This window comes from Scyliorhinus canicula, chromosome 3 (genome assembly GCF_902713615.1).
Source record: "Scyliorhinus canicula chromosome 3, sScyCan1.1, whole genome shotgun sequence".
In the NCBI taxonomy this organism is placed as follows: domain Eukaryota; kingdom Metazoa; phylum Chordata; class Chondrichthyes; order Carcharhiniformes; family Scyliorhinidae; genus Scyliorhinus; species Scyliorhinus canicula.
In genome coordinates, this window is record NC_052148.1 from 270,168,429 (window position 1) to 270,312,607 (window position 144,179).

Sequence of the window (144,179 nt, forward strand, 5' to 3'; positions counted from 1 at the left end):
ATTGGGTCTCTCCCTCTCTTTCGGATGGACTGTGACAAGGGCAGGAGTATCAGATTAGTTCAGATAGTTAGTGTAGTTAGATCCTGTTAACCTTATCACCAGTATCAATGTTAAAGTAAAAAAACTCATGCAATAATTATTATAGTTACTCAATAATCTTGTATTCTTCATCTGATCATCTTGTATGCCTCAATTAAGTCACCTCTTAACCTTCTTCTCTCTAACAAAAACAGCCTCAAGTCCCTCAGCCTTCCCTCATAAGATCTTCATACCATCCTTGTAAATCTCCTCTGCACCCTTTCCAATGCTTCCACCTCCTTCCTATAATGCAATGACCAGAACTGCATGCAATACTCCAAATGCAGCCGCACCAGAGTTTTGCACAGCTGCAAAATGACCTCATGGCTCCGAAACTCAATCCCTCTACCAATAAAAGCTAACACACCGTACGCCTTCTTGACAACCCTATCAACCTGGGTGGCAACTTTCAGGGATCTATGCACATGGATACCGAGATCTCTGCTCATCCACACTATCAAGAATCTTACCATTAGCCCAGTACTCTGTCTTCCTGTTATTCCTTCCAAAATGATTCACCTCACACTTTACTGCATTAAACTCCATTTGCCACCTCTCAGCCCAGCTCTGCAGCTTATCTATGTCCCTCTGTAACTTGCAACATCCTTCCGCACTGTCCACAAGTCCACCGACTTTAGTGTCATCTGCAAATTTACTCACCCATCCTTCTAAGCCCTCCTCCCGTCATTTATAAAAATGACAAACAGCAGTGGCCCCAAAACAGATCCGTGTGGTACACCATTAGTAATTGAACTCCAGGCTGAACATTTCCCATCAACCACTACCCTTTGTCTTCTTCCAGCTAGCCAATTTCTGATCCAAACTGCTAAATCACCCTGAATCCCATGCCTCCCTTTTCTGCAATAGCCTACCATGGGGAACCTTATCAAACGCTTTACTGAAATCCATAGACACCACATCAACTGCTTTACCCTCGCCAACCTGTTTGGTCACCTTCTCAAAGAACTCAATAAGGTTTGTGAGGCACGACCTACCCTTCACAAAACTGTGTTGACTATCGCAAATCAAATTATTCCTTTCCAGATAGTTATAAATCCTATCTCTTATAAACCTTTCCAAGACTTTGCCCACAACAGAAGTAAGGCTCACTGGTCTATAGTTACCGGGGTTATCTCTACTCCCCTTCTTGAACAAGGGGGCAACATTTGCTGTCCTCCAGTCTTCTGACAATGATGACATAAAGATCAAAGCCAAAGGTTCAGCAATCTCTTTCCTAGCTTCCCAGAGAATCCTAGGATAAATCCCATCTTATTTTATTACAGGCCTCAAGTTAGTAGCACAAGGCTGTAATTATGCTGATTTCAGAGACAATATGATAATGGATCAATTCATTTCTGGACTATCTTATACAAATTTGAGAGAAGAACTTTCACAAAATAAGTATCTAATACTAGAAATCGCTACACAACAATGCCTTGCTTATGAACAAAATCAATACTTTGAGTCTTTACAAAGAATCAGTCTCCAGAAAGCGAAATCTGTAAAAATGGCGCAAATTCTCATCACGAGGTAGAGGCAGGGTTGAAACTGAAGAAGACGGAAGTTCTGAGCGGCAGCCATCTTGCGCGTGTGCAGTCTGACCAGTCCGCACATGCGTACTTCCCTAAAAGACACAAACCGGCAGAAGTGTTCTCGCGCATGCGCAGTTGCGAAAAGAGCGCACAGTAAAGGAAACTCGGCGTTCGCATGCGCAATTGAGTCCAACGCATGATGTCACGAGCGTCATGACATCAGAGGACCCGGACCACGCCCACTTAAAGGGGAAATGCCCGAAAATTGCAAAAAAAGTTTCAAAGCTCCAAAACACAATTTTTTTACCTCGAAAGACAGAACAATGCCTGAACTTCTACCAGCAGTTGAAAATAACCTCTGCAGCACCCTGGAATAAGGCGTTTGCACCACCCAAAGTGAAGACCATAATAACAAATCCGAAACCAAAGATGATTTGTTCATTGAAAATGAAGAGCACAATAACGAATGCGAAACAGAGATGATATGTATATTGAAGAATACTACTCAGACATGGCTGAGTTCTTCAGACATGATGGTCATAGCATCAGCAACATGGTTTAAAAGCTCAATACGAATCTACTCATGGTAGATGAATCCAATACCATGATGCAATGGCAGATCGTTGAAACATTGGATGACAGCAACCTGTCAATCAGCCAAGAAGAAAACGACGCCACACAGAGACCACAGAACTACTCCAAAGAGAGAAAACTGCACGACTCCACACAGAGAGTGATGAAAGACTCCACAGAGAGAGTGATGAAAGACTCCACAGAGAGAGCGACACAAGCATCCATAGAGAGCTCGTTGACAGACTCCAGAATGGAAGCAATTAAAGACTCCAGAGCGACAACTGTGCACAAAGATGATAATGCAGGTCTATCCATCTTATCTGAGCAACCAGCAGCAGATTATGAAAGTCTACCAAGCTCACGTGAACAACAAAGACTATGAACGTCTACCCAGCTCATTTGACCAACAAGACGACACTGAATGTCTACCCATTGTATGTGAGAATAGTGACAACAAGCTACCTTGTTCCCAATGTGGTTGCCTTTATACCCCTGTTGGTCCGGCCCATGTGGTACTACTGATTACACATTAACCCCTTGCGTTAACCCCTTTGTTATCACTGGACGAATTTGAGTCTTCTTCGAGATTCAGAAGACCTCATCAGTAACCAAGGTCTGAGTAACACATATTAGATAATACAGGAGTGTAATAAAAGAGAGGCATTGTGGATCGTCGTGTTTTGTATCAGCTCTCATAGCTATCACCAGTTCAAGTTTAGCAGTATTAGTATTGTTTTCCTTCCCACGTTATTGTAATTTAATAAATCTTTAACTAGTCACAAACTAGACGGTTTCTGATGCACTGGCTCAATCATTGCAACGTACTAGAATGCAAGTCGTACTGGCGAATTTCACTTCAGTTTGACTTTAGACCACATCCTTAAATTTAAAGTTCATTAAATTTATAAATTAATTTTTAAAATGTAGAGTACCCAATTCATTTTTCCAATTAAGGGGCAATTTAGTGTGTTCAATCCACCTACCCTGAACATCTTTGGGTTGTGGGGGCGAAACCCACTTAAACACGGGGAGAACGTGCAAACTCTACACTGAGAATGACCCAGAGCCAGGAACAAACCTGGGACCTCGGCGCCGTGAGACTGCAGTGCTGCCCCATTCAAGATACATAACCCTGGCAGTATGGTGGAGCAGTGGTTAGCACTGCAGTCTCACGGCGCCGAGGTCCCAGGTTCGTTCCCAGCTCTGGGTCACTGCCCGTGCAGAGTTTGCACATTCTCCCCGTGTTTGCGTGAGTTTCGACCCCACAGCCTAAAGATGTGCAGGTTAGGTGGGTTGGCCGCGCTAAATTGCCCCTTAATTGGAAAAAAATAATTGGGCAATCTAAATTTATAAAAAGTTCAGTATTTTTTCTTGATTATCACAGGGTACTTTCGTGGGGATCAACCATCCTCTCCCAAAGATTCAATCCTCGTCTATCAACCTAGATTTAAACTTACCAATTCTTGCTGCTTACACAGCTGTGATTGTAATTGCTCCACATTGGCAGGGTGCTTTGAGTTGCCTCGTTCCCAAGCTCTGGAATTTCTCTTCCAAATCTTCTGCCTCGCTCTCCTCAAAGGTGCTCGTTAATCCTGACTTTTTAACTAAGCTTTTCAATTAATAACTCCAGAATATCAAGCTAGTCTCAGTAATTGTAAAAACCTACCTGGTTCACTGATGCCTTTTGGGGAAGGAGAAATCTGCCGTCCTTACCTGGTCTGGCCTACATTTGACTCCAGACCCACAGCAATGAGGTTGACTCTTAAATGCCTTCAGTTCAATGACAGTTAGGGACAGGAGAACAAATTCTGGTCCGGCCAGCAATGTCCACATCCCATAAAAGAACAAAAAAAAAACATGCTATTTGACTTTGGAGACCATCATATCTAGGCCCAAACCTCGACATGTCCAATGTTCTAGGAATTGTAAATGTTGTGATGAGGAGGGAGCAAATCCACAGTGATTTTCCTTAATTCAGGAATGCTCAGCACTGCGGTTTCCCCCTCCAAAAAGTGGATTTCTGTTCTAATAGCAACATTGATGACCTCGAGTGCTTCACACTGTTACAATGTCGGAGGAACAAGATAGCTACAGTGGCACACAACAAACTCCTACAAGCTTCAACGTGATAACCACCAAATAATGTTCTTGGGTGTTGGCCGAGAGATAAATAATTCCCAATAAAAACTGTCCTGCTCTTGATCAAAGTAGTACGAGGATCCTTGAGACCACTTCAGGGGACAGACAAGGCCTCATGTTTCAGTGTTTAGTCCAAAAGATGGCACCTCTAACTGTGCAGCGGCCTAGATTTCCGTGTTCGAGTCCTTGTGATTTTGACACAGCCGAGGGTGATAGAACCTGGACCACAGTTGAGGAAGTACACAGCACACGGAGATAAACAGACGGCCTTTACCCGTGCCACAGTATCATCTTAGGAATCCATCCAGAGGAAGCTCCATTAAGTTGTTAAAAAAATGAAGTTATTTTTCATGATGTGTGACTGCAGTAAAATAGGGGGGGGGGGGGGGGGGGGGTCAAAGTGCAGAGTTTGTCAATTACTTACATGCATTTAGTCATTGCTGAACATTATTGAGCCATTAGACCTGCCCCTACCCAGGGCAAAGTAGGTTCACCTTCCCAAAACCAAGCCCCTTTGAGCACTATAGGCTTTCCCTCGATTAGAGATTCCTGCCATTCCTCCTCAGGAATATTCAAGGATGTTTGGTCGCAGACCACCCGATGGCTGCTATCCCAAATTCCCGCCATTGATCAGCTGACACATATATCCTTTAGGACCATCCCATCTTCCCTCGGCCAATTGAAAACAAAGCCTTCAACGTCCCATTGGATAAATCTTGATGTTGGCCAATTCCATTTGTGATATTTTTTCTTGACTACTGAAACTGACGTAGCGCAAAAATAAAATTCTGGCACTGATTTTTTTTCTCCCAGGTTTTGCCCACAGGAACATTTTAGAGATTAATCTCGAGACATCAGGACAACCTTGAAGAGTTGGCAACCCGACCCTTGATTGGTCTGGTTGGAAGAGGTGCGGAAGTGGCCATTGACACAGGTATAAAAACAGAAAACTGGAACGGCCATATGCAAATGCTGGAACTATATCACCATTTCCTCACTGTCGCTGTGTCAAAATCCAGGAACTCCCTCCCTCCCTAACAGCACTGTGGATGTATCTACAGCACAGAGACTACAGCCGGTTCCAGAAGGCAGCTCACCCCCACCTTCTCGGGGGCAATTAAGGATGGGCAATAAATGATAACCGATCCCGCGACGCCCAAACTCAGCAGGTCTGGTGGAGAGAGAGAGAAACAGAGTTAGTGTTTCAGGTCTGTGACCTTCCATCAGATCCACGAAAGTTTCTCTCTCCACAGATGCTGTCTGGCCTGCTGAGTATTTCCAGCATTTTCTGTTGTTAATTTCAGAGTGCCAGCATCTGGATGAGATTCCAATTAATTTTCGAAGGAGTTCTCGAGCGTCAATCCCCCATGTCTTTAAAAAAAGGGCAGCAAAAACTATATATTTTCTTTATTCTGGCAGATTTATTTTTGTCCAAAGTTCGCCATGAAGTTAAAAAAAAACGTGCAGTGTTTTTGCGGATACGAGCTGGAGGTGTACATTCATATAAAGTTGGGGCAAGTGAGGTTACATTTTGAGGACTTGTCATGGGTAACAAATCGAGACATTTAAAAAAAACACCTGGTCTGAAACCTCTGTATTTTGAAAGCACACACGGCCATCAGTGTAGAAAAGTGTTTCTTTTATTTAAAAGTGGATGACCACCATCCACAAACCAGTATAGTGACATCTGACTGAAACAGCATCTTCTGGGGGGTCTCACGAACCGGTGTCACTCAGTGATAAGGTTGATCGGTCCAGAGTGTCATTGGGGCGTACGCGTAAAACTCTTTACATGGAGGGATTATCCACTCATATCTCAACAAGAGATCCCAGCAAACAATCATGCAACGCTGTGCAAACAGGAGGGAGCTGATTAAACATGATCATAAATGTCACACCCGACGCTGGCACAGAAGCTGGATGCAGGCAGAATTAACAAAAGTACAAGAGGAAATTGACAGTTTTAGGACTAAGTAATACTGAATATTCATCATTGCGAAAATGCATTCTTTCTTTATAACGCGCCCAGTTTTAGCTCTATAACCTTGGGTTATACTGCAAGTAAATTGGACTACTATTCTATCTCAATTATCATTTGCAAGTGAGTAATTTAGCAATTTACTGCATCTCTCTGAAATGCTTAGTACGAATGTTTTTGGGGTACATCGATTTTTTAAAATATATTACAATAGTTTTTGCTTTAACAAAATAACTTTAAAGGTGTCCATGTGTAACATTGGGTTCTATTATCTTGTGCTTCTACGAAAACGTATTAACTGAAGACATTATCCTACATATAACACTATAACTTTGTATTTTCATTTATTTACAGAAGGACAGGAAGGAAGTTTTGAGGAAAAAAAACCACCCAGCAGAATTAGAAAAGGTACATTGTCCCTTTTTTTTTTGCACTTAATAAAAGTGTACAGATATTTGGCAAAGAACTTCACAAAACCATCAAATTACTGCCTCAGGTCACAGGCACATGAAATTCAACCATCTAAATCAGTCTGTGAAGGCCCCTCGTCTGTGTTGTTACCCCCCTGGGTCTCGGATTGCAAGATGCTGCGAAGTTCCCAACTGGGAGGAGAGGGGATAGATTGAACAAGACACCAACCAGGAAAGGCAGGGACAGACAGGTTAGTATTGGCCCAACCACAATGGACTCCTCCTGGGCTGCAAATTCTGTGAACAATGTCATTTAAAACATTTTTACAAGGGGGTAAAGTTTGAGTCTGTCAGGGAAGAGACACTTTACTCTGTGCTTTCAAACGCAGGACGGCTATCACGGCAATGCTGGCACCGGCAGTTATCACCACGACCCAGTGTGTCAGGACTGTGAAGGAGGGAGGACATGTTCAGCCAGGTGATCATTGATCACTGAAGATGCTCTGTTTTGAATCTCCTCTGGGCGGGTTTGTGACCACAGCATCCATCCTGCATAATCCAATCGCAGTCACACTTTCGGAGAGCAGTTGAGGTGGGGTGGGAATAGGTGGGGGTGTGGGGGAGGGGACATGGAGGGGGGGGGGTGGAGAAGAGAGTTGGGAGGAAAGCATCCATTTCACAAAGCATCACGTGCATCTCTCCCCACCCTTATCCTGGAATATCGCAGGGCTCGGCGTGCAAGTGACATTCAGGGAGCTGCTGTGTTCTTGTCCTGGTCCCATGCTGTGTTCACTCCATGATGGGGGTGCTCAGTCACCAGCTCGCTCTAACTGCTTCAATATCACTGACCAAATTTTGAGACAGGCAGATCCCAAATATCTGTGAAAGAGAGAAATTAAAAACACATTGCATTTTTAAATACCAAGGTACTATTCAGTATATAAATATTAAAGTCACTTCAAAACTAGTTGAAATATTCCAAAGTGTCCAGCATCCAATGAAATGCACAGGAATCCTGGGTGTGGAGGGCGAGGGAATCTCTGTGTGGAGCCAGAGGATATGGGCGAGGTACTAAATGAATACTTTGCATCAGTATTCACCAAAGAGAAGGAATTGGCGGATGTTGAGTCTGGAGAAGAGTGTGTAGATAGGCTGGATCACATTGAGATCCAAAAAGACGAGGTGTTGGGCATCTCGAAAAATATTAAGGTGGATAAGTCCCCAGGGCCTGATGGGATCTACCCCAGAATACTAAAGGAGGCAAGAGAGGAAATTGCTGAGGCCTTGATAGAAATCTTTGGATCCTGTCTTCAGGTGATGTCCCGAAGGAATGGAGAATAGACAATGTTGTTCCTTTGTTTAAGAAGGGTAGCAAGGATAATCCAGGGAACTACAGGCCGGTGAGCCTTACGTCAGTGGTAGGGAAATTACTGGAGAGAATTCATCGAGACAGGATCTACTCCCATTTGGAAGCAAATGGACGTATTAGTGAGAGGCAGCATGGTTTTGTGAAGGGGAGGTCACGTCTCACGAACTTGAGTTTTTCGAACAGGCCACAAATTTGATTAACGCAGGTAGGGCAGTGGATGTTGTCTATATGGACTTCAGTAAGGCCTTTGACAAGGTCCCTCATGGTAGACTGGTACAAAAGGTGAAGTCACACGGGATCAATTGTGAGCTGGCAAGATGGATACAGAACTGGCTAGGTCATAGAAGGCAGAGAGTAGCAATGGAAGGGTGCTTTTCTGATTGGAGGCTGTGACGCGTGGTGTTCCTCAGGGATCACTGCTGGCACCTTTGCTGTTCATAGTATATATAAATGATTTGGAGGAAAATGTAACTGGTCTGATTAGTAAGTTTGCAGACGACACAAAGGTTGGTGGAATTGCAGATAGCGATGAGGACTGTCAGAGGATACAGCAGGATTTAGATCGTTTGGAGACTTGGGCGGAGAGATGGCAGATGGAGTTTAATCCGCACAAATGTGAGGTAATGCATTTTGGAAGGTCTAATGCAGGTAGGGAATATACAGTGAATGGTAGAACCCTCAAGAGTATTGAAAGTCAGAGAGATCTAGGTGTACAGGTCCACAGGTCACTGAAAGGGGCAACACAGGTGAAGAAGGTAGTCAAGAAGGCATACAGCATGCTTACCTTCATTGGCCGGGGCATTGAGTATAAGAATTGGCAAGTCATGTTGCAGCTGTATAGAACCTTAGTTAGACCACACTTGGAGTATAGTGTTCAATTCTGGTCGCCACACTACCAGAAGGATGTGGAGGCTTTAGAGAGGGTGCAGAAGAGATTTACCAGAATGTTGCCTGGTATGGATGGCATTAGCTATGAGGAGCGGTTGAATAAATGTGGAGGGCCGAAGGGCCTGTTCCTGTGCTGTACTTTTCTTTATTCTTTGTTCTTTGGCTCAATTAAGTTTCTTTGACTCAACGATCCCTCCAGGGGCGAGTTCCACCCACCTTCACACCACTCGCTGGGTAATTCCCGTGAATTCCCTCTTGGATTTTTTAGTAACGCTCTTACGTTTAAGCTTCCTAAATTTTGGACTCCATCCCAAGTGGAAACATCTCTCCATCTACCCCTAAACGGAAGGACCTCTATCATCCTGCATGCCAACCCTCCCAAAAGCCAGACTCCCTGCCCAATCAGCACATCGGGCTGCCTATCCTGTAGGACTGCCTCAGTGTCGCTGGGAATTGAATATCAAACTAGCCGGAAGATAGGAAATCACACGGACATGTAGCAAAGTACTGGAAAATTAGAAGAGGCTGGAAATACTCAGCATCTGTAGAGAGAAGTACAGAGTTAATCTATCTGTGACCGGAGTTCTGAGGAATGGTTATTGACCGGGGGAGTTGACTATTCCTCGACAGACACTGTCTGACCTGCGCCAACACATCCAGCGTTTTGCATATTTTCCACTTTTCCAAGAACATTTTTGCTCATTTGTGACATTGAAGCTGGGGAGGGGGAAAAATAAACTCTTTTTAAAAATAAATTTAGAGTACCCGATTAATTTTTTCCAATTAAGGGACAATTTAGCGTGGCCAATCCACCTACCTTGCACATCTTTGGGTTGTGGGGGAAAAACCCACGCAAACACGGGGAGAATGTGCAAACTCCACACGGACAGTGACGCAGAGCCGGGATCGAACCTGGGGTCTCGGCGCCGTGAGGCAGCATTGCTAACCACTGCACCACCATGCTTCCCAAGGAAAAAAAATCTCTGATTGGACAGGCCAGTTTCTTACGCGATGAAACCTCCTGGAAATCAGCCAATCAGAGCGGGTGACCACACCTGGACAGGTACGACACACTCGGACCTTCTCACAAGGCTTAATGGAGAACCGACTGCCCCTTGACGGAGAATGTGGCGACTAGGGGTTTTTCACAGTAACTTCACTGCAGCGTTAATGTAAGCCTACTTGTGACATGAATAAAGATTATTATTATTAAGCAGCTGTGATTTAGCCTGTTCCCCCGAGGGTACTGAGGTCAAGGATAGGCAGTCGTCAGGGATGTTGTTTGAAGCTCGATGATGATAAACAACCATGTTGCGCCACAATTTCCCTCCAAAAATGGTCAGAAGAACTGGCCAGCTAGCTTGACGTGCTTTAAAAAAAACAGATGTTTATCCTAAAGGAAGCAATTCAAAAATATAATTAGCAGGAGTAGAAGTCAGTAATTCTGAGCCAATGTACCAGATTTAGAGAGACAGATTGAGCCCACAGTGATTTAATGGGATCCCGCAATTTGCAACTGAACGGTCAATTTAGCCAAACTTCCTTACGTGTAACTGTTGTACTTCTCAAAAGGGATGGGCAACAATTATAATAATAATAATACTCTTTGTTGTCACAAGTAGGCTTACATTAACACTGCAATGAAGTCACTGTGAAAAGCCCCTAGTCGCCACATTCTGGAGCCTGTTCGGGACACAGAGGGAGAATTCAGAATGTCCAATTCACCTAACACCTTGTCTTTCGGAGACTTGTGGGAGGAAACCGGAGCACCCGGAGGAAACCCACGCAGACACGGGGAGAACGTGCAGACTCCACACCGACAGTGACCCAGGCTGGGAATCGAACCCGGGTCCCTGGCACTGTGAAGCAACAGTGCTACCCACTGTGCTGCCGTGCCGCCCATCTTGCTAACCTCATCAGCAATACTCACATTCCGTGATCAAATTCACAGCAAAAGTAAGAGTCAGGCGGTTGGAGGCAGGTGATGTGCAATCCCAGCTTCCAGCGGGCAGCACGGTAGCATTGTGGATAGCCCAATTGCTTCACAGCTCCAGGGTCCCAGGTTCGATTCCGGCTTGGGTCACTGTCTGTGCGGAGTCTGTACATCCTCCCCATGTGTGCGTGGGTTTCCTCCGGGTGCTCCGGTTTCCTCCCACAGTCCAAAGATGTGCAGGTTAGGTGGATTGGCCATGCTAAATTGCCCTTTAGTGTCCAAAATTGCCCTTAGTGTTGGGTGGGGTTACTGGGTTATGGGGATAGGGTGGAGGTGTTGACCTTGGGTAGGGTGCTCTTTCCAGGAACCGGTGCAGACTCGATGGGCCGAATGGCCTCCTTCTGCACTGTAAATTCTATGATAAATTCCAGCAGGAAAGCGAAGCGTTATTAGTGATTTTGCCAAACAGCGCAGATTTAACTTCCACAATATTACATGCACAGTTCTCGACTCCGCAGTATCAAAAGAACAAACAGAAAGTACAAAAGAAAACCCCAGAAACGTGGAGTTGACCACCACCTTCTTGAGGGCCATTAGGGGTGGGCAATAAATGCTGGGCCAAGCCAGTCACACCCACAACCCATCAATAATTTTTTTTAAGGCTTGGCCTTGGTTTAGTGTTTCATTCAAAAAGACCGAGCCTCTGACAGTGCAGCATTCCCTTAGGTACTGCCATTGAGCGTCAGTCTAGATAATTGGGCTCAAGTGTCCACGGTGGGGCTTCAACCCACAACTTTCCAACTCCCAGGCGAGTGTCACTGTCATCGACAGTGTCCCAAGTGGAAAACTGCCCCTGACCGAACATATTTCCTCCCTCGTTATCTGATCACTGCAAAAAAATAAAAATACAGACTTGAAAAATAGCAAAGTTATTCCTGCCTCCTTCTTGATCCAACTTCGTAACGGGGGAATAAAGATAGAGGCGGCAGCAAAATGCGTGTGTATCGGCCGAGGGGCAGGTTGTGAAGGTATTGAGAGAGTGCAGGAAAGATTCATGAGAATGAAGTTGGGACTGTTTTCCTTGGAGAAGAGAAGGCAGAGAAAAGATTTGATAGAGTTTTCCAAAATACCGAGTGATCTGGACAGAGTAGATCGGGAGCAGGGTGGAGCGGAGGCACAGTGGTAAGCACTGCCGCCTCAGAGCTCCAGGGTCCGGGGTGAAATTCCGGCACTGGGTAACTAACTGTCCGTGTGGAGTCTGCACGTTCTCCATGTGTCTGCGTGGGTTTCCTCCGGGCGCTCCAAAGATGTGCGGGTTAGGTGGATTTGCTATAATAAATTGGCTATGGTGAACTGGCCCTTAAGTGTCCAAAAGGTTAGGTGGGGGTATGGGCATAGGTGGTGGGGGGGGGGGCACCTAGTTAGGTGCTCTTCCAGAGGTTCGGTGCAGACTCGATGGGCCGAATGGCCTCCTTCTGTTCCTACGTGTTATGGTCTTATGGACACCAATTTAATGTAATTCACAAAAGAAGCAGTGGAGGAATTAGGAGAAATGTTGTCACACTGCGAATGGTGAAGATCAGGACTCAGTGAGTGTGGCGTGGGGACAGGGTTAATCAAAGCATTCAAGAGGGAAAATATTTTTTTTTTAAATCTCCATGGCTGGACCAGCATTTATTGCCTTTCCCCAATTCCCACATCAGGAGTCAACCACATACCTGTGGATCTGGAGTCACATGTAGGCCAGACCAGGTAAGGACGGCAGATTTCCGTCCCTAAAGGACATTAGTGAATCAGATGGGTTTTTACGACGATGGTCACCCATTAATTCCAGATTATTATTATTTTTAAATTGAATTCAAATTTCACCACCATGCCACGGTAGGATTTGAACCCGGGTCCCCAGAGTTTCAGTAATCGAGTCCAGTGACAATACCACTTTGCCACTGTCTCCCCGGTGTGCAGGGAGAAGGCGAGGTAATGGCACTCTGTGAATAGCTGATTTGAGGAACTGGCACAGACATGATGGACTGAATGGCCTCCTATTGTGCTGTAACAATTCTGTGATGTTTACTGGGCCAACACTGACATTCTTGTGCTTCATTTTCACTTTGTACATGGCCGACTCTCAAGACCTTACAATGAGAAAACACATTGGGTAGATATTGTGCAACCAATCCTGTCCCCAAGGGACTAGAGCTTACATAAAGTGAACTTTATTTAGTATTAGTGAGGAAACACTGATGCTATCTATCCAAGTTGGATATTGCCCAGTTGCAGAATGGAAAAGAAAACATTTTTCCCTCCACAGCACCACCCAGCCTCCAAGGAATGCACGCTTTCCTTAACAACGTTCCAGTGAAATTCACCCTGATGGAAGATGCCATCATAAATCATGTAAAAAGTAAAGTCGCCACAGTCCCAGATGACCATGGGCTGCTTGTCCCCTCTGAGGGGGACAGCTGACTGGGGGTGATTTAACCAGAGGATCACCACAGTTCAGGCGAGGACCAAGGTTGAGAAGACTGAATAACCTCAGCCGGTACAGGAATTGAACCCACACTGCTGGCCTTGCTCCACATCACGGAGCAGCTGCACAACCCACTGAGCTAAACCTGGTGCTTTATGGCAGTGATTATCAAAAGAAACTTGGCATCAAGCAGAAACGATGACAGGTGACCAAAAACACGATGAAAGAGGGAGGCTTTTAAAAATCGTCTTATAAGGAGGAGAGGGGTAGAGGGGTTTGGGGTGTGAATTCGAGAACTCGGGGCCCAGGCGGGAGTCGGGGCCCGGGCGGGGGTCGGGGCCCGGGCGGGGGTCGGGGCCCGGGCGGGGGTCGGGGCCCGGGCGGGGGTCGGGGCCCGGGCGGGGGTCGGGGCCCGGGCGGGAGTCGGGGCCCGGGCAGTGGAAGGCACGGTCACCAATGGCGATGCTCAAGAGGCTTCGCCGGGGACCCCGGGGATGTGGAACTGGAAGAGGCAACGGAGACAGGGGAGGGATGAGACCATGGAGGGAATATGTGAAGCAAGCACAAGATGACACGACAGTAACCCTCACCTGCAACAATGCGATTCCAATAAATATTCCTGCGACCACCGTCAGATTTTCCTGGAGCCATTTCTCAAACTGTCCCACACAACCTTTAGTGTAAATATAATTCTGCTGCTCCAGCACCTGTGAGTAATGCAAATGTAATTAGGGCGAAGTCACATTGGAATCAGCAATGTAAAAAAAACTAAACACAATGCGAAAATTCTGTGCAGCCAACGATCCTCGAGTTTCCCGCTGCGTTTGAAAAATGCCCTTTTAACATTAATCTAAGCGAGCACACAAATCTGATGGAGTTCGGTCACAGGTCAGCCATGATCTCATTGAATGGCAAACAGCCTCAAGGGTCTAAACGGCCTCCTCCTGTTCCGATGTCCTGAGCTGGCCACAGTCGGGGAAAGCAGCAATTACAAACAATTTTTTTTTTTTTTTTTTAATAATTTTTATTGGAATTTTTTACAGAAAATATAACAAAAAGTATAGCAAAAAGCAGTAATATGCAACTAACAGCCCCATAACACCCACAATTCCCCCCATACCGTAACATCACATGTATCACATTCCCCCACCCACCCCCCAAACAAGAGAACTTAACCATAAATTAAAATTAGATAAATCAAATTTAAATAAAATAAGCTAACATAATCAACGTCTCCCCCATTACAAACCATTTTTAGTGTCAGCCCTCGCTCAGAGGGCGACACTCTCACCTTGGGAGTCAGAAGCCCGAGGGTTCGAGTCTCAGTCCAGAGACCTGAACAAAATGTAGCCTGTCAGTCCCAGCACAGCAAGGAGAGAGCACTACACTGTCAGAGGCACCACCTTCCACATCGGATGTTAAATAGAGGGTCCGTCTGCCGGCCACGGAACCTGGCAATCCTGCGGCCGTATCTGCCGGTAAAGCCAGGGGCTTTACGCTGCACAGCTGCTAACCCCCCCCCCCCCCCCACCCACAGGGTGGAGGATCGTGCGGGGCGCCCCGACTTTCTGGTCGTAAGACCAGACGGATCCTGCGGACAGAGCCGCAGAATCGGAGAAGCCAGCCCTCGATCACTGCAATTTACAGAAGGTGAACTGCGGGACATCAACTAGTAGAGCAACAAAAATAATCACTCCTGAAGGTGCATCAGGCACGGATGAGGGCTTTATTGACCAACGCTGGGGAAAGGAGAGATCAATATAGCAACCCTCCCCAAACCTTGTATCATTGTAGGTGTCTCTCAGTTTCAGTCTGGGCGCAAATGGTGAACCCTTCAATGTACAGTTGCCCATTTTGCAATGTCCAGAAGAGCAAATTAGACAGCCTAGGAAACTGAAATGAAAAATGACAATCACTTACTGTCACAAGTAGGCTTCAATTAAGTTACTGGGGAAAGCCCCTAGTCGCCACATTCCGGCGTCTGTTCGGGGAGGCTGGTACGGGAATTGAACCGTGTTGCTGGCTTGTCGGTCTGCTTTCAAAGCCAGCGATTTAGCCCAGTGTGCTAAACCAGCCAATATTCCTCCAAGGAAACAAATTTATTGCAGTGTCGACTAACATTTTTACGACTTGTTTATTGGAAAGTGAGGTGAGTGGGTGAGGTTGATCATTTTACTGCAGTGCACAAATCTGGACCTCATCCCCCGACTGCATCCACAGTCTAAGAGGAATGCAAACACTTTGCCAACACAAAATCTCGGACATACTATGAACCAGATTGGCAGTGTGACAATGAACATTTGCAAAGCAGTGGAACCATTCCAGATATTCCAACAGGTATCAATACCTCCATGGAAAATCTCAAAGCGGATATCAATAGATTTTTGTTAGGCAAAGATATTAAGGAATATGGAACCAAGATGGTTAGATGGAGTTAAGGTACAGATCTAACTGAACGGTGGGATAGGTTTTGAGGGGTTGAATGGCCCAATCCAGTTTGCATGTTCCTATTACCTCTTCCCAAATATCTCATCTTTCCAGGTATTGTAACTGAAGTCAGAACTGGAAATGTCTGTTTCCTGGTCACCACCAATTCTAACCAGCAGCACAAGAACAACCTATTCTTCCTTCACTCCATGTGGAAGCTTCATACATTTGGAATTGTCAACACAGACAACAGCAAATTCAAAATCAAGGAATGGAACTCTGAATACCTCAGGAGCTAACACTCTCTCACTGCAAAACGTCCAGACTATCTATTGACACCACTCAGTCAATCAATAAGTTGGAAATGGGCTGGGACTTGAAGCAGAACTCTCAGAAAACGGTCTATTTTACATCAAGAATCTACTCGAACAATGCACTGCAGCAAACAGTCTACAGAGTCTATTTAAACAGAGGCCCTACAACCTACTGCAAATAGAACTCATTTCTGAAACTACAGTGGGTACTTTTGTAAAAGCAGGTTTATTTGTCAGCAAAACGCGGTGAGTGGGGTAGTTACATAATACAAATGGAGTGTGGAAAATCAATCCAGCCACCCACACACCAGTAAAGTTTCCGAGCTTGATAAAAAGGCGGATTACTCAACCATCTCCACGTTGGCTCGGAATAGTGGTGACACTCTATGCAGCCAACCAAATGTCTTCACTCTAAATGTATCACAGGCACAGAAAGCCAAAATATAATTTAAGAAGCTCATTTAATGTTAAGCATCTTTATCTGTTTCAGCAAAGGCCTTCCTTCCAACACAAGGTCAGATATGGAGTTCTTTATTGATGATTGCACAATGTTCAGCACCATTCACGATTCCTCGAAACAGTTCCTGTGCCATTCCTTGACACTGAAACAGTCCACTTGCAAATGCAGCAAGACCTGGACAATAGCCAGGCTTGGGCAGACAAGTGACGAGTAACATTTGTGCCACACAAGTGCCAGGCAATGACCATCTCCAATAAGAACATAGAACATAGAACAGTACAGCACAGAACAGGCCCTTCGGCCCTCGATGTTGTGCCGAGCAATGATCACCCTACTTTAAACCCACGTAACCCGTATACCCGTAACCCAACAATCCCCCCATTAACCTTACACTACTGGAAATTTAGCATGGCCAATCCACCTAACCCGCACATCTTTGGACTGTGGGAGGAAACCGGAGCACCCGGAGGAAACCCACGCACACACAGGGAGGACGTGCAGACTCCACACAGACAGTGACCCAGCCGGGAATCGAACCTGGGACCCTGGAGCTGTGAAGCATTGATGCTAACCACCATGCTACCGTGAGGCCCAGAATAAGAGAGAATAAAACATCGCCCCATGACATTCAATGACATTATCTTCACTGAATCCCCCACTATCAACATCTTGGGGGGGGGGTCATCATTGACAAGAAACTGAACTGGTCCCAGTCATATAAATACTGTGGCTAGACGAGCAGGTCAGATACGAGGAATCCTGAGGTGAGCAACTCACCTCCTGACTCCCCAAAGCCTGTCCACCATCTACACGGTACAAGTCAGGAATGTAATGGAATCCTCCCCACTTGCCTGGATGAGTGCAGCTCCAACACTCAAGAAGCTTGACATCATCCAGGACAAAGCAGCCCGCTTGATTGCTCCCCCTTCCACAAACATTCAAACCCTCCACCACCGATGAACAGTGGCAGCCGTGTGTACCGTCTACAAGATGCACTGCAGGAACTCACCAAGGCTCCTTAGACAATAGCTTCCAAACCCACTACCACCACCTGGAAGTTCCCCTCCAAGTGACTCCCCATCCTGAATTGGAAATATATCGTCGTTCCTTCACTGCCGCTGGGTCAAAATCATGGAACCCCCCCCCCCCCCCCCCCAACAGCACTGAGGATGCACCTACACCACTTGGGATAGCAGCGGTTCAAGAAGGCAACTCACCACCACCTTCCCAAGGACAATTAGATATGGGCAAGAAATGCTGGCCTAACCAGCAAGGCCCACATCCTATAAAAGCGAACTTTAGAAAGAAATCCCTTTAGTCCTGCGTGCTGCCACCCGTTCCTACTCACCTCCTTCAGTCTCACATCATAACCACACTGGGTGTTAATGACATCCTCCTGAAGAAAGAAGATAATATTGAAACAACATTAAGTATTAGCAAATATGCGATTTACTGCATGAATTAAACAAGTTTCCACTCATGTCATAGCCCTATATTTATGGAATTAAGTGGAGGTGCATTATATTTTCACTGTTTGACCATCAGATCGGGATGAGTTTGCATTAGATAAATACAGTATTACTTCTCTAGTGTCTTTCGTGGCCTCAGCACATCCAAAAGCACTTTACAGCCAAGGAAGTACTTTAATTTCAGTTATTGTTTCAATGCAAGTGCGGTGCCAGCTCATTTGCAAGCTCCCACAAACAGCAGTACGAAAACGACCAGATCATCTGCCTTTTTGTGATGTCGGTGGAGGTATAAATATTGGCCAGGGCACTGGTGAGAACTCCCCCTGCTCCTCTGCAAAATAGTTCCAGGAAATCTCTAAGATCCTCCCGAGGGGGCTGGATGAGACTGAGGATTTATGGCTCATCCACAGGGCGGCACCTCCAACAATGCAGCATTCCACACGCAACTTGCTCCAATCACTTTCTCTTTCTGTCCCCTTCAAAGTGGCTAATTAGCTACAAAGTCGTTTAATATTCTCTCAGGTTCCATATCTAGGTTGGGAGGTAACTTGAGCATCGGTCCCAAATCCAGAAAACAAATCTATTTTTAAGGACGGTTCTAGGCCACAGTTGAGCACTTTGCATCATGGGTTTTGGCAGTGGTGTTAATTTAATAGCTGAGAACCAACAGTGTGATTACATCATTTTGTGTTTGCATTTCAAACAGTCTACGCCTCCAGGGTTTTCTATCCCTGAATCGTCCTCACGTTTATGTCCTTGTCCAGACATGTTTTGTCACGTCAGCTTTCTCCTGGTTAAATTTATGGCCGCGCCCCTATCTCCGTGAACGTCTCTAACTCCACAACCCTCGGAAATTTCCACACTTCCTCAATCGGGGGCGCATGCACATCTCTTAACCACTCCACCACTGGTGGGGAGGGGGCGTTGGCATGGTAGCACAGTGGTTAGCACAGTAGCTTCACAGCTCCAGGGTCCCAGGTTCGATTCCCGGCTTGGGTCACTGTCTGCGCGGTGTTCGCGCTTTCTCCCCCGTGTCTGCGTGGGTTTCCTCCGGAGGCTCCGGTTTCCTCCCACAGTCCAAAGATGTGCAGGTTAGGTGGATTGGCCATGCTAAATTGCCCTTAGTGTCCAAAAAGGGTAGGTGGGGTAGGTGGGGTTACCGGGTTATGGGATGGAGTAGGGATGTGGGATTAGATGGGTGCTCTTTCCAAGGCCGGTGCAGACTTGATGGGCTGAATGGCCTACTCCTGCACTGTAAATTCTATGGTGTCTGTGCCTTCAGCTGCACGAGCTCTATGTTCCCAATTCCCTCTCCCAAACCTCGCTGACTCTCGATCTCTCTCCGCCTTTAAGACACTCCTTCAAAACAGTTCTTTGACGAAACCTTTAGTCACCTGTCCGAATACTGAAACCTTGTTTGAAACACTCCTGCAAATGAATGCCACATGTTGCTGCTCGGTTTTAATTTTAAGGGCCTTGCTGCTAATTGAGCGAAATGCAGCTGCCATACCGTGGGGTCCTTCGTACAGCAGGAAAAGGGCACTCCACAGCGCTCCCGACTCGTGTTGCCATCTGTACAATTGAAGTAAATATTCAAGTTCCAATCATCTGCATTATGGGCGCCACAGCATTCCCACTGGATTTTGGAAAAAAAAGAGGTTAACAAGGGTTCAAATCTCACTGCTTTTCCAAGCTTCAAACCAAATGGCGCGCACAATTACATTACAATAATCTGCGATCTGAATTTAGCTTTCGAAGTGCTACGCCTGAAGTTGTCCAATAGCAGTGACAAAAATAATAATAATCTTTATTATTGTCACAAGTAGGCTTACATTAACACTGCAATGAAGTTACTGTGAAAATCCCCTAGTCGCCACATTCCAGCACCTGTTCGCGTACACGGAGGGAGAATTCATAATGTCCAATTCACCTAACAAGCACGTCTTTCGGGATTTGTAGGGGGGAAACCTGATCACCCGGAGGAAACCCACGCAGACACGGGGAGAACATGCAGACTCTGCACGGACAGTGACCCAAGCCGGGAATCGAACCCGGGACCTTGGCGCTGTGAAGCAACAGTGCTAACCACTGTGCTCCCGTGCGTAGTGTATGTGCAGGTTTCAGTTAAGAACATTCTACCTTGCACATTCTCCCCGTGTCTGCGTGGGTCTCACCCCCACAAACCCAAAGATGTGCAGGTTAGGTGGATTAGCTACGCTAAATTGCTCTTTATTGGAAAAAATTGCAATTGGGTACTCCAAATTAAAAATATATATAGAACATAGAACAGTACAGCACAGAACAGGCCCTTCGGCCCTCAATGTTGTGCCGAGCCATGATCACCCTACTCAAACCCATAAAAATAACATTCCACCAGTACAGCTTACCTTCCTCCTGCCATTAACTGCACGGTCTCAAAACTCAACCTGATTAATATAGTCTTTGCTCCGACACATTTCAACTTTAGCAGTGCCCTAGATAGGAGAGCATTGGAACAAGAGGTGGACTTTCAGTCTCTCGAGTCTGCTCCATCATTCTGTTAGATCAGGAATAAACTGAGCCTCAACTTTGTTTAGCATTTTGACTCAGTAATCCTCAGCACCCTTGACTAACAGAAATCTAAATCTCAGTTTCAAAATTCCCAGTTGACCACTAATCTCGATAGCTTCCTGGGGTAAGAATGTTTCAGATTTCCTGGCGTCGCCCCTCCCAAATGGTCTGGCTCTAATTTTAAGGTTAAGCCAGTTTATGCTGGATTCTCCCTTCAGAGGAAGCTGGTTTAGCACACTGGGCTAAATCGCTGGCTTTTAAAGCAGACCAAGCAGGCCAGCAGCACGGTTCGATTCCCATACCAGCCTCCCCGGACAGGCGCCGGAATGTGGCAACTAGGGGCTTTTCACAGTAACTTCATTGAAGCCTACTCGTGACAATAAGCAATTTTCATTTTAATTTCATTTCTTTCTCCATCTACCCTAACAAACCCCCCAGTCATTTCTAGCACTCCAGCCATATCAGTACCCAGTGCACAGTGCTAATGCCACTGAACTAGTAACCCAGAGACTCATGGTAAGGCTCTGAGGACACAGGTTCAAATCCCACAATGGCCGTTTAATTTCAGTTAATAAAATCAGGAATGACCATGGTGACCATGAATCTTTCATCGATTGTTCTAAAGACCCATCTGGTTCACTAATAACCTTTCAGGAAGGAAATCCACCGTCCTGATCTGGTCTCTGCCTAGTCTGATCTCATTCCAGTTCCATCGCAATGTGCCCGAGTCTTAACTGGCCTTTGAAATGACCACCGAGTTAAAGGGCAATTAGGAATAAGCAAAATGTTGGCCATGCCTGCAATGCCACAACCTATGAAAGAATATATCATTGCCTAATCTTCCTGCACTATTGGTGCTTTAAGCATGATAATGTCCTGGGCGATGGGACTTCAGCTAAGGGCAGAGAGAGCGAGAGAGACTCAGTGAGGTTAAACCAGGCCATTTGTAAATAGTACGTTCTAATAAATAAACACCATCTTTTGTTTACTCATCTGACTCTCCTGACCTTTATAAGACACCAGTCCTTATGTATACTTAAGAATAATGCCCCAATCTATTCCCCAATTATCAACTGCTGCGCACACTTACAACTAGAGCGTGCACCTCACTGTGACAGGATTGCAATATTACTGTTACCTTGATCTGTTCATGTCTCCTTGTCCTGTGCTTCCCTGCTAACGGGAAACGTTTCTCTCCTTCTCTCCTATTAATTCCTTGCAAAATGCTTTTAAAAAACCTCCATATAATCACCTATTACCATTATTTATTCCAGGGGATAGAAGCCTACTTTATGGAATTTCTTCTCCCAATTTAACCTTTGTAGACCCACTAACATCCTGATCAACCATCTCCCAAGGCAGTCCCAGCTTGACCCAAAGCTACAGTGGCCTCTGGAGGCAGCTTCACTCTTTCCCGAAAGGGTTCACGTTGTTCTGCTTGACTTTCAGGATTTCCTTAAATCCCAGTACAAAGTACTTACATATTCCTGTGTGAAATCAATAAGATTCTGGAGATCAATGTCATCTCTATACGCTCTGATATTCTTGTTAATGAAGAAGTTAAGTTGATCCCTGATCCAGTCTTTGAAGACAAAAGCTAGGACGCCAGCAGTGAGCTCCAGGAAGAAGATCACTCCGAGGAATACCGAGAACTGTTTGGAACAAAAATCCAAAAGTAGTCGTATGGTTAAAAACTTTTGTGTGTCGACTTACGCATTTAGCTTCCCAAAGATTATAACAAAGTGACATGTTATCTAAAGCCAGAGATTTTCCTTTCACACGTTCATGCTGCCCTGCATAGGATCAGTTACATTTTTACAGAATTCTATTTCTCATTAACCATTTAAAGGAATTTTTCTTGATTATTTTAAGGAAGAGTGCACTCCATATATATTTGGATTATACTCATTTCTTTTTAAAAAGATAAAAAGAGTTGAAGGATCAAACCGAATGAAATCAATCAGTCGCTTGCAGTGCCAAATTTGAGTATAGATATTGTTGAAGCTTGTCGTCTCGAAGTCATCAGGACAGACGCAAGAATACCAAAATTTAAAGGAAGTAATAATTTATACTGCACGAGAAGAGGGTGTCAATTGGTTAGCAAGTTGATTTTGATTGGTCGATGCATTAGCATGGAGAATGCGCCAGGAAATTATAAAACCGTAATGTGAATAGGTTAAATGTAGAACGGTGGTAAAAAGATTTTAAGCAATTAACTTCTGAATCCAAAAGAAATTCTCAATGATAAAAAAAATGAACTGAGGAGAAATGTTTTTCCCCCAGAGAGTAGTGAGAATGTGGAACTTGCTACCGCACAAGTGGCTGAGATGAATGATATCGAAACATTGAAGGGGAACAGGGAGAAAGGAATAGAAGGATACGTTGATAGGGTGAGATACTTGGGGTGGGCGGAGGTTTCAGTAAAGCATAAACACCAACCTGCTGGGTTGAAAGGTCTGTTTCTGTGCTGTTCATGCAATGTAAACCAGGCTTATCCAACATGCGGCCCGAGGGCCGAACGTGGCCATCAATTCCGCTCTATGCGGCCCCTTGACCCAGTTTCAAAATGCCGGTCAAATAGAAGCATCTGCAAGGAGCTGCTCTTCCAATTACAGGCTGTTTCTTTTTGATGTTTGCTGCTGAATAAGCTTCGGGATAACTAGATTGGGTTATGTGAGATTGTGGAGTGGGTCGAGAATGCGGCGGCAGAATGTGTCCACAAAAGCCTGGCTAACTCCCAGTATCTCACTCCCCCTCACACACCATCATGCACTCTCAGCCACTCTCATTACAGAGGGCGAGACGTGACTGAGCGAGTAGGAAAAACGCGCACACATACACCCTTTAACCCTAATGCTTATCTTTATTTGTTACTCATGTTATTTTGTTCAGCAAGTTGATTCTTTTCATACTTAATGCATGTCTAATGTTGTGCCAAACTTGATCTTTCCAAAATTTGCTCATAGGCCTCCTTGAGTGAGAAAAATTTTGAAATGAGTGCCCCCCACCCCCTGCAAGGATAAGGATCCCATGGTTTGCGGGTCGTATCGGCCGATTTCTCTGCTTAATGCGGATGCAAGATTTCATGCTAAAGTTTTGGCGTTAAGGTTGGACCCGTGTTTCCCGGAAGTTGTGGGAGAGGTCTAGACGTGCAGGAAGCAGTTGCCTAATGTGAGGCGGTTACTCAACGTGGTCCTTGCACCGGTGATGGGGTCAGAACCAGAGATAATTGTGTCTTTGATAGTAGTGACGCAGAAAAGGCCTTCGATAGGGCTGAATGGAAATACTTGTTTTAAAAGTTCGGGGGAAGCTTGGGTTCGGGCCTGGGTTTGTGTCGTGGGTGCAGTTGTTGTACGTGGCACCATCAGCTAGGGTTCTAACTAACAACATGAACTCGAGGTCCATTAGGTTGTATAGAGGGATGAAGGCAGGGCTGTCCTATGTTCCCCAATGTTATTCACGTTGGCGATTGAGTCATTGCAATTGCTTTGAGGGCCTTGGGCAAATGGTAAGGCATTATGAGGGGGAGTGGGTGGAGTAGAGCACAGAGTATCTTTGCACGCTGATGATATTTTGTCCTATGCAAGGGACCCGGGACGGTGATGGATGATATTATGGAGATATTGGAGAGGTTTGGTTTGTTTTCCGGGTATAAGTTGAATGTTGGGAAGAGTGAGTTTTTTGTGGTTTGCACCGTGACGGGGGGAGGGGGGGGGGGCTTTTTGGGGGTTCAGATGGCATGGTACTTTACAAGCTTGGCAAGTAGACCAAGGGTGGATTTGCAGAGATGAGGCAGCTTTCTGTTGTTTCTGGCAGCTGGGTGCAAGTGATCAAGATGAATATCTTGCCAAGATTTGTGTTCTTGATTCAGTGCCTTCTGGTCTTTCTGCTAAAGCTTTCTTTCAGGGTCTAGAGCAGCTCATAACGGGGTTTATATGGGTGGGGCACCTGCCTCAGATTCAGAGATAGTTTTTGCAGAGGAGAGGAAGGTGGGGGAGCTGGCGCTGCCGAACCTCATGTTTTACTATTAGGCCAACAATGCGGAGAAGGTGTTGGGTTGGTTCGAGGACCAGCATGTGGTCTGAGTACAGATGGAGTCAGGGTCATGTAAACGGTCATGTCTGGAGGTGTTGGTGACGGTTATTCTCCCGACCGCTCCAGAAAAGCATTCATCGAACCTGGTGCTCGTCCATACCCAGACGATATGGCGGCGGCCTCGCCAGCATATCAGGCTGGAAGCAGTGTCAAGGTGGTCCCATATCCCCCTATGGGAACCATTTGTTTCAGCCGTGGAAAATTGATGCCAGGTTTGGTGGGTGGTAAGGTAAAGGGGCTGGAGTGGGTAAAGGAGTTATTTTCGGAGGGAGTGTCAGTTTGCTGACTGGGAGGAGAGGAGGGAGAAGATAGGTCTTGGTGGGATGGATACGTTCAAGTACTTTCAGATGCGTGATTGGATCAGATGAGCGTTCCCAACATTCCCGGTGGCACTGCAGCCCATTTTTTGGGGGAAGAGAATTGTTTCATTGGCGGGGTCAGAGGAGGATAGCACGGCCAGGTCATATGGACGGATCATGGGGGAAGAGTCGGTATCAGTGGAGGAGGTGAAGGCTGGGTGGAGGAGGAGCTGGGTCCCATTTTGGAGGAGGAGGCGTGGAGTGATTCTCTCCATAGGGTGAACGCTACGTCATCCTGAGCCAGGTTAAGTTTAATTCAGCTCAAGGTGGTGTTCAGAGCACACCTCACCAAGGCCAGAATGAGTCGCTTTTTGTTTTGAGGGGTTTGAGGATAGGTGTGAGCGGTGCTCGAGGGGGGCCTCCAAACACGACGCACACGTTCTGTCCCTGCCCCAAATTGGTGGGTTTCTGGCAGCCTTTCCTCGATACCATATCAGCAATTTAAATGTGGATTTGGAGCCCTGCACATTGGTAGCGATATTTGGGCTGTCAGACCAGAACTGAGGGCGGGGGTGATGTCAGACGCTGTGGCTTTTGCTTCATTGCTGACCCGGCAGTGGATCATGCTGAGTTGGAAACAGGCGACACCGCCCAGTGACGCAGCATGTCTGAGTGATTTAATGGAGTTCTTGCATCTTGAGAAGATTAAGTTCATTGTGAGGAAAGCGATTGATGTGTTCTATCGGAGATGGCACCTGTTTACATTGCATTTCAAGGATTTGGTCACTTTTAGCTGTTGGGTGGATGTTGAGGTTGTTGATACATGGTTTGTTGCTTTGATTGATATTTTATATAATTTGCATTAAATGTTTAAAACTTAAAAAAAGTATTTTCAATACAAAATAGGAAAAGTGAGTGGAGTAACAAAAATCAAATAACAGTTACTCAATAACACCAGGCATTGATGTGGAGATGCCGGCATTGGACTGGGGTACGCACAGTAAGAAGTCTTACAACACCAGTTGGACTGTAACCTGGTGTTGTAAGACTTTTTACCAGGCATCGAGAGGACCTTCATATTGATCTGCTGCTGAGCCCGGCCGAAATGGCCAATTATAGGGCAGGATGGACATGACCCATTGGGATCACTCTGGATCTATTCACCTCTCTTCCATGGCCTTGTGTGCACAGAGAAGGCCTTGGGGAGAGAGGGCGCTATGCCCAGTTATGCATGAGGTATCCCAGGACCAGCACCAAAATGACTGGTGCGTGCAATCATTAATGGAAACAATATCATTTGGTTTAATTTCCGAATCTTCATCCCTGTCCCCTGTCTGATCTCTGTAACCTCTTTCAGCCCTCGGGCGCCTCTGCAATTCTGGTTTCTTGAGCATCGCTGATTTTAATCGCTCCACCATTGGCTGCCGTGTCTTCAGCTGCCTGGACCTCGAGCTTTGGAATTCCCTCTTTAAAACTATCCCCCTCTCTTTCTTCCTTTAAGTCGTTCCTTATAACTGACCTCATTGGCCAAGCTTTGAGCGCTTGTTTCAATATCTCTTTGTGTGACTTGGGTGAAATACATTGTTTGATTCGGCTTCTATAAAGCACCCGAGAGGCTGTACAAATGAAAGATTTTGCTCTTGCTATTTATAACCTTTTCTTTACGCTTTGCTCAGTTCACATCCGAAAATCCTCAAAGCAGCCGCAAAATGGCAAGCCCTGAAATATTTCACACGCTAAAGGTGTCCAATCCCATTGCAACATACAAGAGATTGTCCTGGCAACATCTCACCCATTACTAACATAATGTTCACTAGATGCACCGAGCATGACAGGATGTGTGGTGTGGCCAAGTTTGCAAGTGCACAGAGTATTGGAATTCCTGGTGCTCAAGAGCCTGGAACAATGGGAGCACTGTGCTCAACGGCTGAATTGAGAAACACCCAAAATGAAAGAGAAACGATTGAACACAATCCGTTTATCGACTTGAGCAGTGGAGACCAGGCCACTCCAACTTAGAATTGACTGCTCCTAGGGTAGCACGGTGGCACAGTGGTTAGCACTGCTGCCTCACATCACCGAGGTCCCAGGTTCGATTCCGGCTCTGGGTCACTGTCCGTGTGGAGTTTGCACATTCTCCCCGTGTTTGTGTGGGTTTCGCCCCCACAACCCAAAGATGTGCAGGGTAGGTGGACTGGCCGCGCTAAATTGCCCCTATTTGGAAAAACAAAAAGGAATTGGGTACTCTTAATTTATTTTATTTTGTTAAATTGACTGCTTCAAAACGCTAGCCTCCACACTTCCATCAACATATCTGTCCCCAGGGTGGCACAGTAGGGCAGCATGGTGGTGCAGTGGTTAGCATTGCTGCCTCACAGCGCCAGGGACCCGGGTTCGATTCCCGGCTGGGTCACTGTCTGTGCAGAGTCTGCACGTTCTCCCCGTGTCTGCGTGGGTTTCCTCCGGGTGCTCCGGTTTCCTCCCACAGTCCAAAGATGAGCGGGTTAGCTGGATTTGTCATGATCAACTGCTCCGAGTGCCCAGGGATGTAGAGGTTAGGTTATGGGGATACGGCGGAGTGGACATGTGTAGGGTGCTCTTTTGAAGGTTCAGTGCAGACACGATGGGCCGAATGGCCTCCCTCTACCTTGAAATACCACCTCCAAGTGAACGAATTGATGCTTAACCAACAGCAGAAGTAGTCCCACAGCTGGTTTCAGCACAGGCAGAACATTTAAATAAGCTGCTCATTCTCTAAAAAAAGAATACAAATCAATTACTTTATCTAAATTGCTAAATTAATTCTTTGCCATTTGCTCCTTCGGTCTGAGTTGGTGGCAATGATGCAAAGATATCAGCTGTGGTTCAGTGGGTAACACTCGCGTCACGGTGTCGGAAGACGGTGCACAGAATCTAGGCCAACAAGCCAAGTGCAGTACTGAGGGAGTGCAGCACTGCCGGAGGTACCATCTATCAGATACCTTTGCAGGTGAGGGTAATGGACGAGACAGCACTATTCTGAAGGGCTGGAGGATTTTCCTGGGTGTCCTAACCCCCCATTTAACCCTAAACCACCAGCCTAAAACAGATTGTCTGGTCACAATTACGTAATTATCCGAGAGAGCTCACTGTGCACTAATTGGCTGCCCTGTTTCTTAAATTACAGCATTTCAAAACTGCCGGTGGCTCAGTTAGTTTGTTTCACAGGATGAAATTGAACTGTAGAATTCACCATTGCTACTCTACATACAGGGCACCTTTTGATTCATTTGAAATTGGATTCTTGTTTTTTTTTTACAAAGAATGATGCAAAGTCGAGTGACAGCACCACTCTGGGTGGTGGGGAGGGGGGGGGGGGGGGAATTCCACTTTCTCACCGCAGCCAAATTTGTCGATATACCATTGCAGCATTTATTTTGTTTTGCGTTCAAACATCGGAGGTAGTAGAAGTGGGCCAGCTATCTGATACGACAGCTTGTATCAAATACCCTTACCACCCATCCTTGGTAAGCAGCAGCAACATACCGCAAATGCTCCAAACCTACAATAAAAATAAAGTGCTGGAATCCATAGAATCACTACAGCGCAGGAGGCCATTCAGCCCATCGGGTCTGCACCGACCCTCCGGAAGAGCACCCGACCTAGGCCCGACTCCCCCACCCTATCCCCGTAACCCCACCGAACCTGCACGCCTTTAAACCGGAGCACCCGGAGCAAACACATGCAGTCAGGGGGGGAAAACGTGCAAACTCCACGCAGACAGTCGCCAGCCGAGGCCGGAATCGAACCCGGGTCCCTGGCGCGGTGAGGCAGCAGTGCTAACTACCGTGCCGCCCACTTTCTCCGCAGATGCTTCCAGGCCGGCTGACCAGTTCCCGCACTTTGTTTTCACTACTTGGTAAGTTCTGTTCCACATATAGAGTACCCCTAGTTACCCCCAGCCCAAAGGACAAGAACTGGGCTGCCACAGCTCCAGGGACTCCCCCCCCCCCCGTGAAGAATATTTGGCGTACTTACAAACTTCAACAAAAAGGTGTTCTCACGCAGAGCTCCAATACAACCTGCAAATCCCAGAATGAACATCACACCTCCGACCACGAGGAATAGCCAGACCGGGTCAAAGCCACCCAGGTCTGTGATTGATGAAATATTGGACAATACTCCCTGGAAGAAAACAAACAGAAACACAGCTCACAGGACGTTATAGACACAATTCAAAACCCCCAATAGGCTTGACCTTCCACATTAAACGGCAGATCGTTACAAATTTAACACTTCAAATATCTTAAAGAAAGTGCATCAAATCAAGAAAGCAATGGTAATTTATCTACTGGTGTACCAAATTCCTGAATTGTGTTGTATGTATTGTTTCATTCAGCAGGTACCAATACTTCTTAAAGGTCCAGTATTTCGGCCACTCCTTAAGGACCAGAATACTTCAATTAACCGCAAACATCTATGGCTAAAGCAGGCATGGGAGATCTGCAAATTTAGGCTGACCCAGTTTGACCATTCCACCAGCTTCTGTGCTGATTAGCAACAGTTGGTGCCAACTACACGCACAACTACACCAACCATGTAAGCTGCAGTCAGCTGGATGGCAGAGGGATCAGCTGACAATCTAAACAGTGATAGCATGAGCTGGTTCTTGCATAACTGACTGACGAAGCTTTTAACAACTAGAATTAATAACAATCTTTATCATTGTCACAAGTAGGCTTACATTAACACTGCAATGAAGTTACTGTGAAAATCCTCTAGTCGCCACATTCCGGCGCCTGTTCGGGTACAGAGGGAGAATTCAGAATGTCCAAATTGCCTAACAGTACATCTTTTGGGACTTGTGGGAGGAAACCGGAGCACCCGGAGGAAACCCACGCAGACACCGGGAGAACGTGCAGACTCCGCACAGACAGTGACCCAAGCCGGGAATCGAACCTGGGACCCTGGCGCTGTGAAGCAACAGTGCTAGCCACTGTGCTACCGTGCTGAATGGCACACGTTACGCAACAATTTAAGAGTACCCAATTATTTTTTTCCAATTAAGGGGCGATCCACCTACCCTGCATATCTTTGGGTTGTGGGGGTGAAACGCATGCAGACACGGGAAGAATGTGCAAACTCCACACAGACAGTATGGGATCGAACCAGAGTTCCCAGCGCCGTAGGCGGCAGTGCTAACCACTGCGCCATTCCATCACGCAACAATTATGACTCCATTCAGGATTGTAATGAATCAATAGTGGTTAATATATGCCGGCAGTTCTGTAGAAGCATCATACAGACTCGGAATGTAAACTCAGTTTCTCCCCCCCATAGGCGCTGTCAGACATGCTGAGTTTTTGCAGCTTTTCGGATTTTATTTCAACAGTATTTTACCTTTATTAATAAATGTTGACAGTTGGATCGCACCTGACGGACTGTGCGATGAGGGGGTGGGGGGGAAGGGGGTTGAGGCACTGCGAAGATACAAATATACCACCAAAACGGGGCAGTTATTATACCCAGCAGGAAAGGTTGAACAGGCTGGGGTTCATTCGTAAGAAGGCCTGAGACTGTCGATACAAACAACTGCTTTGCAGCATCAAGGTGTCAATAATAAGGGAATATGAATGTAATAAACCCACTTTAACATATATCCAGAGGTTGAGAGACTGCAGAATACAACAACTTTGGCACTTTTAACATAGTTAACCATCACAAGGTGCTTCGAGGTGATAAAACTCAGTACAAGCCACAAAAAGGAGATATTAGGTCAGATGACCAAAATCGTGGTCAAAAGAGTGTCTTAAAGGAGGGAAGCGAGATAGAGAGGTGGCGAGGTATTGGGAGGGACCTCTAGGCTCGGGCCCAGACAGCTGAAGGCACAGTTTTTTTTTTAATGACAAATGCCCAAACAAATCAGGGAACGTAAAGCTGGGATCAGAAACTCAATCGGCATAGAGTCTGAGGATTCTCGGAGCTCAACGGCAAGTAAAATGACGGAGTGGGTTTCTGGTTCTCCGTCCACTTCCCTAACGGCCGAGGCTCTTTCCAATACCTTGGCGAAAGAATTTGGGTCGGAAGACTTAAAAAAAAAAATCAATCAAAGAGGCCTTGGCCAGGGCGGCGCAGTGGTTAGCATTGCTGCCTCAGGGCGTTGAAGACCCGGGTTCGATCCCAACTCCGGGTCACTGTCAGTGTGGAGTTTGCACATTCTCCCCGTGTCTGCGCAACCCTTGGATGTGCAGGGTAGGTGGATTGGCCACACTAAATTGCCCCTTAATTGGAAAAAAAATAATTTGGTACTTTTAATTTTGAAAAAAAGCAGAAGAGGCCTTGGTCCCCATTCGAGCGGCTCTGGGAAAAACTAGTCAGATCATCGATATCCAGGGAGCCACAATCAAAGACCATCATCGGACCATGGTGATCAGATTGCCACGCTGGAATCCGAGCGGCCTCGTCATTGAACCGAATGCCGAGAGCCAAGATGAATGACCTAGAAAACAGGTCCAGGAATCAAAATATCCGGATTGTGGGCGTTCTCGGAGCAGATTGAGGGACCTACACCCATGGAATACTTTTCGTGCTTGTTCTGGAAAATGGTGCCTGAATTGGACCACGCCCATCACACATTTCGGCTGAAGCCTCGACCTGAAGCGTACGGTGATGGTGAGGTCCCCTAGCTTTATTTTTTTTAATGATTTTATTCTCCGTTTTCACATTTTCCTCCAACATTTACCCCCCCCCCACCTCAACGTCATCCAACCTCTGAAAGAGTGCCGTACATGATACCCAAGAGTTGTAAACCCCCCCCCCCACCACACTCCTTCCCAACTCCTCCCGTCCACTACCTCTTGTAAAACTCCTCCCCCCAACCTCGGTTCCTTCCCCTCCAACTTTCCACCCTGGCTAGACCACCCGGACCCTGTCCTGTCAGGCTCCGATGGCCGCAGCCCCTCCCCCCACCTCGCTCCCGTTCACTGGCCGGCTTAGACCGGCCAGCGTGGAGGCCCCCGCCCGGGTCCCTTTCCCCCTTGTCCGACCCTAGGGAAGCCCAAAAATCCCCCTTTTAGCGCACAAACCCCGCATATCCACCTACACCCTAAAGAGCCCTCACTTTGAGTGAAAGTCCCATCACTTCACTGTCTAAATATATACAACATCGGCTCCTTTAGCCCATACACCCGCATGCAGTGAAACAAACAAACAAAAAAAAAAGAAAATACAGTCATGAGGTTACATCGGCACATGGCCATTTCTCAATTTCTCAGTTCTGCCACGGTCCTTCTGCCTTCGCAAACTCCTCCGCTGCCTCCGCCGTTCCAAAATAAAAGTCCTTGAGCTTGCAAGTCACCCTCAGCTTTGCTGGATATACAATGCCGCACTGCACCTTGCTGATGTACAGTGCCCTCTTCACCCGGTTGAAAGCAGCCCGCCTCCTCGCCAGCTCCACTGTAAAGTCCTGGTATACACATATACCAGCTCCAGCCCACTGCACCACCCGCTTCTGCTTGGCCCAGCAAAGGACCTTCTCCTTCACACAGTACCTACGGAAGCACAGAGTCACTACCCTTGGCGGCTCACTCCCCTTTGGTACAGGCCTCCGCGACCGATGAGCCCGATCCAGTTCATACCGGGAGGGATCCTCCCCCTCCCCCAATAGTTCCGCCAGCATCGCAGCAAAATACTCAGTCGGCCTCGGCCCTTCAACTCCTTCAGGCAGCCCCACAATCCTCAAATTCTGTCGCCTGGACCTGTTTTCCAGGTCTTCCATTTTTCCTCGCAGATCCTTGTTAATCTCCAGCACCTTCCGCATCTCCTTCTCCATCGACGCAAGTTGATCACCGTGCTGCAATAATGTCTCCTCCACTTCCTTCAGCGCCTCCCCTTGCTCCCGCACCTCCTCCACTGCGCTCGCCACCGCCGTCGTCACCGGGGAAATCGCCTCCTCCACCAGCACACTCAAAACCCCCTCATCTCCTTCCTCATTGTCTCCATGTATTTTGTAAACTGCCTTTCGAGTTCCGCAGCCATTACCTTAGTTATTTCTTCAGCCGTAAGCAATGTGGCCTCCCCGATGCTCCAGCCTCCATTTTCCTTGGTGACCCCCCGGTGACCTTTCTACTCCCCAATGAACTTTCAGCTGTTTTCACAGCCGTTTTCTTACTGGACCTCGACATATCCCTTCCCTGTACTTTCTCCTGGCCTTCACCGCCTTCGCTGCCCCTAAGACCAGGCGTCAATCCCCGACAATGCCGTTCCCGAACGGGAGCCCTCCAACGCGCGGCTGCCTCCCGCCCGCCATCACCGGAAGTCAGCCGTCACCTCTTCTTCAATGGCCTTTGTGAGATCTTTTCACAGTTGTACCCTCTGCTGCTAGAATTCAGCTTTCATAAAGGCCCTCAAGTCAGCTTGAGGCCTTTAAGCTCGCCCTTCCGCTGCCTGCATGCTGGAAGAGGCTTTTGTCTCTGCTGTAGCTTCAGCCAAATCTTTCACTGTTTATGCGGGTCTGGTAACCAAGAAACATACCATTCCTGGGGGAAAGTACTCCTCCAACATTCACCTACGCCTTTTCATCAAAATTCCACCCCGTATTGCTTAAAAAACAGATCTTTTCTGTAACCTTGGGCAGGAGCTGCCTTGTGTGTGACCACTTACTCCATGGTGCACACTGGAAGCCTGATATCCCCTAGCTTAAAGATGTCCCCTTGCGCTGGGCAAGGGAACACTGGGACAAAGTGGGAAGGCCACTCCATTTGGTTTTATCAGAACATGGGTGCGGAGTTAGCAAAGAAAAGAGCCACATTCAATAGAGTCAAGGTCACTCTGTACAAGAGCCCAGTTTGGGTTGGTCTAACCTTTGAGGGAAAGGGCTATTTCTTCAAAGTGCCGGGAGTAACGGACCCTTTTGTTAAAAAACACAAGTTGGGCGTGCTGTAATTTGGTTTCTGGCTCTGTTGTATCGTTACATTGTTGGGGTTTCATGCTTATCCTCGTTTTGTTCTTGTGCTCGTTGAGGTCGAGTTATTATAGTTCCTGGGGTTTTACACGATGTGGGCTTCTGTTCTTCGTTTGAATATACAGCTTCCTTTCAGCGTCCAAGTTAAATGAGGTTTTGGTATTTTGTTATTTATATCTATTTTTCCCTTTCGGGAAAAATAGATATAAATAACAAAATACCAAACCCTCATTTAACGGGAGCGGTTTTGAAAGGTTCACCTGTTGGCTCACCAGCTTCAAAATCAGGCGGCCTCGCGGGAGTTCACTCAGATGCTCAATTCAAGCGGTAACCTCACTTCAGCCCCCTCCTCAAAGTTAATGCGGCTTTTGAATCCTTTTACCGCAATCTTTATAGATCAGAGCCTGCGGATGGGCCGGTCATGTTCAGGTTTGTGGACTGTGTACCCATCCCAAGGGGTGAGGTGGATGGGAGCAGTGAGTTGCAATCCCCGTTGCACCCTGAATAAATTTTTAAATGTATTGGGCTGATGCAATCTGGCAAGGTCTCTGGTCCGGATGGTTTTCCGATTGAATTCTACAAGGCGTTCTCAGAGTAGCTTGTGCCTTTAATTCTGGACATGTTCAATGAATCCCTATCCCAGGGGTCGTTCCCCCACCCCCCAACCTTTACTCAAGCCTCTATTTCCCTGCTTCTTAATGAAATGAAAATGAATGAAAATCGCTTATTGTCACGAGTAGGCTTCAAATGAAGTTACTGTGAAAATCCCCTAGTCGCCACATTCCGGCGCCTGTTCGGGGAGGCTGTTACGGGAATCGAACCGTGCTGCTGGCCTGCTTGGTCTGCTTTCAAAGCCAGCGATTTAGCCTCGAGCTAAACAGCCTCTGCAAGAGAGACAAAGATAAGGTGCTGGGTCTTCGGTTGGAGCCTTGCCTCCCAAATATAATCTCAAAGGATTGTGAAGGGCCAATGATCAGCCAGTACACATCACCCGTAAAATGTTGTCCTTTCCCCCTTCTCAGTATCCAAGCCTTTTTCTTTCTAAGTGGGTTCTTCCTTGGTGTTGAGCATCGGGGTGAGCGCTGTTCTCCTGGTCCAGCCCCAAACGTAAAGGCTTCATTCTTTACATGTTGGAAATACTCCATGTAGATTTAGATCCCTGTCCGCTGGTGGCCATATTTGGATTGGCCGCGATACAGTCTGGGGTAAAGGCGGATGGCCCAGAGGCGAACATTGCTTGGTTGGAGGTCTCCCACTCCGCCCAATGTCTCTGCTCGGCTGGGTGACTTATGTCATTTGTGCAAATCAAGTTCACCGTCGGGTTGGGGTTGGGGGGGGGGGGGGGGGGGGGGGGGGTCGTCAGTGGAGTGGTTCATCTAAGGTGGCAACCAGTTATTTCCTTTAAGGAGTTGGTCATGGTCAGTCGTTAGGACGTTAATTTAGGCGTTGTGTGTTTTTCTTCTTTTTTTTTGATTGTGACGTTTTGCCTTTTTTTCCCTCTTTTTGCTTGTTCTAGTTTGTATTGACAATTATGGAAAAAAATGTAATAAACATTTTTTTTTTAAAATAGAGAACACGGAGGGTATAGGGGCTGGTTTAGCTCACTGGGCTAAATCGCTGGCTTTGAAAGCAGACCAAGCAGGCCAGCAGCACGGTTTGATTTCCCGTACCAGCCTCCCCGAACAGGCGACTAGGGGCTTTTCACAGTAACTTAATTTGAAGCCTACTCGTGACAATAAGTGATTTTTATTTTTCATATAAGATTAAGATTATTGTTTGAGTGCAGGATAAACCTCCATGCAGACTGGTTGGGCTGAACAGTCTGGTTTCAGCATTTCAATTTCTAGGTAATCCTATTGAAGGTACAGCAGCCATGATGGTCCAGACGAGATTAGGATTTCAGCATTTATTGGATCATCCTATCAGAGGCATCACCAGAACAATTTAAAACGGGAAGCAGCAGGCTAAAGGAGGTGGTGGGGGGTTTAGGGTGAATGGGAAAGCAGAAGGAAACTCAGAATTCTGCCAGGATTTTTACTGGGTTGCCAAAGTAAGAACAAATTTGCATTTTTACATCCGCGTCCACAACTTCAGGACATCCCAAAGGGCGTTCCAGTCAATCAACCGCCTTTTTCTTTTGGAAACGGCGTCACTGATGTTATTTAGGAAGCGTGGCAGCAATTTGAACGCAGCAAGCTCCCACGAACGACAACGGGTAGCCTGATGCTGGTACAACAAAGATGCGAGAGCCGCCCACTGGCTCTGAACTCCGACTCCATCAGGTAGGAAGCAGGTCAAACCCATGTTGCAGAAACACTTCCAACTAGCAACCATGCTTCACAAACAGGCATTCCCCAAAATCTGATACCTTTCCAAATGTTCATCCGTACAAAACTAAACCCGCGGAATCCATCCGACTGTGGTGTTATAAACAAAGGATACGAAGCATGTGATTTTCAAATTAATCCCTTAAAAATCATAAAACAGTGCTTTGGGGCTGGATCATTTTGTGCTTTAAATGTCGCCTCTTTATCTAGCGTCCTGCATGCCGTCTCTCCAGCTCCCTCTGGCCACACACACACACACACACACACACACACACACACATTAAAAAGGAATTGCACAGTAAGCTCCCACAAGCATAACTGCGGCAATGACCCGATAATCTGTTCTTGGGTGAGCCCTCTGCACCTCTTTAGCACACTGGGCTAAATAACTGGCTTTTCAAAGCAGACCGAGGCAGGCCAGCAGCGTGGGTTCAATTCCCGTACCAGCCTCCCTGAACAGGCGCCGGAATGTGGCGACTCGGGGCTTTTCACAGTAACTTCATTTGAAGCCTACTTGTGACAATAAGCAATTTTCATTTCTTCAGAATTGCGCAATGGGATCTTTTACATTCACCAGAGGCGACAGACAGTGGATTGGTTTAATGTTTTCACAGACAAATGGCACTTCCGCTGTGGTTCTACAGTGGGGGGGGGGGGGGGGGGGGGGGGGGACGACAATTCACCCTCATGATTTAAAAAAAAAAAATTCAGAGTACCCAATTATATTTTTTCCACTTAAACAGCTATTTAGTGTGGCCAATCCACCCAACCTGCACACCTTCGGGTTTTGGGGGTGAAACCCACGCAGACACAGGGAGAATGTGCAAACTCCGCACGGACAGTGACTCGGGACCAGGATCGAATCCGGATCCTCGGTGCCGTGAGGTAGCAGGGCTAGCCACTGCGCCGCCCTTGATTTACTATATTTATCGCTCAATAATAACAAAAACTGATCATCTGGTCATTGTGGGAGTTTGCTGCGTGCAAATTGGTTGTCACGTTTCCGGCTTTCTAACAGCGACCAAGAATTATTTCACTGGTTGTCAAGCACGTTGGGGCGTTGGGTGGTTGCGAATTATAAAAATCAAGTCTTTCTTTTCTTTCAGCCCAGAGTTTTGAAATTGAGCTTGCTGCTAGCCATTTTGCTTTTGCATTGTAATAAATATTTAGGATCACTGAATTCCAAATGGCACTAATTAATCAGCCCAGCAATGGTTTACGACGTTAGCATATGGCCCAAGAGGGTTAGTGACCCAGATAGACAATTGGACACCGTGGAAACAATCCAGCATATTATTAGCGACTCAGTATTTATTTAATCAGGCACCCATCTGCTGCCCACGCCCGATGCCCTGCACATCACTGAAACAAAAATGCCCCGTGTCCTTTTCATTTGTTGCTTTCAGGGACCAATCGGACGTGTAGAAAAAAAATAATACTTCTGACTGCGTTCATTATTCATTAAATGGCATAATCGCATTCCAGGACTGAATTAGTCATGATTGCAGCCTCAAGTAAAAACCACTAATGCGGAGTTACAACAACATGTAGCACAATAAGTGACCATTCGGGCCACTGTGCACAATCTGCCTCTTTAAAAGAGATATCCAATTAGTCCTGTTCTCTTCCCTATAACCCTCCAATTAAATACTAAATTCCCATTGGAAAATTACTATTGAATTTCAAAACAGAAATAGACCATTTGACCTAATTGGTCTACGCCACTCTTCTTGATCTACATTCTCCTCCTCCCCCCCCGCCCACTTAATTTCGCCATCTCCACATATCCTTTTATCCCCTTCTCCCTCTGCCTGTAGATTTCCCCTCAAATGCATCAATGTTATTCACCTCAAACACCCCTCTTGTGGTCACAAGTTCCACATCCTCACCACTCTTTGAATAAAGATGTTTCCCCTAAATGCCCTACGAAATGTATTAGTGACCATTTTATAATTACGTATGCTCATTTTGGTCTCCCCCCGTCCCCCACCCCCAACCACCACTCAAAAAAAAGCAAAATACGTTCTTCACATCTAGCCTGTCAAACTTCCATCATTTTAAACGACCCTCTATGAAGATCCCCACCCATTAGCCTACCTTTCCTAGCCTAAAGAACCACCGCCTGTTCAGACATTCGTGATGGTTAACACCTTCAGTTCTGGCATCATCTTGGTAAATCATTTTTGTACCTTCTCCAGTGTCTCGGTGCCCTTCCATTTAATAGTCTTACCCCCACAACCCAAAGATGGGCAGGGTAGGTGGATTAGTCATGCTAAATTGTCCCATAATTGGGAAAGAAACAAGAATTGATGTACTGATTTATTTTATTTTTGTAAAAAAGTCCTTCCATTTAATTACTTCCTTATGAAAATTGGACTGTTCAGGCAGTGGGAACGGCTGAGGGAGAGGTTCAACGCGTGAGCTTAGCTTAGCTAGAAGTTGGCTGCGCTGAATCTTTCCCATCTCTCCATTCTGATTTAAAGCTGTCACTCTATATTTGAGGGGGGGGATGTTCTGGCGAAATGGTGGCGCAATGGTTAGCACTGCTGCCTCACGGCACCAAGAACCCGGGTTTGACCCATGCTCCGGGTCACTGTCCATGTGGAGTTTGAACATTCTCCCAGTGTCTGCGCGGATCTCGCCCCCACAACCCAAAGATGTCCAGGGTAGGTTACTTGGCCACGTTGAATTGCCCCTTAATTGGGGAAAAAAATGAATTGGGTCCTCTAAAATTAAAAAACTGCAGCATGCTTTAAGTCAAACACCTCCTCCCTCTCTTCTCTCGCCCCCCCTCCCCCCTCCCACTGCTATTGCTATTTCAAACAGAGATGAGGTGACCTTTCTTCACCCAAGAGTGGTGAGCCTGTGGAATTCATTACCACAGGAAGTGGTTGATGCAAAAACATTGAATATATTCAAGAGGTGGCCACATACAGCACTTGGGGAGAATGGGATCAAAGGTTATGGGGAGAGGACGGCACGGTGGCGCAGTGGTCAGCACTGCTGCCTCATGGGGCCGAGGTCCCAGGTTCGATCCCGGCTCTGGGTCACTGTCCGTGTGGAGTTTGCATATCTCCCCGTGTTTGCGTTGTATTAAAACTGCATTGGCAATTTGCGCATCTGTCTCCTCAGAGGCTGAAAAATGTATTAAAGGATGCAGGGGTAAGAGATGAAGACAGTACTAAACTGATAGAACAGGTTAGTGATCGCTGTGAAGTTCGTAGGAAGTACAGAAGGACACCAGTATGACCGATAGGCACCCTACCTTTGGCCAGAGATTTTAACGACAACCCAACGATGTGCAGAGTTGGTGGATTGGCCATGCTAAATTGCCCCTTACTTTGAAAAAATGAATTGGGTACTCTAAATTTATTTTTAAAATGATGGGGAGAAAGCAGGATTGGGCTATGTTAAGTAATGGGTTAAGAGACATTCCAATTACTTGTCTCATTTATGTTAAATATCCAATAATTGACACTGATATGTAAAGGGGCTTCAGGTGGCCTTTGTGTCAGGTGATGTGATGATAAGAGATTTGTGCAGAATCTGTTAAAGTGATATAAAGGAGTTTGTGAAAAGGAGCAGAAGCTTTTGACTCTTTATACAACAGCAGCTAAATGTATAACAAATTGGAGCAGAGGATGGTTGCTGTGCAAATGTGAAGGGTTGAAAGATACAACTTTTCCAGACCCAACCAAGGAGTGAGTGAGAAAAAAAAAAGAGATATGGCTGAACCTAGGATAAAGATGGCCGGATATGATCATAGAACATAGAACAGTACAGCACAGAACAGGCCCTTCGGCCCTCGATGTTGTGCCGAGCCATGATCACCCTACTCAAACCCACGTATCCACCCTATACCCGTAACCCAACAACCCCCCCCCCCCCCCCCTTAACCTTACTTTTTTTTTATTAGGACACTACGGGCAATTTAACATGGCCAATCCACCTAACCCGTACATCTTTGGACTGTGGGAGGAAACCGGAGCACCCGGAGGAAACCCACGCACACAGGGGGAGGACGTGCAGACTCCGCACAGACAGTGACCCAGCCGGGAATCGAACCTGGGACCCTGGAGCGGTGAAGCATTTATGCTAACCACCATGCTACCCTGCTGCACCATCCTCCCTTATTTACTGAAAGGGGATTGTACGACCAATGGAGAAGTGCAGTAGTTATGTGGACTAAGGTAACTGCCTTGGGAAAGAGAAAACAAGGTATGGCATTGGCTCTTTCTCTACCTTATGACAGTACAATCCGAAGCAAAGTGTTTTCTGAGCTGGAATTGGAAGAGTTAGACTCAGAAGAAGGTCTGCAGACTCTATTAAGTTATATGGATAAGATTTATAAGAAGGATGACTTGTTAAGTGCGTCTGAAGCATGGTCGGATTTTGATTTTGATTTCTCCATTGAAGACTATATAATGGAATTTGGCAGACTATAAAAAGCTGCAGAAACACAACCTGGAATTTCCACAGTCTGTGTTGGCCTTTAAATTACTTGACTGTGCTAGAGTGAGCAACATGGATAGACTCCTGGTTTTGATAGGAGTTCAGTTTGCGAATAAGGATACCTCAGAAGGTTTAAAAAAGATTCTGGGGAAACATTCGATTCCGATGGCTCTGATGACCCAAATAGGTCAGCCTGCAATAAAGTAAATATGGAAGATACACTACTGATGATGGCGAAATCGTACGGCTACAAACAGGTTCCAAGACTATAGAAGGAGATCAGGACCCGGAAATTATGAAGACAGAAACCCAGTTAGAACTTACAATAGGAAGATGAAGTACACGGGGCATGATAAATCGATGTTTTCGATGTGACTCTCAATACCATGATGCTTTCAACTGTCCAACACATTATAATAGTGTTTGAAACGACACATGACACGGAAGAGTCAGAAGAGGAAAAAGATAGTGACCAAAAAGAAGGCATTGCCCTATTAACAAGCAGTTTTATGCTGGTAATGAGGGTGTTGGTTGCAGAATCCTTCAATTGTGCTGTATTGGACAGTGGCTGCACATCTACTGTGTGTGGAATTGACTGATTAAAATGTTACCTGGACTCCTTGAATGCTGAAAATCGTAACACGGTTAAGGAATTTGAAAGTTCCACAAGTTTCAGGTTTGGGGATGATAATACTCTGAAGTCACTGAAAAGAGTGGTGATCCCTTGCAATATTGCCGGAGTGAATCATTTCATTAGCACTGATGTTGTATCAAGTGAGATACCTTTGCTTCTGAGCAGACCGTCGATGAAGAAAGCACACATGAAACTGGATATGGAACAGGATAAGGCACCAGTTTTTGGAAAGACTGTGGACTGTGGACTTACAATTTACACAGTCGGGACACTATTGTATTCCATTACTGACAAATAATATTTCAAGTAGAGTTGTTAAGGATGTGTTAATGGCAGTTGAAAATGGGACTTTAGCTGATAAAAAGCTTGTTGTATTAAAACTGCAGAGGCAATTTGCGCATCCGTCTCCTCAGAGGCTGAAAATTTTATTAAAGGATGCAGGGGTAAGGGATGAAGACTATACTAAATGGATAGAACAGGTTAGTGATCGCTGTGAAGTTTGTAGGAAGCACAGAAGGGCACAGAAGGACACCAGCACGACCGATAGTCGCCCTACCTTTGGCCAGGGATTTTAATGACATTGTGGCCATGGACCTGAAGATCTGGGATGAAGCTACCAATATATTTATTTTCCATTTTTGTAGATTTAGCAACAGATTTAGTCAATCAACGATTGTATGAAGTAAAGAAAAGAAAGTAATTCTGGATCAAATCGTGGAAAAATGGATTGGGACAGGAATGGGCCCACCAGCAAAATTCATTACGGACAATGGGGGAGAATTTGCTAATGAGTTTAGGGATATGTGTGAAAACGTGAATATCACAGTTATGAATACGGCTGCGGAAAGCCCATTTAGTAATGGTGTCTGTGAAAGAAACCATGCTGTAATCGATGACATGCTCCGGAAAATTTTGGCAGATAGACTGAATTGCAGGCTAAATTCAGCTTTCGCATGGGCGGTACATAACGTGACCCATGATTCCGGGATCTCACTGTTTGCCAAGCGATCTCTCAAAGCACTGTGTCCCACTCAGGAATCATGGGGCAAGCTCAACCAATGTCTTAATAATAGGGTTGGGCAGCACAGTGGGTTAGCCCTGTTGCCTCATGGCGCCGAGGTCCCAGGTTCGAATCCCGACTCTGGGTCACATAAGAACATAAACATAGAATTTACAGTGCAGAAGGAGGCCATTCGGCCCATCGAGTCTGCTCTGGCTCTTGGAAAGAGCACCCTACCCAAGGTCAACACCTCCACCCATCCCCATAACCCAGCACCCCACCCAACACTAAGGGCAATTTTGAACACTAAGGCAATTTATCATGGCCAATCCACCTAACCTGCACATCTTTGGACTGTGGGAGGAAACCGGAGTACGCGGAGGAAACCCACGCACACATGGGGGGGATGTGCAGACTCCGCACAGATAGTGACCCAAGCCAGAATCGAACCTGGGACCCTGGAGCTGTGAAGCGATTGTGCTATCCACAATGCTACCGTGTGTTTGCGTGGGTTTCGCCCCCACAACCCAAAGATGTGCAGGCTAGGTGGTGGATTGGCCATGCTAAATTGCCCCTTAATTGGAAAAAATGAATTGGGTACTCTAAATTAAAAAAAAAATAATAGGGTTGCCAGGCCTGACTTGATACACATAGATACATAGAAGATAGGAGAGGAGGAGGCCTTTTGGCCCTTCGAGCCTGCTCCCTCATTCATCACGATCATGGTTGATCATCCAACTCAATAGCCTAATCCTGCTTCCTCCCAATAGCCTTTGATCCCATTCTCCCCAGTGCTATATATATTGGAAGCGAAAGGGCTGGAGTATAAAAGCAGAGCAGTATTGTTGCAATTGTCAGGTATTGGTGAGACCACATCTGCAGTATTGTGTCCAGTTTTGGTCTCCTTATTTGAGGAAGGATGGGGTGGCATTGGAGGCAGTTCAGAGGAGGTTCACCGGATTGATTCCGGGGATGAAAGGGTTGACGCATGAGGAGAGATTAAACAGTTTGGGCTTATACTCGCTGGGGTTTAGAAGGGTGAGCGGGGATCTAATCAAGGTGTGTAAATTACTAAGTAAGATTGATAAAGTAAAAGTGGATCAAGTGTTCCCCCTTGTGGGGCAATCTAGAATGAAAGGTCACGGATATAGGTTGAGAGGCGGTAGATTTAGAACTGAGAGGAGGAGGAACTACTTCTCGCAGAGGGTGGTGAACTTGTGGAACTCGCTGCCCCATAGTGCGGTGGAATTGGAGTCATTAAATGGTTTCAAGAAGGAGATGGGGCAGCACGGTAGCACAGTGGATAGCATTGTTGATTCACAGCGCCAGGGTCCCAGGTTCGATTTTCCCACTGGTTCACTGTCCGTGCGGAGTCTGCACGTTCTCCCCATGTCTGCGTGGGATTCCTCCGGGTGCTCCAGTTTCCTCCCACAGTCCAAAGACGTGCAGGTTAGGTGGATTGGCCATACTAAATTGCCCTTAGTATTCAAAGCGTTTAGGAGGGGCTATTGGGTTATGGGGATAGGGTGGAAGCGAGGGCTTAAGTGGGTTGGTGCAGACTTGATGGGCCGAATGGTCTCCTTCTGCACTGTATGTTTTATGGGTGTATATTTCTGATTACAAAATGGGTTAAAGGGATTTGGGGAACAGGTGGGGAGGTGGATTTGAGATCAGCCATGATCTGATTGGACGATGGAGCAGGCTCGAAGGTCTGAATTGCCGACGTCTGCTCCTAATTCCTATGTTCCGTTGTTGCCACTACATGACCTACCGCCCCTCCCCCCAGACTATAGCCATTGGTCACCCAACATGTGCATCGTGGAACATGGCCGTCCCAACATTTTTCAATGGATCTCAATTTTTACGTTTGACAATCTGGTCACCTGAACCAAACAGGAAGATTCCCCATTGTTAAAATAAAAGCAGAGTAAGCCTGTGGCTAATTTATATAATGCAGTCAGTGTATCTTGGCTGCCTTACCTTTTCGCTCCAGGCCCACAGACCAATTCCTAGAAAGGCCACTCCCAAAAACTGCAAAACAGAAAATGGGGAGATTAGTACGGTCATTGGATAATCAACCTTTACTAATAACCTGTAGGCTTGTAGAGACACTGAAATATATCTCATTGAATTGAATGGGCGGCATGGTGGTTAGCGCTGCTGCCTCAGTGCCAGAGACCCGGGTTCAATATCGGCCTTGGGTGACCGTCTGGGTGGAGTTTGCACGTTCTCCCAGTGTCTGCGTGGGTTTCCCCCGGGTGCTCCGGTTTCCTCCCACAGCCCAAAGGAGTGCAGGTTAGGTAGATTGGCCATGCCAAATTTCCCCTTGGCATCTAAAGGTTAGGTGGGGTTACTGGGATAAGGCAGGGGAGTGAGCCTAGGTTGGCCCATCTTTCAGAGGAGCGGCGCAGACTTGGGCCGAATGGCCTCCTTCTGCGCTTTAGGGATTCTATTCTATGATTGTTTGAGACAAAGGATTTTATTAGGACAGAGAGAGAAATTCTCCTCAGCCGGCAGGGGGCAAGATGAGTACAGAAGGGTCACAATCTTAAAAGGGCTGAATTGAAAATTTGAAAACGGAGATAGATTTTCGTAGACAAGGGAATGAAGGGTTACAGAACTACGATGGAGACACCATATTGAATTACAGATTATTCACGTTCAAATTGAACGGCGGGACAGACCTCAAGGAGTTCAATGGTCAAGTGTTTCTGTGAAGCCAGGAGCATTAGAAATAGAACATAGAACAGTACAGCACAGAACAGGCCCTTCGGCCCTCAATGTTGTGCCGAGCAATGAGCACCCTACTCAAACCCACGTATCCACCCCATACCCGTATACCCCATACCCGTAACCCAACAACTCCCCCCCCCCCCAACCTTACTTTTTACACTACGGGCAATTTAGCATGGCCAATCCACCTAACCTGCACATCTTTGGACTGTGGGAGGAAACCTGAGCACCCGGAGGAAACCCACGCACACAGGGGGAGGACGTGCAGACTCCGCAGAGACAGTGACCCAGCCGGGAATCGAACCTGGGACCCTGGAGCTGTGAAGCATTTATGCTAACCACCATGCTACCGTGCTGCCCACGGTGAAATCATAGATATCAAGTGCAATGTTTATGGTGAGGTTATTACAGAAGTCTGGGGTAAAAAGTCTCTGCTTAACCTGTCGTTGCCAGCAATAACAATAATCATACTCCCAGCAACATTTCCTTTGGCTGCTCTCTCTTGCTTTGTCATCGATTGAGAACATGCAAAACAAGTTATGCCAAACCTTTCCAAATCACTGGTTAGCCCTCAACTAAGTATTGTGTCCACCTTATGACACTGCACTTCTGTACGGACATCAAGGCCTTGGAGATAACAAAAGGAGACTTACTAGAATCATACCAGGGATGCGGGACTTCAGTTATGTGGAGACACAGAAACTGGGATTGTTCTCCTTAACAGCAGAAAAACCTATGGGGATATTTTATAATAATAATCTTTATTGTCACAAGTAGGCTTACATTAACACTGCAATGAAGTTACTGTGAAAAGCCCCAAGTCACCACATTCCGGTGCCTGTTCGGGTACACAGAGGGAGAATTCAGAATGTCCAATTCACCTAACAGCAAGTCTTTCGGGACTTGTGGGAGGAAACCGGAGCACCCGGAGGAAACCCACGCAGACACGGGGAATACGTGCAGATTCCGCACAGACAGTCACCCAAGCCGGGAATTGAACCTGGTGCCGTGAATCAACAGTGCCAACCACTTGCTATCATGCTGCCTGTTTATTTGAGGTGTTCAGGTACGGTATTTAATTGAGGTGTTCAAAATTGTTGTAAATTGGAACTATTTGCACTGGCGCATGGGTCAGTAACCAGAGGGCATGGATTTAATGCAATTGGCCAAAGAACCGGGGATGGACATGAGAAAATTTGTATTTTAAACGCAAGTTATGACACACTGCCTGACAAGAGAATAGAAGCAGATTTAATAATATCTTTCAAAAGGGAATTGGATCAATAATTCAAATGGAAAAGGCGATAAAGGCTTAGTTAGTTAGTGAGTCTGTGCAATTCTCCTCCCCAGAGGCTGCTGGGTCATTGAATATTTTGGTCCGATTTGGGTAGATTATTGACTGACCAAGAATACCAAAGGATACAAGGCGTAGTCAGGATGTAGAGGCATCCGATCACCCTTAATCTTATCAAATGGCAGAGAGTGGGGATAATGGGTAGTTACACTAATTGGCAGTTGGTGTACCACAGGGATCTGTGTTGGAGCCTCAATTATTCACACTATTCATTAGTGACTTGGATGATGACAGAGAAAGACATACATCCAAATTTGCAGATGATACAAAGTTAGGTGGCATTGGAGACAGCCTAGATAATAGCATGGAGATATTGACAGACTAGCCGAATGGGAAAAATTATATGGCAGATGGAATTCATAATAATCTTTATTATTGTCACAAGTAGGCTTACATTAACACTGCAATGAAGAGACTGAAAATCTCCTAGCCGCCACATTCCGGCGCCTGTTCGGGTACACAGAGGGAGAATTCAGAATGTCCAAATTACTTAACAGCACGTCTTTCGGGACTTGTGGGAGGAAACTGGAGCACCCGGAGGGAACCCACGCAAGCACATGCAGACTCCACACAGACAGTGACCCAAGCCGGGAATCGAACCTGGGACCCTGGCGCTGTGAAGCAACAGTGCTACCGTGCCATTTAATGTAAGCAAGTGTGGGGTTATCCATTTTGGACCAAAAAAGGATAGAGCAGAATATTTTCTAAATGGAAAGAGACTTGGGGGGGGGGTTCAGGTGCATTGGTCCTTAAAATGCCAGGAACAAGTGCAGAAAATAATCAAAAAGGCCAATGGAATGTTAGTCTTTATATCGAGAGGATTGGAGTATGATGACACGGGGGTTGTGCTGCAGCTATACAAAACCTTGATTAGACCCCACTTGGAATCACTGAGAGCAGTTCTGGGCACCACACCTTAGGAAGGATATTCTGGCCTCGGAGGGAGCCCAATGTAGGTTTACAGAAATGGTACCTGGATTACAGAGATTGAGTTACGAGGAGAGATTACTCAAATTAGACCTGTTTCTGCTGGTAGATGCTTACGGGTGATCTGATCGACGTATTCAGGATATTAACATGGAAAGGCAGGGAAAAGAAACTATTTCCACTGGGTGGAGATTCTAAAACTAGGGGGCATAGTCTAAAATTCAGGGCCAGGCCGTTCAGGAGAGATGTTAGGAAGAACTTTTTCACTCAAAGGGTGGTAGAGGTTTGGAATTCTCTCCCACACACAGCAGGTGAAGCTACATCAGTTGTTAATTTTAAATCTGAGAGGCCAGCACAGTGGCGCAGTGGGTTAGCACTGCTGCCTCACGGCGCCGAGGTCCCAGGTTCGATCGCGGCTCTGGGTCACTGTCCGTGTGGAGTTTGCACATTCTCCCCGTGTTTGCATGGGTTTCGCCCCCACAACCCAAAGATGTGCAGAGTCGGTGGATTGGCCACGCTAAATTGCCCCTTAATTAGAAAAAATTAATTGGGTAATCTAAATTTTAAAAAAAATTTAAATCTGAGATAGATTTTCAATGGGCCAAAGGCCGGTATATAGGCCGGGATTCTCCGGTATCCAGCGGGGCGGGCCGTACCAGCCCCAAGGAGTGACGTGAATCACTCCGGCGTCGGGCTGCCCTGAATGTGCGGAATCCTCCGCACCTTCCAGGGCTAGGCTGGCGCTGGAGTGATTGGCACTGCGCCGAAGGGCCTCCACCGGCCGGCACGAGTTGGCGCATGCGCAGGAGCGCCAACGTGTTCCCAGGACCGCTGCCGTGATACCAGCTGATGTGCAGGGGGTTACTTCTCCGCGCCAGCCATGGCCGAGCTTTACACAGGCCGGCGCGGAGGGAAAGAGTGCCCCCATGGCACAGGCCCGCCCGCAGATTGGTGGGACCCCCCAGGGCCACCCCTCCGAGGGCTCCGCAGGCCGTCCTCAGAGCCAGGTCCCGCCGGTATAGACCTTGTGTAATTCACGCTGGCGGGATTGGCGGAAAACGGGCGGCCGCTCGGCCCATCAGGGATCGGAGAATTGCCGGGGGTGCCACTGCCGACGGCCCCCGACTGGCGCGGCGCAATCCCCGCCCCCGCCAAAAAAAACGGTGGCGGAGAATTCGGCAGCTGGCGTCGGAGAAGCGGGGTGGGATTCACGCATCCCCCCGGCGATTCTCCGACCCGGTGGGGGGTCGGAGAATCCCGCCCGTAGGGTTAGGTCACAGGTCGGCCATGATCCAATTGAATGGCGGGACAGACTAGAGGGGCTGAATGGCCTACTCCTGTTCCAATGTTTCTAGCAGGCCTTAAAGTTTTAATGGCCTACCCCTTCTCCTAAATCCTATGTCTCCTCCAAGCCAACACAGACGTGATGGGCCAAGTTGTCACCTTCTGTTCAATATGGCTCTATAAAGACTAAATTTAATCAGATTTAGAAATTCCTTTTTTGCTGCAGACGACATCTACCAGTATTTTTTTAGGGCTAAAAAAAAAATCACAGCTGCAGCTTTTCAAAGCTGATCCACAGCACGTAATTTACAATTTTGTATTTTTCGAGAAAACCCAACACCTCTTCTGACTGAAGTAACAATGCACAATCTAACGGCTCACACAGAGTGAGTGAATAAGGTTCCAAATCTGTGGTTATAAAACATACAGGTGCAGCAATGCATTGTTTGGCCTTCACATCACACATCCCATTGCACATATTCATTACAGCCCTGAACTTGCGGCTTGCCAAAGAATCACCCTTTTGACATGTTGAACGTTCTGGGTAGTAAATTATTTAATTTACAAGCCAGCAGATAAATTATTCCAGCTGCAGAATGGAGAACCCCCCCCCCCACCCCCACCTGCAAACCCCTACCTCTATTGTGAAAACTTTGCAGCCAACACATTGCACATACATCACTGAACTCAAGCGTGTGGAGGCACTGCCTTTGCAATTTACTCACCCTTCGATGTGCAGAGAGTAAGGGGCGGCACGGCGGCGTAGTGGTTAGCACTGCTGCCTCACGGCTCCGAGGACCCGGGTTCGATCCCGGCCCCGGGTCACTGTCCGTGTGGAGTTTGCACATTCTCCCAGTGTCTGCCTGGGTCTCACCCCCACAACCCAAAGATGCACAGGGGGAGTGAATTGGCCAGGCTAAATTGCCCCTTCGGCACAACATCGAGGGCTGAAGGGCCTGTTCTGTGCTGTACTGTTCTATGTTCTATGTTCTAATTGGAAAAGAATTGGGTACTTGAAATTTACGAGAGCAGAGAAAGTGCAACTAAGCAACAAAAGTAAAAAAAAAAACTGTTGTCTGCCCGACATTAAAGTACCCAATTCATTTTTCCAATTAAGGGGCAATTTAGTGTGGCCAATCCGCCTACTTGTGGGATGTGGGGCGAAACCCACGCAAACACAGGGAGAATGTGCAAACTCCACACGGATAGTGACCCAGAGCCGGGATTGAACCTGGGACCTCGGCGCCGTGAGGCAGCAGTGCTAACCCACTGCGCCACCGTGCTGCCCTGGGTTTAAGTAAAACCTGAGGTTAGCCGATCCTCTGCGGCCAGTATCCTCACTCCCATCAAAGTCCCATTTGGCGGTCACCCACGGTGCTCGCTACACTGGCTCCAAGGTTAGGCGATGCCTCAATTACAACATTCTCATTCCTCCATGCCCCCCCCCCCCCCCCCCCCCCCCCCCCGGCCTCTGTAATCTTCTCCAGGCCTAAAGCAAACACTCCCCATGATCTCTCACTCCTGTAAAATGTTTCAATGTTGAAGGTACTACACAAACACCAGTTGCAGTTACAGTATTGAAATGGCAACCAAGCTGGTATTGGTTTGCATTGGCCGTGCGGCCCCAATGGTTACCACCTGTTACTTGCTCACCAGATTTATGATGCTGACAACCATCAAAACTGGGGGCAGACTGAGGTTCTTACGGTGTCGGGACTGGAGAATGCTGTGCATATGATTGGCATTTATTTGTGGTGGACAAAATCAAGAAGGGGACGGAAAGTGCATTTAACGAGAAAACTCTTTACTGGGACTTGTGGTTGATGCCATGTCACAGGTTGGACTGCTCTCGCCATGGTCCTGAGTTTTAGGCCCTTATCACGTGTTTTTTCTGGGGGAAATTGCATGAACAATTGTCCCCATTGAGAGGGGTTGGTGGAGGATGACCAAGAACCTGTGGAGAAATCAGGGGAGGAAGGATTCGAGCACTAGTCCAACCGAGGTTCGAGCCGCATAACGAAGGGTGCGTGGGCAGGGAAGATGGCAGAGCCGAGCGGGCCACCTATACACCGGTGGATACATTGACGGAGGTGATGGCAATGGAGGTCGAACAGCAGTTCAATAAATACTTTGCGAGGCCAGGGAGATGCTGGAGTCCCTCAATCATTTGGTAGATGACTTGCTGGTCACGATAAGGGAGACACTCAGAAGAACGTCGGAGACAGTGCAGGAGCAGGGCAATGTATCAAAAAGGGGTGGAGAAGGCACTGTCGAGGCACATGACCAGCTCGCCTCTCTGAAGCTGAAATGGCCACAATGGAAGATTGGAATAGGGGTCTGGAAGCAAAGGTGGAGGACCTTGAGAACTGGGAGGTAGGCGTGCGATGGTGAATAATGTAAGCTCGTGCCACTTCAGCGGTTTGGAGCTGGACTGGTCCTGTAGAGGGACCGGCAGTCAGAGGGGTTGGAGGCTACCCAACCTCTAATATTGGGCGGCGAATGCTGAGGTGGTCGTTGGGAGAGAGCGAGAGCGAGAGAGAGCGAGAGCGAGAGAGAGCGAGAGAGAGCGAGAGAGAGCGAGAGAGAGCGAGAGAGAGCGAGCGAGAGAGAGCGAGCGAGAGGGGGAGTTAATTCATTTTCACATTCTCCCCGTCTTTGCCTGGGTCTCACCCCCACAACCCAAAAGATGTACAGGTTGGGTTGATTGGCCACACCTTTTCATTAAAACAGTAAAAAATATATACAAGGCCAAACGGTACAAACGCTAATTTTGTGTTGGAGAAACAGGGTACCCTCCTCTCAGTACCAATGTACGGGAGGGGGGGGGGGTGGATACTCTGATTATTAAAACAGTTCACAACACATATCTACAAAAAACAAATGGTACAAGCACTAAACTTTGCGCTGGAGAAACCAGATACCCTCGCCTCTGTACCAACTGAAGGGAAAGGAAGGGGGTGGTGGGGAGGGGCGGGGGCAATAAAACACTGCCTGAACTACCTACCCCTAAATTGGCCCTTAATTGGGAAAAATAATTGGGTACTCTTAAATGTTACACACAAAAAATGGATTAAATCAAAAGGACAGGCCGATTAGACTAGGTTTATAGCACCTCAACTACAGAAGATTAAGTGTCGATCTAATCCAGGTCTTTAAGATAATTTGATAGGGTAGATAGAGAGTAATGGTTTCCTCTGGGGGTGGCGTGGTAGTGGGGGGGGGACTCCCGAAGGTGACAATTAGATCCAGGTTGTATAATTCTACGGCTCGTGGCAAATTTCTTCATATTGCAGTGTTGCAGTGTTGACGGAGCACATGATGGAAGCAGCACACACGCCAATCTAATCTGATTAATACAGTCCGCCCCGACTAATCTTGTCCAACATCAGCTTGCTTTATACAGCATCTCTAATATAGTGAAACATAGCGAGGTGATTCATTGGTATTCTTAAACAAAATCTGACGCCGTGTCGCATTAGGAAGCACAAGGACAAGTGGCCAAAACCTTGGTCAAAGAGATGGCGATTGAAGAGCATTTTAATATATATATATGTGATTAAATGAGACATTAAACTGAAGCCCCATCATCTTACTGGAGTGGGTGTAAAAGATCCCAAGACACTATTTTGGAGAAGCAAGGGACAGCTTTCTCCATATCCAACATTCCCATCCCTCAAAACCATCACTTGGTCATTATCACGGAAGCACAGCGGTTAGCACTGATGCTTCACAGCGCCAGGATCCCAGGTTCAATTCCCAGCTTGGGTCACTGTCTGTGCGGAGTCTGCACGTTCTCCCTGTGTCTGCATGGGTTTCCTCCGGGTACTCCGGTTTCCTCCCACAAGTCCCGAAAGATGTGCTGTTAGGTAATTTGGACATTCTGAATGTTTTGTTACCTGTGTGGTAGGTAACATGTGCTACTCAATCCTTGGTTAATAATGAGGTCTTCTGAATCCCGATGAAGAAGATTCAAACTCTTCCAGTAGTAACAAAAGGTTTATTGAGTAACTACAGCAAGATTACATGAGTTCTTTACGTTAACTTAGCTATGGTAACTATACGTAACTCACTGGCCATCTAAACTAGTCTACTGTTGCTTTGATCGCCGTGCACCCAAGAGAGAGTGAGACCCCAATGTGGCTGCCTTTTCTACCCCTGTTGGTCCGGCCCTCTAGTGATCAGGTGGTGCTACTGATTACAGATTAACCCCTTGTGTACATGCACAAATAGAGATCACTACGCTGAATTCTCCCTCCGTGTACCCAAACAGGCGCCAGAATGTGGCGACTAGGGGATTTTCACGGTAACTTCATTAGTGTTAATGTAAGCCTACTTGTGACAACAAAGATTATTCTTATTATTCAAAAAGGTACTTCATTGACTGTCATGCATTTTGAGTCACCAGATGGTCATGAAAAGGCAGATATAAATCCAAACTTTATTTTAAGAAACTAACAAATCAAACTAAAGAAAATCCAATATAATGACCATCAATCCGACTGCTGCACCACTTATCTGACACGAGGAGCCTTTGCCTATACCCTCTTACTCTTTGTTTTAACTCAATTTATCTGAAAGAATTTGCCTTCTGAGATCGGAGCTGTGTTGACTTTGCACAGTTCAGCGGAATTAGAATTAGAATTAGAACAGTACAGCACAGAACAGGCCCTTCGGCCCTCAATGTTGTGCCGAGCAATGATCACCTACCCAAGCCCACGTATCCACCCTATACCAGTAACCCAACAACCCCCATTAACATTATTTTTTAGGACACTAAGGGCAATTTAGCATGGCCAATCCACCTAACCCGCACATCTTTGGACTGTGGGAGGAAACCGGAGCACCCGGAGGAAACCCACGCACACACTGGGAGGACGTGCAGACTCCACACAGACAGTGACCCAAGCCGGGAATCGAACCTGGGACCCTGGAGCTGTGAAGCATTGATGCTAACCACCATGCTGCCCTTAGTTAGGTCATGGGTTTATTTACATTATCTACAATAAATAAAAAGGTCTTGATTTACCACAGTGAAGTCAGCTTTTATCTTGAATCATTTGGAGTGGCACAGTGGCTAGCACTGCTGCCTCGCAGCTCCAGGGACCCGGTTCAAATCCGGCCTCGGGTGATCGTGCAAAGTTTGCACGTTCTCCCAGTGTCTGCGTGGGTTTCCTCCGGGTGCTCCGCTTTCCTCCCAAAGATGTGCAGGTTAGGTGAATTGGCCATGCCAAATTGCCCCCAAGTGTTCAAAGTTTTGGTGGGGTTACTGGGATAGGGTGGAGGCATGGAGTTAAGTGCGGTGCTCACTTTCCAAGGGCAGGTGCAGACTCACTGGGCCGAATGACCTCATTCTGCACTGCAGAGAATCTATGATTCTATGTGAACAGGAGGTGGACTGCAACACTCACAATGATTGTGAAAAGAGTTTTAGAAATTATCGTGTTCATTAGGCAGAAAGGGGAGAAAAATATACGGTTCCATTAATAAATAAGAAATGCAGAATATAAGTGAATTATAAGTCACTCTGTGACAGAGTAGTGCCCGGTACCTGGGTGGGGGAGGGGAAGGTGTCGGATGTCTATCAGGAGTTGTTGGAGGCAGAGGAGACCCCGATGGAGGAACTGAAGGGCAAGTGGGAGGAGGAGCTAGGTGGGGAGTTAGAGGTGGGTCTGTGGGCGAACGCCCTAAGCAGGGTTAATTCCTCCTCATTATGTGCTAGGCTCAGTCTGATACAGTTTCAGGTGGCCCATCGGGCACACATGACGGCAGCGAGGATGAGCAAGTTTCTCAGGGTAGAAGATAGATGTGCGAGGTGTGCGGGAAGCACAGCAAACCATGTCCACATGTTTTGGGCATGCCCGAAGCTTGGAGGATTCTGGCAGGGGTTTGCCAAGGCAATGTCCAGGGTGTTAGGTACGCGGGTGGTGCTGAGTCCAGAGGTGGCGATCTTTGGAGTGTCAGAAGACCCAGAGTTCAGGGAGTGAAAGAGGCCGACGTTTTGGCCTCTGCTTCCCTGGCAGCCCGGTGACAGATCCTTTTAATGTGGAGGGACTCAAAGCACCTCCCCGCCCCCCACCCCGAGCGTGGAGACTTGGGTCAGCGACATGGCCGGGTTTCTCAGGCTGGAGAAAATAAAGTTTGCCTTGAGAGGGGTCAATGCTGGGGTTCTCTCGGAGGTGGCAGCCGTTCGTCGACTTTCTCGGGGAAAATTAAAATGTCAGCAGAAGCAGCATTCCGAAGGGGGGGGGGGGGGGGGCGGCAGGTAGGTGCAACATGGTTAAGGGATGTACAGAAGGGGTGGGGTGGGAAATGTGTAGTTTACCATGTTGTTGTTTATGTTATTATTTTGCTTGTTATTGTTATAAAAGTTTTGTAAATGCTTCAATAAAAATATATTTTTTTAAATAAGTCACTGTGAAGAGAATTTCAAGACCCAGTCTGTCCCTTCACAGTGGGTGTGGTGTAATAGCTTCAGTTAAAGCACATATAGGACTGGAAAACACTCAAAACTCAACATTCGGTTTCAGTTCCTATTGCTCAATTTTCTTCCAACCAAAGATTTTGGGGGGGCAAATTTAAGATTGAGCATATTAGAAACAAACATTCAGCAGTAAGTTATCACCGTAATGTCGAGGTGAAAATTGCGATTGCAACTCACACAGCTGCACTGTCACAATCTGGCCAGTTTTGGCACTGCTGATTTCACCTGACTTATCCCAGAGCAGCCATGTTGAAAGTGGGGGTCGCGACCCCCGGGTGGGTAGCAGGCGTGTGTCGGGAGGGAGCGAGCCATCGTGGCGTTCCCAATCACGGGAATTCAGGCGCAATGGCTGCAGCAGCTGGCTTTTAAAAATGCTGGCTGTGGGCGGCTTTAAAAATGCAGGTGCACTGCGCATACGTGCCCGCTCATCAATGCGCATGCCCAGAGCCCAGAGAGAAGCACCGCCTCCTCCTGACGTCAGCGCGCAAGAGAAGGTTTTTTTAAAAATTCAATTTAGTCTTCCTACATCTGATTTGAACATGCTCAATGGCTGAGCCTGCAGAACTCTCTTTGACAGTGAATTTTAGAGATTAAAAAGACTCACAATACTTTGAGTTAAGTAATTCCTCCTTCTCCATGTCTAAAATCGTCGCATTGTAATTTGCAGACTATATCTCCAGGCTGTAAACCACCCATCTGAGGAAAACTTACATTCTGCATCTGCATTCTGCATCTGCTTTGTAGAGACCGGAGAGAATAATGCCCGTTTCAATGAGGTAACTTCTCATTCTTCGCTACTCTAGCCTATAGAATATAAGCCCAGGCATTGTGCATTAAAGGGAAGAGAAAATGGTGGGTCGCGAAGGTCGGCCGGGGTGTGTCGCGAAGGATGGCTGGTTGGTAAAAATGGGTCCCGGGCAAAAAAGTTTGAAAAACACTGTTCTAGAGCATCAAGAGCTACAGCCAGATAGAATTGGCAACATGAACGAACAAGGGCCCAGTGCACAGGCAGACAGACTCCTCAGGGACCGGAGCACTAAATACAGGCCGACAATCCCAGTGGAATGCTGAGGAAGTCAATGGTGCTGTCTTTTGATTGAGACATTAAAGTGAGACATCTGCCCTTTCAGGTAGATTTAAAGACTGCCATGACAATATTGGAAGAACCGAATACCGCTCATACGTGTACATCTTTTTAAAATAAATTTAAAGTGCGCAAAGTACGCGGACAGTGACCCGGGGCCAGGATCGAACCGGCGTCCTCAGCACCGTGAGGCAGCAGTGCTAACCGCTGTGTCACCGTACGTGTATATCTCGACCATTTTGTGAACGTCTTGGAATCATAGAATTTACAGTGCAGAAGGAGGCCATTCGGCCCATCGAGTCTGCACCGGCCCTTTGGAAAGAGCACCCGACCTAAGCCCACACCCCCCGCCCTATCCTCGTAACCCAGCAATCCCACCCAACCTTTTTTTTTGGACACCAAGGGCAATTGAGCACGTCCCATCCACCTAACCTGCACATCTCTGGACTGTGGAAGGAAACCGGAGCACCCGGAGGAAACCCACGCACACACGGGGAGAACGTGCAGACTCCGCACAGACAGTGACCCAAGCCGGGAATCGAACCTGGGACCCTGGAGCTGTGATGCAACAGTTCTAACCACTGTGCTAGCATGCCACCCTAAATGTCGCTCAAACAAAAAAAAAAAACAGTATTCTCCTGCCGTTGGGATTCTCCGTTTCCACCGGCAGTGCACCCCCGCCTGCGGGTTTCCCGTAGGTGTGGGTGTGGGTTCGATGGGAAATCCATTTGACAAGCGGCGGGAACAGGGGGCCAGCACGGTGCTGGAGCAGTCCACGCCTCTCCAGCCTCCCATCCCGGTGCGAAATGTGAGCCACAGGATCCGCGCATGTGCACTGGCGCCGGCCTCGACGCAACATGGCGCAGGAGTTCAGGGGCTGGCGCGGAAGAAAATAGGGGGGGGGGGGGGGGGGGCGGTGGCAGAGGCCGGCCCACCGATCGGTGGGCCATGATCACGGGCCAGGCCCCATTGGAGAAGGTGCTTCCAGCCCAGATTGGATTGGCAGACTGCTACAGACTGCAGATCTACCCTCCCACTCACTGGCACCCTGGCCACTTCTCAAAGGCTGCACATGAGGTGGGGATCAAGGCCCCATCTGTCACTTCATCTGATCCGGGACCAGCTGCAAGAGGGGAAAAATGAAGCAATGCGTTTTTAAACAAAAAAAATATACAGCACTTAAAACTGAATTACTTCACTACTTAAAATTTCGAAATATGGCAGCTGAATGTATTTTCTTTTAAATGTCAATCTCTGCTCTGACAAGACAGCCGGCTGCTGCTAATGGACAAAACGAACTTGCATTTATTTACATTGCGCTTTTCAAAACCTCAGGTCAGCCCAAAGCGATTCACAACCAATGAAGTGTGGTTTTGACACAATGTCAGGTTCAGAACCCCGAAAGCACCAACACGTTTTTGACAGCGAAAATGTCCAGGGGTCAATGGAGCAAAATACTGCCGGTGCTGAAAATCTGAAATAATAGCATAAAGTGCTGGAAATACACAGCAGGTCTGGCTGCATCTGTGGACAGGGAAAGAGTTACTATTTAGAGTCCAAGGTTAGCACTGCTGCCTCAGTACAGGGTTCAATTCTGGGTCTTGAGCGACTGTCTGTGTGGAGTCTGCACGTTCTCCCCGTGTCTGTGTGGGTGCTCCGGTTTCCTCCCAAAGTCCAAAGATGCGCAGGTTAGGTAGGTTGGTCACGCTAAATTGACCCTTGCTGTCCAAAAGGGGATAGGGCAGGGGTGTGGGTAGGGTACGCTTTCAGTAGGCTCGCAGGGCTGAATGGCCTCCTTCTGACTGTAGGGATTGTATAATTCTTCAGAGCTAAATCTCTGTGCCTCTGAAATGTAGTTTGTCAAAAGGCAATATTTCCTACACTTATTTTGTTTGAAGCTGCTACATTTTTAAATTAGTCTTACCAACACTAATTGGGAGGGCTTGTGGTGCAGTGGGTAATAATAATAACCTTTAGTAGTGTCACAAGTAGGCTTACATTGCAATGAAGTTACTGTGGAAAAACCCCTAGTCGCCACATTTTGGCGCCTGTTCGGGTACACCGAGGGAGAATTTAGAATGTCCAATTCACCTAACAGCACGCTTTCGGGAGGAAACCGGAGCAAACCCACGCAGACATGGGGAGAACATGCAGACTCTGCACAGACAGTCACCCAAGTCGGGAATCGAACCTGGGACCCTGACGCTGTGAAGCATCAATGGTAACCACGGTGCTACCGTGTCACCCATGATTCATGCGCTGTTTTTGGATTACAGAGATGGCAAAGTGGGTCAGGTTGGATCTTTCACCATCTAGGACCAGATTTGACACCCAAATTAGATGAATCTGGTGAAACCGCATTTCTCCTGGCCACAGAGTGGACTGAGTCTTAGCCATACAAAATCTTCCATTGGTTCAAAACTTCCCCCATTTTAACACTGGCTTGGCATCTTTACTTAAGACATGTCCATGGATGCTTGGTGTGCGGCGCCTGTTCAAGTACACAGAGGGAGAATTCAGAATGTCCAATTCACCTAACAGCACGTCTTTCGGGAGGAAACCGGAGCACCCGGAGGAAATCCACGTAGGCAGGGTATGGAAGAATAGTCACATTAATAGCAATTGACCTTTATAAAGGGCCTTTGGTCGAGTGGGACACCCCAAGCAATTACCAAACAAAATTTGTTTTTGGTCACATCAGAGGGGTGTTGGGGCAGGTGACCAAGAACCTGAATCTTGGCTAGAGAGATAAATTTTAATGAGTGTCTTAAAAGGAGGAGAGAGAGAGAGGCAGAGTTTTGGTGTTGGTGGATGGAGGCGTGAGGAAGAGAAGGTGTTCCAGAGCTTAGGGTCCAGGTTCCTGAAGGCATGGCTGCCAATGGTGCAGTGATTGACATCAGGTATGTGCAGAAATCCAGATTTGGAGAAGGCTAAAGAGCCCTGACAGAGTTACAGAGGTTGGCAGGAGGGAAGTCGTGCAGTGATCTAAAAACACAGGTGAGAATCTTAAAGTGCAGGCACTGCCTGATCTGGAGCCAAAGTACAGTAGGAAGTCTTAAAACACCAGGTTAAAGTCCAACAGGTTGGTTTCAAACATTAGCTTTCGGAGCACTGCTCCTTCCTCAGGTGAATGAAGAGGTATGTTCCAGAAACCAACGTTCCAGTCCAACGCCGGCATCTCCACATCGGAGCCAAAGTAGTTAGTGAGCGCTGGGCTGATAGGTGACCAGGACTTGGTGCAAGTTGGGGTCCCCTTAAGTAGCAGGATTTTGGATGACCTTCTTTTGAGAAGGACTGAACATGGGAGAATCATTGAATCCTAGAATCCCTGCAGTGCAATGGTCATTTAGCCCATCAAGTCTGTACTGACCCTCCGAAAGATGTCCCCTACCTAGGTCCAATCCTCTACCCTATCCCCATAACCCCACCTAATCTTTGGATACTAAGGGACAATTGATCATGGTGGATGGAGGCATTTGGAAGAGAAGGTGTTCCAGAGCTTAGGGTCCGGGTTCCTGAAGGCATGGCTGCCAATGGTCCAGTGATTGACATCAGGTATGTGCAGAAATCCAGATTTGGAGATGGGTAAAGAGCCCTGACGGAGTTAGCGAGGTTGGCAGGAGTGAAGTCGTGCAGTGATCTAAAAACACAATCCACCTAAACTGCACATCTTTGGACTGTGGGAGGAAACCGGAGCACCCGGAGGAAACCTACGCAGACATGGGGAGAAAGTGCAAACTCCACAGTCACCAGAGGCCGGAATCGAACTCGGGTCCCTGGCGCTGTGAGGCAGCAGTGCAAACCACTGTGCCGCCAGGAGTGTGCTGAAATACCAGTGTCTGGAAGGTTGCAGCAACTAGTTTAGAAGAGACCGTCTTCTGTGGTGTGGGCAGGACTGAGAGTCACAAGGGAAACTTTTATTGCCTTGGAACTTTGTTAAAAGCATAAAATAAATGTTTTTAAATTACTACATGGACAAATTAAATCGAAGCGATAACGAAAATGAAAATCGCTTATTGTCACAAGTAGGCTTCAAATGAAGTTACTGTGAAAAGCCCCCAGTCACCACATTCCGGCACCTGTTCGGGGAGGTCGGTACGGGAACCCACACTGCTGGCCTTGGTCTGCTTTACAAGCCAGCTGTTTAGCCCACTGTGCTAAACCAGCCCCTCTAACTATCAGATATCCGGGAAAGGATTGCAAACGTAAATCCATGTACCTCTCCATGTGGGCCAGTGTTGGATGTTGCCTGGTAATGCCAAAATGAAATGCTTGGGATGCTACATAAATGCCAGATTTGTTGCTGTTATAACATATTTATTCGATCAGAAAAATCTGGAAGATTAGAGCTTTGCTTTTCTTCTCCAAACTGAATCAACTCATCACAAGTTCAGGTTCCAATAAAACAAATACACAAATCCATCGCTCTTCGGCAAAAGGATAGGGCCCAGCTGAGAGACCAAATCTTCAAAGTCAATTAACTTTCAAATATGGTAAAATTACATCTGGAGAACCATCAATTGCAGATGGAAGATGATCATATGACCGTACTCCCCCCACCATAGAAACCAGCTCCGTAAGGATCACAGCAGAGAACGAGCCACCACATCCAACTCTTTCGCTTGCAGCAACAAGGCGATCGCGCATCTTTTGTCCGATTCCCATCTTCCTTTGCATTGCACCAGTCATCCCTCTCTCATTTAGCCTCTCCTGCCATCCGCCCTGTCGCAGACTTCCCTTTTTCCTTGTTCCACCTCTTCCCATTTCAGCACCTGCTGAAACCCGGTCACGTCCATAACTTTTCCCAGCTTCAACGAAAGCCTATCGGCCCGAAACATTAACGTGAGCGGCGTGTTTCCGGGTTTTTAAATTGCAGGTTTCCAGCATCTGTGGCGCTTTGTTCGCGTGACTTTGTTTTTAAACTGTGTGCACTTTCAACAACCCATGGATGACTTTGACAGATGTTACCGCAGAAAACATATTGCAACCATGATCCTGCCACGGAGATTCCATACTCCAAGGATTCGGGAGGAAACAGCAGTGGAGACTGGAACCAGTTTATCGCAGTGCTCAATACAAAACCTCGGAGGGCAGGTTTTCCATTCTCATCTTTTAGCCATCTTGTTTGAATACAATCCCCACAATTGTAATTAAACTGGACTCTCGACTATCAAAAGAATTTTCATGGGAGTCGGGGGCCTGGGCATTGCACATCCTCGCCACGGTGCAATTAAACATTTTAAATAGGTTCCTGATCCAGTCCCCAGTAGAACTGATTGCTGGTCCAATGTTCAGCTTCAATTCTAGACCAGCTGGAGCCAGGCTGACTGCATTTTCCACCCCCACAATTACACATCTCATTTTTTAAATTGCAAAATGCACTGGAATCTTCAGTCATTTACATGGAAAACTCAAGTAAAAAGAGCTCAAGTGAGATCTAATTAGACCGTGTCCTAATTGAACAGGCTCAAGGGGCAGAAGAGTTATTCCTTCTGTTTCAGGACACAGATTTAAGATAATTAGCAAATGAATAATTAGGGAGATGGAGCTCTTTTTTTTTTGTAAATGCGAGGAGATGTTGTCCTCTGGAAGGCACTGTCGGCAGATTCAATAGGAACTTTCAGGAAAGGAATTGATCAGAGGTTTTCTTTTAAATTTAAAGTGCCCAATTCATTTTTTCCAATTAAGGGGCAATTTAGCGCGGCCAATCCACCTAGCCTACACATCTTTGGGTTGTGGGGGCAAAACCCACGCAAACACGGGGAGAATGTGCAAACTCCACACGGACAGTGACCCAGAGCCGAGATCGAACCTGGGACTTCGGCGCCATGAGGCAGCAGGGCTAACCCACTGCGCCACCGTGCTGCCCAGGAATTGATAGAGTTATGGGGAAAGAACAGGGGAGGGAGATTAACTGGCTCGCTCTTTAATTTGAGCTGGCACAGACAGTGGGACAACTGGCTTCAGTCATCAGAGCTTTACAGCACCAAAAAAGTGGCCCTTCAGCGCATTGTGTCTGCGCTGGCCATTCAGCCCATCGTGTCTGTGCCAGCCATTAAGCACCTATCTGATCTCACCCAATTTTCCAGCGCTTGTATGCTATGGCGTTTCAAGCGGCCCTCTCCTTCTGTGCTGCATCATTCAATGGCAGATATATTACGGTGTCACTTTGAAGAGCAGATAAGCAACAAATCATTAAATCCAGGGGGAAAAAAAAAACACATTTTTGCCAGCTCTGCTCTTATAAATACCTCAAGGAAATCAAAACAATTATTCCACAGGAATACCATATGTTCCATTCAGGAAATGGCTCTTCCTCAGTCTTACGTGTTGTAAGCATCATTTTATTTTGGAGGCCTCCACAATGGTGTGGAGCTGGAGGTTACAGGATGGAGGCCACATTTAAAAAGAGGGGGGAAACCTCTTGTCCGCAGCTCTGAAGATTTGGAGGAATCTTACTCCGGAAGCAGTGGACAATGTGTAAACTTTCAACATTCCAAATGGAAGGTACCTTCAACCAAGGCCTTCAACCCTGAAGCTGCGTCTGTGTTTCTGAAGCCTGATCCTCAAATGTCCTGGTAACTTGTATCAAACTTGCTGCTTCGCTTCAACTTTGGGGACCTGAACACTTATTTTGGAAAAGGCCAATTTCCAATGCCATTCCCTCCAAAACCAGACCTAAGACACAATCCTAATGTGAATAAATGGGCATCGTGCAATGGTGCAGTGGTTAACACTGCTGCCTCACGGTGCCGAGGACCCAGGGTCGATCCCGGTCCCGGGTCACTGTCCGTGCGGAGTCTGCACATTCTCCCAGTGTCTGCGTGGGTTTGCTCCGGGTGCTCAGGTTTCCTCCCACAAGTCCCGAAAGACAAGGTGTTAGGTGAATTGGACATTCTGAATTCTCCCTCTGTGTACCGAACAGGCGCTGGAATGTGGCGACTCGGGGATTTTCACAGTAACTTCATTGCAGTGTTAATGTAAGCCAGGGGTGGGCAAACTTTTCCGTGCAAGGGCCACATTCAGAAATTCACAGTTCACAAAGGGCCGCATAGTATATTAAGTAAAATAATTACTTCACCCGGTTATGATTCTGGGAGCCTCATCTAGAACATAGAACAGTACAGCACAGAACAGGCCCTTCGGCCCTCGACGTTGTGCCGAGCAATGATCACCCTACTCAAGTCAACGTATCCACCCTATACCAGTAAGTAACCCAACAGCCCCCCCCCCCCCCCCCCCATTAACCTTAAAAAAAAAAAAATTTAAAATAAAAATTTTTTTTTTTTTTAATGACTTGGTGGGCCGCAGAAATACCTTTGGCGGGCCGCATGCGGCCCGCGGGCCGTAGTTTGCCCACCCCTGATGTAAGCCATTTGTGATAATAAAATATATTATACAGACTAATAAAATTAAATTATTTCTAATAAACAAATCAAAAGAATGCAGTGGCAAAAGGACAGCTCAGAAAGGAGACGAATACTGATGTCGAAGTTTTCATTATGTGATATCTTAAGTGCCCCACCTCCTCCTCCCCAAGGTAAGCATCTGCACAGCACATAAAAACAAAGTTTGATCCCCTGCTCAAGGCAAATGCCAGCCCATGTCCCTTTGTAACTCTCCTCTTGCGAAGTTCATAGAGACAACAGTGATCTCAAAAAAATTCGGTGAGTCAGATCCGACCCACCCGTCATGAATCCAAGTTAATATTTGCCCAGGTACTTAGTCACTTAGAAGATAGGTTCCAATAAATTCCGCACCACTGATGTGAAGTCCCTGTGTAACCCCCCCTCCCTCCTGAAATAATAGTGTGATGTTTGCAATTCAACATCACAATTCCTGGGTCTTTGTAAAAGTGATACTATCACACTTGCAATTACTGGCCTATTTTATTATAATAATAATCTTTATTGTCACAAGTAGGCTTACATTACTGGGATAGAAACTATCAAGCCCAGAAGACTCGTCTATCTTATGCCCTATAAATTTCTCTATTCCCATTTTTTTTTAACAACTTATATTAAATCCATTAGGTTCTTCCCGCTGATGTATTTTGGATTAGCTGGTACTGCTGGCATTTGATCATTATTCTCGGCTGTGAAAATAAATACATTTTAATCTTCTTCATTAATCATGGAAGTCTCATCCGGGTAAAATGAGCCTATTTTATTTCAACTTTGGCAGAATAAGAGGTGACGCCATTGAAGCAAAGTAAACTCTTTTTAAAGAGTGTTTGGCAGGGTAGATAAGAGCATAAGACATAGGAGCAGAATTAGGCCATTCAGCCCATCGAGTCTGCTCCACCATTAATCATGGCTGACATGTTCCTCATTCCCATTCTCCTGCCTTCTCCCCATAACCCCTGATCCCCTTATTAATCAAGAACCTATCTATCTCTGTTTTAAAGACACTCAGTGATTTGGCCTCCACAGCCTTCTGTGGCAAAGAGTTCCACAGATTTACCACCCTCTGGCTGAAGAAATTTCTCCTCATTTCAGTTTTAAAGGATCGTCCCTTTAGTCTGAGATTATGGTCTCGTGTTCTCATCTCTCCTACCAGTGGAAACAACCTTTCCATGTCCACTATCCAGGCCTCACAGTATTCTGTAAGTTTCTATGAGATCCCTCCTCATCCTTTTAAACTCCCAACGAGTACAGACCCAGAGTCCTCAACCGCTCCTCACACGACAAGTTCTTCATTCCCAGAATTGTTCTTGTGAACCTCCTCTGGACCCTTCCCAAGGCCAGCACATCCTTCCTTAGATACAGGGCCCAAAACTGCTCACAATATTCCAAATGGGGTCTGACCAGAGCCTTATACAGCCTCAGAAGTACATCCCAGCTCTTGTATTGTAGCCCTCTCGACATGAATGCTAACATTGCAATTGCCTTCCTGACTGCAGACTGAACCTGCACGTTAACATTAAGAGAATCATGAACAAACAAGTCCCTTTGTGCTTGATTTCCTAAGCCTTTTCCCATTTAGAAAATAGTTTATGGCTCCATTCTTCCAACCAAAGTGCACAACCTCACACTTTTCAGTGTAGGACACAGTGGGGAAGTTGGGACCTCAGGGTCAGGGCTGGGCCATTTGATCACTCGGGCCCGTGATTCTTTGAAATTCTCTATCCCAAGGAGCTGTGTAAGCTCAGTCATGGAGTATGATCAGGATGGGGATCGATAGATCTTTGGGCACTAAGGGGATAGGAGCGAACATATCGAGCGAGGTTTGTATTTTTTTAAAATATATTTAGAGTACCCAATTATTTTTTCCTCCAATGAAGCGGCAATGTAGCATGGCCAATCCACCTACACTACACATCTTTGTGTTGTGGGAGTGAAACCCACGCAGACACGGGGAGAATGTGCAAACTCCACACGGACAGTGACCCATTGCCGGGATCGAACCCGGCTCGAGGTTTGTAAGAACTACTCCTGCTCCTATTCCTTAGGTTCACGTCTGTGCATGACCGTTCTAAAGATCCCATAGCTTGGAATTTATTACATATAGAATCCCTACAGGGCAGAAGGAGGCCATTCACCCCATCAGGTCTGCACCAACCCTCCGAAAGAGCACCCTACTTGGGCCCAATTCCCCCGCCCTACCCCCGTAACCGCATATAATTTTTGGACACTTACCAATCCACCTAACCTGCACATCTTTGGACTGTGGGAGGAAACCGGAGCGTCCGGAGGAAACCCACGCAGACACGGGGAGAACGTGCAGACTCCGCACAGACAGTTACCCAAGGAATGTATATATTCCTTGGGTGACTGTGTGGAGTTTGCACGTTCGCCCTGTGTCGGTGTGGGTTTCCTCCGGGTATATACAAAACTGACTATTTATCTGCAATGCTATTCATTCTATAAAGCTTCTTCTGAGTTCTAATACTGTATAAGCCTTATCATTTGTGAGAACTGAAGTAATTAACCTTGGCTTCTCAAAAGCTTCGTACAAAGTGGTGAGAGCTATTGAAACAAGCTGATGAAGCTTAACAGAAGAGTGTGCATAAATCACACTCTCGTCTACATGGTTTTCCGCAAGGCTTACTCACAGTTTGCAACACAGATGGGTCAGCCACATAAAAGGAGCAGCTCTTTCATGACACTGCACAAGGTACTGATCTACACACCAACAAATCTCTCCAATGGCCAAACACACTTCTTTCGACAATGCGGAGAGAGCCAGGCTACAACAAACGATGAAACATCTCTAGACAGCAATGCTGGGGATCAGCACTTCAAGAGTTTGCCACTCAGGAAATTAGGCCTTTGGGATCCTTCCCAATTTCTGTGCATTACATTCTGGCAGATGTATTACATACAACAACACATTCCTTGCACAATCGGGTATGGAAATCAGCTTCGGAACTGAGCTCTGAAAAAGAACCCCATTAGTTCAGAAATGTTAACTCTGGTCTTTCTCTCCGCAGATGCTGCTGCCGACATTTTCTGTTTTCAATTCCGATCTCCAACATCCACAGTATTTTGCTTTTACTATTAAGGAAATCAGCTTGGTCAGAAAAACATTATTCAGCCACTCAAAAGATGAGGCCAAGAAAGCTCTGCCAATTAGAATATCAGATGACCCGATTCGGCAAACTAGCAAATCACAGTCACAACAGAAGGCCATTTTTAAAAAATAAATAAATATCAAGATCAAGCAAATGTGATGGTGGGCAAGATTTTAATACATTCATTTACACGGGGTTAAAATCAGGTTCAGTAACTCCTTACCTGGAATATCCAAATGGGCGTGTTTGCATGCGGCACAGTGAGATTTAATAATGATAATAATCTTTATTGTCACAAGTAGGCTTACATTAACACTGCAATGAAGTGACTGTGAAAATCCCCTAGTCGCCACACTCAGACACCTGTTCGGGTACACGGGGAGAATTCCGAATGTCCAATTCACCCAACAGCACGTTTTTCGTGACTTGTGGGAGGAAACCGGAGGAAACCCACGCACACATGGGGAGAACGTACAGATCCCGCACAGACAGTGACCCAAGCCAGAGTCAAACCCGGGATCCTGCCGCTGTGAAGCAACAGTGCTAACCTGTCACCCTAATATAGAATTAGGTGGTATTTACAAGACAGAAACAGGCTATTTGTCCCAATGGGTCTGTGTAGGTGTTTATGCTTCATGGAAATTTCTTCCCACCCTAGTTTGTCTCACCCCCCCTTTAGTCCTCTACTCTTCCTGTGTTTTTCTAGTTTCCCCTTAAATGCATCTATGATATTCACTAAACCACTGCTTGTGGTAGCAAGTTCCTCATTCTAACCACTCTTTAGTAATACACTTTTCCTGAATTCTCTATGGATTTATCAATGACTGTGGGGTGTTGGTTCAGTTGGATACATGACGAGAGTGTGTGATGGAGAATAATGCCAGCAGCGCAGGTTCAATTCCCATTGACCGTGGTAGTTCACGGAGCTCTACCTTCTTGCCTTGCCCCATGCTTGGTGCGGAGTGGTGTCCCTCGAGCTATATAACGAATAGTCTCCCTCTCTGCCTAATGGACAGATGCGTCACATGGAATGTGACTAATTACCTCCTTAGTGTCTGACATTTATGGCCCCGAGTCCTGGTTTTCTCAAGTGGAAAAAAAATCTTCTCCACATCCATCCTGTCAATCTCTCGGTTCTGTTATCATTCTACAAGAATAATGTGCAAATCCTGCTAACTTGGACCCACGGTGACGCACAACTTGTCTCTTGACGAAGATCTTAGCACACTGACCAACTCTGGCCGACTAACAAAACAGGCATAGATAAACAAAGAAACTGACCCGCAGAACATAGAACATAGAATGATACAGCGCAGTACAGGCCCTTCGGCCCACGATGTTGCACCGACATGGGAAGTCAAAAACTAAAGGCCATCTAACCTACACTATGTCAAAACAGAGGTAAAAAAAAAACCAACATAAGTGTACTTTACCTGAATGCTCGTAGTATTCGGAATAAAGTAAATGAGTTGGTGGCACAAATCATCGTAAATGACTATGATTTAGTGGCCATTACTGAAACATGGTTAAAGGATGGTCACGACTGGGAGTTAAATATCCGAGGGTATCAAACTATTCGGAAGGACAGAGTGGATGGTAAGGGAGGTGGTGTTGCTCTGTTATTTAAGGATGACATCCGGGCAATAGTAAGGGATGACATCGGTGCTATGGAGGATAAGGTTGAATCTATTTGGGTGGAAATCAGGAATAGTAAGGCGAAAAAGTCACTGATGGGAGTAGTCTATCGGCCACCAAATAGTAACGAGATGGTGAGGCAGGCAATAAACAAAGAAATAACTGATGCATGTAGAAATGGTACAGCAATTATCATGGGGGATTTTAATCTACATGTCGATTGGTTTAACCAGGTCGGTCAAGGCAACCGTGAGGAGGAGTTTATAGAATGTATCCGCGATAGTTTCCTAGAACAGTATGTAATGGAACCTACGAGGGAACAAGCGGTCCTAGATCTTGTCCTGTGTAATGAGACAGGATTGATTCATGATCTCATAGTTAGGGATCCTCTCGGAAGGAGCGATCACAATATGGTGGAATTTAAAATACAGATGGAGGGTGAGAAAGTAAAATCAAATACTAGTGTTTTGTGTTTAAACAAAGGAGATTACAAGGGGATGAGAGAAGAACTAGCTAAGGTAGACTGGGAGCTAAGACTTTATGGTGGAACAGTTGAGGAACAGTGGAGAACCTTCCAAGCGATTTTTCACAGTGCTCAGCAAAGGTTTATACCAACAAAAAGGAAGGACGGAAGAAAGAGGGAAAATCGACCGTGGATATCTAAGGAAATAAGGGAGAGTATCAAATTGAAGGAAAAAGCATATAAAGTGGCAAAGATTGCTGGGAGATTAGAGGACTGGGAAATCTTTAGGGGGCAACAGAAAGCTACTAAAAAAGCTATAAAGAAGAGTAAGATAGAGTATGAGAGTAAACTTGCTCAGAATATAAAAACAGACGGTAAAAGTTTTTACAAATATATAAGACAAAAAAGAGTGGCTAAGGTAAATATTGGTCCTTTAGAGGATGAGAAGGGAGTTTTAATAATGGGAAATGAGGAAATGGCTGAGGAACTGAACAGGTTTTTTGGGTCGGTCTTCACAGTGGAAGACACAAATAACATGCCAGCGACTGATAGAAATGAGGCTATGACAGGTGAGGACCTTGAGAGGATTGTTATCACTAAGGAGGGAGTGATGGGCAAGCTAATGGGGCTAAAGGTAGACAAGTCTCCTGGCCCTGATGGAATGCATCCCAGAGTGCTAAAAGAGATGGCTAGGGAAATTGCAGATGCACTAGTGATAATTTACCGAAATTCACTAGACTCTGGGGTGGTCCCGGTGGATTGGAAATTAGCAAACGTGACGCCACTGTTTAAAAAAGGAGGTAGGCAGAAAGCAGGAAATTATAGGCCAGTGAGTTTAACTTCGGTAATAGGGAAGATGCTGGAATCTATCATCAAGGAAGAAATTGCGAGGCATCTGGATAGAAATTGTCCCATTGGGCAGACGCAGCATGGGTTCGTAAAAGGCAGGTCGTGCCTAACTAATTTAGTGGAATTTAGTGGACATTACCAGTGCAGTAGATAACGGGGAGCCGATGGATGTGGTATATCTGGATTTCCAGAAAGCCTTTGACAAGGTGCCACACAAAAGGTTGCTGCATAAGATAAAGATGCATGGCATTAAGGGTAAAGTAGTAGCATGGATAGAGGATTGGTTAATTAATAGAAAGCAAAGAGTTGGGATAAATGGGTGTTTCTCTGGTTGGCAATCAGTAGCTAGTGGTGTCCCTCAGGGATCCGTGTTGGGCCCACAATTGTTCACAATTTACATTGATGATTTGGAGTTGGGGACCAAGGGCAATGTGTCCAAGTTTGCAGATGACACTAAGATGAGTGGTAAAGCGAAAAGTGCAGAGGATACTGGAAGTCTGCAGAGGGATTTGGATAGGTTAAGTGAATGGGCTCGGGTCTGGCAGATGGAATACAATGTTGACAAATGTGAGGTTATCCATTTTGGTAGGAATAACAGCAAACGGGATTATTATTTAAACGATAAAATATTAAAGCATGCCGCTGTTCAGAGAGACTTGGGTGTGCTAGTGCATGAGTCACAGAAGGTTGGTTTACAAGTGCAACAGGTGATTAAGAAGGCAAATGGAATTTTGTCCTTCATTGCTAGAGGGATGGAGTTTAAGACTAGGGAGGTTATGTTGCAATTGTATAAGGTGTTAGTGCGGCCACACCTGGAGTATTGTGTTCAGTTTTGGTCTCCTTACTTGAGAAAGGACGTACTGGCGCTGGAGGGTGTGCAGAGGAGATTCACTAGGTTAATCCCAGAGCTGAAGGGGTTGGATTATGAGGAGAGGTTGAGTAGACTGGGACTGTACTCGTTGGAATTTAGAAGGATGAGGGGGGATCTTATAGAAACATTTAAAATTATGAAGGGAATAGATAGGATAGATGCGGGCAGGTTGTTTCCACTGGCGGGTGACAGCAGAACTAGGGGGCATAGCCTCAAAATAAGGGGAAGTAGATGTAGGACTGAGTTTAGGAGGAACTTCTTCACCCAAAGGGTTGTGAATCTATGGAATTCCTTGCCCAGTGAAGCAGTTGAGGCTCCTTCATTACATGTTTTTAAGGTAAAGATAGATAGTTTTTTGAAGAATAAAGGGATTAAGGGTTATGGTGTTCGGGCCGGAAAGTGGAGCTGAGTCCACAAAAGATCAGCCATGATCTAATTGAATGGCGGAGCAGGCTCGAGGGGCCAGATGGCCTACTCCTGCTCCTAGTTCTTATGTTCTTATGTTCTTATGTTCTAATAAACTTTTAAATGCCCTCAATGTTGGCGAGTTCACTACTGTTGCAGGTAGGGCATTCCACGGCCTCACCACTCTTTGCGTAAAAAACCTACCTCTGACCTCTGTCCTATATCTATTACCCCTCAATTTAAACTCGCGCTTATCTACTTGTATCCTCACCACGTTGATGTACGGAAGTGAAAACTAGGCAACTTGCAACTACCAGGAACAAAAGCTCAAAATCCCAGGAGTCAACAGCACATTCTCAGAAAGTCAAAATCACCAACAAGCAGTCCTTCCCCGAGGGCCAACATGCCAAGCGTACTAGTGCTCATCACGCAACGGAGGCTTCACTGACTTGGGCACAAGTGCAGGATAGAAGACGGCAGCAAGGATATGCTAAACAGGGAGGTGGCCTGAACCAAGAGGGCGCCCAAAACCCCCGATTCAAGGATGCCGTCAAGAGTGACATGAAAACCCTCAGCAACAATGACGACAAGTGGGGAAACCCCCAGCTGACGATCGATGGAAACGGCGGCACCAGCTGTGGGCAGGGGTTCGTCACCATGACAACATGTGCTCCAAAGCAGGCACCAGCCCCACAAACAAGACATCAGTAGATCACCAGCAAGGGGCAACTTCACGTGTGGCAGACTTTTCCTTTCCTGGATTGCCCAGTTCAACCATCAGAAAAGGTGCTGATGGTCTCATCTGACCTCACCCGAAGGTGCCTAGCCATCGCCTCTCCCAGGCGGAACGATTCCAACCTGTGAACTAGTTTCCGATGGCTGATGGGTTGATAAATGGTGGGCACAGAATTAAGGTGATTGGCAAAAGAACCCGAGCTGTGACCAAGAAAGCACAACAGTGCCTATGCTTCCTCTGGAAATACGGCAAGTCCACGTAGACTCTTATCAACTTTTACAGATACTCCATAGAAAGAAAAAAGAACAAAAAACAATACAGCACAGGAACAGGCCCTTCGGCCCTTCCAAGCCTGCACCAATCACGTGTCCTATCTAGACCAACCACCTAGAACATAGAACATAGAACAGTACAGCACAGAACAGGCCCTTCGGCCCTCGATGTTGTGCCGAGCCATGATCACCCTACTCAAACCCACGTATCCACCCTATACCCGTAACCCAACAACCCCCCCCCCAACCTTTACTTTTTAAGGACACTACGGGCAATTTAGCATAGCCAATCCACCTAACCCGCACATCTTTGGACTGTGGGAGGAAACCGGAGCACCCGGAGGAACCCCACGCACACACGGGGAGGACGTGCAGACTCCGCACAGACAGTGACCCAGCGGGGAATCGAACCTGGGACCCTGGAGCTGTGAAGCATTTATGCTAACCACCATGCTACCGTGCTGCCCCAGTATCCTTCTGTACCCCACCTGCTCATATGCCTATCCAGATAAGTCTTAAAAGTCGCTAACGTATCTGCCTCAACCACCTCACTTGACAGTGCATTCCAGGCCACCACCTCCCTCTGTGTAAAAAAACTTCCCCCACACATCTCCACTGAACCTATTCCCCCCCTCACCTTGAACCTGTGCCCCCTTGTAATCACCCTGGGAAAGAGTCTCCAACTGTTCACCCTCTCTATACCCCTAATAATTTTATAAACTTCTATCAGGTCGTCCCTCAGCCTCCATCTCTCTAGGGAGAACAATCCCAGTTTATTCAATCTCTCCTCATAGCTAATACCCTCCATACCAGGCAACATCCTGATAAACCTTTTCTGCACTCTCTCCAAAGCCTCCACGTCCTTCTGGTAGTGCGGTGACCAGAATTGGACACAGTATTCCAAATGTGGCCAGACCAACGTTCTATATAATTGTAACATAATTTTCAAGCTTTTATACTCGATATCCCGTCCTATGAAGGCAAGCATGCTGTATGCTTTCTATACCACCATTTCCACCTGTGCTGCCACTTTTAAGGATCTGTGGACCTGCACGCCCAGATCTCCGTGTGTCTATGCTCCTGATGGTTCTGCCATTTATTTTATAGCTCCCACCCGAATTGGATCTACCAAAATGCATCATCTCGCATTTGTCCGAGTTAAATTCCATCTGCCATTTCTCTGCCCAATTTTGCAGCTCATCTATATCCTGTTATATTCTCTGACAAAGCATCCTATCGGGCTGCATCACAGCCTGGTTTGGCAACTGCACGGCTCAAGACCATAAGAAATTTCAGAGTCGTGAACACCCCCCAGTCCATCACACAAACCCACCTCCCATCCACTGACTCCACCTACAGCTCCCACTGCCTTGGGAAAGCGGGCAGCATAATCAAAGACTCCTCCCACCCAGCTTACTCACTCTTCCAACTTCTTCCATCGGGCAGGAGATACAGAAGTCGGAGAACAGACTCAAAAACAGATTCTTCCCTGCTGTTACCAGACTCCTAAACAACCCTCTTATTGACTAATCTGATTAATACTACACTCCTGTGTGCTTCGCCCGATGCCGGTGTCTATATATTTACATTGTGTACCGTGTGTTGCCCTATTACGTATTTTCTTTTCATGTACGAAATGATCTGTTTGAGCTGCACGCAGAAAAATACTTTTCACTGTACCTCGGTACATGTGACAATAAAGAAATCCAATTCAATCCAATCCATGAAAAATATATATGTATTTCAATGAATGGTTGGATTTGGAAATGCACTGTTTGATAGGGTGGTGGATACAGTTTCGATAGTTGCCCTCAAAAGGGCATTGGATAAATACTTGGGTGAATAATTTAATGGGTGTGGAGGCAGGGACAGGGGAGTGGGGCTAACTGGATTATCAACGCAGACTCAATGGGCCACATCCGCAAGGGTGAGTACTGATTGAATTGCACCAAATAGCTCTCATGCTCACTGTGCTTTAAGCTGTGCCTCTGTAATTGACAACGATGAGGAGTAGAAATGGGCAGATCTATTTGCTGGACGTACAAGGCTGCCTGTGATAAGCCCCAAAGCCTTTCAACCCAGTTTGTGATAGAGAGTTGCTTCGGGGAGCTTTGCATTCCGAGCTTGCAGCATTGTTTGGAGCTGTTCAACAGAAGCTCTGTTAAAAAGGACAATCCTCTATTGTACGGGACATCATCCAGAACTCTCAGCTAATTTCACTATTGAAGGCTGAAAACACAAGAGGATTCATCAACCTAGAGGGTTCTATTGCATCTTGGCCTGCACATTAAAGGCCATTTGATTAATTTCTCACACACAATATGGCAGTGTAAATGTTAAACCGCCCCAAGCTGCCTTTTCACTCTCCAAGTACAGCTGCGATGTTCATGTCACTGGATTATCAGCTCTTTGCCAGCGAATGTTTGTAGTGAACACAGTACCACTAACATGTGCTTTACTGGTATGGTGGCACAGTGATTAGCACTGCTGCCTCACAGCTCCAGGGCCCCAGGTTCGATTCCCGGCTGGGTCACTGTCTGTGCGGAGTCTGCACGTTCTCCCCAGTGTCTGCGTGGGTTTCCTCCGGGTGCTCCGGTTTCCTGCCACAGTCCGATGATGTGCAGGTTAGGTGGAGTGGCCATGCTAAATTGCTGCCTAGTGTCCAAAAGGTTAGGTGGGGTTACTGGGATAGGGTGGAGGCGTTGGCTCAAGTAGGGTGTTCTTTCCAAGGGCTTGTGCAGACTCAATGGGCCAAATGGCCTCCTTCTGCATTGTAGGGATTCCATGGTACTAATCTTCAGAATGTTACTCCGACTCCTTAACTTCAACCTACCACTGACTTGCCACTCTGCCCCACCCCCTCTCCTATTTCAAGTATATAACTAATCACACTTCTATCCCTTTTCAGTTCTGTAGATGGGTCACATGGACTCGAAACGTTAACTCAGTTTCTCTCTCTACAGATGCTGCCTGGCCTGCTGAGTTTACCCAGCATTTTTGGTTTTAATTCAGAAGGAAACATTTGGTCAACAAACAACGGCAGAAATTTTCAAAAGCTTCGATATTTAAATTAATAATCTTTTATTGTCACAGGTAGGCTTATATTAACACTGCAATGAAGTTACTGTGAAAAGCCCCTAGTCGCCACATTCCGGCGCCTGTTCGGGTACACACAGGGAGGATTCAGAATGTTCAATTTACCTAACAGCACGTCTTTCGGGACTTGTGGGAGAAAACCGGAGCACCCGGAGGAAACCCACGCAGACACGGGGAGAACGTGCAGACTCCGCACAGACGGTGACCCAAACCGGGAATCGAACCTGGGACCCTGGCGGTGTGAAGCAACAGTGCTAACCGCTAGCACAACTGCCATTCATTGAAAATCCAATAAGCATCTGAAGCAGTGTTGTTATTAGCATGTGCAGTAATAATTAAGTCAGGTAATAGCTTCTGCTCTTAATTTTGTCAGGCGGCATTTCTTCAGTGATGTGAGTCTCTGCCTGGGGGACACTAACTGCAGTCCTGGTTCCCTAGAAGGTCTCACTTGTGCCCATTTGCTGAACTAGTGCACCTTGGCTAGTGCGCAAATGGTTGATGAGTGTCTGATAATGGCCTGGCAGGTTGAAGCCGGATGGGCGGGTGGTGGGGGTCTGTGATGAGGAAGTGGCTTTAATGGTGGTGTGTTGGTTCCATTCCCGCTGCCACAGGGCCTCTGCTGTTATTCCTCGGCACGGTGGCCCTAGCCATACAGGCTGGCGTGATGGGAGGTCAGCAGCAGGTGGATTGGTAAAGTCCTTGTGTAGCGGCAGGCTTGGGCTGATGTAAACCTTCTCCCGGAGCTTTCATGTTGCAATCTCCCTCTTTATGTGAGGGAGCGGGATGCTGCTCAAGACAGAGATGATCAGGAGGTCCCTCAGACGATACGTATTGTTGTGCTGTGCTGGGCATTTGTAAGATTGGCATGGGATGCGGTGTACCACACTGGTGAAAGAGTAGACGATTGGAAGAGTGGAGTTGCTGATGCAATGTCCTTGCTTTACTCATTGATGGGGTACAGGCACGGTTGACAGGGCCAGCTTTTGTTGCCTATCCCTGGTTGCCCTTGAAGGTGACAGTGAGCCGCCTTCTTGAGCTGCCACAATCCATCTGGATCTAGGTGCACCCACAGTGCTGTTAGAGAGGGAGTTCCTGGATTTGGGCACATGACAACGAAGGAAGAACAATATATTTCCAAGTCAGGATGGTGAGCGGCTCAGGGGGAGACCGGAAGGTGATGGTGTTCCCTTATCCCCCTCCTGATCCTGGCCTTCCAGGTAGTAGAGGGTCACAGATTTAGGCGGTGTTGTTAAAAGAGAGGTACATCGTGTCTTACGGCAACCGTTGTTCAGATGGTTGTTAATGTTGCAAATGCTCTGACGATCCAATGCATGCTCTGGATGTGATTAAGAGCAGCTGAACCCAATTTGGGGAAAGGTTTGGCACATCTATAAGAACCAGTTTCCAGCTGTGGGGTGGGGGAATTGTACGGAAAGGAAAAGTATTCTGTATTTCTGGGGTTTTGTGAATAAATCCATTTGAATCATAGAATCCCTACAGTGCAGAAGGAGGCCATTTGGCCCATCAAGGCTGCACCGACCCTTTGAAAGACCATCCTACCCAAGCCCACTTCCCTGCCCTATCCCAATAATCCCTTAACCCAACCCATGCATTGCAGACTGGTTCCAACTGTGCCCGATGTATTGTCCAGCACATTAACAGATGGTTACTGGGACACAAAAAGAGATAACAGGGCACGTGACCAACCAGACAAGTTCAAGAAGCATTTTAAAGAAAGAGATGTGCAGACTAGGTAAATTGGCCACGCTAAATTGCCCCTTCATTGGAGAAAAAAAAGAATTGGGTACTCTAAATTTATTTTTAAAAATACAAACTCGAGCTGTGACTGCCATTTAATACGATCATGGGTGTTCCATGTTAGCTCCTATCCCCTTAGTGCCCAAAGATCTATCGATCTCCATCTTGATCATACTGAGCATGCACAGCTCCCTGGGATAGAGAATTTCAAAGAATGACGGCCCCAAGTGATCAAATGGCCCAGCCCTTACCCTGTCCCCACCGTGTTCTAGACTGAAGTGTGTGAGGTTCTGCACTTTGGAAGGAAGAATGGAGGCATAACCTATTTTCTAAATGTAAAAAGGCTTACGAAATCAAGCACAAAAGGGACTTGGGAGTCTTTGTTCACGATTCTCTTAATGTTAACGTGCAGGTTCAGTCGGCAGTCAGGAAGGCAAATGCAATGTTAGCATTCATGTCGAGAGGGCTAGAATACAAGAGCAGGGATGTACTTAGGTGGCTGTATAAGGCTCTGGTCAGACCCCATTTGGGGTATTGTGAGCAGTTTTGGGCCCCGTATATAAGGAAGGATGTGCTGGGGCCTTGGAAAGGGTCCAGAGGAGATTCACAAGAACGATCCCTGGAATGACAAGCTTGTCATATGAGGAGCGGTTGAGGACTCAGGGTCTGTACTCGTTGAAGTTTAGAAGGATGAGGAGGGATCTTATTGAAACTTACAGGATACTGCGAGGCCTGGATAGGTGGACATGGAGAGGATGTTTCCACTTGTCGGAAAAACTAGAACCCGAGGGCAATATCTCAGACTGAGGGGACGATCCTTTAAAACAGAGATGAGGAGGAATTTCTTCAACTGAGGGTGATGAATCTGTGGAACTCTTTGCCGCAGAAAGCTGTGGAGGCCAAATCAGTGTCTTATGGGCAGCACAATGGCGTAGTGGTTAGCACAGCTGCCTCACAGAGCCGAGGTCCCAGATTCAATCCCGGCTCTGGGTCACTGTCCGTGTGGAGTTTGCACATTCTCCCCGTGTTTGCGTGGGTTTTGCCCCACAACCCAAAGACATACAGGGTAGGTGGATTGACCATGCCAAATTGTCCCTTAACTGAAAAAAATGAATTGGGTAGCCTAAAGTTTTAAAAGAAAAACTTTTTTTTTTTTTTTTTTAAGAACAATTGATTAATTTTTTTTTTAAATATAAATTTAGAGTACCTAATTCATTTTTTCATTTTTTTCCAATTAAGGGGCAATTTAGTGTGGCCAATCCACCTACTTGTGGGATGTGGGGCGAAACCCATGCAAACACGGGGAGAATGTGCAAACTCCACACGGACAGTGACCCAGAGCCGGAATTGAACCCAGAACCTCGGCGCTGTGAGGCAGGAGTGCTAACCATTGTGCCACAGTGCAGCTCTAGGTTCTTAATTAATAATGGGATCAGGGGTTACGGGGAGAAGGCAGGAGAATGGGGATGAGAAAAATATCAGCCATGATTGAATGCCAGTGTAGACTCGATGGGCCGAATGGCCAAATTCTTATGGTCTAACAAGAGGTGCATGATGTGGAGATGCTGGTGTTGGACTGGGGTGGGCACAGTAAGAGGTCTGACAAAACCAGGTTAAAGTCCAACAGGTTTATTTGGAATCACTAGCTTTCGGAGCACAGCTCCTTCCTTGGATTCACCTGATGAAGGAGCTGCGCTCCGAAAGCTAGTGATTCCAAACAAACCTGTTGGACTTTAACAAGGTATTATCAGACTTCTTACAGTAACAAGAGAGAAGTTTAGGGAACAGATTCCGGAGCTTAGGACCCAGACACCGAAAGGCGTGGCTGCCAACGATTAAGCGCGTGGCAGAGGCTGAACTTGGAGGAGTGCAGCGCTCTGAGGGTTGTACTGCTGGAGGAGGTTACAAGCTCTTTCCAAATTCTTCAATCTTCAGATTTCGATCTCTTGTGCATCATCCCCCTTTCCCCTCACCTGACTCCAGCTTGCAGCCGTGCCTTCAGCTGCCAAGGAAATTTGGAAATGCCCTGGAAATTCCCTTTCTGAACCCCTCAAACATCAAGACCCATCTCACAACACCCCCCCACCCTTTTGTTTGGTTTAGCGTCAGTATTTCACCCAGACCTCTGCAAGGTGCCGTGGCAATGTCTGCGTTTTATGTTTACAAGTGGTTATATAAAGGCAACTTGGGGCTGTTGATAATGGCTACTCTTGGCCGACACAATATTAGTGCAGAGCAAAAACAGAAAATACTGCGCACTCTTAACAGGTCTGGCAACATCTGCGAAGAGTGAAGCGAGCTAACGTTTAGAGTCTGGATGACTCTTTGTCAAATCTTACTGCTGGAATAACCTGTGCCCAAAGTGCAATGTGAAAGCAGCCTTCAGAAGACCCTGTGCAGAGAGTTTCAAAAGGTTGCATCAGTATCAGTTTTGTTAGTGGAACATCTTGAGCAGATTTATCTTTTTTAAACTGTTAAAACAAATTCAAATGTTATTTTCTCCACTGTGACCTTCACCTTGCTTATAGAGCACTGCACAGAGAACAGTTCGCTTGCCAGTTTCATGGGAAGCATTGTTATTTATTATTTTTCATTATTTATGTATTATTTTTCATTATTTATTACTCATTGTTACTTATGTCTATTTACAGCTCCCGCTGCCTGGGGAAAGAGGGCAACATAACCAAAAGACCCCTCCCACCCGGCTGACTCACTCTTCCAACTTCTTCCATCGGGCAGGAGATACAGAAGTCTGAGAGAACACGCACGGACAGATTCAAAAACAGCTTCTTCCCGCTGTTACCAGACTCCTAAACGATCCTCTTTATGGACTGACCTAATTAACACTACACCCCTCTATGCTTCACCCGATGCCGGTGTCTATGTATTTACATTGTGGACCTGGCGTTCCTCTTTTATTTATTTTCTTTTTATTTTCATGTATTTAATGATTGGTTTGAGAACTTATGGAGTCGGTGGAAACTCCGATAGACGAACTAAAGGGTAAGTGGGAAGATAAGCTGGGGGATGAGATCGTGGCAGGTCTGTGGGCGGATGCCTTAAGCAGGGTTAACACATCCTCATCATGTGCCAGGCTTAGCCTGATACAATTTAAGGTAGTTCACCGGGCACACATGACGGTGGCCCAGATGAGCACGTTCTTTGGGGCAGAGGGCAGGTGTGCGAGAGGTCCAGCAAACCATGTCCATATGTTTTGGGCATGCCCGAAGCTTGGAGTGTTTTGGCAGGGTTTTGCTAAGGCTATGTCCACAATACTAAAAACATGGGTAATGCCAAGTCCGGAGGTAGCGATCTTTGGAGTGTCGGAAGAGCCGGGAGTCCAGGAGGCGAGAGAGGCTGACGTTTTGGCCTTTGCCTCCCTGGTAGCCCAGAGACGGATACTGTTAATGTGGAGCGACTCGAAGCCCCCGAAATTAGAGACCTGGGTTAGTGACATGGCTGGGTTTCTCTGTCTCGAGAAAATAAAGTTTGCCCTGAGAGGGTCAATGTTAGGGTTCGTCCGGAGGTGGCAGCCGTTCGCCGACTTTCTCGAAGAAAATTAAAATGTCAGCAGAGGCAGAAATATCGGGGGGAGGGTTAGGCTATTGTTTCATTGATCGGAAGTATGAAGAGTGTGATAGGGATGGAAATGTTTTATGTACCATGTTTATGTTGCTGTTGTCGTTATTACTATTATAAAAACTACAAATACCCGAATAAAAAATTATCTGTTTGAGCTGTTCGCAGAAAAATATTTTTCAATGTACCTCGGTACACGTGAGAATAAACAAATCCATCCATTCATATTAATAATGTAAACAATACAGCCACTTGGAAAAAGGAACAGGTACTTAGTGAATTGCAAATGGCCACAAGTTACTGAATTGCAATTTGTGCCTCTCAAAGAGAGCTCCTCGTGACTGTAAAGATTTGCGCATTAACCACTAAGTAAAGTTAGGGCATCTACTTAATGACTCAAGGATCCTTTTTAATGAGGACATTTATAATTCTGCAATGCTCAATCTCTCCAGCAAAGAGAATAATTTAAACCGTGGGGCCTTAGTCCTGCAAATTGCGAGTGATATTAAACAAATTGCACTTAAAATTCTTTTTTCTCTCATTCATTCCAGTCTCTCTTTCCCTCTCAATTGCTCTTACTGTAGCCGACTTGACTCTTAACTCGCACAATTCCCTTCTCCATCATCTCTGTCTCTCGCTCAATCTTTTAATTCCATCGATTAGAGAGAGATTGTTGACCCCATTGTTCACTGAAGACCCCATTGCCAAACCGCACTTCAAGGAATCTCAAGCTGAAGAGTAGAAGAGAATGTCTGAAGAACGGGACATGCAGATTCCCGCACTCCAGCAGGATTTAGCTACAAGAGCATAATCATCTTGAACTCTCACCTACATCACTGTTTTCAATGAGTTGGACATTTGGCTAAGTCAATCCCACAAAAACATTATTTCTCGGCACAGTGCTCGAGGCAAATGGCCAATATGTTTTGATTGCTACAAGAATAAAAAGTCGCCACAGTCCCAGGCTGCTTTCCATTTTGAGGGTGGTGATTAAACCAGCGGATCGCCACACCTCAGGCAAGGGACAAGGTTGAGAAGGCGATGCCTCCATGAGTAACCATGGTGCCTGGGGGTCTTTTATATCCACCCGAGCAGCTAGATGGGGCCTCGATTTAATGTCTCAGCTGATAGACACGATCTCTGACAGTGCAGCAATCCCTCAGTACTGCACGGGAGTGTCAGCCTTTTGCACTCTACTTGGACTGGGACTTGAATCCAGAATCATATTGAAAAATCCGGCTTCAGACACTCTGAAGTAAGCAACATAGTCTTGAGTAGAACGGCAATTCTTTATTCACAACTTAAACATTTATGCACACAATAAGAGGGGACAGGTTATGAAGCCAAATCTATCCTAGGTCTTTACACATCTCTGGACTGGTCCTGGGTCATGTGCCTTCTTACATCACTGTGGATGGTACTGTACCCAATCCCACATTAACCCTGTGTGGACCAGACCCTATCACCACACTTGCAGTTCAAGAGGTTAGAGTGATACCCACTGAGTCACTAATGATATCAAATAATCTCACAGAATGGTTGCAGCAAAGGAGGAGGCTGTTTGGTCCATTATATCGGTGTTGGCTCTCTACAAAGAAAGCAACTCAATGAGTCCCACCATTCTTGGAAATTACAGTGACACTATTCGCCTCCAAAATAAGGATGATTGGGTAACCCCCCCCCCCATTAGTCACGCACTATTGACTGATACAACATACAACATTTATATTGCATAACCATCTTCCACTCACTGTATTTTTTGAGGAGCAATCACCCTGTTGTTATCTGGAGACATTGCTGTGGTTTTGGTCAGGTGTTCTATTTTCCAGTATGTTGCAGTGACTCATTTATTTGGAAAAGCTGCTCACTGTTAGTCCTGCCTCACCATCAGTCACTGGCTGGCAAAGATCGCTTCACCCATTCTCAAGAAGCAGTTAGATATAGAACTTGGGGAGAAGGGAATCGAAGGATATGGGGGTGGGGGGGAGGGTACAGGATTAGGCTATTGAGTTTCATGATCAGCCATGATCATAATGAATGGCGGAGCAGGCTCGAAGGGCCGAATGGCCACCTCCTGCTCCTATTTTCTATGTTTAATGCTATCAGAATTAAAAACTATAGCCCGATTCAAGGAATGGATGGAAACATTGGATTTTTGCCCTGAACAGCAGAGAAAGTCAAGAGTCATTTTAATAGAGTCGTTCACAGTGCATCTGTTTCCTCAGTATTGTACTGGGAGTGTCAGCCTAGATTACATGCTCAAACCCCCTCCCCGGAGCGAGACTTAAAACGTGCAACTCCTAGCTGGGAGTGTTTACCACTGAACCACTGCAAAGCCGAAGCAACCAGACATTCCACTTCAACCGCAGCACCATTTGTGTGTTGTGGTCTGGTTCCCATTCTACTGAACCTCGCTATTCAGGCTATTGATCGGAATCACAATCACACATGGATCGATGTCACTGGGCCCAGAACCGAGGAAGGATAAAAATCAACAACTTGCCTTAAAGTAGCACCTCCAATGCAGTAAAAACACGCCGAGGTTCTTTACAGTAGTGATAACCTGAAACAGTTTGACGCTGAACTTTATAAGGAGACGGTAACTCCAACCCCAAAACAGGGGGACCCGCGCGGCGAACCAGATCTGAACATGGCGGACGCATCAGACAATAGAAACTATATACTGCTACGGTTCCTCTTCATATTTCAGATTGCTCCCAGTTTTAATCCCCAAATCCTTCTTCACCAACATTAACAGAAAATATTGGACAATCTCAACAAGTATGACAACATCTTCGTCAAAGTCATCCAGACTCAGAAAATTAGCTCCCTTTTCTCCAATTATTCTCCACTTGCCTGGATGAGTGCAGCTCCAACAACGCTAAAGAAGCTCGACACCACCCTGGACAAAGGAGCCCGCTTAATTCCTCCCCCATCCACAAACATTCAATCCCTCCACCACCCATGAACAGTGGCAGCCATCTGTACCATCTACAAGATGCACTGCAGCAACTCACCAAGGTTCCTTAAGCAGCACCTTCCAAACCCACGACCACTACCATCTAGAAGGACAAGGGCAGCAGGTAGCTGGGAACCCCACCCCCTTTGGATCTCCCCTCCAATTCACTCACCATCCTGACTTGGAAATATATCGGCCGTTCCTACACTGTCGCTGGGTCAAAATCCTGGAACTCTCTCCCCAACAGCACTATGGATGCACCTACACCTCAGGAACCGTAGCAGTTCAAGAACGCAACTCATCACCACTTTCTGAAGGGCAATCCGGGATGGGCAATAAATGCTGGCCAAACCAGCGACGCCCACATTAAGTAAATACATTTTAAAAAACTAATCGTATTTTATAATGACCAGGAAGATGAATGCAGAGAGCACGTCTTTGGGATGGAAATCCGCTAAGATATTTGTTACTTTTTCTCTGTCCTAATGCTTTACCACAGGTATGACTGAAATAAGAGTTTGAGATTTATATTATTATTATTATTACAGGAATGATTTTTGAGGGTGGTACGGTGGCGCAGTAGTTAGCACTGCTGCATCACGGTGCAGAGGACCCGGGTTCGATCCTGGCCCTGGGTCACCGTCCGTGTGGAGTTTGCATATTCTCCCCGTGTCTGCGTTGGTCTCACCCCCCCAAAAACCCACAGATGTGCAGGGTAGGTGAACTATTGGACTCGGGCTTCCAGTCACAAAACAACCTTCAACCATCACCCTTTGCCTCATACCACTAAGCCAGCTTTGGATCGAGTTTGCCAAATTTCCCTGGATCCCATGGGTCTCTTCATCAGTCTCCCATGTGGAACCTTATCAAAAGCCTTACTGAAGTCCATGTAGATTACATCAACTGCACTACCCACATCTACATACCTAGTCACCTCCTCTAAAAAATCAAAGAAATTTGTAAGACATGACCTCCCTTTGACAAAACCATGCTAACATTATCAATCCTTGCCTCTTCAAGTGGAAATGCGTTCTGTCCCTCAATTCTTTCCAGTAGTTTCCCTACCAGTGGAGTTAGACTCACTGGCCTGTAAAATCCTGGTTAATCAGGTGCGTACTGGTATCGTCTTTGGACTAGTAATCCAGAGGCCCAGGCTAATGCTCTGGGTTCAAATCCCATCACATTGATGGTGGAATTTAAATTCAATTGATATAATCTGGAATTTAAAGTCTCACTAATGGGTGATCGTGAAACGACCATCGATTATCGTGAAAACCCAGCTGATTCACTGATGTCCATTAGGGAAGGAAATCTGCCGCCCTTACCCGGTCTGGCCTACATGTGACTCCTAACCCACAGCAATGTGGTATCTTTAAATTTAGAGTGCCCAATTCATTTTTTTCCCAATTAAGGGGCAATTTAGCGTGACCAATCCACCTACCCTGCACATCTTTTGGGTTGTGGGGGTGAAACCCACGCAGACACAGGGAGAATGTGCAAACTCCACACGGAGGGTGACCCAGAGCCGGGATCGAACCTGGGACCTCAGCGCCGTGAGACTGCAGTGCTAACCCACTGCGCCACCGTGCTGCCCTCAATGTGGTATCTTAACTGCATCTCTGAAATGGCCAAGCAAGCGACTCAGTTCCAGGGCAATTAGGGATGGGCAACCAATGTTGGCCGAGCCCAGTGACTCCCACAACCCATGAAGGAATTTGAAAAGATTTATGGTGCCTGTTTTTACCCACACCCCTTAGAAATGTCTTCACAAGAAAATATGTAAGGTGCTGGAAATAATGGATCAAAAACAAAACAACTACTGAACTGGAACATATTTCACCACCTTCATGAAGGATTATTGGAGGAAGGGTTATCTGTTGGGGGCTGTGACAGGCTGAACACACGTGAGGCGATATTTATTTTGGTGCAAATCCTGTGGTTTGCTTGCAAAGTAAAATATTTTGTGAAGTGCACCTCTATTCAATTACATTTACAATAAAATGCCTCGTTAATCTACAGCTTGTCGTTACTGGATTCACCCATCACCCCCTGTGCTCACTGCTCCTGGTCTGGAAATGGCATGATTTTAAAGTGCTCATCCTTGTTTTCACATCCCTCCACATGGTCTCATCCCCTCCGTATCTTTGTAACCTCCTCCAGCCCTGCAAACTGCCGAGATCTCGGCACTTCTCCAATTCCCGCCTTCCCAATTTGAGGTCGCTCCACCATTAATGGCTGTGCCTTCAGTAACCTTAGTCCTGGAGTTACATTCCCTCACCTCCTCCCCGTAACCCTGCACATTCTTCCTTTCCAGACAGCAGTCATAGATCATAGAATTTACAGTGCTGAAGGAGGCCTTTCAGCCCATCGGGTCTGCACCGGCCCTTGGAAAGAGCACCCTACTTCAGCCCACACCTCCACCATATCCCCGTAACCCCACCTAACCTTTTTGGACACCAAGGGCAATTTAGCACGGCCAATCCACCTCTAATTCCATCTTCAGAGCCTTGATTGAACGTGCCTCTGCCACCCTCTCAGGCAGTGCATTATCCACTCGCTGTGTGAAAAAGGTTTCTCCTCGCATTCCTCTTACCAATGACTTAAAAACTGTACCCTCTCGTTTGTGGTCCTTTTACAAGGGCAAACAATTTCTTTCTATCTACACCATACAGTCCCCTCATGATTTTGAGCACCCCCATCAAATCATGGAATCATAGAATCCCTACAGTGCAGAAGGAGGCCATTCGGCCCATTGAGTCTGCACCAACCCTTCGAATGAGCAGTCTACCCATGTCCATCCCGCCTTATCCACATAGCCTAACCCCCACATCCCTGGACACTAAGGGCAATTGATCACGGCCAATCCGCCTAACCTGCACATCTTTGGGGCAGCACGGTAGCATGGTGGTTAGCATAAATGCTTCACAGCTCCAGGGTCCCAGGTTCGGTTCCCGGCTGGGTCACTGTCTGTGCGGAGTCTGCACGTCCTCCCCGTGTGTGTGGGGGTTTCCTCCGGGTGCTCCGGTTTCCTCCCACAGTCCAAAGATGTGCGGGTTAGGTGGATTGGCCATGCTAAAATTGCCCGTAGTGTCCTAAAAAGTAAGGTTGGGGGGGGGGGGGTTGTTGGGTTACGGGTATAGGGTGGATACGTGGGTTTGAGTAGGGTGATCATTGCTCGGCACAACATCGAGGGCCGAAGGGCCTGTTCTGTGCTGTACTGTTCTATGTTCTATCTTTGGACTGTGGGAGGAAACCGGAGCTTCCGGAAGAAACCCACGCAGACACAGGGAGAACGTGCAGACTCTGCACAGACAGTGACCCATCTCCTCATAGCCTTTACTTCTCCAAGGAAAACAGTCCCAACCTCTCCAATCCATTTCATAATCCAAGCTCCTCATCTCTAGAAACATTCCCGAGAATCCCCTCGGCACTCGCTCCAATGCCTTCATGTCCGCCCTACAATGTGCTACTCAGAACTGGATGCAATATTCCAATTGGGCTGATCTAGTGTTTTATGCAGTTTCATTGCTTTTTGTGCTTTGTAGTAGGGGCCGAGAATACAAGAGAAAGGAGTTCATGTTGAACTTGTACAGGTCGCTAGTTCAGCCTCAGATGGAGTACTGGGTGTAGTACTTCAGCCATGATTGTAATGAATGGCGGACCAGGCTAGAGGGGACGAATGACCTTCTCCTGCGCCTATTTTGCATGTTTCTATATTTCAGAGAGCGTGCAGAAAAGATTGGCGAGAATGTTTCCAGGGAGGAGGAACTCCAGTTAAGCAGATGGATTGGAGAAGTTGGCACTGTTTTCCTTGGAGAAGGTCGAAGGGAGATTTGATGGAAATGTCCCAAAACCACGAGGGGTCTGGACAGAATAGGGAGAAACTGTTTCCATTGGCAGAAGGGATCAAGAACCAGATGACACTGATTTATAGCGGGACAAAACAATGGCAGAAAGGGGATTTTTTTTTTTTTTTTTTAAACACACGCGAGTGATTAGGATCTGGAATGCATTGCCTGAGTGTGGCAGAAGCAGATTCAATCAAGGCTTTCAAAGGGAAATCAGATAATTATTAAGAGGTAAACACTGCAGGTCATAGGGAAAATGCAGGGGAGTGACCCGAGGTAAGTTATACTTAAAAAGCGCTAGTAAAGCCACAATGGGCTGAATGGCCTTATTCTGTTCAGTATCCCCATTCTATAATTCTACAATGACCCTTAAGCAATGACCCCTCCAAAATATTTATTGTGCACGGTCTATTCATTTATGCACACAGTACCTTTAAATATTCTTCACGGCCAGGCACATCTAAAAGGGGATGACGTGTAAAACAGCTTCCAGGTTGCTGTACAGCTCAGTGGGAACATTACTCTCCAGCCTTCTAGATCATCAATATCATGGCTGATCAACTCCACTTTCCTAGGGCAGCACGGTGGCCTAGTGGTTAGCACAACCGCCTCACGGCGCTGAGGTCCCAGGTTCGATCCCGGCTCTGGGTCACTGTCCGTGTGGAGTTTGCACATTCTCCCCGTGTCTGCGTGGGTTTCGCCCCCACAACCCAAAAATGTGCAGAGTAGGTGGATTGGCCAAGCTAAATTGCCCCCTTAATTGGAAAAAATAATTGGATAATCTAAAATTTAAAAAAAACAACAAAAAAAACTCCACTTTCCTCACCCTATCCCCAAATCATTTGTTTCTCACAGCATGCAAAAAAATAAATAATCGATCTTCGTTCTAGAATGGCCTCAACCACTGCGTATTCACAGGCTGCGAGAACAGTGAACTACAAAGGCTAGTGGACGATTGGAGTTGTTGAAATGAAGGAAGCTGTAAGATCGGATTATATCAGGACTCGTCTGTCCGCCCTTCACCCCTGCCCCCAACCAACTTCAACAGGTGCTGTGAATGGACTAAAAACAAATTTGAACAACAACAACATGCTCAGTTTTTTAGCCCGAGCATCTGCTTTCATGCGAATCACATCATTAATACTGGGTTACCCGACCGGTTAGTCAAGGTCTCAACATAGCTGCAAGCATGAAAATCATGAAATAGAAACAGAAAATGTTGGATAAACTCAGCAAGTCTGGCAGCATCTGGGGAGAGAGAAACAGGTTTAACATTTCAAATCAGAACTCTTAATTACATTGTACATTTATTGGCAATTACATTGTTAAACATGATGTGGAGATGCCGGCGTTGGACTGGGGTGAGCACAGTAAGAAGTCTTACAACACCAGGTTAAAGTTCAACAGGTTTGTTTCAAACACGAGCTTTCGGAGCGCACCTGAAGAAGGAGCAGCGCTCCGAAAGCTCGTGTTTGAAACAAACCTGTTGGACTTTAACCTGATGTTGTAAGACTTCTTATTGTTAAACATGTAATTGGTGTTTGTACACCAAAAAGTGGGGATAGCTGGGACACTGGAGTGTAGGAAGTAGTGCTGACTTGTGAACTAAGTCAATAAAATGCTCTCCAGCACAGAGTAGCAGCAGTATATGTGTTTTCACTTCAGCAACTGGCACAGATCCAGTTAGCACACACAACAACATTTAAACTAATCCCCATGGCCACCTAACCTGCACATCCTTTGGGCCCGTGTGAGGAAACCCGAGCACCCAGAGGAAACCCACGCAGACATGGGGAGAACGTGCAAACTCCGCAGAGTCAGTCACCCGAGGCCGGAATAGAACCAGGGTCCCTGGCGCTGTGAAGCAACAGTGCTGACCACTGTGCCACCCTCCTTTCAAGTTAATGTTACTGCCGGTCATGAGGGTGGTACGCAAACTTATTCTATTTAGTGTTTAAGCTGTGCACCGATAAACCTGACAGATATCCTAGGCCATTACAACCAATTTGCACAGGGAGGTGCAGTGGAGTTCAATGCATCGCGGCCGAGCGATGGTTAATTTGAGCTTCCACTGGCAATAAAACAAAATCTCAAAGTATGCAAAATGGCAAGTGGAACATACTGAAAGAAATGAAAATCGCTTATTGTCACGAGTAGGCTTCAATGAAGTTACTGTGAAAAGCCCCTAGTCGTCACATTCCAGCGCCTGTCAGGGGAGGCTGGAACGGGAATCGAACCGTGCTGCTGGCCTGCTTGGTCTGCTTTCAAAGCCAGCGATTTAATCCAGTGAGCTAAACCAGCCCCTGTGTCTTAAGCAGTCCCTTTTATACTATCTGAAACAGTCCCTTTTAACTAGGCTTTAAGTACTCTATGAGTACTTGCCCTTCGCGACTTAATTGCTCCAATTTTATGCAGTCATTAAAGCATATTTGTTCATTTTGTGGGCAGAGGGAGTGGGGGGAGTTGCGGTGGAGAAGCTTCGCATTCTATCCACTCCACTCCATCGCAGGCACCAGGGACAAAGGGGAAAATGTAGAATGAATGGATGTTGTTGCTGGGTGTGGGACTGCAGGCTTTCGTTCTGCCACAGGGAACTTCTTTTGTTTGTGCATCTGAGAAACAAAAACAACTGCCTCAGTCCTGCCTGCACAACAGAACCGCTGTGTTCACCAACATGCTTTGTGCATTTTGAATGCTGGCATGGAGAAGGCTACGTGTTCAGTGTCATCTATTCAGCATCAAATTCTGCCCACTGCAGTCAATCTGGGCAGCGATTCGGAAGCATTTCCAGTAATCTCTGTGACCCTTCTGCACTTCCCTGTTTTGGAAACCTTATGACGGTGAAGGGTATTTTTTGATGTGTGATGTCTAGTTGTACTTCTTTAAAAATTGAAAGCCTTCATTAGTACGGAGCGGGGCTATTTTTAAAAAGCAGCTAATTTACTTTAAGTATATAAGTGCAGTGAACCATCAAAGAGTAACTCAAAGAACAAAGAAGCACAGGAACAGGCCCTTTGGCCCTCCAAGCCTACCCTTACCCAAAACCCTCAACACTTCCTTGTGCCGTATCCCTCTATACCCATTCTATCCATGTATTTGTCAAAATTCCTTTTGAACGCCGTTAATGTATCTGCTTCCACAACCTCCCCTGGCAACGCGTCCCAGGCACTCACCACCCTCTGTATAAAAGACCTGCCTCGCATATCTCCTCTAAACTTTGCCCCACGGACCTTAAACCTATGCCCCCTGGTGACTGACCCCTCCACCCTGGGAAAGAGTGCCTGCCCATCCACTCTATCCATGCCCCTCATAATCTAGTAGACCTCTATCAGGTCACCCCTCAACCTCCGTCGTTCTAATGAAAACTGTCTGAGTCTATTCAGCCTCTCCGCATAGCTAACACCCTCCAGACCAGGCAACATCCTGGGAAACCTCCTCTGCACCCTCTCCAAAGCCTCCACATCCTTCTGGTAGTGTGGCAACCAGAATTAGAACATAGAACAGTACAGCACAGAACAGGCCCTTCGGCCCTCGATGTTGTGCCGAGCAATGATCACCCTACTCAAACCCACGTATCCACCCTATACCCGTAACCCAACAACCCCGCCCCCCCCCCCCCCCCCCTTAACCTTACTTTTTAGGACACTACGGGCAATTTAGCATGGCCAATCCACCTAACCTGCACATCTTTGGACTGTGGGAGGAAACCGGAGCACCCGGAGGAAACCCACGCACACACGGGGAGGACGTGCAGACTCCGCACAGACAGTGACCCAGCCGGGAACCGAACCTGGGACCCTGGAGCTGTGAAGCATTTATGCTAACCACCATGCTACCGTGCACAATATTCCAAATGCGGCCTTACCAAGGTTCTATACAACTGTAGCATGACTTGCCAGTTTGTGTACTCGATGCCCCGCCCAATGAAGGCAAGCATTGCGTTTGCTTTCTTGACTGCCTTGTCCATTTGTGTTGCCACCTTCAAAGATCTGTGGACCTGCATGCCCAGATCTCTCTGACTTTCGATATTCCTAAGAGTTTTGCCATTTACGGTGTATGTTATGTTAGACTTACCAAAATGCATTACCTCACATTTGTCTGGATTAAACTTCATCTGCCATTTCTCCGCCTAAGTCTCCAACCTATGTCCTGCTGTTTCCTCTGACAATCCTCAACACTATCTGCCACTCCACCAACCTTGGTGGCATCTGCGAACTTACTAATCAGACCGGCTACATTTTCCTCCAAATGGTTTACATACACAACACACAGAAGCCCCAGCACCGATCCCTGTGGAACACACTAGGCACAACCTTCCATTCAGAAAAACACCCTTCTACTGCTACCCTTTGCCTCCTGTGCCTGCTGGTCAAACACTCCAGCCCCTGCATTGCAATTGTTTGACCCTTCCCCTTTCTTCGTTCATGGGATGTGGGCGGCATTGGCACGGCCAGGACATGTTGCCCATCCTTAGCTGCCCTCGAAACGAGCAGATCACGAGGCCACCTCAGAGAGCAGTTAAAAGAGTCACAACAATTTACACTGCTGTGAATCTGGAGTCACATGCAGGCCAGTGCAGGTACGGACAGATTTCCTTCTCTAAAGGGCATTCGTGAACCAAATATTTTTTTACATGTAACCAATTACATGTTTAACAATAAGAAGTCTTACAACACCAGGTTAGAGGACAGTGTTCCGCTAGTTTGGAGACAGGAGTCCGCTAGTTTGGAGAAACTCCAGTTGTGATTTACCAGAGCGATTTCTGACACGTTGAGTTATGATGGGAAACTTGTAATCTTAGCATAATCATTTGCAGATAGGACGGTTAATGAGGTGACCCAAGAGAACATTAGGAACCGTTCCCATCGCTTGTAGCGACCACAGGAAAGGAGCAACGGAGAAAAGATACCATTCTACAAATAAGGTACAGAATGAACAAGCTACTGGACCGCCCAACCCCTCCAACAGCATGAATTTGATTGGGAATTTAATGAAGTTGGCCTGACAACATGTAATCCATGGACTTGAATACAAAATGCTGAGACTTGAACACAAAACGCAGAGTGGAGACGACTTTGATTTCTGTTCTGCAAATTAAGATCTACATTTTGCAATGTATTGTAATAATTTGCGTGTCTGTGCAGTCTTTTTATTATTTTAAAATTTAGTTTTAGTTTAATGATTGTCTGTAACCATGTCATGAATTATAATTGCGTCCTATTTGTAACATCAACACAATTTTGGCCATCGTGATTCTTCAATAAACCAATTATCTATCTGAACTAATTATCAAGCTATCTATCAGTGTGTGGATCTGGAGTCACATAATAATAATAATCTTCATCAGTGTCACAAGTAGGCTTACATTAACACTACAATGTAGTTCTGTGAAAATCCCCTCGTCGCCACACTCCCATGTAGACCAGACCGGGTAAGGACGGCAGATTTCCTTCCCTAAAAAGGACATTAGTGAACCAGATGGCGTTTTACAACAATTGGCAAAGGTTTCATGGTCATCATTAGACTTTTAATTCCAGACTTTTATTGAATTCAAATTTCACCATCTGCCGTGGCGGGATTCGAACCCAGGATCCCAGAGCATTGCCCTGGTCTCTGGATGTCTAGCCCTGTGGCAATACCACTACATCACCACCTCCCCTATGGATTAATTTTTCACTTCAAACTTACTTCATGGGAGTTTTTCCATTATAGGACATCCCCCCCCCCCCCCCCCCCCCCCCACCCCCGCCCCACCCCGTGACCGCACAAAGGCCAGTCTGGATTATGGGAGATGGTGGCAACGCCATGGAGTTAACAATCCAGAGGCCCAGGCTAACGCGCTGGGGACATGGGATCAAATCCCATCACGGCAGCTGGTTGCACTCTAATTTAATGAATGAAATCTGGAACATAAAAGCTAGTCTCCACGATGGGGACCGTGAAATCATCATCGATTGTTGCAAAACCCATTTGTTTCACTAACAGTCTTTCATAGAAGGAAACCTGCCATCCTTACCCAGTTTGGCCTACGCCCCATTCCAAACCCAGTAGAATGTGGTTAACTCTTAACTGTCCTCTGAAATGGCCTAGCCAGCCACTCACTTCAAGGGAAATTAGGGAGGGGCAATGTGTGCTGGCCCAACCAGTGACACCCACATCCCCGTGAAATACTTTTCTAAAAACGGGAATTAAAATTTAGTGATTTCACCAATTCTAACTGGCCAGCTTCTTGGGGGAAATTTTTTTTGAAATGGGAAAAACTTTTAAACCATACTGACAGATGCGGTCAAAGAACAGCACGGTAGCATTGTGGATAGCATAATTGCTTCACAGCTCCAGGGTCCCAGGTTCGATTCCGGCTTGGGTCACTGTCTGTGTGGAGTCTGCACGTCCTCCCCGTGTGTGCGTGGGTTTCCTCCGGGTGCTCCGGTTTCCTCCCACAGTCCAAAGATGTGCAGGTTAGGTGGATTGGCCATGATAAATTGCCCTTAGTGTCCAAAATTGTCCTTAGTGCTGGGTGGGGTTACTGGGTTATGGAGATAGGGTGCTCTTTCCAAGAGCTGGTGCAGACTCGATGGGCCGAATGGCCTCCTTCTGCACTGTAAATTCTATGATCTAAGAAAATGAGCACAATTTAGAGGTCTTTCTGAGCCAAACCAATCAATGGAAGAACTGGAAACATGGCCAATTATGTGACGGGACCAGATTCAGACCAATTGAATCCTGAAGCAGTATAAAACTCGGGGCAAATCTCAAATGTAAGCAGTTTTGGGCATCACTCACTCAAATTTAAAATTCCGCAATCTTTTTTGCAGGTTCAGCCAATTACACACGGGTCACACTTGATATTACTGACACTGGTGTTGATATCCGACGTGCAATACAATTAGATCAATAACTAGAAACGGACAATAAACTTCACATTCTTTCATAACGTGAACTGATCAGTTACTTGACATATTAAAGGGGGCACCAATTATTGCAAGGGCACAATTCGCTGATATTATATTACTTAACAAAAGAAACAGCACAAAGCTGAAGATGACACTGTGAAAGATTAAACTTCCAGTATTAATTTCACACGAAACAAGGGAATAAATTGACGTTAGTGGGTGCAGCAATTGAAACACGCTACGGGAGAGATTATATTTGACCCAGTTATCAAGAACTCAATATACTGCACAGCACAGAATGGTTGCTGCAATTGATCCAAGTACATTCAATTTCACAACACAACGGTGAATGGCAGCCAGGCCCCCGGTTCAAAGCCGAGCAAATATTAATCTTGCTTTCATCCAAACAGGTTGCCATAAAGGAAGATCAAGTTCCACGTGTAGGCCAACAGCAGCAGCTCTCCTAACCCGTCCAATGCTTGCGTTGTCAAAGTGCCTGCCTGGTAATGATTGATTGATTTTGATTTATTGTCACATGTACCAAGTACAGTGAAAAGCATTTTTCTGCGGCCGAGGGAACGTACACAGTACGTACATAGTAGACAAAAGAATCAACAGAGAACATTGACAAATGCACACCGACAAACAGTGATTGGTTACAGTGCAGGACAAGGGGCCAAACAAAGCAGATACATGAGCAAGAGCAACATAAGGCGTCGTGAGTAGTGTTCTTACAGGGAACAGACCAGTCCAAGGGGGAGTCATTGAGGAGTCTTGTAGCTGTGGGGAAGAAGCTGTTCCTATGTCTGGATGTGCGGGTCTTCAGACTTCTGTACCTTCTGCCTGGTGGAAGGATCTGGAAGAAGGCAATGCTTGGCTGGGAGGGTCTCTGATAATGCTGTCTGCCTTCCTGAGGCAGCGGGAGGTGTATACAGAATCAGTGTGCGGGTGGCAAGCTTGTGTGATGCGTTGGGCTGAGTTCACCACACTCTGCAGTTTCTTGCGATCTTGGACCGAGCAGTTGCCATACCAGGCTGCGATGCAGCCGGATAGGATGCTCTCTATCGCACATCTGTAGGCGGTTGCGAGAGTCGATGCAGACATGCCATATTTCTTTAGCTTCCGTAGGTAGTAGAGACGTTGTTCTTGACTGTTGCATCAATGGGAGTGGACCAGGACAGACTGTTGGTGATGGTGACCCCCAGGAACTTAAAGCTATCGGCCATCGCCACTTCGGAGCCATTGATGCAGACGGGAGTGTGTGTCGTGCTGCACTTCCTGAAGTCGATCATCAGTTCCTTAGTCTTTCCGACATTTAGAGAGAGGTTGTTTTCGGTACACCATGCAACCAAGTGATTTATCTCCCTCCTGTAGTCTGATTCGTCGTTGTTTGAGATACAACCCACCACATTCGTACCATCCACAAACTTATAGATTGAGTTGGAGTTAAATCTTGCCACACAGTCATGTGTGTATTAGGAGTACAGTAGAGGACTGAGCACACATCCTTGCGGGGCTCCGGTGTTGAGGACTATTGTGGAGGAGGTGCTGTTGCCTATCCTGGTATGTTTTTGTTCATTCATTCATTCATGGACTGTGGGTTTTGCTGATTAGGCCAGTAATCATTGCCCATCCCTAGTTATCCTTCAGAAGATGGTGGTGGTACATTGCCTTCTTGAACCGCCACAGTCCCCGAGGTGTAGTTACACCCACAGTGCAGTTATGAAGGGAGTTCCAGGATTTTGACCCAGCAACATGAGCAAGAGCAGCATAGGACGTCATGAAGTCTTCTTACAGGGAACAAGGGGGTGTCATTGAGGGGTCTAGTAGCTATTGAAGGATCGGCTGATATATTTCCAAGTCGGTGTGATGTGCGCCTTGGAGGGGAACCTCCAGGTGGTGGTGTTACCATGTGCCTGCTGCCCATGTCCTTCTAGATAGCAACGGTCGTGGGTGTCACAACAGGAAGGTATTAGGAGCATGGGTCCAGAAATTGGGTCCAAGAAGAAACAGGCAATTTAAGGCTTCAAAACTCTGCTAGCAGCAGAAACAAAGGGACACGGCCACAGCCCGAGTTCCCTTGTCCCATTCAGAATTAACCTCATTAGTGGGAATACAGAGGGTGCCCCACTTCAGCCCAGATGATCCACTCAAGATCCAGTGTCAGTCGAGACAACTTTGTATAACCAGCCATTATCCCATCACAGAGTCTGATGACCAATTGCCTGTCAAGGGAAGGTTAGTTGCATGTGAATGGTGAAGCTCTGCTACTTTGTAGAAACAGGAGTGGGCAATCAGCCAAGGTAACGGTAAGAGATTCAAGTCTCGCCACCTCAGGGGAGAACCTTTGTTTGAGGAGGTGGACAGAGCTTAGAGAGAGACGGGAAGAATTGCTGTTTTGAACAGTTACAGGAGAAGGCTGTGGAAAACCGACCAGAGAGGTCAGGGTTCAGAACGAATGAAAATACAAGAAAAATTGCTTCGTAAAGCAAGTATTGCCTTTGACTGCCTGTGAAAGTGGCACGAGAGTTGCATGTTCTATTGCAGTGTTGTTTAATGGGAGTTTGTTAGTTAACCAGTTTGTTAAGGTTAAGAAACTGCATGTAATCTGTTAGTGTAAGAGCTGAAGAAAAAGCTAAAGTTTGTTTCTAAAATAACCAAGCTCCATTTCTTATATTACTCCTCCTGGAATGAATCAATCTTTCCGCACTGCATTAAAATGTAAAAAAAATTATGGCATCGGGTCCGGCTTCTCAACCACTGTTGAAAGCTGACTAGGAGTCCGTAACATGGGTTGAAAGGTGCTGTCCAAGGAGCCTTGTTGCATTTCTGCAGTGCATCTTGTACATGGTACACACGGCTGCTACTGTGTACCCATCCCGGATAGGAGTCCAGTAAACCTTATCTAAACTGTTTCTAATGCTTTTACATCTGTCCTTAGATCAGGAGACCAATACTGAATACAATACTCCAGATGTGGTCTCACCAATGCCCAGTTCAACTGAAGCATATAATCAATTCCCCTCAATAAATGATAACATGCTATTAGCTTTCCTAATTACTTGCTTTACCTGTATACTAACCTTTTCTGATTTGAGCACTAGGACACCCGGATTCCTCTGCACCTCGGAGCTCACCAATGTCTCACCATTTAGATAATAAGCTCCTGTTTTATTCTTCTTGCCAAATCGGACATTTTCCCCACATTATACTCCATTTGCCAGGTTTTTGTCCACTCACATAACCTATCTCCCTCCCTTTGTGGCCTCAATACATCGTCTTCACGATTCACTTTCCTATCTTTGTGTCGTCACAAATTTAGCAACCAAACCTTCAGTTCCTTAATCCAAGTCATGCATATAAATTGTAAATTTTTGAGGTCCCAGCGCTGATCCCTGTGGCACACCATTCACCACATCATTTGTCCTGTTTGTGGACAGGACATACCTGAGCAATGTTCCACCTCGCCGGGTGGATACCAGTGTTGTAGCTGCACTGGAACAACTTGGCCAAGGATACAACCGCAAGTCTTCAGTGCTATTGCCAGAATATTGTCAGGGCCCATAGCGTTGGCAGTATCCAGCGCCATCAGCCATTATAAAAAGTGATCGATTTGGCTGGGGACTAGCATCTCTGGTGCTGGGGGCCTTAGGAGGAGGCCGAGAGGGATCATCCACTCAGCATTTCTGGTCTGGCTGAAGATTATTGCAAATGCTTCGGCTCGGTCTTTTGCACCGATATACTGGGCTCTCCCATCATCGAGGGTGGGGATATTTATGGAGTCTCCTCCTCTTGATAGTTGTTTAATTTCCCACCAATGAGAACTTCAATCTGATCAGTTTGGGGGGTGGCTTAACTCTGTCCATCTCCCCTCCGTGTACCCAAACAGGCACCGGATTGTGACGACTAGGGGATTTTCACAGTAACTTCATTGCAGTGTTAATGTAAGCCTACTTGTAATAAAGTAGTGACTAGTGGTGTGCCTCATGGGGTCTGTGTTGGGACCACAACTTTTCACAATATACATTAATCATCTGGAAGGAGGAACTGAAGGCAATGTTGCTAGCTTTGCAGATGCTACAAAGATCTGTAGAGGGACAGTAGCATTGAGGAAGCAAAGGGGCTGCAGAAGGATTTGGACATGCTAGAAGAGTGGGCAACGAAGTGGCAGATGAAATACAATGTGGAAAAGTGTGAGGTTATGCACTGTGGAAGGAGGAATTTAGGCAAAGACTATTTTCTAAATGGGGAAATGCTTAGGAAATCAGAAGCACAAAGGGACTTGGGAGTCCTTGTTCATGATTGTTTTAAGATTAGCGTACAGGTTGGGGCAGCACGGTAGCATGGTGGTTAGCATAAATGCTTCACAGCTCCAGGGTCCCAGGTTCGATTCCCGGCTGGGTCACTGTCTGTGCGGAGTCTGCACGTCCTCCCCGTGTGTGCGTGGGTTTCCTCCGGGTGCTCCGGTTTCCTCCCACAGTCCAAAGATGTGCGGGTTAGGTGGATTGGCCATGCTAAATTGCCCGTAGTGTCCTAAAAGTAAGGTTAAGGGGGAGGGGTTGTTGGGTTACGGGTATAGGGTGGATACGTGGGTTTGAGTAGGGTGATCATTGCTCGGCACAACATCGAGGGCCGAAGGGCCTGTTCTGTGCTGTACTGTTCTATGTTCTATGTTCTAGGTTCAGCTGGCAGTTAGGAAGGCAAATGCAATGTTAGCATTCATGTCAAGTGGGCTAGAATACAAGACCAGGATGTACTTCTGAGGCTGTGTAAGGCTTTGGTCAGACCCCATTTGGAGTATTGTGAGCAGTTTTGGGCCCCGTATCTAAGGAAAGATGTGCTGGGGCCTTGGAAAGGATCCAGAAGAGGTTCACAAGAATGATCCCTCGAACGGACAGCTTATCATACGAGGAACAGTTGGGGACTCTGGGTCTGTACTGGTTGGAGTTTAGAAAGATATAGGGGGATATTATTGAAACTTACAGGATACTGCGGGGCCTGGATAGAGTGGACGTGGAGAGGATGTTTCCACTTGTAGGAAAAACTAGAACCAGAGGACACCATCTCAGACTAAAGGGACGATCCTTTAAAACAGAGATGAGGAAGAATTTCTCCAGCCAAAGGGTGGTGAATCTGTGGAACTCTTTGCCACAAAAGGCTGTGGAGGCCAAATCACTGAGTGTCTTTAAGACAGAGATGGATAGGTTCTTGATTAATAAAGGGATCAGGAGTTATGGGGAGAAGGCAGAAGAATGGGGATGAGAAAGATATCAGCCATGATTGAATGGCGGAGCAGACTCGATGGGCCAAGTGGCCTAATTCTGCTCCTACGTCTTATGGTCTTATTACATTTAGCTTGAGCACAATATCCTATTGCGGTACTGACAGTATGTTGCACTGTCAGAGATGCCATATTTCAGATAAGACATTACCCCCGCTATCCTGTCAGGTGTGGACACAAAAGCTCCTATGGGATTATCTCCGAGACCATCAGGGGAGTCCTCCCCAGTGTCCCGGACAACAATTATCCCTCAATCAATATTACAAAAAAAATGAGCTAGTCATTATAACACTGCTGTTTTTGGGAGCTTGCTGTGCACAAATTGGCCACTGCACTTCATTGCACATACTGAGGCTTTGGAAGGTGCTTTAGAAATACAAGTTTGTTTTCCCTCCAGTTCAAGTGGCTTTTTTGTTACAAATTGTTGCAAATGTAGAAACCAGAATTTGCGACCATATTTTTATTCTTTTGCTATGTAACCACCTCAGTTATTATCCGTTTGCTGGCAATATTATCCATCTGGAACACTTTTGATTTCCCCTCCTTTTTTTTTTTAAATTTAGAGTACCCAGTTATTTTTTTTTCCCAATTAAGGGGCAATTTAGCATGGCCAATCCACCTACCTTGCACATCTTTGGGTTGTGGGGGTGAAAACCACGCAGACACAGGGAGAATGTGCAAACTTCACACAGTGACCCAGGGCCAGGATTCGAACCCGGGTCCTCAGCGCCATAGGCAGCAATGCTAACCACTGTGCCACGTTCCGCCCCCTTGATTTTCCCTCTTGATTGATCTCCCTCTTTCAACAAGAAATACTGTTAATTCCTCAGAGAACAATGTCACCACACTCAACAGTTTTGAGACACAGCCCTTCGGACAGGCAGTCGGAAAACAAGAAGCCGCCCCAGTTCTGGGCACTGATCCTTATTTTAAACATGCACTGTTTCGCCAATCAACATCATTTGGACCACAGGTAGAATGAATTAGCTTTGTAAGTATCTGGTACCTCTCCGGGATCCTTACACTCCACGTGTGTGAAAGAAGTTTCAATGCTTGTATTTATCATAGAATAGAATCATAGAATTTACAGTGCAGAAGGAGGCCATTCGGCCTATCGAGTCTGCACTGGCTCTCAGAAAGAGCACCCGACACAAGCCCACATCTCCACTCTATCCCCGGCAATCCAGTAACCCCACTTAACCTTCTTGGACACCAAGGGTAATTTAGCATGGCCAATCCACCTAACCTGCACATCTTTGGACTGAACATGCAGACTCCGCAGACAGTGACCCAAGACAGGAATCGAACCTGGGGCCCTGGAGCTGTGAAGCAACTGTGCTAGCCACTATGCTACCATGTTGCCCACGTCTTTCACAACCTCAGATTGCTCCCAGAATACGTTACAGCCAATTACGTACTTTTGAAATCTAGTCACTGTTGTAAAAGCCAATTCAAGCACAGCAAAGTCCCACAAACTGCAACCAGGTGACCGGTTTATAGGTGGCACTAAAACAGAAAATGCCGGGCAATGTCGGCAGGTCTGACAGAGTCTGTGGAGAGAGAAGAGAGCTGTCATTTCGAGTCCGGGTGACTCTTTGCCAGATCTTTGAGAAAACAAGTCATCCAGATGCTGGGCGCTCTGCCAATTGCATATCAAGGGTGATTCACCCAAGATTTTTCCTTTACACTGGGTAATTCCAAGAATATAGCCTAGATTTCTCAGCACTGATGGCAGACGGATGCTCATGTTCCATCAGGATGGCAAGACGGCTAGATGAAGTTTGGCTACAGATCAAGCGTACCCTAACTGAATGGTGGAACAGGCTCACATGGCTGAATCAACTCCTCCTGTTCCCATCATACCAAACAGCATTTTTTTAAAATGGAAGCATGCGAGAAGGGAAACTAAAAAAATACAAATTAAACAACAAAAAAAATCTTCAGATTAACTACCTCATTAATGACTCAAATCGCTACTTGTTACTGCAAACCTCCATAAGTAGTTATTCCATTCATTACCTTATTAATGCAATGCTTTATTCTACAAAGGCCATTGAGACAAAACTGCATCACATCTCAAGGTTTCTTATTGCAGACAATAAACCTGGGTCGGATTATTTGCTTGAATCATATAGCAGTTTAGCTCCTGACATTATATTGCAACATTTTGGCATCACTGGTCAGACCCGCACAAAAACAAAAACATCCGCCTCCCCCTCCTCCCACAACAGAAGTAGATTCTATCTTGGCTGTTCACAATTTCCATGGAACATCTTGGTTATGCTGGCCGGAGGGTATTGCAGAATTCTTGTGGCGTTACAAAAAAGTATTATTCATTTTATAAAGTTTGGGTGGACAAAGTGACAATCCCAAATTATGAGAGGGCGCAGAGACAGACACCAAGTGACCGAATGAAGGTGGATGGCTGAAGACACGGCTGGTTCTTAATAATAATAATAATAATAATAATCTTTATTCTTGTCACAAGTAGGCTTACATCAACACTGCAGTAACTTTCACAGAAGTTATTGTGAAAATCCCCCAGTCGCCACATTTAGGCGCCTGTTCGGGTACACCGAGGGAGAATTCAGAATGTCCAAATTACCCAAGAAGCGCCTCTTTCGGGACTTGTGGGAGGAAAATGGAGCACCCGGAGGAAACCCACGCAGACACGGGGAGAAAGTGCAGACTCCGCACAAACAGTGACCAAACGGGGAATCAAACCTGGGACCTTGGAGCTGTGTCGCAACAGTGCTAACCACTGTCTTACTGTGTTGCCCAATAGGATAGCAATGATATACTGCAGTGGTAAAGGTGTTCAATTCACCTATATTCGCAGACTTTCTGGGTTTGCATTCATTGCTCTTGGGGTGAGGGCTGTTGCAGAAAGTTGGTCCAAAGAGTTTTTTTTTAAATCCCCAAGCCAAGTAGCTATTCCTGGGCCGCATGTTTTCTGAGCAATCGATTCAGAGTACCATAGAGTTACTCACTAGCTGTAGGGTAGAAATACGAAAGGGAAATAGGACAAAAGGAAGGATAAATCCCTTTTCAAAAAAGAAAGTAGCATTAACATGGTCTCTTAACTCATTGCCATAGCAACACAGATCATGGGGGGGCAGAAGACGGCTGGATATTTCTTTTGAGAAATATTCACCATCATGTACTCAGTGATGTGAAAATATCTCCATTTGCAACTAAATTCTCAATCTGCCAGTGTCCCATTCCCCTGCAAATCATTTACTTTCTATCGGGCTCCATGCAAGATCTCCTCCCCATTTCAGAATGCAGCAATTTAAGTAATATATCATAGAAATGCCCAGAATAGTCCTCTGGCTCATGAGAAGCACAGATTGCTTGATTCTCACCTCTGCTCAACCTTTGAGAATGTAGGCCATTCAGCCCTTCGAGCTGATACACACCCTCCTTAAAGATGGAAAAGGCTTCACTGGTTCATGAGCAGAGTCCAACCGGGACACGGTGCTACTTGACCTCCAAAGTCATAACTTTTTCACATAAATAAATAATTTTATGCCCAGCTCGGACAGCCAGGTCATTGTCCGTGTGAAGTTTGCACATTCTCCCCGTGTCTGTGTGGGTCTCACCCCCACAACCCAAAGATGCAGGGTAGGTAAATTGCCCCTTAATTTAAATTTTTTTTTTTTTTTTTTAATTGTCCCAAAGTCATCTTTTTGGAACTTTTGCCTCTTCGGGAGATCACACAGCTGCAGTTGGCAAGAAGGGGCGAGGGATGGAAGGGAGGGTGCCGGAGGGGAAGGCCAATGTCTAGTTTTGATGGGTGAAGATCATGAGTGTGGACAGGATTGATGGAGCAGCTGATATTTTCTTATCCATCTATTCCATATGTTGGAAATAATGTCTGAGAGAACACCAAGGAAATCACAAACCACAGAGCATTGCAGAACAAAGAACAGCAATTTGGGCCAACACACCCAGCCTTCTTGGCGAATGCCATTCTGCATTCTTAACATATTCCTCCTTTCTCTCAAAATATCTATCCAAATTGCTCTCTCTCATTATGTGCCTCAGTGACATTCTCTGGCCAGCACAGTGGTTAGCACAGTTGCTTCACAGCTCCAGGGTCCCAAGTTCGATTCCCGGCTTGGGTCACTGTCTGTGCGGAGTCTGCACGTTCTCCCAGTGTCTGAGTGGGTTTCCTCCTGGTGCAGGATCCGGTTTTCTCCCACAGTCCAACGGTGAGATGGTTTGGTGGATTGGCCACACTAAATTGCCCTTAGTGTCCCAAAACAGTTAGGTGGGGTTACAGGGCTATGGGGATAGGGTGGAGGTGTGGGATAGGGTGGAGGTGTGAACTTAAGTGGGGTGCTCTTTCCAAGGGCTGATGCAGACTCGATGGGCTGAATGACTTCCTTCTGCACTGTAAATGCTTTGATCGTCTATGATAACTCGATTAATATTGATGACAAGTTATGTCACATCTATACGTGGGTAAAAAGTGAGGGCGTCAGCCAAAGAGCTAGCAGGAGGTAGGATGGGCTAAATCGCCCATATGACTCAATATCGATCACACTTAGTGTGAAATAGTTATAACTGAATTCCTGCGTTCACTCTTTAATATTAAAGTTTTGTACCATTCTTCCTTCTTCAGTGAAAGGCAGCAACTTAAGAAATATGTGCCCTCAATGAGAGACTTGCCTTTGTCTCACCCCAAGTTTCTAGGGCAGTCTGTAGGTCCAGGAACTGGAGCCCGAGAATCTCGATTGAGTGATTCGAGGAGGACTGAAAGTCTGTGAGTTGGCCAGAAGAGAGAGAGACGATGTTTTGACTACAAAAGACAAGTTGTAATTTTTGGTTGCTTGAATCCACAACCCCATCCCACTCCTTTACTCTTGTTAGCAGAAACAATCCCACCCCCCAATGCCCCTGCTGTCGCACATACCAGAGACCACTCCCCCACACGAGTATGTTAAGGTCACCAGCAACCCCCTGGCCGTGGTCACCTTGTGGGGGGGGGAGGGAAATGAGCCATTTTGCAACAGTCTTTGCAGCTGGCTCGTCTGTATTTGCGGTTCCATCACAGCAGCTGAATTTCCCATTGCTTCAGGAGGGCCACGCTGGTCTCCATAGCACCAGAGAGAGTGCCACCGATTTGAATCTGCTGATTTTAATGAGCGTATGCTCTCCCTGCTAATGCCCTCATTAATGCGAGGGCACAATGCACATGCAGAATGAATCACCATCCTTCTCCCCAATGCCTCCGTGCAAAACAGCACTTGGCGAAGTAAATGCCAACAAGCGCAAACAATTCGCCTGAGCCCGACCGACCTCTTTGTAAGTTTAAAACGTTCTATGCAGCAGTCTGAAAACTTATTTTCCAAGCAGAACAAGCTGTACTTCCTCAGTCTCCCTTCCCCTGGCTCCCATTGTAGTCTTTGTCTTCCTGCGCTGTTCCCAAACATTCTTCCTTTGCTCGGATCGTCAAAAACTGACCAGAGACTTAGCAACGTTAGCTCTTCCGATTTGCACTTTTGTCTCTCTGATAGGGTTAGGCAATCTTTTGTTTGCCTCTTCAATGCCCAACCAAAAGCAAAATACTGCAGCTATGTACAGGACTGATTTTAACAACCCTTGCTCCTCAAAACCCAGCCTATGTAGCTGCGTGGCCAAGTTGAAATGACCTTCCGTTATTTAAAGAGCTTAAGCGGAACATTATTATTCAACAGCTTTACAAAGAGCAGTCAAACAATCCAAAAAGGGCGAACTCTAACCTGGGTGGGGTGGGGGGCTGCTGTCTTTTGCAGGGGGTCCCGGTCCCAGGCCCAAGGACCGCCACCCCACACCCCTCGAAAATTCAGGAAGCATAGTCTTTATTTATAATAATAATCTTTATTAGTGTCACAAGTAGACTTACATTAACATTGCAATGAAGTTACTGTGAAAATCTCCTAGTGGCCACACTCTGGCGCCTGTTCGGGTACACGGAGGAAGAATTCAGAATGTCCAATTCACCTAACAAGCACGTCTTTAGGAACCTGTGGGAGGAAACCGGAGCACCCGGAGGAAACCCCACACAGACACGGGGAGAACATGCAGACTCCGCACAGACAGTGACCCAAGCCGGGAATCGAACATGGGAGGAAACTGGAGCTCCAGGAGGAAACCCAGGCAGACACGGGAGGACGTGCAGACTCCGCAGACAGTGGCCCAAGTCGGGAATCCAACCCAGTACCCAGGCGCTGTGAAGCAACAGTGCTAACCACTATGCTACCGTGGCCGCCATCACATTGCCGGTCTTCTCTCAGAGTTGTCTGCACCTGAAGCTAGACGAGGGGCTGTTTTAAAAAGTGCCACCTCTTTCACAATTCTAAAACTGCACAAGGTGAATTACCTGCCCAATTCTGATAAAAACACCCTCCAGCGCTATCTTAATCAAATTGCCTAATTCGGAACACAAAATGGACTGAATTTATTTTGACAAAAACAGTAACAATAACTTCCTTTGCCGCAGGACCATCTTTTATACAGCAACACATTCCAAGACTTCGCAGAGGCCTAATTTGCCAATTATCTTAAATCTAGCACCCTCACAATCTCCTGTTGGGAGAACCAGTTTCTCTTTATTTACTCCATCAAGACCCACCACCTTGAACACCTCTATTAAATCCTCCCCTTAACCTTCTCTTCTTTTTTTTAAATAAATTTAGAGTACCCAATTCATTTTTTCCAATTAAGGGGCAATTTAGCATGTTCAATCCACCTACCCTGCACATCTTTGGGTTTAACATGTTCAATCCACCTACCCTGCACATCTTTGGGTTGTGGGGGTGAAACCCACGCAAACACGGGGAGAATGTGCAAACTCCACACGGACAGCGACCCAGGGCCGGGATTGAACCTGCGACCTGGGCGCCATGAGACTGCAGGGCTACCACTGCGCCACCGTGCTGCCCCTTAACGTTCTCTTCTGAAAGGAGAACAATTGCAGTCACTCCTGGTCTCTCAATTCATTATCCCTCAAACACCATGATCAGATTATCTGGTCATTATCATATTGTTGTTTTGGGAATCGTGCTGTGCACAAACTGGTTGCTGCATTTCCTCCATTACAACAGCAGCTACACTTCAAAAGTACTTAATTGACTGTAAATCAGACATAATAATAATCGTTTATTGTCACAAGTAGGCTTCAATGAAGTTACTGTGAAAAGCCCCTAGTCACCATGTTCTGGCGCCTGTTCAGAGAGGCTGGCTGGTGGTCTTGAATAGCGCTTTATAAATGCATTTCCACCCCCCCCCCCCCCCCCCCCCAAACACACAAAAATGAAGCCCCTCAACCCTGGTACATGGAATTAATTATTTGCCTCCTCAAGCAAAAATTAAAAAATAATAGCACATCACACATATCCTGACAGATTGAGATTTTACAGTGTTGCTGGATTATCACACTGCATTGCAGGGGAGAAAGTTATGATCCTGTACGTCACAATTATTTACTAGTTGTCCTTCCATCACAGAAATGATCAAAACCAAAATAATGTTAGCTTAAACTCAATTACAAGCATTCTGCATTAATTATGTCTTAATCCGTGATGCATGTTATATAGCCTGTATTCTCATATTAAATGGTTCTCTCATTGGTAATTGCTCCATTAGCGGAGTTACAGGATGCCTGGCCGAGCCGACCGAGCAACATATAGAATTGGAAGAGCTCCCATTCCATCCTTTACCAAAAATGCTGCTGCTTTAAGGATACCATCTAAATAAATACAACTAGTTTGGAAACATTACAATACCTTGCAACGCTCTGCCCAAGTTAAAAAATATTGGCCAGTTTCATTGGTAGTTAGATTATACAGCTCATTTGTATGGGCGGGGGGGGGGGGGGGGGGGGTGAAAGAGTGGGCCTAGATAGGCTGCTCTTTCAGGTGCAGACTTGAGATTGCACAGCCTCCTTCTGCACTGTAGGCATGCTGTGGATTACTCAAAGTACAATCCACTAAATCCACTAAAAACAATTTTTGCCAACGTTTCCTGGTTTTCAGGATGTTCGGACTACCTCTGCACCATGAGGCAACAGGGCTAACAGTGCACCACCGTACTGCCCATAGGTAGCAATTCAACCACTGCGCCACCCTTGTCTCACAGTTCTAACCAGAAAATATAGCTTATTGACGCAGCTGGCCATATCTATTCATTATTAGACTAGCTCTTCCACGCAGCAAACATCATGAAACACGCAAGTAACACTTAGTCATCAGTATGCTTGTTCTAACAAACTCATCCTTCCCATGTAACTGATTCTCACCCCCTCTCACCCACCTCACTTCCATTTTCTCAAACGAGCCACAGTTGAGTAATATCCAACTGTAACCAAAGTTGCCAGAAGAAATCTATGAATTTAGGAATGTACACTAATGCATCATACAATTAAGATAGTTAACTACCATTTCTCCCTTACTACGGTCTCTTAAAATGCTTTGTTTCCACCTTACCAAGAAATTTCACACCTGCAAACTCTTAACCGATGTACTAAAAAGACAAGATTCTTACTGTAACCTAAGCTCTACGTGAAGCCACCATTCATTTCAAAGATCAGTTACACTTTCTGGCCTTAAACAGGGCACACGCCTATATTCTATTCATTTTCAGCTTTGTGCAGTTTCTGTCCTCACGGAGAGCACATTCACGTCTTACTATGGTAATTACATTTAATAGGAACACATTCACACACAGAAACAAAATATGGCAGATGTGAACCAATAACTGCCAATCAACTAAATGGATTTGGTTAACATTCACAATGGCCCCAGCAAAACAGTGCCATGCGAATTAATTTGCAACTGAGTAACTGGCCTTTATCTTATAGGATAACACTGAATTTGTGCATGCTAAATTAAGACACTGACCAGAGTAAACAACAACAAAAACACCCTGGCTTTTGATTGTAAAAGTGCGGAGTGAGGGTCTTTTGAATACCAAAGACATCCTTTGCAAAATACAAAATGTCACACATTCTGGTCTGTGGATACAAGCCAGACAAAGAGGCGATAAATACACTTTAATACTGTACAATGACAGCTTGCAATGTATTTTGTTATGCTACAGTTTGTTTTAAATAACTCCTATTTTGTCAAAACAATGCTAGCACACCCAGTATACATGATTCTCTCAACTCCCTGGCTTCTCCCCTCTCTCACACACACACAAAGCCGCTCTTGTATAATCCCTAACACTGAACAATTGCTGCATCTTTCCTATCTGTCTTTTGCCTCCCACAGTGTTTCCCAGGCTGGTTTCTGCTACATCTTTCTCTGGAAATCTCCCTCTCCCTTCCTTCCCTCTCTCCTACCCCCCTCCCTCTCTCCTCCCCCCACCCTCCCTCCCTCCCTCCCTCCCTCTCTCCTTCCCCCCCCCACCCTCTCTCTCTCCTTCCCCCCCCCCACCCTCCCTCTCTCCTTCCCCCCCCCACCCTCCCTCTCTCCTTCCCCCCCCCACCCTCCCTCTCTCCTTCCCCCCCCCACCCTCCCTCTCTCCTCCCCCCCACCCTCCCTCTCTCCTTCCCCCCCATTCTCCCACTCTCCACCCCCCACCCTCCCACCCTCCTCCCCCCCACCCTCCCACTCCCCTCCCCCCCACCCTCCCACTCCCCCCCCCCCCCCTCCCACTCTCCTCCCCCCCCACCCTCCCACTCTCCTCCCCCCCCCACCCTCCCACTCTCCTCCCCCCCACCCTCCCACTCTCCTCCCCCCCACCCTCCTCCCCCCACCCTCCCACTCTCCTCCCCCCCACCCTCCCTCTCTCCTCCCCCCCACCCTCCCTCTCTCCTCCCCCCCCACCCTCCCACTCTCCTCCCCCCCCCCACCCTCCCTCTCTTCACCCCCCACTCTCCTTCCCCCTCCCACTCTCCTTCCCCCCTCCCACTCTCCTTCCCCCCTCCCACTCTCCTTCCCCCCCCCCACCCCTCTTCCCTCTCTCCCCTTCCCTCTCTCCCCTTCCCTCTCCCCACCCCCCTTCCCACTCTCCCTCCACCCCCCTTCCCACTCTCCCTCCACCCCCCTTCCCACTCTCCCTCCACCCCCCTTCCCACTCTCCCTCCACCCCCTTCCCACTCGCCCTCCAGCCCCCCTTCCCACTCGCCCTCCACACCCCCCTTCCCTCTCCCTCCACCTTCCCTCTCTCCCTCCATCCCCTCCTCTCTCTCCCTCCACACCCCCTTCCCTCTCCCTCCATCTTCCCTATCTCCCTCCATCCCCCTCTTTCTCACCCCCCTCCTCTTTCTCTAACCCCCCCTTCCCTCTCTCTCTCTCACCCCCTTCCCTCTCTCCCTCCACCCCCCTTCCCCCCTCTCTCTCACCCCCCCTTCCCTCCTCGCTCTCACCCCCCCCTTCCCCCCTCTCTCTCACCCCCCCCTTCCCCCCTCTCTCTCACCCCCCTTCCTCTCTCTCTCACCCCCCTCCTCCTCTCTCACCCCCCTCCTCCTCTCACACCCCCCTCCTCCTCTCTCACCCCCCCTCCTCCTCTCTCACCCCCCTCCTCCTCTCTCACCCCCCTCCTCTCTCACCCCCCTCCTCCTCTCTCATCCCCCTCCTCCTCTCTCTCACCCCCCTCCCCTCCCTCTCAACCCCCCTCCCCTCCCTCTCAACCCCCCTCCCCTCCCTCTCAACCCCCCTCCCTCCCAACCCCCCTCCCTCCCTCTCACACCCCCCCTTCCCTCTCACACCCCCCCTTCCCTCTCACACCACCCCTCTCCCCCCTCCCCCTCCCAGAGCCCCCCTCCCAGACCCCCTCCTCTCAGAACCTCCCTCTCAGAACCTCCCCCCTCTCAGAACCTCCCCCCTCTCAGAACCTCCCCCCTCTCAGAACCTCCCCCCTCTCAGAACCTCCCCCCTCTCAGAACCTCCCCCCTCTCAGAACCTCCCCCCTCTCAGAACCTCCCCCCTCTCAGAACCTCCCCCCTCTCAGAACCTCCCCCCTCTCAGAACCTCCCCCCTCTCAGAACCTCCCCCCTCCCTCTCAGAACCCCCTCCCCCTCTCAGACCCCCCCACCCAGACCCCCTCCCCCTCTCAGACCCCCCACCCAGACCCCCCTCCCCCTCTCTCAGACCCCCCTCCCCCTCTCAGACCCCCCCACCCAGACCCCTCCTCTCTCACACCCCCCTCCCAGACCCCCACTTCTCCCCCTCTCAGACCCCCCCTCCCCCCCCTCTCAGACCCCCCTCCCCCCCTCTCAGACCCCCCCCTCTCAGACCCCCCCTCTCAGACCCCCCCTCCCCCCCTCTCAGACCCCCCCTCCCCCCTCTCAGACCCCCCCTCCCCCCCTGTCAGACACCCCTCTCAGACCCCCCTCCCCCCTCTCAGACCCCCCTCCCCCCCCTCTCAGACCCCCCTCCCCCCCTCTCAGACCCCCCCTCCCCCCCACTCTCAGACCCCCCTCCCCCCCCTCTCAGACCCCCCCCTCCCCCCCTCTCAGACCCCCCCTCTCCCCCTCTCAGACCCCCCTCCCTCCCCCCTCTCAGACCCCCCCTCCCTCCCCCCTCTCAGACCCCCCCTCCCTCCCCCCCCTCTCAGACCCCCCCTCCCCCCTCTCAGACCCCCCTCCCCCCTCTCAGACCCCCCTCTCAGACCCCTGCCCTCCCCCCTCTCTCTCTGACCCCTGCCCTCCCCCCCTGCTCTCTCACCCCTGTCCTCTCCCCCTCTCTCTCAGACCCCTGCCCTCCCCCCCTCTCTCTCAGATCCCCCCTCCCCCCCTCTCTCTCAGACCCCCCCCTCCCCCCTCTCTCAGACCCCCCCTCCCCCCTCTCTCAGACCCCCCCCCTCCCCCCTCTCTCAGACCCCCCCCCCCCCCCTCTCTCACACCCCCCCTCCCCCCCTCTCTCAGACCCCCCCCTCCCCCTCTCTCTCACACCCCCCCCTCTCTCTCACACCCCCCCTCTCTCTCAGACCCCCCCTCCCCCCTCTCTCAGACCCCCCTCCCCCCTCTCTCTCAGACCCCCCTCTCCCCTCTCTCTCAGACACCCCTCCCCCCTCTCTCTCAGACCCCCCTCCCCCCTCTCTCTCAGACCCCCCCCTCCCCCCTCTCTCTCAGACCCCCCCTCCCCCCTCTCTCTCAGACCCCCCCTCCCCCCTCGCTCTCAGACCCCCCTCCCCCCTCTCTCTCAGACCCCCCTCCCCCCTCTCTCTCAGACCCCCCTCCCCCCTCTCCCTCAGACCCCCCTCCCCCCTCTCTCTCAGACCCCCCTCCCCCCTCTCTCTCAGACACCCCTCCCCCCTCTCTCTCAGACCCCCCCTCCCCCCTCTCTCTGACCCCCCTCCCCCCTCTCTCAGACCCCCCTCCCCCTTTCACTCTCAGACCCCCACCCCTTTCACTCTCAGACCCCCACCCCTTTCACTCTCAGGCCCCCCCCTTCACTCTCAGACCCCCCCCCCTTCACTCTCAGACCCCCCCCCCTTCACTCTCAGACCCCCCCCTTTCACTCTCAGACCCCCCTTTCACTCTGAGACCCCCCCCTTTCACTCTCAGACCCCCCCCCTTTCACTCTCAGACCCCCCCCTTCACTCTCAGACCCCCCCTTTACTCTCAGACCCCCCCCTTTCACTCTCAGACCCCCCCCCCTTTCACTCTCAGACCCCCCCCTTTCACTCTCAGACCCCCCCCCCTTTCACTCTCAGACCCCCCCCCTTTCACTCAGACCCCCCCCCTTTCACTCTCAGACCCCCCCCTTTCACTCTCAGAACCCCCCCCTTTCACTCTCAGACCCCCCCTTTCACTCTCAGACCCCCCCCTTTCACTCTCAGACCCCCCCCTTTCACTCTCAGACCCCCCCTTTCACTCTCAGACCCCCCCCTTTCACTCTCAGACCCCCCCCTTTCACTCTCAGACCCCCCCCCTTTCACTCTCAGACCCCCCCCCTTTCACTCTCAGACCCCCCCCTTTCACTCTCAGACCCCCCCCTTTCACTCTCAGACCCCCCCTTTCACTCTCAGACCCCCCCTTTCACTCTCAGACCCCCCCCTTTCACTCTCAGACCCCCCTTTCACTCTCAGACCCCCCCCTTTCACTCTCAGACCCCCCCTTTCACTCTCAGAGACCCCCCCCTTTCACTCTCAGACCCCCCCTTTCACTCTCAGACCCCCCCCTTTCACTCTCAGACCCCCCCCTTTCACTCTCAGACCCCCCCTTTCACTCTCAGACCCCCCCTTTCACTCTCAGACCCCCCCCTTTCACTCTCAGACCCCCCCCTTTCAACTCTCAGACCCCCCCCTTTCACTCTCAGACCCCCCCCTTTCACTCTCAGACCCCCCCCTTTCACGCTCAGACCCCCCCCCTTTCACTCTCAGACCCCCCCCTTTCACTCATCAGACCCCCCCCTTTCACTCTCAGACCCCCCCCCTTTCACGTCTCAGACCACCCCCCCCCTTTCACTCTCAGACCCCCCCCTTTCACTCTCAGACCCCCCCCCCTTCACTCTCAGACCCCCCCCCTTCACTCTCAGACCCCCCCTTTCACTCTCAGACCCCCCCCTTTCACTCTCAGACCCCCCCCTTTCACTCTCAGACCCCCCCTTTCACTCTCATACACCCCCCCTTTCACTCTCAGACCCCCCCTTCACTCTCAGACCCCCCCCTTCACTCTCAGAACCCCCCCCCTTTCACTCTCAGACCCCCCCCCTTCACTCTCAGACCCCCCCCCTTTCACTCTCAGACCCCCCCCTTTCACTCTCAGACCCCCCCCCTTTCACTCTCAGACCCCCCCCTTTCACTCTCAGAACCCCCCCCCCTTTCACTCTCAGACCCCCCTTTCACTCTCAGACCCCCCCCTTCACTCTCAGACCCCCCCTTTCACTCTCAGACCCCCCCCTTTCACTCTCAGACCCCCCCCTTTCACTCTCAGACCCCCCCCATTCACTCTCAGACCCCCCCCCCTTTCACTCTCAGAACCCCCCCCCCCCTTTCACTCTCAGACCCCCCCCCCTTTCACTCTCAGACCCCCCCCTTTCACTCTCAGACCCCCCCCCTTTCACTCTCAGACCCCCCCCCTTTCACTCTCAGACCCCCCCCCCTTTCACTCTCAGACCCCCCCCCCTTTCACTCTCAGACCCCCCCCCTTTCACTCTCAGACCCCCCCTTTCACTCTCAGACCCCCCCCCCCTTTCACTCTCAGACCCCCCCCCTTTCACTCTCAGACCCCCCCCCCCTTTCACTCTCAGACCCCCCCCTTTCACTCTCAGACCCCCCCCCTTTCACTCTCAGACCCCCCCCCCTTTCACTCTCAGACCCCCCCCCCCTTTCACTCTCAGACCCCCCCCCCTTTCACTCTCGACCCCCCCCCCCCTTTCACTCTCAGACCCCCCCCCCCTTTCACTCTCAGACCCCCCCCCCCCTTTCACTCTCAGACCCCCCCCCCTTTCACTCTCAGACCCCCCCCCCTTTCACTCTCAGCCCCCCCCCTTTCACTCTCAGACCCCCCCCCCTTTCACTCTCAGACCCCCCCCCTTTCACTCTCAGATCCCCCCCCTTTCACCTCTCAGACCCCCCCCCTTTCACTCGCAGACCCCCCCCTTTCACTCTCAGACCCCCCCCTTCCCCTCTCAGCCCCCCCCCCCCTTTCCCTCTCAGACCCCCCCCCCCCCCTTTCACTCTCAGACCCCCCCCCCCCCCTTTCACTCTCAGACCCCCCCCCCCCCCTTTCACTCTCAGACCCCCCCCCCCCCCTTTCACTCTCAACCCCCCCCCCCTTTCACTCTCAGACCCAGGCATCCCAAAACACAGCTGTCACAATAAGACTCACCAGCTGGTGAGGGCGCCGGTTACTCACCCAGAAAATAATGTTAAAGCCGAATATGAAGTACTTGATGCAGCAGCTGACTTCGGGTCCTTTGTAATGTTTCCCTGACATCTTGGGCTGCTCATGAGGGAAGAATGGGCGGGAGAGGCGGAGGATTCAGGCCGGGCTGAGGAGGCCGAGGATACAATGTGTCTCCGGCTCGGCTACAATGTGTCTGGCGGGGCGGGTGGCGCTGGAGGCTCCTCCCGCCTCTGGACAGGGAGCGCCCGGCGGACGCTGCACAGAGTCGCTCTGCCTCAACACCACATCCCGGGACAGGGAGGCGGCAGCAAAATCCCGGGATAGGGAGGGAGCAGCAAAATCCCGGGATAGGGAGGGAGCAGCAAAATCCCGGGATAGGGAGGCGCTTCAGGGAGATGCAAAGGCGGGACTTCCGGGAGGAAGAGAGAGAGCAGCAAACAGAAGACTGAAAGAAGGGAATGAGAGCGAGAATAAAGAGATAGAGAGAGGGAAATCATTAACTGTTGCGGGACTTCAGGGAGGAAGGGGACAGGGAGGAAGGGAGGAGGGACAGGGAGGAAGGAGGGAGGGACAGACAGAGGGGAGGGGAGGAATAAACAAACCTAAAAGAAGGGAATGAGAGAGAAACGGGATAGAGAGGGGGAAACTGCTGCAAGGAGACAGAAGCAAGGTAACAAAGTCTGAAAGAAAGGAATGAGGGTGGAAACAAAGTGATAGGAATAAAGAGGGAGAGAGACTATGACAAGATTAAAGACAGAAATAGAGAGGGGGAGAAAAGAGAGTAATGGCCTGAAAGAGAGAGCGAATGATTGAAATCTGGGTGCCGGGTTAATTAAAACCTATGGAGGGTTTTCTTACAGTAAATTAGGACTAACCTTTCCCACTTTTTATTGGGGGGGGGGGGGGGGGGTTGATGGTGGCAACAATCAGAGGACACAGATTTAAAATAGTTAAAGAACCAGAGGGGAGATGAGAATTTTTTTTAAACGATCTGGAAGCAGATCCAATAATAACTTTAACGTGGGAGTTGGATAAATAGAAACGGGCACTGAGGGGGGCAGAGTGGGATGGGGTGGGGCAGGGTGAGGACAGGTGTAGCCATCTGGGATGGCCACTTACAAAGGGAAACATGACCATTTACAAAGGGAAGTATGTCCACTTGCAAAGAATCATGGGAAATATGGCCAGTGCAGGATCCAGACGAACTCCGAGTTTAGGTGTATATTTGCCACTAGATAACCAGACACTATCGAAACCCCCAGCCGATTTACATTCCAATGGCCCATTTCCCCAGAACAAAAGACTTGTACTCGGGTATCAGATACAGATCCAGACACATCGGCGCCACTCCCTTCACCCAGGAAGCCCAAACAGCCAAGGGCAATGACCACTCCGGACACGCCCAACCATCAAGGCACCCGCCCCTTTATTGGCTAAAATCGAAGGCAGTAATCGAAGCCTGCCAAATTATTGGGTCAAAAGCTAAGGACCGCCCAAAAGAGCGAGAAACCCCCAGAAGGATAAAAAGAGACACTGCCATGTGTTCAGTCTCTCTTGGCCCCGGCGCTCGGTCTCTCTTGGCCCCGGCTTGTGCCCAAAATCAATTGCAGCATCACGACCAGACGGATGAGCCCAGCAGAAACAAAGTCACTTCACCAGACCCAGCCACGCAAGATCCGAACAAAGGCCTTGTTCCTCTGCAAAAAGCTGGGTGCCTGAAGTTAAGTACAGGTTGTTGTAATGTTAGGTGTGATTTAGCTTGTGGTGTTTTATGTTGCATGTCGAAGTAATTCTTTTGTGTAAATAAACTATCATTGAACTTGAACTGGTTGTTGGGTCTTTGATCGATATTCGGCTATACCTTGTGGTGGTATCATTTGATACGTGGCGACTCTGAAAAGCAATATCATCATTAATAACTGGCATATCAGTATCCAGTTAAAGAGCAACATTATTGGCATCTCCGGTGCCAGTTGGCAACACAGGTCAGTTAGCTCTTGCAAAGAGTTGGCTTGGGTACGATGGGCTGCATGGCCTCCTTCTGTGTGAATCTATAAATGAGAATTGAGGGAGACATGTGAAATAATGAATAAAGCAAAAGTTGACTCTAAATGTCAGGGTTGAGGATATTCCCAGTTAGTTTATTAAGAAAGAAATTCAATCGCATACCGGTTTAAGGCAGGGTTTCTTGGCCGAGTGTTTGGGGCTGTGGATCGATGTGTTCCGTTTAATCTGCTGACACACAAGAAACAGGAGCACAAATAGACCCAATGGCTTGTCGAGCATGTTCCACTATTCAATATACCCGTGGCTAATCTTGGGTTTCAACTCCTCTTTTCTGCCCACACCCCATATCCCTTGATTCCCAGAGAGACTGAAAATCTGTCTATCCCACCCTTAAATATATTCTTTTAAAAAATAAATTTAGAGTACATCATTAATTTTTTCCAATTAAGGGGCAATTTAGCGTGGCCAATCCACCTACTCTGCTCATCTTTGGGTTGTGGGGGCGAAACGCACGCAAACACGGGGAGAATGTGCAAACTCCACATGGACAGTGACCCAGAGCCGGGATCGAACCCGGGACTTTGGTGCCGTGAGGCAGCAGGGCTAACCACTGCGTCGCCGTGCTGCCCTTTAAATATATTCAGTGATGGAGGACCCACAACCCGCTGTAGCAGAGAATTCCAAAGATTCACAACCCTTTGAATGAGGTAATTTCTCCTCATCTCAGTTGTATAAGATCAACCTCCTTATCCTGAGGCTGTGTGGCCCCCGGGTTTTACATTCCCCGACCAGCAGAAGCAATCTCTCAGCATTCACCTTTTCAAACCCGTTCATAATCTTGTGCATTTCAATGGTATCGCCTTTAATTCTTCTAAACTCCAGAGAATATCAGCCCAATTTACTCATCCTCTCATCATAGGACAACCCCTTCATCTCAGGCACCACTTCAGTGAACCTTCGTTGTATCATCTCCAATGCAAGTATATCCTTCCCAAGCTACACCCAGTACTCCAGATGTGGTCTCACCAGAGCCCTGTACAATGGTAGCAAGAGTTCTTCATTCCTGTACCCTGACCCCTTGCAATAAAGGCCAACATGACACAAGGAGAACAGAGTATCAATAACAAGTCGTACATCAGTGAGAATGCTCTGTGCTGGGTCACACCTTGAGTAGGGGTTTCTGGTAATACTTGGGTTTTGTTATTGAATTGGAACAGTTAAGAGGGAATTCATTAAGGGTTATAAATACATTACTGTTTAGCTGTTCCTGACACACAGCAGGAGAGCATGTCAGGAGAACAGGGACAAAGATCAATATAAATGCTTTGCAGCCTGTACTATTCTGTGGTCATCATGTGGACTGGTACGCGGTCAATTCCAGCCCCACTGGACCCAGAGTCACAACACAAGTGAAATGAGCTGTTATTTTAAAATACCTGAGGTCCTTGGCTGAACTGCACACACCAGGTTTGTAACTTTAAACCACAAATAACCTTTTACAGAATTATAATTAAACAGACAGAAAAAATTTAACTGACTATCTAATACCTGTTTCCTAATCCCGCCTTTCTAACTCCTCCACTCTACACACTGACAAACAACACAGAGGGGAAAGGATGGTTGAGAGGTTAATAAAATAAAAGGACCTTTGATGCACTGGGAGGACTTCTAGTTTTATTTTTAGTGTCAAGGGATTGTCCCTTTAAGAAAGTTTTTTGACTCATAAAATGGCTTCAGTGATGTCATTGGTGTGGGTGGAGCTGGGCTGTGGCTCTGTGAGTTTTTCCTTTCGCTTTGAGTTTTGGACTGGTATTGAACTGCACAGGTTGAAAGAAGTGTCTCTCTATCTTCATTTTTTTTTTAATATAATTTTTATTGGAATATTTTACAGAAAATATAAAACATAACGACAAACAATGAAATGCAACAAAATAACCCATAATAACTGTGACACCCCCAGACCGTATCGGCGCACGTATCACATCCCCCCACCCCCCCCAACCCTAATGAACAACAAAAGAACTTAAAAAATATTAAAATTAAATAAACAAACATAGTCATTGTCGGCCCCCCCCTTTTCCCTCCCCTTTTCCCTCCCCTTTTCCCTCCCCGGGTTGCTGCTGCTGCTGTCCCCGTACCCTATCGTTGAGCCAGAAAGTCGAGAAAAGGCTGCCACCGCCTAAAGAACCCTTGTACCGACCCTCTCAGGGCGAATTTGACCTTCTCAAGCTTAATGAAACCTGCCATGTCATTGATCCAGGTCTCCACGCTTGGGGGCCTCGCATCCTTCCATTGTAGCAAGATCCTTCGCCGGGCTACTAGGGACGCAAAGGCCAGCACACCGGCCTCTTTCGCCTCCTGCACTCCCGGCTCCACCCCAACCCCAAAAATCGCGAGTCCCCCATCCTGGCTTGACCCTGGATCCCACCACCCTCGACACCGTCCTCGCCACCCCCTTCCAGAACTCCTCCAGTGCCGGGCATGCCCAGAACATATGGGCATGGTTCGCTGGACTCCCCGAGCACCTGACACACCTGTCCTCACCCCCAAAGAACCTACTCATCCTCGTCCCAGTCATGTGGGCCCGGTGCAGCACCTTGAATTGGATGAGGCTAAGCCGCGCACACGAGGAGGAAGAATTAACCCTCTCCAGGGCATCAGCCCATGTCCCGTCTTCGATCTGTTCCCCAGTTCCCCCTCCCACTTCGTTTTCAGCTCCTCTACTGACGCCTCCTCCGCCTCCTGCATAACCTTGTAGATATCAGATATCTTCCCCTCTCCGACCCAGACCCCCGAAAGCACCCTGTCGCTCACCCCCCCTCGCGGGAAGCGAAGGGAATCCCTCCACCTGCCGCCTAGCAAATGCCTTTACCTGCAGATACCTGAACATGTTCCCCGGGGGGAGCCCAAATTTCTCCTCCAACTCCCCCAGGCTCGCAAACCTCCCATCAATAAACAGGTCCCTCAGCTGTCTGATGCCCGCTCTGTGCCAACCCTGAAATCCCCCATCAATGTTCCCCGGGACGAACCTATGGTTCCCCCTTAACGGAGCCTCCATCGAGCCCCCCACTTCTCCCCTATGTCGCCTCCACTGCCCCCAAATCTTGAGGGTAGCCGCCACCACCGGACTCGTGGTATACCTCGTAGGAGGGAACGGCCACGGCGCCGTTACCAGGGCCCCCAGGCTTGTATCGCCACAGGACGCCCTCTCCATCCGTTTCCATGCTGCCCCCTCCCCCTCCATTACCCACTTGCGCACCATCGACACATTGGCCGCCCAATAATACCCCGAGAGATTGGGTAACGCCAGCCCCCCACCATCTCTACCCCGCTCCAAGAAGACCCTCTTCACCCTCGGGGTCCCATGCGCCCAAACAAAGCTCATGATGCTGCTAGTCACCCTTCTAAAAAAGGCCCTAGGGATAAAGATGGGCAAACACTGAAAAAGGAACAAGAACCTCGGGAGAACCGTCATTTTGACGGACTGCACTCTACCCGCCAACGATAGCGGCACCATGTCCCACCTTTTAAATTCCTCTTCCATCTGCTCCACCAGCCTGGTAAAATTAAGCTTATGGAGAGTCCCCCAACTCCTGGCCACCTGCACCCCCAGGTATCTGAAACTCTTCACTGCCCTCTTAAATGGGAGTCTCCCGATTCCCTCCTCCTGCCTATCTTCATTTTTAAAGCTGTTTCTAGACGGCTTGGTAACGTAAAAGAGATAATTGCTTTCTGGAAGGAATTCAAATTTGCTGTTTGAAAAGGAGAACAAAGTATCAATAACAAGTCTTACACGAGTGAGAATATAGTGTGCTGGGTCACACCTTGAAAAGGGGTTTCTGGTAATACTTGGGTTTTGTTATTGAATTGGACAGTTAAGGGGGAATTCATTAAGGGTTTTACATACATTACTGCAGCTGTGTGGGTCTTTGTGTTTGCAATTGATAAAAGTTCTTGCTGCGTGTGTTTATACAAATGTTAACTAAATTCTTTGAAAAAAGCTTGTTTTTTTGATTAAAAGCACCTAAGAAGCCCGTTGAATAACACCTCAAACGCAGGCTCTTGTGCTCATCCCAGCCAAGTTCCACAAACTGTTATAGATCAGCTGAACTCCATAATATACTTTAACGTTTTCTTAACCCTGGCCAATAACATTAGAAATATTTTTATAGGGCAGCACAGTGGCGCAGTGGGTTAACCCTGCTGCCTCACGGCGCCGATGTCCCAGGTTTGATCCTTACATCCCTTCCAATTTGGTCGACTGCAATTCGCTGCTCCCAATGTGGTCTCCTCTATATCAGAGAGACCAAACGCAGACTGGGTGATGGCTTTGCTGAGCACCTTAAGTCTGTGCGCATTCAGGACCCTGACCTTCCCGTTGCTTGCCATTTTAACAAAAGACCCTGCTCCCATGCCCACATGTCTGTCCTTGGCCTGCTGCAATATTCCAGTGATGCTCAACACAAACTGGAGGAACAACATCTCATCTTCCAGTTCGGCACGCTACAGCCTTCCGGTCTCAACATCGAATTCACCAACTTCAGATGATCAGCTCTACCCCACCACGACCCATTTGTTTTCATCCCATTTCGTTTTAACTGTCTTTTACCATTTCTTTCTTTCTTGTCTTTCTTAATATATATTAAACCCCACCTCCCCCCCCCCCCCCAATCTTATCCACCTTTCCTTACCCTTTCTCCTCTTTGCTTCCCCCTTGCCCTCCCCCTACATGCACAGTTCACCCTCTGATGTTAGTTTCTCTGCTGTTTGGCCTTTCACATATTTTGTTCTCTCTGCCATTAGTACTCTTTGCCCTTGGTTTCTGTGGCCGCTAGCACCCTGTTTCCCTGGGTTTCTGTGGCTATGACGTATCTTTCATTCTCACTCCACAGTATAAATACTTCCCACTTTGTCTGTTAGCTTTGTGGATAGCGCAATTGCTTCACAGCTCCAGGGTCCCAGGTTCGATTCCCCGCTGGGTCACTGTCTGTGCGGAGTCTGCACATCCTCCCCGTGTGTGTGTGGGTTTCCTCCCGGGTGCTCCGGTTTCTTCCCACAGTCCAAAGATGTGCAGCTTAGGTGGATTGGCCATGATAAATTGCCCTTAGTGTCCAAAATTGCCCTTAGTGTTGGGTGGGGTTACTGAGTTATGGGGATAGGGTGGAGGTGTTGACCTTGGGTAGGGTGCTCTTTCCAAGAGCCGGTGCAGACTCGATGGGTCGAATGGCCTCCTTCTGCACTGTAAATTCTATCTTTAAAAAAAGAGTCATCGGACTCGCAACGTTGGCTCTTTTCTCTCCCTACAGATGATGCTAGACCTGCTGAGATTTTCCAGCGTTTTCTCTTTCGGAAGAGACTGGTGGTGGATGGGAATTGTCCGGGCCTCTTTTCGAAAAAGAAGCAAAGAGCTCTCGGGCCATCCTGGTGTGGAATGGAGGTGTAAAGAGATTGCACATTCCTGGTGAACAGGTTGGGGTTAGGGCCCGCGAACTGGAAGCTGTCAATATGACGCTGGCATCAGAGGAATCCTGGATGTAGGTGGGGAGGGAATGGACCAGGGGAGTGAGGATGGAGTCAAGATAAGAGGAAATAAGTTGGGTGGGGCAGGAGCATGCTGACACAATGGGCCTGCCGGGACAGTCCTTGTTGTGGATTTTGGGAACTAGGTAAAAGTTTTTTCTCGGGCTGCACGGTGGTGCGGTGGTTAGCACTGCTGCCTCACGGCGCCGAGGACCCGGGTTCAAACCCAGCCCTGGGTCACCGTCCGTGTGGAGTTTGCACATTCTCCCAGGGTCTGCGTGGGTCTCACCCCCACAAGCCAAAAAGATGTGCAGGGTAGGTGGTTTGACCACGCTGAATTGTCCCTTAATTGGAAAAAGAAAATAATTTTTACTCTAAATTAATTTTTAAAAAGAGAAAAGGCTTTTCTGATATTGCTTTGGGCCTTTTGCAAATTATTTTAAATCTGCGTCCTCGTGTTCTTGATCCTTTCACCCCTGCGTACCTGAATGTATCAGGGCTGCAAATTTCCTGTAGTTACCCTGGTTCAAAATGGGTGTAAAATTGTCCAAGATTTTAGATGAGGCAGGAAACAAAATCTGGTGTGGAGAATATTGCACAGAGCAATCCCATCAATAAGGTTCATAGACCTCCAGACCGCGTTATGTGTGGCCTGAATGAGTCCATGTTTCCTATATATATATATAAACAGACAGTGGAGGAAAGGCTCCGCTATTTGAAGGGTCTGTTCCTCGATGTTGGGCTTCACCTTCACACCCCAGACTCCTGCTTCAGTTGTCCGGTGTGTGGAGGGGAGCAGTCAATTCACCGGGACATCCTTGTTAGTTTCCTCCCGGACTCGTGAGTTCAATTTTCATACATCAAGAATGGCTGCACGGTGTGAGGTCCAGTGTTCCCCAGCTCCAGATTGTTGAAACTTGTTTTTACATTCCACCCCATGCAAAGACGTTTGGCAGGATATTTGGCTGTAAATAAATATTGGCAAACCAACACACAAATTGGGCATAATTTAAGGTCTAGCTTCCTGATCACGTCCTCACAGTGCCAATGGGTAGAAAATGACAAGGGGTGCAAATGGCTTGGAACATCAAAATGCATAATAGGTACTCCAGTATGCAAAGTAGTGGACTGGGAGAGCGCTGCACGGTAAAACTTACTCCCTTTGCTGTTATGTCGATAGATTTCTTCATGTATAATATTTTTTGACGCAATGCATATAGATGAGGTGGATAATTCATCCTTGGCCGAATTAAATAATTGGCTGTTACTTTAGTTCTTGTTCCCACTCTCTGCCCTGGGCCAGCTATACTATTCAATTGAAGCCTAATGAGAGCTCAAGGAACATCGCCTCATCTTTTATTTAAGGTCTCTACAGCCTCCCAGATTCAACATTGGGTTCAACGATTTCACATTGTAATTACTGAGTCCATAGGAGCAGGAGGAAGCCATTCAGTCCATCGAGTCTGTGCTGCCATTCTAAAAAAATCATGGATGATCTGACTGTGGCCTTAACTTCACTTTCCTGTCCCCCCCCCTCGCATTGTTGTGAGATGACCTCTTATATGTTGACTCTGAGTGTGGTACTTGGTCATTGGACAGACTGTCGTCAGACTCCGATACTTGCCTAACACTTGCTTATCAGTACTACATTTAAACAGGTTACAGAGTAAACTTATTGCTCCTGAGCACGGTGTTCAAACATCTCTTGCTCGAATCTAACACACGACTGATGTCAGTGATACAGCATCACCTCCCACATCATACATTAGCCTATCCCATCTATTAACCCTTTTTCCTACAACTCCCCCTAAGTATGATATCCAATTTTCAACAATAATATGGAACCATGGGTGGGGTTCTCCGGTTGCCGATGCCAAAATCGCGTTCGGCGAACGGCCGGGGAATCCCCATTTGCGCCAGAATCGGGGGCGGTGCTGCTTTTGTGATGCTCCTCCCCCTCGAAAACATCACCAGAGGCCCTCCCCCCGTGTGCTCCGCCCTCAATGGGCCAAGTTCCTGACGCCGAGGAACGCCTATCCTTTTTTTTCATGAACCCGGCGTGGCAGCTGCTGACTGAGTCCATCACCGCCTCAGTCGGGGGTGGGGGGGAGCCATTGCGCGGGCAGGGGGTGGCTTTGGTGGGGCTGGGAGCACTGGTGGGGGCAGGGGGCACTGGTGGGGGGTGGCGAGGGGGGTTACTGGGGGGCAGTTTGTGGCAGGCCGGGTCCCGCGCAGCCGGCACCATGTTCCACGGCCGCTGCCGGCCACCGCCATGCGCATGCGCAGTCACGGACCCGGCCATTCTCCAGCCCTATCCACAGATAAAGCCGCATGCCAGTTAGCCAACTCCTACTCTTCCCCCTCCCCAAGTCACAGTTGTGAGGACTTCAATTGGTCACAGTATTCTCGGCCCTTGGAGAAGACATCTTTGAGTTTTTTCTGTGTCTAGGAAGACATCACCATTAGTAGAATTCACTAATGTCTTCCTGCCTTTTGTCTTCCTTTGTATTAACTAGTCCTTCAATTTGATACTTCTGACTCACTGGCACAGTGATTAGCACTGCTGCCTCACAACGTCAGGGACCCGGGTTCGAACCCGACCTTGGGTGAATGTCTGTGCAGAGTTTGCACGTTCTCCCCGTGTCTTCATGGGTCTCCTCCGGGTGCTCCAGTTTCCTCCCACAGTCTAAAAATGTGCAGGTTAGGTGGGGTTTTGTGAATAGGGTGGGGGATTGAACCTAGGTAAGGTGCTCTTTCAGAGGGTCGGTGCAGACCCGATGGGCCGAATGGCCTTCTGCACATGGATTCTGTGCAATAACACACCAATTTATCAGCATTGCTGGAAAGGCTGAAGACCAATGACCTTTGGATTCTCCGGGACTGAGAGAGAAAATATCAGGAACCCTTGAGGAACCTTTTTCTCCCTCACAGCACACCAGGAAAGATTTTGAGAAGAAGGGTCTTCACCTCCAGGGAAGACTGTCACAGCTGTATCATTCACTGATGCTGATGTGTTAAAGACCAAACAGGTATTAAAGATTTTAATGAATTTAGAAGACAAAGGGGGAAAAAATGACCACATTTCTGTCAGCCTTTCAGGTAAAGAAGAAGAGACAACTTCCTGATGATATTCCGGGAGGACTGTCCACTTTCTGCAGGCAGTGGTACGAGAGCCACACCATTGTCTGTGAGAGGCTTCTCTACTTAGGGAAATGGGAACAATTGCTGAGGATATGAAGACAAGATAGCCTCATCTTTTGTAGTGGGACAGATTTCAAGTAGACAATCACCTCAGGGAGAAGATTGCCGTCGAGTATTCTGTGGCTTCAGAAGTGCCAAAGATTCTGCCACAGCTTCTGTGCTGACCTCCAGCTCTGGAGGGAGGATAAAGTTCAGCTGGGACTGCAGTACAGTCACTTGACTTTCACCACTTGAAGGCTCTTTGCCAACATGATCGTCTACGGGCATTGGCACAGAATCAGGCAGGATTGTTCAGGGACAATTGCAGATAGGCCATCCATTGGTAGGTTCAATGGAACTATCAACTGAACGCTGCTCAGCCACTGGAACACAGTTGACTCCTCAAACAAAAAACCCAGAGACTTAATATGATGAGTCTGTCAACTGGAAAGATAGACCATCCTCCAGGACCTCATCCTCCAAAGGATCATTCTGTGGTTCAAGTTCTTCCTCCTCATCATTTTCTTCTGGAAGGAGCCGATTCAGGTCCAGCAGGTCTTTATGCGGATGGTCACCTTCTGCTGTGGTGCCCTCTGTATCCGCACCCACTGACCTAACTGTCACAATATGTGGATGTTGTAAAGCACATAAAGGGTGAATGTAATGTTACTAGTCACTAGATGGTGCTATAGAGCAACCATATAAACATCACATGGTGCAAAAGAGGCCCTACAGCCATCAAGTCTGCACCAACACATGAAAAACACTTGACCTACCTCCCTAATCCCATTTTCCAGCACTTGGCCCATAGCTTTGAGAGTTACAATGTGCCAAGTGCTCATCCAGGTACTTTTTAAAGGATGTGAGACAACCCTGGATTGATTAACCTCATTTCCCTTCATGCTTGAATGGATCTCAAGTAACCTGCTGTGAAGCTAACTGCAACGTTGATAAATATCTAGCTGTGATTGGCAGCTCTTGGACCATACCAAAGGCAGTTAAGTGCTTTCTGCAGAGCAAAAAAGGAAGTGAATGCATTTAGCAAGATTAAACGATCCAGATACCTGGGTATGTGCAAACCCTCAGTCACAGCCTCGTAAAATCAATTTCACCCCGGCCCTGAGTCACTGTCCGTGTGGAGTTTGCACATTCTCCCCATGTTTGTATGGGTTTCGCCCCCACAACCCAAAGATGTGCAGGGTCGGTGGATTGGTCACGCTAAACTGCCCCATAATTGGAGAAAAAATAATTGGGTACCCTAAAAGTTATTTAAAAAATAGTGCAGATGTGTAGTGTAATCTTTACACAACTAATTCCTTAGTAATATGTTTGAATCTAATTCAGTGTAATGAAATAAATTAGCTTTGTTTATTAAACACAGCTTGTAGTTCTTTGTAAGCACTACAACCTTCACCATCCTGAAAGAACTAAAACAAAGAACACAACACCAACTTCATGAAGAGGGAGTTAAACAAATACTTCACATCTGTCTTCACTGGGGAGAAGGAGGATGGATGTAAGTACAGAGTTCAGGGAGAGGGACTGTGAGATTCTTGAACAGTTTGACATAGGGAGTGAGGAGGTACTGGAGGTTTTGGCAGGCTTAAAAGTGAACGAATCCTCAGATCTGAATCACAAGCTGCTGTGGAAGGCAAGGGAGGAATTTACAGGGGCTCTGACCCAAATCTTTAATTCCTCTCTGGCCACAGGGGAGGTACCAGAGGGCCGGAAGACTGTTAATGTGGTTCCACCTTTCAAGACCAGGGCATTGCGGACCAGTGAGTCTCGTATCAGTGGTAGGAAAACTATTGGAGGAAATTCTGAAGGAGAAAGTTAATCTCCACTTGGAGCAGTGTTAGGGGGAAATAAATAGTAACGGTTAAGGTTCTAAAATGATTGAAGATTTTATAGTAAGATTTAAGAATTAGGTTTGAGTAACAATAAAATAACAAAAAACGGGTTACAGATTGTTACAATAATTCTAAATGACTTTTGTAAACCTTAGACCACAAGTCAGCAGAACCTACAGCTGCTCTCTCACAAGGACAGCGAGCTTCAATAACAAGGAACAGAATGTAACGGTTGTATCAGTAGCAGATAGGGACAATGGACACTACCAAGATAAGCCAGAAGTGTCTGCAAGGGTGCAGATGAAAATGATGTTTATATGCAATTCCTGATCGAAAATTTAAACAATGACTGTGCACTGCTGCCTCACAGTGCCAGGGACCCAGGTTCAATTCCGGCCTCGGGTGACTGTGTGGAGTTTGCACTTTCTCCCCGTGTCTGCGTGGTCTGCAGCACGGTAGCACAAGTGGATAGCACTGTGGCTTCACAGCGCCAGGGTCCCAGGTTCGATTCCCTCCTGAGTCACTGTCTGTGCGGAGTCTGCACGTTCTCCCCCTGTCTGCGTGGGTTTCCTCCGGGTGCTCCGGTTTCCTCCCACAGTCCAAAGACGTGCAAGTGAGGTGGATTGGCCATGATAAATTGCCCTTGGTGATCAAAATAGGTTAGGAGTGGTTATTGGGTTACGGGGATGGGGTGGAAGTGAGGGCTTAAGTGGGTCAGTGGGCCGAATGGCCTCCTTCTGCACTGTATGTTCTATGTTCTAAATTGCCCCTGAGTGACCAAAGATGTGCAGGTTAGGTCGGGTAGGTAGGCTGTGGGAGTGGGCCTAGGTGGGGTGCTCTTTAAGAGGATCAGTGCAGACTCGATGGGCTGAATGGCCACCTTCTGCACTGTAGGGTTTTTGTGTATCTATGTGTTGAAGAAGATATAAATATGTACCAGTTTTGTAATCAAGAGTTGGGTCAGCGAGCTTGCTTATTGAACTATCTCCCTGCATACGCTTAAATAAATGATTATAAACCTGCTCTGAGATTCTTGTGAATCATTTGTTAGCAATAACAGAGGCAAGGTTTGATCAGGAATAGTCAGCATGGCTTTAGCAGAGAAAGGTCCTGCCTAACAAATTTGATTGACTTTTTTGAGGAGGTGATCAGGTGTGTAGATGAGGGTAGTGTAGTTGATGTAGAATATATGGATTTGAGCAAAGTCTTTGGCAAGGTCCCACAAGGGAGACTGATAAAGAAGTTAAAAGCACATGGGATCCAGGGTAACATGGCAAGCTAGGTCCAAAATTGGCTGAGTGGTAAGAGACAGAAGGTGGTGGTAGAAGGCTGTTTGTGTGATTGGAGGCCAGTGACCAGTGGCGTACCATGGGGATTAAGGTTGGGTCCCTTATTGTTTGTGATATATATAAACAATATAGAAGAAAGTGTGGGGGGATGATAAGTAAGTTTGTGGATGACATGAAAGTTGACTGGGTTATTGTTAGGAAGAAAGGGGGGCACGGTGGTGCAGTGGTTCGCACTGCTGCCTCACAGCACCGAGGACCAGGGTTCGATCCTAGCCCCGAGTCACTGTCCATGTGGAATTTGTACATTCTCCCTGTGTCTGCCTGGCTCTCACCCTCACACCCAAAGTTGGCCACACTAAATTGCCCCTTAATTAGAAAAAAAAATAATTGTATACTCTAAATTTTTTTTTTTAATTCAATTAATTTCCCAGGTAGTTGGGACCTTTGGATAAAATGTGCTCATTCTGTAAGTTTCACTTTGGGCTAAAATAGGTGGCAAAGGCTTTGAGAAGAGTTTCAAAGACCACAGTGGACTCCTCCACTCCCTGCCTCAGGAGAACATCGTCTGCCATTGCACCTACAGCATTGAGAAAGGAACCAACTTGATGTTTCTGCTCTTTAGTGTGAAGGCCTGATGCAGTTCAATATTGTGGGAGTCACCACTAGCAGTATTACATGTATTATGGTAAGGCCTGTATAGTAGAGGTACATGGGTAAATGCCTGCCTGCTGGCTCCGCCCAGTAGGCGGGGTATAAATGTGTGTGCTCGCCGGTGCTGCAGCCATTCTGGTTCCAGCTACAGGAGGCACAACATCTTTGCTCAATAAAGCCTCAATTATTCCACTACTTTCGTCTTTGTGGTAATTGATAGTGCATCAATTTATTGAGCAAAGATTTTTTTAAACAATGGATCTCCGCATCAAGCCAGATCGCCTGCAGCATGGGCGAGCACACATATTTATACGCCGCCTAGAGGGCAGAGCCAGCAGGCAAGGATTTACCCATGTACCTCTACTATACGGGCCTTACCGTAATACAAGTAATACTGCTAGTGGTGACCACCACAAATATCGAAGGAAATAATGTTTCTATCACTCTCACTGATGACTTCTCTGTGGGCCCCTGAGACAGTCAATGGGATGGGGTAGAGGCAGGGACTGGTCACCAGGTATGGTCATCGTTACCTCTCTCCAGTTTGCCTCCTCCTTTGGTCGAATTATAACTACGAGCTGCCAATGTCATTTCCTTCACTCTGGTTCCTTCCATAATACTCATGTATATTTTTACTTTGATTGCTGCACTGTTGCCACTATGTTGTGCGATCAGCCCAGACTTTAGGTATGGTCCTGGACAGATAGCAGTCATACTCTTTTTTTAAATTTAGAGTACCTAATTCATTTTTTCCAATTAAGGGACATTTAGCATGGCCAATCCACATACCCTATACATCTTTTGGGTTGTGGGGGCGAAACTGCGCCCCCGTGCTGCCCTACTGCAGTTATACTCTGATACTGCGCTAACACTCGCTTATTAATACAACATCGAAACAGGTTACAAAGTAAGAAGTCTTATAACACCAGGTTAAAGTCCAACAGGTGATGAAGGAGCTCCACTCCAAAAGCTCGTGATTCCAAGCAAACCTGTTGGACTTTAACCTGGTGTTGTAAGATTTCTTACTGTGCCCCCCCCCGGTCCAAGGCTGGCACCTCCACATGAAGGTTACAAAGTAGACATGTTGCTCCTGAGCACGGTGTTCCAACCTCTCTCCCTCGAGAGAGTCTGACCCATGGCTGACTGATGTCAGTGAGACATCATCAATCACATTATACGTTAGCATATCCCATATGTTAACCCTTCACACTACACTAACAACCCTTGACTGCAGTGAAGGAGCAGACGGGGGAGTCGAAAGTTTGGGGCGGCATTTAAAAATGGCGTCCCGATTCACAAGTCATCCGCAAGTCACCTTCCTGCACTGACAGGGGCGTTCCTGACCAAGGCTTCAAACACGGTAGAGTCCCATTAGGTAGCAGGGTTGTCCCTAATGCCGAGAAAGACTCTGCCATACACACCCGAAACAGGACGCTGTTCTTTACGCGTTGAATCATGCCCATTATCTTTCTCACATGGCTGCCTCAATGGGCAAAGCTCCAAATTAGCATGTGTGGATTTGACTACTTTAAGCTGATATAGTGGCCATTGTCTGTGGCATTTTGAAAGGTTTTCTCGAAGCTTATGTAAGAAATAGAAACAGGAATTATGCCCTTCGAACATTCTCCACCATATAACATGATCACAGTTAATCTTCTACCTCAACTCACACCAGCCCTCTGTCCCTTATACTCTTGGTACTTAAAAAAGTATCCACTTCTGTCTTAAATATACGCAATATCTGATCATTCTTAGCCCTCTAGAACAGGGCTTTTCAAAGTGTGGGTCGCGACCCGTGGGTGGGTTGCGGGTGGGTGTCAGGAGGGCGGGCGAACTGCCCAACGACTGCAACCGACTTTTTAAATTGAGAATGTCCGCTGCAATCAGCTTTTAAATGGAACGATGCAGTATTTCGGCCAGAAGCAACAGCAGAGGGCATGTCAGTCGCCCACTGACGTCATGCGCCGTGCACTTACATGCTTTTGACAAAAAAAAATGGGGGAGAAATTCCTCAATTTTCTCTTGATTGTTTTCAAAGGATGCAGCAAGAACTTAAATCATAAGCTGAAGTCCTTAGCAACAATGTAACATTGAATGACAAAGCAAGTGTTATGGGCCAGGGTTTAGGAAACTCCAAAGTGGGCAGCACGGTAGCACAGTGGATAGCACTGTGGCTTCACAGCGCCAGGGTCCCAGGTTCGATTCCCCGCTGGGTCACTGTCTGTGCGGAGTCTGCACGGTGTCCCCGTGTGTGCGTGTGTTTCCTCCGGGTGCTCCGGTTTCCTCCCACAGTCCAAAGACGTGCAGGTTAGGTGTGTTGGCCATGATAAATTGCCCTTAGTGACCAAAAAAGGTTTGGAGGGGTTATTGGGTTACAGCGATAGGGTGGAGGTGAGGGCTTAAGTGGGTTGGTGCAGACTCGATGGGCCGAATGGCCTCCTTCTGCACAGTATGTTGTATGTTCTATATCATGGAGTTCAGCTGGCCGCCAACAGTTTATTGATTTTGGTTACGGGGAGCACAAGGACCTGCCTTTCAGGTGTTATTCAACACAGGCCTTAAGCACTTTGAATCAAAAACAAAGTTTATTCTATGGATTTACTTTTTAAAAAAATTTAGAGTACCCAATTCATTTTTTCCAATTAAGGGGCAATTTAGCATGGCCAATCCACCTAGCCTGCACACCTTCGGGCTGTGAGGGCGAAACCCATGCAAACACAGGGAGAATGTGCAAACTCCACACGGGCAGTGACCCAGAGCCGGGATCGAACCTGAGGCCTCGGCGCCGTGAGGCAATCACGGCTAACCCACTACGCTACCGTGCTGCCCATTCTACGAATTTAGTTAACATTTTTATAAACACACACAGTAAGCATTTGTATCAACTACCAACATAAATATCCTGCACAGCTACAGTACTCTATGTATAGCCCTTAATAAATTCCCCCTTTAACTGTTCCAATTTAATAACAAGATCCCATAAACCAGAAACCCCTTTTCAAAGGTGTGGCCCAGCACACAGCACGCAAGACCTGGTATGGATGCTCCTCTTTCCTTTCTGTAACAGCAGGTTTGAATTTCCTCCAGAAAACAGTTATTTCTTTTCAAGTTATCAAGCAGTCTGGACATAGCTTTTAAAAGGCAGATAGAGAAAAAAACCTTCTTTCAACCTGTGCAGAACAAAAGTGGTTCAAACTCAAAGCGTAAGTAAAACCAACTCCCAAAGCCACAGCCCAGCTCCACCCACACAATGACATCACTGAAGCCATGTGATAAGACAAAAACATTTCTGAAAGGGACACTGCCATGACAGCAAGTGAGCACGTGAGGACCAAGCAGGCTCACCTGCCGCATTAAAGGTAAACAAAAATGATGTGTCGTGAAGATCAGCTGGCAAGGGTCACGAAGGTCAGTTGGTGTGGGTCGCAAAGGCCGACCTGCAAGGGTTCTGCTGGTCATCAGGTTGGTTAAAGTGGGTCCCGGGAAAAAAAGTTTGAAAAACACAGCTCTAAAATGGAGAATTGGATTCTCCCAAGGTTCTCTATTGGTTGTGTCCCATGTTTGTCTTTGAGGAGGTCAGGGAGGTTTTTTGCTGTGGCGCGTTGGAACTGTCGATCCATGAGTCGAGGACCATACCCCATTCGTATGAGGGCATCTTTCAGCGTCTGTAGATGTCTGTTACTCTCCTCCTTGTCTGAGCAGATCCTGTGTAAACGGAGGGCTTGTCCATAGGGGATGGCTTCTTTAATGTGTTTAGGGTGGAAGCTGGAGAAGTGGAGCATTGTGAGACTATCCGTGGGCTTGTGGTAAAGCGAAGTGCTGGGGTGACCGTCCTTGATGGAGGTGAGTGTGTCCAAGAATGCAACCGATTCCGTAGAGTAGTCCATGGTGAGCCTGATGGTGGGATGGAACTTACTGATGTCATTTCAGTGATTCTTCGCCGTGGGTCCAAAGGAAAAAAATGTCATCGATGTATCTGGTGTATAACGTCGGTTCAAGGTCCTGTGCGGTGAGGACGTCTTGTTCGAACTTGTCCATGAAGATGTTGGCGTATTGAGATGCAAATTTGGTCGCCATTGCTGTTCCGTGTGTCTTAATCCCGTGGCTAGGATGGCTTATCTGTGTGCCCAATCTTGACTTGGTTTTGCCTTGCATTACCATGGTAACTGCTTCCACGATGACCTGATTATGTGTTGATGGTTTGGCCCATTGTCCTGAATTTGTGGGTGAGCTATGTGGATGGTTTGATGGAACTGTCTGTTACTGGGCCTTTGTTGGGATGGAGGCGTTAATGGGGTTTGTGGACGATCTTCGCACCAAATCTGGAGTTGGCTCCACTGTGGGGAGCTTCTGGAGAGGCCATGCTTGAACTCAGTCTCAGGCTACTGTTTAAATGTTAATGTCTCTTGGGGTGTGATTCACAGACAGGCTGCTCTTCCATGACCATTTAAAAAAAAGTTTTTTTTTCCATTCTGTAACTGTTCCGAAATGCAAACTCATAAACCATAACACTGGGGATTTATTTTTTTAATAAACATTTTATTGAGGTATTTTTTGATTTTTTGCGTTTACAGCGACAACAAAATAAACAATATACATGAATCTATAAACATAGTGCAAAAGCCGTCTCCCTCCCTTAGAGATCCCACCTTTATTAACCCCCTACTCTAAGCTAAACTAACCCCCCCCCCCCCCCCCCCCCCCCTTCTGCTGACGATTAATTTTCCACAAAGAAGTTGATGAACGGTTGCCACCTCCAGGCGAACCCTAACATTGACCCTCTCAGGGCGAACTTGATTTTCTCCAGACAGAGAAAGCTAGCCATGTCCGATAGCCAGGTCTCCGACTTCGGGGGATTTGAGTCCCTCCAAACTAATAGTATCTGTCTCCGGGCTACCAGGGAAGCAAAGGCCAGAACGTCTGTCACTTTCTCCTCCTGGATTCCCGGATCTTCCGACACCCCGTAAATCGTCACCTCTGGACTCAGCGCCACCCTTGTTTTTAACACCTTGGACATGACATCCGCAAACCCCTGCCAGAATCCCCTAAGCTTCGGACATGTCCAGAACATATGGACATGGTTCGCTCACCCTCCCTCACACCTTGCACACCTATCTTCTACCCCAAAGAACCTGCTCATCCGGGCCACTGTCATGTGAGCCCGGTAAATGACCTTAAACTGTATCAGGCTGATCCTGGCACATGTTGTGGACGCGTTGACTCTACTCAACGCGTCCGCCCATTGACCATCCTCTATCTCTCCATCCAACTCCTCTTCCCACTTGCGCTTCAGCTCCCCAGTCTGCGTCTCCTCTGATCCCATAAGTTCCTTGTAAATGTCAGAGACCCCCTCCCTTCTCCCACCCACCCTCTGGAAACTGCCCTGTCCTGTATTCCCCTTGGTGGTAGGAGCGGGAAGGTTGAAGCCTGCCTGGGTAGGAAGTCCCGCACCTGCAGGTACCTGAATTTGTTTCCCCTCGCCAATCCAAATTTCTCCTCCATCTCCCTCAAGCTAGGAAAGCTCCCCCTCTTTAAACATATCCTCCATCCTCTCACTCAGCTCTGGGGGATTTTTGACCATTCGGCAGGCCCGAATGTCCTCCTTCTGCTCTGTCGGGATTCTATCACTCTATGACTCATACAGCCAATTGTTAATTCTCCTTAGGATTATCCTGTTTAAAATAAATTTAGAGTACCCAATTATTATTTTTTCCAATTCAGGGGTGATTTAGCGTGTCCAATCCACCTAGCCTGCACATCTTTTTGGGTTGTGGGAGTGAGACCCACGCAGACACGGGGAGAATGTACAAACTCCTCATCACCGTGGAGCAGCAGTGCTAACCACTGCGCCACCGTGCCGCCCTCTCCTTAGGATTTTCACTCGATACTCAAGGCGAGGGGGAATGATTGGTAGAATGATTAGTGGGGAGATGAGAAAATCATTTTTCACCCCGAGGGTTGTGGAGGTTTGGAACGCGCTGCCTGAAACGGGAGAACAAGCAGAAACTTTCAACCCATTTCAAAGCTATCCGGATGTGCACCTGGCGTATTGTAACCTGGCTGAACCATGGCAAGTGGGATTGCGTTGGGGGAGGGGGGCTTGTTTATCAGCAGATCCGATGGGCCAAATGGCCCCTTTCTCTGTCACAAACATCCTTAGATTCTTAAACAGCTGAAGATATGGCCACCAATGATGGGACAAAACAAATCGGGGCAGTGGAAGAGGCCAGAATTGGAGGAGCGTGGAGATTTCAGACAGTTTTGAAAACCAGGATAAGAATTTAATAACCAAGTCCTCCCCAGCTCTTGTACCCGACAGATATGGATTTATGGATGAGAGATGAAATGAAATGAAAATCGCTTATTGTCACAAGCAGGCTTCAAATGAAGTTACTGTGGAAAGCCCCTAGTCGCCACATTCCGGCACCTGTTCGGGGAGGCTGGTACGGGAATTGAACCGTGCTGCTGGCCTGCCTTGGTCTGCTTTCAAAGCCAGCGATTTAGCCCAGTGTGCTAAACCAGCCAGCAGTTCCATTTAAAGATACATATTTCAGTTGGATGGAGAAGGAAAAAAAACCAAACTCCAAGATTTTCACATGATCCTGCTTAACGGTAAACTGCTGAGACAATCTGTCCTCTGCTGACTTGTCAAAGATGGAGAGCTATAATCAGCCTGGATAATTTCCGACCCACTGGCCAAGCAAGATCCTTAAAAAAGGAGAATGTTCTGTGCCCCAGAGTGAAACAAAACAAACAGAAAGTCAGACATGATCAGTTTTCCGATGCAAGGAATGTGAAATGAGTAAATCTGTTTTCTTATGATTCACTGGGGGAAAGCAATTGCTTTTAATTTGATTCGACCTGTCAGACGCCATCCAGATTAGCCGAAATGAGCAAATATCTGTGGCGCAATCAGCCTTAATCACTGTTATTTCCCAAGCCTCCACTCAACCTGATAAGCTTTACCCCCTCGATAATCTGGCTTCCCTATCGAATATAGGCTGGGAAATACGCAACCAAATTGTAAACGCACGGAATGTGAAAAGAACATTGGCCAATTGATCTTATCTCTTACAAATGGCTGGGAATGATTTGCACCATTGTGTGCTTTCCTTAACATATTAGGGGCGGAATTGTCAAAAATATTGCACAGAGCGCTGGATCAGGCGGGAAAAGCTGTGTGAAACTCGCTGCTTTCACAGTTGTCTTTTCTAGCCAGACCAAACCGTTTCAAAGTGCGGGCGAGGATCACACAGCTAGTTGGAGGAGTGGAGGAGGGGATGCACAGATCGGCGTGCCATTTTTAAAGGCCGCCCTCTGAACTCTAAAGTTAAAGGCCCCTACCCCGGATATCAGGACCCTCGGCAGGCAAGGCGAATACCCTCAACCCTCCGGCGCAGAAGGTCAACCTCTCCCTGACCACTCAGTGGTTGGGACAGCCCCCGCATCACCGGGGGGGGGGGGGGGGGGGGGGGGGCACGGCAGCACAGTGATCAGCACTGTTGCTTCACTGTGCCAGGGTCTCCGGTTCGGTTCCCGGCTTGGGTCACTGTCTATGTGGACGTTCTCCCCGTGTCTGCATGGGTTTCCTCCGGGTGCTCCGGTTTCCTCCCACAAGTCCTGAAAGACGCGCTGTTGGATGAATTGGACATTCTGAATTCTCCCACTGTGTATGGAAAAGGCGCCGGAATGTGGCGACTCGGAGCTTTTCACAGTAACTTCATTGCAGTGTTACTGTAAGCCTACTTGTGACAATACTAAAGATTATTATTATTATTTATATTTTTATTATTTTATTTTAAAAAATTTTAGTGTACCCCCAATTAATTTTTTTTCAATTCCGGGGCAATTTTGGCGGGAGCATCTGACCTTGCCCGAAGTTATGACATCAAGCTGTCCATCCAATTACATTTAAATGTCATCTGCATCATCGGAGAGGTCCTGGGAACATCATGCGCAGGAATCTCACCGGCGCAAATCCCGGGATGGCCCTTTCCTGAGAGTTAGCGGCCATGATGGGATTTGCGCCTGCGGCGAATGGGCGCTGAAAAACTCACCCTAAATCCCTTGAAAGTGTGAGGATCCACAGCTAAAGCTACTAAGAAAGGATAACTACAATTTACCCTGGCTCTCAATGTTAATTGAACATAAATTCTACTTCAGTCTATTGATACAATATGTATGCTTAACTCCATATGGGCTACATGTCCCAATTGATATACCTACTGTCCAAACAGAAATAAGGATACACACAATTTAATTAGGCCAAACTTTATTGTGTACCAACCCCATCTTGTCATCATATTTGTTGACTCTATTGCCTTTCCAAAAAAAATTCAATCCAACTTCCTTCAAATGTGTGAAAAACCATTTGCCTAATTTCCTGGTTTGGTTCTTTGCTTCTCATTTTTTAATTTTGTTTTTGAAACAAACCATTTCGCAATCTTTTTTTTTCTTTTTTTTAAATTTAGATTATCCAATTCATTTTTTCCAATTAAGGGCCAATTTAGCGTGGCAAATTAACCTAGCCTGCACATCTTTTGGGTTGTGGGGGTGAAACCCACGCAAAAACGGGGAGAATGTGCAAACTCCACACGGACAGTGACCCAGAGCTGGGATCGAACCTGGGACCTCGGCGCCGTGAGGTAGCAGGGCTAACCACTGTGCCACCGTGCTGCCCTCCCATTTCACAATCTTGACCATTTCGATTAGATTGAAAACTACCCTCCTCTGTTGTAATGGAAACGATACCAACTTCCTTAATGCTTCCTCATAATTTTGATTGCTTATTCCTGGAGTTATCTTTTTCATTCATTTTATAACCTCTCTCAAGGCCCAGAATATCCCGAAAAGTGATCAAAATTCCACACTTAATGTTTGGGTTTTTGAAGGGACCATCATATTGTGCGTACTACATAGCCTGCTGTAGTCATGTGACTCTGCCATAAGGCAAGAACTGTAGGCTGCCATTTCAATTCAGTTCAATAAAGCCTCTCACTGAGACAAGGTGCTGAGGAAATACAGCTGTCCTTACACATGGCACATGGTGTCAGACAACGAAGAAAAAATAGATTTTGGAACCCTGGAAATGATTCAGAGAAGACACTGAGTGCCCAGGAACACAGAATATTCAAACCTGCAAAAACACAAGGAAGGAAAAGAAAAGCTGCAAGTCAATACTGAGTGAGTAAAAAATGGCTGCAGTAAATTTTCCTGTCCTACCTCCAGTGACATTGGACAATGATATGTGGCAAAACTGGCAGTTTTTCCACTTACAAAGACAAAACTATGAGATTGCAACAGACTTAGTTAGCAAGCCTGAAATCCGGCCGGCACGGTGGCACAGTGGTTAGCACTGATGCCTCACGGCACTGAGGATCTGGGTTTGATCCCGGACCCTGGTCACTGTCCGTGTGGAGTTTGCACATTCTTCCCGTGTCTGCGTGGGTCTCACTCCCACAACCCAAAAAGATGTGCAGGGTAGGTGGATTGGCCACGCTAAATTGTCCCTTAATTGGAAAAAAAGAATTGGGTACTCTAAATTTATGTAACAAAACAAGCCTGAAATGATGAGTAATGAACTATCAATTACCACAAATATGAGAGTAGTGGAATAATCGAGGCTTTATTGAGCAAAGATGTTGTGCCTCCTGTAGCTGGAACCAGAATGGCTGCAGCACCGGCGAGCACACACATTTATACCCCGCCTACTGGGCGGAGCCAGCAGGCAGGAATTTACCCATGTACCTCTAGTATATGTGTCTTACCGTAATACATATAATACAGCTAGTGGTGACTACCATAATGAGTTGCCTCACTTTTAACGCTGCCGGGGAGGGACTTGTGCAAAGTGTGTACTACTTGGCCAATTTCACTGGGTTAGGAAGGGCTTTTCAAATTTTGTTCGATGCAGGTCCACAAGTCAACATGTTTTCCAAAGCTTTTCATATTGAGTATTTATTTTACGAAGAAATCTAATAGATGTACACCACTGGAACTGTTAAATGGTTCCGTGCAGTCATATTTAAATCTATTTTTAAAAAAACTTTCAGTGATTTTAATTCCGATTATCTCAGGTGAAGTCTGCGCACCCCTAATTAAAAATGATTAATTTGGTGATGAACCCATTTTTAGCTGTATGAATAAAATTAATGTGCCAGGTTCTAATTATTTATCGCAACCACCGAACTTGTACATCTCCCTGATGAACTATAGTTGGACCACTACCAAAGATTAGATCCAGAATGTCCTCAGACTGTGTTAGTCGTTTGAGAAGTTGAGTGAGGAAACATTTCAATTCTTGGCTAGGACATGAGGCAGTGAAGGCACCACCATCTCTTGACCATCACCCTTGCAATTCCTGGTCCTTCTCAAGCGGACCCAGTCCTGCGATCAACCCAATGAATTCTCCTCATATACTTCCTCATACTTTCTATACTTTCTCAGGAAACTAAAGGAAATTTGGCATGTCCACAATTTTTACAGTAAGAAGTCTTACAACACCAGGTTAAAGTCCAACATGTTTGTTTCAAACACTAGCTTTTGGAGCACTGCTCGTTCTTCCTTCCGCAGGGCTCCGAAAGCTAGTGTTGAAATAAACATGTTGGACTTTAACCTGGTGTTGTAAGACTTCTTACTGTGCTCACCCCAGTCCAACGCCGGCATCTCCACATCACAATTTTTACAGATGTCCAATTTTTACAAATGCACCATAGAAAGCATCCTATTTGGCTGCATCACAGCCTAGTATGGCAACTGCTCAGAGGGTAGTGGGTGCCTGGAACTCGCTGCCGGAGGAGGTGGTGGAAGCAGGGGCGATAGTGACATTTAAGAGGCATCTTGACAAATACATGAATAGGATGGGAATAGAGGGATACGGACCCCGGATGTGTAGAAGATTTTAGTTTAGACGGGCAGCATGGTCAGCACAGGCTTGGAGGGCCGAAGGGCCTCTTCCTGTGCTGTACTTTTCTTTGTTCTTCGTTCTTTGCTCGGCCCAAGACTGTAAGAAACTACAGAGTCGTGAGCACAACCCAGTCCATCACGTGAAAACGCCTCCCATCCATTGACGCTGTCTAGACCTCCCACTGCCTGGGGAAAGCGGGCAGCATAATCAAAGACCCCTCCCACCCGGGTTATTCACTATTCCAACCTCTTCCATTGAGCAGGAAATACAAAAGTCTGGGAACACGTACAAACAGGTTCAAAACAGCTTCTTCCCCACTGTTACCAGACTCCTGAATGACCCTCTTATGGACTGAACTGATCTCTTCACACGTATTCTCTACTGAGTAGTACTACACTCCGTGTTCTTCACCCGTTGCCTATGTATTTTCATTGTGCATTTATGTAGGTCCTATTTATTTTCATGTACGGAATGATCTGTCTGGACTGTACGCAGAACAATACTTTTCACTGTACCTCGGTACATGTGACAATACAATCCAATCCTTCCCACGACCAATGTCTACAACAGAATTTCACCATGAATAGCATTCTTTCATCTCAAGAGCATCTCTGGGAGAGTCCACGAAAACATTCAAGAATTACGTTTATTCTTCTTTTTCGCTATCATCAACCTCAGCCAAGGTTAGGGTCACCAACTCTGGCTGGCTGTAACCTGGGAAGTCTCAATCGGCCCAACCTTCCTGTTACCGGTGACCCAAGGCACCCAACCTTGCAAAGCACCCCCTTCTCACAGCCAATCGGAAAAGCCAACAGGTTCTCTCTCACCCAATTGGATGATTCTCGGCTGCCAACCAATTCCCAACCCCCTCCCCCCCACCTTTGATATTTTAATAACCAATAAATTAAAGTGTTCAAAGAAAATTAACAATCATTTTCATTAAACTTTGAATTATTTCTCTTGGACGTTGTTGGCTGTAGTGTCCTGAGCATTAATCTTTAATTTCTGCAAAGTCCCAGGCAATACTGGACGTTGGGAACTCTAGCCTGAACGAGTTATAGAATATCTTTCATTTGATACAATGCTGCCTTTGCATTTTTAATTGACCACACTGGTGCCTTTTCATGTGTTTTGTCTCGGCTGAAATTAATTTCAAATTCAACCTCATTTTGGATGTTCTACAATGAATTTATTATGTTCCAGTTGATTTATTTTGCTTAATAACTGATTTTGTATTTCACTGACATTGGTTATTTTACAGTAATATTGTCACTCCTGATCATACCTGTCCCCTCTGCTATTTGATATGCACAACCACTTGCCTAGTTTATCCAGGTCTCTTGGGCAGCACGGTAGCACAAGTGGCTAGCACTGTGGCTTCACAGCGCCAGGGCCCCAGGTTCAATTCCCCGCTGGGCCACTGTCTGTGCGGAGTCTGCACGTTCTCCCCGTGTCTGCGTGGGTTTCCTCCGGGTGCTCCAGTTTCCTCTCACAGTCCAAAGACGTGCAGGTTAGGTGGATTGGCCATGCTAAATTGCCCGTAGTGTCCAAAAAGTTTAGGAGGAGTTATTGGGTTATGGGGATAGGGTGGAAGTGAGGGTTTAAGTGGGTCGGTGCAGACTCGATGGGCCGAATGGCCTCCCTCTGCACTGTATGTTCTATGTTCTGCATTTTCCTACTCCACACCTTCCCCTTCAGCACATTCCTTTCACAATTCACAAACTTGTTTCCTTGAGGACTTTCGTTTTTGTTTTATTATTTCACCTCTTTGATTATCCTTTTACTCCACAAAACGTAGTCAACATACTGAAGCAAAGGTGTCACCCACCTGGAAAGGCAAGTTGTCAGCTTCTGCTCAGTTGCCAGCTCACTCTCACCTCTGTCAGAAGGTTGTGGGTTTAAGTCCCCCTTTCAGAGGCTTCAGCCTACAATTGCTGCCGACGCTCCCGGTGCAGTACTGGGGGAATGCTGCATGGTCGGAGCTGCCATCGTTTAGCTGAAGCATTAAAACTGATCTGCTGTCTGCTCTCTCAGGTAAAGACATGAAAGATCCCGTGGCAAAAGTCATAAAACAGCGTGAGAGTCTCCTAGCATCCTGACTAATACACCCTCCATCAACATCTTAATAATAACCTGGCCATTGTCCAAAGGCTGTTTTGGGGAGATGGCTGTGTGAAAAGTGGCTGCTGTCTTTCCCAGCATTACAATTGTGGATACATTTCCAAAGTATTTCATTGACTGAGAAGTGCTTTAGGATGTCCTATGATCATGAAAGTTTTGTCACTCTTTGTGCTGTTAATGTTCTTGAATTGCTAATAGATACTTTTAATTTTGATTTGATTTATTGTCACATGTATCAAAGTATTTTTCAGCAGATGAGGGAACGTACACAGTACGTACATAGTAGACAAAAAAAGAATAATCAACAGAGTACACTGACAAATGGTACATCGACAAACAGTGATTGGTCACAGTGCGGAACAAGGGGCCAAACAAAGCAAATACATGTGTAAGAGCAGCATAGGGCATCGTGAATAGTGTTCTTACAGGGAACAGATCAGTCCGAGGGGGAGTCGTTGAGGAGTCTAGTAGTTGTGGGGAAGAAGCTGTTCCTATGTCTGGATGTGCGGGTCTTCAGACTTCTGTACCTTCTGCCTGATGGAAGGGTCTGGAGGAAGGCAATGCCTGGGTGGGAGGGCTCTCTGATAATGCTGTCTGCCTTCCTGAGGAAGGAGTGATGACCACCAAACAGAGTAACGAAAGAACTATTTAGTAACAGAATAACCACGTACAGAGAATGATAACAAAACTACTTCAGCTTCTAGACTGGCTAGAAAATCCTGCGCCCAACCCCAATTGGCTGTGAGCTCGCCCCTTAAAGGGGCATGGTACCACAATACTCCAACACTTCTCCAACTTCCAGTTCCACTCACAGCCTTAAATATGACAAGATGTCTCACGTGGAATGGAATTCCAGGATGCATTGCATCTTATATAGCCATATAATGCAATGTTCAGGCTGGGGAGCGGGGGAGGGGGGGGGGGGGTGTGGCATGATGTTGGGAGGAGGTGGGCTTGTAATCCTTTACCTCCTCGTCTAGCAATCTTCATCACCGGCGATCTGTGTACTGTGTACGTTCCCTCATCTGCTGAAAAATACTTTGATACATGACAATTGGTTGAACGTGTCTCCAGAGATTCCAGAGACTAATTCTGAAGCTGCAGAAAGTTCTTCCACTCATGGTGGGGCAAAGGGAAACTGCAAAAGACCAGAACTGAGGACTGAAGGAAGCACAGTGCCTGGTTTTCTATCTGTTACTGATGTGAGCTCCTAGCCATGACTTGAACACAACTGCACTGAGTTTCTGACCAATAAGGTTTCCAGCTGTTAAACTAATGGACAGACAGTGTTGGATAGGGTACCTATGATCACCTGATGTGCGCTTGGTCATCAGACAATGTTACCCTGGGGTTGGACTTGGTCCAGGAGGTGGCGTCACATGATCTGATGCCACATTCTTGTCATTGATCACCTGACACACTCATCCTCACTCTGTCCAGCTTTCTGAGGGGCAGCCGGATGACAAATAAAACTCCTCCTTATAGGATTCACCAACTCCTCTCCACCACCCTCCTCCTCTCCCGGCGTCCAATATTGTTTAGCACTTGTAAATTAAATGGTCCAAAGAAAATGTTAAAAACAGAGCAGCGCGGTGGTTAGCACTGTTGCCTCACGGTGCTGAGGCCCCGGGTTCGATCCCGTCCCCGGGTCACTGTCTGTGTGGAGTTTGCACATTCTCCCCATGTCTGCGTGGGTCTCACCCCCACAACCCAAAGATGTTCAAGGTAGGTGGATTGGCCACACTAAATTGCCTCATAATCGGAAAGAATAAGAATTAGAACATAGAACGTAGAACAGTACAAACAGAACAGGCCCTTCGGCCCTTGATGTTGTCACGAGCCTTGTCCGAAACCAAGATCAAGCTATCTCACTCCCTGTCATTCTGGTGTGCTCCATGTGCCTATCCAATAACCGCTTGAAAGTTCCTAAAGTGTCCGACTACACTATCACAGCAGGCAGTCCATTCCACACCCTAACCACTCTCTGAGTAAAGAACCTGCCTCAGACATCCCTCCTATATCTCCCACCCTGAACCTTATAGTTATGCCCCCTTGTAACAGCTACATCCACCCGAGGAAATAGTCTCTGAACATCCACTCTATCTAACCCCCTCATCATCTCATAGACCTCTATTATGTCGTCTCTCATCCTCCTCCGCTCCAAAGAGAAAAGCTCTAGCTCCCTCAACCTTTCCTCATAAGACCTATCCTGCAACCAGGCAGCATCCTGGTAAATCTCCTTTGCACCCTTTCCAATGCTTCCACATCCTTCCTATAGTGAGGTGACCAGAACTGTACACAATACTCCAAATGTGGTCTCATGCCAAGAGAGAATATCAAACTAAGCTAGAGTCACAGACAGACTCTCGGCGGTTGTGGCAAGGACTAAACAACATAACGTGCTACAAAGCGAAGCCGAGCAGTATCTCTGGCAGCAGCGCACCCCTCCCCGATGAACTTAATGCATTCTATGCTCGGTTCGAGCAGGTAACCAACAATCCGCTGTTGAGT

The 144,179-nt window shown here is 47.3% G+C and overlaps 1 protein-coding gene across 1 annotated transcript; it reads right to left on the minus strand.

The window, feature by feature from the left end:
- Positions 1–5,940: 5,940 nt before the first annotated feature.
- Positions 5,941–114,656, minus strand: tspan5a (tetraspanin 5a). The gene is made up of 8 exons (XM_038792788.1): positions 114,154–114,656; positions 44,319–44,369; positions 29,002–29,148; positions 22,072–22,242; positions 19,551–19,676; positions 17,920–17,967; positions 13,961–14,077; positions 5,941–7,589 (listed from the first exon to the last, which is right to left on the minus strand). Exons 1-8 carry the CDS (start codon positions 114,232–114,234, stop codon positions 7,524–7,526), a joined length of 807 nt encoding a protein of 268 aa, XP_038648716.1. The 5' UTR covers positions 114,235–114,656; the 3' UTR covers positions 5,941–7,523.
- Positions 114,657–144,179: the final 29,523 nt, after the last annotated feature.

Coding starts and splice junctions, on each gene's coding strand:
- tspan5a (XM_038792788.1), bottom strand. CDS start 114,234: ATGTCAGGGAAACATTACAAAGGACCCGAAGTCAGCTGCTGCATCAAG. Junction 29,149..44,318: donor TGTGGGCCTGGAGCGAAAAG/GTAAGGCAGCCA, acceptor GTTTTCTTCCAG/GGAGTATTGTCCAATATTTC. Junction 22,243..29,001: donor ACACCTTTTTGTTGAAGTTT/GTAAGTACGCCA, acceptor TGTTCCAAACAG/TTCTCGGTATTCCTCGGAGT.